Source organism: Ursus arctos, unplaced genomic scaffold (genome assembly GCF_023065955.2).
Source record: "Ursus arctos isolate Adak ecotype North America unplaced genomic scaffold, UrsArc2.0 scaffold_34, whole genome shotgun sequence".
In the NCBI taxonomy this organism is placed as follows: Eukaryota; Metazoa; Chordata; class Mammalia; order Carnivora; family Ursidae; genus Ursus; species Ursus arctos.
The window spans coordinates 8299404-8436998 of record NW_026623030.1 but is presented as its reverse complement, the minus strand read 5'-3'; the positions used below and the strand labels follow the sequence as shown (position 1 = coordinate 8436998).

The 137595-nt window shown below is 49.6% G+C and overlaps 1 protein-coding gene across 1 annotated transcript; it reads right to left on the bottom strand.

The window, feature by feature from the left end:
* Positions 1-31040: 31040 nt before the first annotated feature.
* SEZ6L (seizure related 6 homolog like) lies at positions 31041-97742 on the bottom strand. The gene is made up of 17 exons (XM_026484683.4): positions 97607-97742; positions 96000-96713; positions 94802-94935; positions 92287-92479; positions 90082-90267; positions 85656-85821; positions 83481-83647; positions 82888-83082; positions 81234-81372; positions 58227-58423; positions 52425-52619; positions 49377-49568; positions 42383-42577; positions 37267-37299; positions 35323-35437; positions 32944-33046; positions 31041-31723 (listed from the first exon to the last, which is right to left on the bottom strand). Exons 1-17 carry the CDS (start codon positions 97740-97742, stop codon positions 31694-31696), a joined length of 3090 nt encoding a protein of 1029 aa, XP_026340468.2. The 3' UTR covers positions 31041-31693.
* Positions 97743-137595: the final 39853 nt, after the last annotated feature.

The following is a 137595-nucleotide window of genomic DNA, read 5'->3' as shown; positions in this document are numbered from 1 at the left end:
CATTTCTGATAGTTGGTGGCAGTCAGGTAAGTTTGAAAGCCTTTGTCCTAGGGAACTTCTCAGAGTGGGATGAGAATAGACATTGCAACATGTGAAAAATTGGAGTCAACAAACATTCAAAGAGGAAAATGCACACAAAAATTCAAACAGAGCAATATGAGACAGCAGGTATAGCCTGAGCCAGAGCTAAATGTATCAACATGGATAAATTTCCAAAATATAATCCTGAGCTGGAAAAGCAAACCACAGATTGGTACATGAAGCATAATATTTATATTAAGTGTGAACTCATGCAAACAACACAGTATATTGGCGAGGGAATATCATGTATATATATAATACAGAACTATAGTCTATATATATGTCCATGTATGTATTATATGTATATATAACATAGAACCATATTCTATATTAAATATGTACACATATGTGCATGTATACATTTGGGGAAATACATACATTAATGTGTATTAGTAAATGTATTAATACTAAAATCTTGCATGGCAATCAGTAAGACAAATTCAGGATAGTGATTATTTGGGGGGAGGGAGGGAAGAGGAAAGGGGAACGGAATTAGGGAGGAGCACATTGTGATATCTGATTCCTTTATAAAAACCAAAGGAAAAAAGCAAAATGTTAAGATTTGGTAAAGGTGAGTGGTGGTACATAAATACGTGTCCTCTTATTCTCTAAGAATGTTTGCAATATGACACAATTATACATTATAAAAAGACAATCACAAAAATTTTATTTATTTATTTGAGAGAGAAAGAGAGAGAGAGAGCAGAGGGATGAGCAGAGGGAGAGGGACAAGCAGACTCCATGCCGAGTGCAGAGCCTGATGCAGGGCTTGATCTCACAACCCTGAGATCACGACCTGAGCCAAAATCAAGACTCGGGCGCTTAGCCTTCTGAGCCACCCGGGCACCCAAAAAGGCAATTGGAGAAGGTAAGATGAACTGGTTTTGAAAGTTGGGGTTGGGGGTTTCCAACATGATTGAGCTGTTTGAAGACATTCAAGAACAGCTCTTTCAACTGTGCTCCATCTCTGAGGCTCCCGGAAGCACCTGTAGGGGGACAGGAGAAAGAGGGCCGAAGAGAGTGGGGTAATAAGTCCACTTATTGTTGCTTTCTAAGCAGCTTTGTATATTGACCTTCTGTATTGGGGTGGTAGGGGATCCTAAGACCACGGTAAGTTTGTAAGCCACTGCCCTACGTGACCCCAAACAAAAGTTGGGAGTCTTTGCTCTGGGAAATACCAGGATAAGCCTGAGTCAGAAATTCTAGGGAATAAGTTTATAGATTTAAATAGATTTATCACATTGAATGATGTGCTTTGGTTGGCTAGCATATACAATGAGTGATTCCATCTGTCCAGAAAGCAGAGCCGCACTTGCATGTTGTCAAATGCTGGAAGTATTCCGGGAACAAATCTAAATCACCTTGAGCTGATCCAATAAAGGGCTGCTAACATCTATTTAGCCTTGGAACAGACGGTAAACTTCCTGCTTACCGTGCAAATAGGTAGGACCAGACATGAGCCTGCTGCTTCTGAGGCCTGGGGAGAGCGTGCTTCACAGAGTGGAGTAAGCAAATTCATTAAAACTTCTTCCCCAAACCCTCACCTGTTTCTGCCTCTGCCTTCCCCTGGGTCACCTGGCATTGATCTAGCTCATGAGGTTTCTCTGGAGTTCTCCAGTCGTCTCATGCTCTCTGGAAGCTTTGGAATAGCTTTGGCTGGGCATGGAAGTCAGTGTGAGAACCGAGAATTCTCGGCGATGGGAGAACAGCCATGAGAAGCATGGCCAGGTTCCTAAGATCTATGGGAATCAGCCCTCTACAAATCCTGAAATGGAATTCAACCACTACATGAATGAAATCGTGCCGTGACAACATGCTTCATGCCCCACCTCCAAGAGCCGTCCTTGGTGATAAGAGACTATGATCATATAGGCTGCTATTTTGCCACCAGTTGGGGTTGTTAAAATTATTGAGTAACCAGTACACCATGGGGACAATCATCAGAATGGATGTGGACTGGGGGCATCTGGTTGGCTCAGACAGTTAAGCATCCGGCTTTGGGTTTCAGCTCAGGTCACCATCTCAGGGTCTTGGGATCTGGTCCTGTGTCAGGCTCCACACTCAGTGCGGAGTCTGCTTCTCCCTCTCCCTCTGCTGCTCCCCATCCCCCCCCCAATAAATAAATAAATAAATAAAATCTTAAAAAAAATGAATGGCTGTGGACTACAAAATAGACAGGACCATATCGATGAATACGGATCCACATCAGACCAAGTGGTCTAGAAATTAATCTGCATGAAATTTCAGGGAGGCTGTATCTTAGCCTAGGAGCAGACATATCTTGAAGCTCCCAGGTAGAATGGAGAAACTTCCTCCCATTTCAAAACCCACTGTTTCTACATTCTCAACGGACGGAAGTTGTACCGCTTGCCACTACTTCTAAACTCTGAGAAGTCAGCTGGGAAGACTATTTATTTATTGAACGCGTCATTGTTGAACATATCCTATGTGTTATGCTCACGGAGGATATGGCAGTGAGTGAGTAAAGCCCGTGCGTTAAATCCAGCACGAAGATGTGTTCAGGGTGGCCTTCGCGGGGCTTTTACGATTGTCGACATTTAAAACTTAGGAGACACCATGTAAAATTCTGGTTTCCCAGCTTCTCTTGAAAAGTGGCAATGTCTGATGTCGACTGGCCAGTGGTTTGCTGTCATCTCCACCTACTCCCTATTGTTCCCCAACACCAAGGACGACTGTCACTTACAACCGTGTCTGAAAAGGTAAGGAAATATTTCTCTGCTTCTGTGTCTCTGTCAAAAGTGGGAAAACAAAAGCCAGACCAGGAGGGCTGAATGATTTTTATTAGCCTTGGCCACTTGCCTCGTTTATGTTACCTGACATGTTCTGTAGGCGCTCCCAGAGCACAACGATGCCAAAAAAATAAAAAATAATAAAGAAATGAAAATGAATGTCTGCCTCAGGGAACTCGCAGGAGTGAGATGAAACTTGACAGCTGTGAGAATCCTTCCCTCCCCACCCCTCCCCCGTGCCCTGGACCTGGTAGCAGGTGGAGGGAAGGGAGGAACAGTGAGTGCAAAGTGGGTGAACAATCTTGGCATGCTTAGGAGAGGGTAAGAAGGCCACGTGGCTGGGGCAGAGGAGAGGGAGCATGGGGGCGGGGGATGGGTTTGGAGAGCCCGTTCAGGCCTCTTCAGCCGGCGGAAGGAGCTGGAGTTCTGTTCTAAGTGCTGGATGCTGGCAAAGGCTCGTGATCAAGGCTCGGCTGTCCATGATCCTGCGCTGGCTGGGAGAGGTGGGAATGGTGGCAACATCAGGGGAAGAGACAGGGAGGCAAGGCTGGCTTTTACCTAAATGATTAATGTCACTCAGGTGCCCAGAGGCAGCGAGGGGATCATTTGAGAGGGTTTTAATAAAGGGGTTGGGCCAGGTTTAAGGCGACCTTGAGGAGTTTGCAGTACCCAGGGTTAGTAACAGGAGGGGCTGTTACTTGCCTACGCCTGAAGGGACAAAAGAGAGAGGGGTTACCAGAATCTGGAGGTAGGGGTATGGTTTAGAGAGGTCTGTTCTCTTCCCCTAAGGGACACAGTCAGCCTAGGGGACCCCACGAGAGGAAGCTGGGACCTCACTCTGCTCCTGCCTTTCTATGTCCCACCAGGGCTTCCTTTGGGTCCTACCCCACTAGACACCAAAGGAGAGGGAGCCCATCGATGGGGACCACACAGGTCAGCTTCCTTAGAGGCAGGAACAGGGAGGAGAAAGCCGGAGAAGCAAAAGGAAGATCCCCAGTTCACCCTTCAGGACATGGAAAAAGAAAATCGCGTCCCTGCTTGGACTAGGGGCCCCACGCACGTGTAGTGTCTACTGACAATGGGTCTCGTCCAACTCCTCCACCTTCAGGGCAGCATAACCTCCTGGTTTCAAGGAAGCCCAGAGATCAAAGCAAAGGAAAAACTTCAGGATCTGGTTTTGAAGATACGCCATTCGGATGCCGACTCAGAACTGCCAAGATAGAGCACGAGGCACCTTCGACTGGGAGTCCCTCGAGAGATGTCCCTGATCTGTTATTACTGGAATTTGCAACTCCTGTAAAAAGCTGCCGAGGGCATGACTCACCGAGCTGATGTCCAAACCACTGCCTCCACAGCTCACCATCCTGTCCCCGCGTCTCCTCCCTCTTTCTGCAGCTGCAACCCGAGAGGCATTTGCTCCCTCCAGGGAGGCCCCCCCCCCTCCCGCCGGGGTCCTGGCCGGGCCAGCTGCCTCTGCACACTGCAGGTAGCCAGAATTTCCTGCATTCTGGGGAGAAAGAAGTATGTCTGGAAGAGACCAGACAGTGGAAGCCTCCTCGTGGTAGGGCACTTTCCTAGAGGGAGAAGGTGAGCGCCACCGAGCAGCACCTGGAAATCGCCTGGATCACTGTTACAAGCTCTGACACAGTAAATGCATTCAGGACAGCTCCAGGGCGCGAACGTCTTTTTTGCAATTCTCATTAATTACTTTGGTTCTCATGCATCTGGGAATTTGCAACAGCCTGAACCAGATGCATTAGGGTTTAGTCTAGCTTTTTTTTTTTTTTTTTTTTTTTTGCTTTTTTGCTTTTTGCAAGCTTCCTTTTTACTGTATTTTTGTCTGCATTTTCCCCATGCTTATACCTGTCTAAGAGGTAATTTATCAGCCTTGCCCGATTCTATCTAGCTGATCCAGCAGTGGCGTGAGAGGGCGGTCAGGTCACGATGTGATTGTTATAAACTCAGCTCACTGGTTGACACATACACCCTACCTAGAATTGAAAGGCTGTGTACTCACTCAGAGTTCCTCTGAGTCTTCAGCTGGCAAAGTCTTCATGATTTCTCTTAACCTGAGACGCACCATTCAGAACCCCCCCCCCCCAGCCACTTTACAAACTCTCATTTCACTTGGTGGAAGAAAACAAGGAGCTTTAGATTCAGATCTAGGTTTGAATCCCAGCGCCATCCATCACTGGCTGGGTGGTCCTAGACATGGGTTATTCTCTGAGCCTCAGTTGGCCGTCTGTTAAAATGGGCTTACTACCTACCTCACGATATCATTGTAAGGATTAAATGGGATCACATAGGTAACTCACTAACACGCTGTCTGGTTTAGAGGTGATCGCAAATACTCATTTCGTCCTGTCCCCAGACTCCTTCCGCAACGAAAACATACACATTTTAACCCTCTTCATCTAAGCTGCCAACCTGAGAATCGTTGCTTAACCACGAGAGGGCTTAGCATGATCTTGAAGTTCATTGCTGTTCACAGACTTTGCCATTCCTGTAGCTCCCTTCCTTCGGCCATCATGGGGCTGTGGCGGGTTGTGTCATACAGAGTGGGATGTCGGAAGTGCCATGTTGATTCGGAAGTTGAAAATCCAGAGCAAAAAGCTGGAAGGGCAGGGGTGGGGTGGGTGGAGGTGGGTGGAGGGTCATAGAATATGAGGGCATGGGAGAGTCTTGGGGGGGGCAGGAAGGGGTGTGCAAAATTGTGAAAAACCACTGAGAACGGCTGAGAAGCAACCCTAATGAGGCTGGGCATGGGGTGTTGGAGAAATCTGCCTGGCACAGGGGGGGCCCTGGGTAAGTATTGGGGAAGGAATGAATTTGAAGGATAAGGAAGGCAGTCTGGGGGGTTGGGCAAAGCAGCGGGGTGTCTTGGGGGACTTGGAAGGATTGGGTTTCTGCTCCGGTGTCTCTTATCAGAGAGGTCCCCCTTGATCTTGGATATGCAACCGCATTCCATCAGTCCTCCTGGGAGCCTCCCCCACCTAGCTTCCCCATGGTGCGTGTCACCAGTTTGCACATTTATTATATATTTATCTGTTTATTGTTGGCCTCCTCCACTAGGCTATAAACTCCAGAAAGGCAGGGACTTTGTCTCCTTTGTTGTCCCCTGCATCCCCAGCACCTATAACAGAGCTTGGCACACAGCAAGACTCAGTAAATATATTTGAATAAATAATTGAATACAAGCGAGTGATTCCAGGGATTGGTGGGATGCAAGGGCTCCGGGGAAAGACTTGCAGTGGTTTTCATTTTTAGGATGTGTCAGCATCACCGGGGGTGGGGTCAAAACGCAGAGTCTCTGGCCCTGGTCCTGACCGGCTGAATCAGAGTCTGGGGGTGGAACCTAAGAGTCTGCCTTTACAAGCAGCTCGGGTGGTTCTGGTGCAGAGGTTTTGGGCTCCGCACTGAGACCCACTGGCCTTGCCTTATAGAACCTGATGGATCCCTTCAATCATTCCTGCTTCTGGAACGGACCTCTCCTTTTCACTTATGTCAGCATCACTTTGTAATATCCAAGCCCCCTATTTATCAGCTATTTATCAGCTCTTCCCATCTTTGCGTATCACCTTGGTGAAGCCCACCGAGAGAGTAACTTGATGAAAGATAGGAGAGGACCTTCTCCAAACTGCTCCATCTCAAGAGGGCGCTCCTGGGCTCCCCAAATACTTTTTGCTTGTTTGCACACTATGGAAACACTGAATTTTTACCTTTAGCCTCTTCTGTATTTAATAATCTCTAGTCTCTTAATTCTTTTTTTAAAATGGCAAATCTTAGGTCATATATGTCTTATTCTTTTTTTTAAGATTTTATTTATTTATTTGAGAGAGAGAGAGAGAGTGCGCACAAGCAGGGGAGCGGCAGAGGGAGAGGGAGAAGCAGACCCCCCAGCTGAGCAGGGAGTCCCATGTGGGGCTCAATCCCAAGACCCTGAGATCATGACCTGAGCTGAAGGCAGACACTTAACCGACTGAGCCACCCAGGTGCCCCTAGTCTCTTAATTCTAAGCGATGTGTTCGGAGCGTCCACTTTAGAGAGTAACCGTGGGAGATGGGGATTGCAACTTGGACCTCCCACCTTCCCTAAACGCCAGCTATCCAAGAGGCCCTCCATGAATGCTCTTAACTCACTGACCAATTCACAGCCACAGCTGGGGACTGAAGCCATGTTTGAAATGTGAACATAATGATGATTGTAATAATAGTAACAGCTTGTTTGATATGCAGCCTCCAAGTTTCCTCCTTTCCAGAAGCCCAGGGAGTTGGCGTAAGGAAAGAGGAATTTTCCTATTGTTACGTAACTTCCCCTTTCTCTTCCCCCCTCTTTGGCTTGCTTTCCTGTCCCACAAATATATTCACGGAGTCTTAGGAATTATATGCCCTCAGTATGAACGTTTAGGTGGACTTCTCTGGGAAAGCAAAGGGGTGGGGGGCTGACACGCCTCTGCTGACTCACCTTACATTTACAGCAGCAATTGGCCAGACAGATGGCTCTTGTCCTCTGAATCTGTGGAAACGTTATTTAACTCCTATGCTCATCACTGATGAGAGAACAGTGGTGAAAAATGAAAATTAGAACGGCCACACCTGGCTGTTGGGTATTGCTGGTGGTGACGTGTGCGTGTGCGTGTGTGTGTGTTACAGGAAAGAGTCTTATCTTTATAAAAAGGCTTTTGACACCCTCCTGCTTTTCAGTTTCTGTTGCTGGCTCCCACATTCTCCCAGAGCCCCTGTTCTGATTACTAGAAGTCAACTTCGATTCCTTCCACTCCTGAGTGCTTGCCCCATCTAGTAGACATTACCTCCCCTGTCCGTCCCACAGCATCTCTTTTCTGCTGTCTTTGCTGCCATGGTGATTCCAAGCCACACCATCCCCGTCTGCGTCCCCCTCCCCATTCATGCTACATATCACTCACAGTTTAGAAGCTTCTAAAGCAACTTCCTGGTTTCAAAGTCTCCCAAATTACTCAAGGTGTAGACTCATCAGCTTCATTGTCAAGATCTTCTGAAAGACAGCCCTAACCTACCTGGCCAAGCATATCCCCTTTCCATCAGCATTTTCCTGCTTCTAGTATTCGCTCAGGCTGTCTCTGCATCCAGGAATGCCTTTCCTTTGGTGTCTTATGTCTGTAGAAATCTTGTTCACTATTTTATACCTCTTGAGTAAGCACAATGGGGCCTTTGATTTAGTAAATCCTTATTGAGTGCTCTCGGCATGGTGCTAGGTATTGAGGATGGGGGTGAGTTCCCCGTCTAGTAGAGGAGAGTGATGGGGGATGGGTCAATAAGTAAACCCGATAGCTTCAACAACGCAAATTTCTGTAGAAGGACAGAGAGGGGGATCTGGCTCAGATCTGTTTGTGGGGCAGGGATAGTGGGGAGCTAGGGAAGTTGATACAGAGGAAATGGTATTTGGGGGGGTCAGGTAAAGATTAGAGGATAGGAATAAGCCAAAGAAGGAAGCAAAAGGAATGAATGTCAGGGGACCATGGGGAGGCACAGCTGTTGCTCGATCACATGGAATATCTCTGGAGAGGCTGCAGAGAAACACTGTGCCTCTTGCCAGTTCACTGAAGAGAGGAAGAGAGAGGCTCTCAATGCTCGTTGGCCCAAGTTTACCCCATGGGGTAAGTCCACACACTCACCTGGTCCTTTTGGGAAGCTGCTGGAGAGGCCAGATCCCAGGCCCTGTGACACAGGGCTTTTTCCAAGTCTAGATGTGATGGGAGGAGCAGAGTCTCTAGCAGTCTGGTGTGGTCATGGACCTGAGTGGTGGAGCCGCCATAGATCCTGCCATGGTAAGTTGGATGGAGGTTGTGCCTGACCCCAACCTCACTCCGAAAGATTCAAGGAAGCCAGTGCTGGGGCAGTGGAGGCTTTGGCTGTGGTAGTGGTGCCTGGGCTTTCCAGGAGGTAGAACATTAATTGTGACCAAAGCAGTCCACCCCCTTGAACTTCTCAGCTATACTTATGCCTTCTCATGATGTCTGGCTTCCATACTATGCTATCTGGCCTCCACTTTTGGAAAGCAAGGCTAGTATTTGTAGGGTGGATTTAAAGAGGGCAAGTTCAGGAATAGAGAGGTTAGCTAGTAGCCTACTGCAGTAGTCTTAGCAAGAGACAATAAACATCTCAACTAGGACAGTGGTAGTGGCAAGGAGAGGAGGAAAAAACTCAATAAGTATTTGGAAGATGAAATGAACAAGATTTTGGTGATTGATGAATCCAGGGGTGCTAGTAACCAAATTATGTTCCCCCCAAATGCATGTGGAAGCCTTAAGCCTCAACATGATGGTATTTGGAGATGGGGCCTTTGGGAGGCGATTAGATTTCAATGAGGTCACAAAGGTGGGACTCTCACGATGGGATTAGTGCCCCTCTACAAAGAGACACCAGAGAGCTTTCTCTCTCTCTCTCTCTCTCTCTTTCTCTCTGCCATGGGAGAACAGAACAAGAAAGCATCCAACTGCAGATCAGGAAGAGGGCTCTCACCAACACCCAGCTATGCTGGTGCCCTGATCTCAGACTTCCAGACTCCAGAGCCAATGGAAAATACATTCCTGCTGTTTAAGCCACTCGCCTATGGTATTTGGTTCTGGCAGCCTGAGCTGACTGATCCATCGGGGTTGGGGGAGAAAGAAGAGTCAAAGTTGCTTCTGGATTTCTACCCTGAGTAACTCGAAGGACACATGGTAACTCCAACGTGTGAAGTGGAGAAGTCAGAAGTTTTGGGGTGCCTGGGTGGCTCAGCTGTTAAGTGTCTGCCTTCGACTCAGGGCATGATCCCAGGGTCCTGGGATCGAGCCCCACATCGGGCTCCTTGCGCTGCTGGGAGCCTGCTTCTTCCTCTCCCACTCCCCCTGCTTGTGTCCCCTCTCTCACTGTCTCTGTCACATAAATAAATAAAATCTTAAAAAAAAAAAAAAGAAGAAGAAGTCAGAAGTTTTCCCCTAAAGATTTCGATCAGAAGTCAAACCGAGAGGAAGGGGGGCACCCGGCCGGCTCAGTCCGAAGAGCGTGCGACTCTTGATTTCAGGATTGAGAGATCAATCCCCACGTGGGGTGTAGAGATGACTTAAAAAACAATATCTTTAAAACAAAACAAAACACTGAGAGGATAAGGCCACACTTCTTCTGACGGCCCAGACAAAATTCTAAGTCAGAATGGAAGATGTGGCTGGCAAGGTTTTTATATCATACTAGAGAGATTTTTAAATTCCAGTTTGTCTAACTATTTTTCAAACTTCTTTTTTTTTTTTTTTTTAAAGACATTGAGTATCTTCTCTGGGAGTTTAAAAGAAAATTTCATCTCTGGTATGCCAATCTCACAGCTGTTAAAGGAAGACATTATCTTTCGTTCCGCATTACCGCCTCACAGAATGGATTGAAAAAATAGATATATAATCATCTGAGTTGAGAAGCTCTTTTTTAGCTCTGAGAGTAGGAGGTAGATTGGCATGCAAGAAATTCTGGGTTCATTTAGCAAGTGTATTAAGCGTCCTGTTGCTGTATTGTCCTGTCAAGATTTAAACTCTCTGAACAGCAAGTAGGCCCGTGGCCATGACAAAATCGTGTCTGAAGTCAGGAGCCTTTGGAGCGGTGGATACGCTTCCCCCAATATCTCCCTTGAGCTTCTTTTTAAAAGGACAGATTCTAGACAGGACGTCGGGATCCGCAAATGGTGTCAAGCCGTTTTCACAATCATGGCTCTTCCTTTGTCTTCTTTGCAAAGTTGTGCTATTATTTCTCTTTCAAATCAGGTCTTAGAAAAATACACTGCAGGGATAGTTTTGGACATCTTGACTTGAAATTTCCAGCGGCTCTTTCAGTAAGTGCTTTTTTGTTTCCATGGAAACCAGCAGTGTTTTGAAGAGGCGGTGACAGGCACATACCAGCTACCACGGGGAGGGCATGTCAGTCTATGGGTGGAAGTCAAGAGCAAAATTACCCACCTTCCCAGGCTCTCTCTGACCTGCTCAGCTTGACCTCTTAGAGAAAGAGAAGCAGAATGAGGCAGATGAAGTCATTTCCCATCCCCCCACCCCCAGCATTCTGGGTCTGCCTGGGGTTCCTGTCTACCTCACCAAGTCGTTCCCACTTGTCTTCAGCGCTCCCACTTTCAACCCACCAGCAGAGCAGATGCTGTGGCTGCTGTGTGAACGTGCGATCACGGCGCGAGGACGAGCCGGCTCTGGCAAGGGGAGGTTACGTGCCCATTGGCTGGCGTTTCCTTCCTTGTGGAATTCATTGCTGGGAGCTCTGGCTTGTCTGGCTAGGGAATCTCAGGTTGGGATAGTTCTTTAAGAATTCATGAGGTTCCCATATTGGTGTATGGGGGCGAGAGCCGGGCATACATTTTTCACAAACCCCGAGATTCTGCTAGATTTGGGGAGACATTCCCAGCAGGTACGTGACCCACCCGCCAATGTCTAATTACTGGCGGACCGGGAATGGGGCACTGTCAGAGGAAAGCGGTGTGGACCCTCCTCTCTAGCTTCCTGATGAGCTGGGGGTGGCGCAGGTTTAAAAAGAAAAGTAATCCTCCGTGAGATTCAGCAAAAGACCTTGTTACTCCCACAGATGCAAATGGGGAAACTTGTATTTATTTGGTCTGGATTTTACCAGTCACAGAAGAAAGACCTCTGTCTTGTCATATACTCTCGCCTTACAATCTGCAGGAGATGCCACGTGTCCTCATGGCCCTCACCACTTCTCCGCACCTGTGTCCCTTGCCCTGAGTGATTTTTCCGGACAGCCCCATCTGCCGGCACAGGTGACAGGCCAGCAGTGGCCGGGCATTCACACCGTCTGAGAGCAGCCCCACCCCAATGACTGATGGGAGGTGAGGAGCAATTTTATCTCTGCTGTCTCCCTGCTTGGCAAGCAGAAACTAAGGTGTGTGTCTACACTGGCTCCCAGGGTTCCCAGGTGGAAAAGAATGCCATTAAGCAAGTTATGCCCTTGCTTACCAAACCTTTTTTTTTTTTTTTAAGATTTTATTTATTTATTCGACAGAGATAGAGACAGCCAGCGAGAGAGGGAACACAAGGAGGGGGAGTGGGAGAGGAAGAAGCAGGCTCATAGCAGAGGAGCCTGATGTGGGGCTCGATCCCATCACGCCGGGATCACGCCCTGAGCCGAAGGCAGACGCTTAACGACTGAGCCACCCAGGCGCCCCGCTTACCAAACCTTTTATTGACTGCCTCCCTTTCCCTGCCTCATTTCCCTACTTACCCATGGATATATCCTGCGTGGGCTTTTTATATATTTATTTTTATTTTATTTTCCCACCATTTTTTTATTGGGGCAAAATTCTCATGCTAACATAAAATGAACCATTTTATTTTATTTAAAAAAATTTTTTTAAGTAGGTTCCACACCCAGCACGGAACCCAACATGGGGCTTGAACTCACGACCCTGAGATCAAGACCTGAGCTGAGAACATGAGTCAGATGCTTGACTGACCGAGCCACCCAGGCGCCCCTAGAATGAACCATTTTGAGGTGAGCAATTCAATGGCATTTAATACATTCCCCGTGCTGTGCAACCCCATCTCTATCCGCATCCAAAGCATTCTCATCAACCCTAAAGAAAAGCCCACACCCACTAAACAGTTACTTTTCCTCCCCCTCCCTTAGTCCCTGGAAACCATAGGGCGTCTGCTTCCTGTCTCCATGGATTTGCCTATTCTGGATATTTCCATAAACGGAATAATATAATACGGTACCTTTTGTATCTGGCTTCTCTCGCTGAGGATCATGTGTTCTATTTTGTTTATTCACATTTTGGCACGTGTCAGGACTTCATTCCCTTTCATGGCTGAGTAATATCCCACTGTATGGATATAACACAATTTATTTAACCACGTATCTATTGATAGACATTTCGGTTGTTTCCACCTTATGACTATTGTAAATAGTACTGCTAGGAACATCACATACACGCATCTGTTTAAACTCCTGTTTTCAATTCATTTGGGGGGTAGACCTCGAGATGGAATTGCTACATTCTACGAGGATTCACTTTTTAGCTTTTTGAAGCTTTAGCCCAATTGCTTCCACATCGATTATATGAGGGTTCCGGTTTCCCCACATCCTTGCCAACACTTAGGATTTTCTGGGCTTTTCAAATTATGTCTATCCTCATGGGAGTGAAGTAGTAGCTCATTCAGTATCTTTTTCACTTGCTTATTCCCACCAATTCTTTATTCTCAAAAATGTCAAATACATGGGAAAAATGTAAAAGGGGGAAAAGAACACAGAACACCTGCATGCCATCCATTGAGATTCAATATCTTTGAATTGTCTAAGCAGTTCCTGGTGGGGTTGTTGAACTTGTTCCTCTGTCTTGGGAATTTCCTGTGAACTGGAAGTTCTATCTAGAAGCCTGAATAGAGTATGGTGAAATGTGTCAACTTAGCATCTTTATTTTATTTTTTAAATTTTAATTAAATTTTTATTTCTTTAAAAGATTTTATTTATTTATTTATTTATTTATTTATTTATTTGACAGAGAGAGAGCGAGAGAGGGAACACAAGCAGGGGGAGTGGGAGAGGGGGAAGCACTTCCCGCTGAGCAGGGAGCCCAATGTAGGGCTTGATCCCAGGACCCAGGGATCATGACCTGAGCTGAAGGCAGACACTTAACGACTGAGCCACTCAGGTGCCCCTTTATTTTATTTTTTAAAGATTTTATTTATCAGAGAGAGAGAGCACACAAGAAGGGGGAGCATCAGGCATTGGGAGAGGGAGAAGCAGGCTCCCACAGAGCAAGGAGCCCAATGAAAGACTCCATCCCAGGACCCTGGGATCATGGCCTGAGCCAAAGGCAGACGCTTAACTACTAAGCCATCCAGGCGACCCAACCTAAGCATCTTTAATAATAATATCAGATTAGAGTATGGGCTTTTACTAAGGGCCCATGGCTTCACCCCCCTATTCTCACCAAATCTCAGTATGACCCTATGTGGACGAGGCGGCAGTTGTTTCCGCCCACCCAGCGCCCACAGACCTCTCTTCTGGTGGCAATACTTTGATTTTCCTCCCAGAAACCACCCCTCGCTGTGTTGGCACACCTGCTTAGGTGACGCCCGGCGCAACCGCTCACACCCAAAAGGCACCTGACCAAGGTTCTGCAGTGAGGGGTGTAGTGATTGGCCAGGGCGAGGCACGTGATCCCGGTTGGGCCAATGAGAACCAGCCCCTGAGCTACAGCCGTTCTGGGAATAGGAGGCTGCCTGTTTCATTGTAGGACTCCCTGTTCTTTTATGTAAGCTAAAGAAAGTGCTGCCAAGTAATTGCGAAAGGGCACCATTTGTAAGATACATCCTGATTTCAGACATGTTCAAATGTGAAAAGAAAAAATATCTTAGTTTGCTGGCCATCTTGCCCTACCCTGGAGCGGAGCCTGTCTGAGGAGTTGGCCGGGTTCCTGAGGAGAGTTGCTGACTCTCCATGCCCGGTTGCCTCTTCTCCAGTAGCCCAGAAACACTCACTGGGAGGCGCCTAGCTGGAGTTCTGGATGCTTCTGCCACAGACCCAGCCTCCCCAAAGCCTTGCTCTCTACTCGCAAACAGGGTCTTCTTGTTCCCTGACTTTGCGGGGACCGCATAGACTCCATTCCGCAGAAGACAGCAGGAGAAGCAGCTACGCAGTTCCCAGAGGCCAGTCAGTGTTGAATGAGACATTCCCTTGGGGACTAAGGTGGTGGTCAGGGTACTGCGAGAGAGGTTCTAGGAACCACCATCCCGCAAAGACCTCCAGGCTCAGGAATCCGAAGGGTGACCAGCTCGCTGTGTGACATTGGACCGTTTACCCAGCCTCTCTGGGCTTCAGCCTCCTCATCCATAGCGGTTTGTTATTTTCAGGGTTGCTGGGAGATCATCCCTGCAGAGGTCATCACAACACCAGGCACAGTGTCAGTGTTCCAGGCTTGTGAAAGCTCTCCCGCCCGAGGTTATCCAGCCCTTAGGTATGCGGCCAGCCTTGAACCAGGGGATGTCTGGCTCCCCTGCTGTGTTCTTAACACCTCCCCAGGCTTGTTGCACAACCTTGATCTGCTTCCCCTCTCCCCTACTCTTGTCACTCTCTTAAACTCTGGGCTAAATTGTGACAAAAGAGGGATTTGTGGCAAATGGCTCAGCAGGATTAGGAGGTGACTGCTGGGCACATCTGTTGCCCATGTTGACAGACTCCAGAAAACAAAATTGTCACCAGCTCTGCTCTGCCCAGTGCTTATGGTAGGGGTGGGAGCGGGGAGCAGCGGGAGGACCTCCAAGGCCAGCCCACACCCCCAGGGCAGTGTGTCTTTTAAAAATAAAAAGCTTAGGGGCGCCTGGGTGGCACAGCGGTTGAGCGTCTGCCTTCGGCTCAGGGCGTGATCCCTGCGTTATGGGATCAAGCCCCACATCAGGCTCCTCCGCTATGAGCCTGCTTCTTCCTCTCCCACTCCCCCTGCTTGTGTTCCCTCTCTCGCTGGCTGTCTCTATCTGTGTTAAATAAATAAATAAAATCTTAAAAAAAAAAAAGTTTAGGAATGAGGCTTTCGTTGCAGGTGCTGTCTTTCCCTGCGGTTGTACTTCTGCTCTTTGTGTTGCAAACTCAAAGGTCAAAAGATTTTTTTAACAGAGGTGGACGCAGAAAAATCCAGCCACGAGAATGTGCATGGCAGGTTTCAAGGCAACCCACAACGTGAGCAGCCTGACAACTGGGTGCCTGGGAGAGGGAGCTGGTGCGGGGGAGCTCTGGTGGGGGCGGGATGCAGACGGGGACCGAGAGAGAGACAGAGAGACAGAGACCGAGGAAACAGAGACACGGAAACAGGGAGGAGAGGCAGTAAGAAAGCAGAGAACCACACAGAAAAAGGTGCGGAGAGAAACACGAAGAGACAGACACAGAGAGGCAAAGAGAGACAGAGAGAATCCGAAGGAGAGAGAGAGAGGACAGAGAAAAGGAAGACCAAGAAAGAATAAAAACCAGAACAGAAATGAATGTAAGGAAATGAAAGGTGATAAGAGAGCCACCGAGAGGATTGTGCCTAGCTCCATGCCGAGTGCAGAGTAGGGATTAAAATATTTGTTGGCTTTAAAGAGAAAGAAAAGAGATCTGAGAAGATAGAGGGGAAGAAAGGTGGGGGAGAACTTGAGAAGAGGCAGACAGCAGGGAAAAAAAGGCAAAAGGAAGAGAGAAAGGAGGCAGGGAGGAGGAGGGAGGGGTCTGATTCAGGCAGCGGGGCCGGGCACCCCGGTTTCCTCTCCTGCATTTTCCCCCGGAAGGCTGAAGTCAGCGATAATTCCATGGCTCTGCAAGCCGGGGGCCCTAGTGTAGGGTCCAGGCTGAGTTAGAAGGTTATGGATCTGGTTCTGGGCAGCTTATCTCCCAGAGTTTCTGCCCCAGAGTAGACCCCTCTCCTAGGCCCTCAATGCTTTTTCATAGGACATGACTTTGGGAAGACCATGGGAGATACTACAGCCAGACCTGGGCACATCATTTGCAGGACAAAATGAAAATACAGGGGCCTTTGTTAAAAATTATTAAAAATGTCCGGACAGAGACAGTAGAGTATGAAACCAAGTGTGGGGCTCTTCCAAGCACAAGGCACCTACCACCCTCACTTAGTTGCTGCACAGGGAGCCGGAGAGGTGGGACCCTAGATCCTCTGGGATGGTGAGAGGCAGTGACCCTATAATGAGCTTCTCTGTTGATTTCATTCATTCATTCATTCATTCATTCATTCAACCAGACAGAGTAGTTATTACCAGCCCCATTTTACAGATGAGGAAGCTGAGGCCACTGGCCAAAGTCCCAGGGCTAGTAAGTGGTGGAGCCAGGTTGGCTTGCCTAGAACCCTCGCTCTGGACCATCAGGCCATTCCTATTGCTATCCCTCTTCTAAATGGAACAGGAGACGAAAAGTGAGGCTCAGTGGGTTGGGAAGGAGCATCTGCTTCAGGACTCCTTCTAGTCTTCCAGCAGGAAGATCAGTGGAATCGAAATAGTAAGAAGGCTGTTTCGCATAAACACTGGCAGTTATGCACATTAAGGGGATGGGCAGAATTAGCAGGAAACCAGAAATCATGCCCCCAAAGCAAGCCTGACCGCGCCCCAGGGACACGGGCAAACATTTCGCATCTGATGAGTCATTACAGCATCAGGTGCAAGGAGTTACAGGGTTTCATAAGTTTGGTTTGGTAAGCCGCTAGCATCAGGTTATTCTGCAGTGAACACCCTGGAGGGATGTGTAGAGTCTTCCAGAACAGGGGTTCTCCTGAGTTTGGGTGTAGCTTTCCCTGTTGGGGCTCTCCAGAAGCAGACCTTGAGGCGCGCCTGGGTGGCTCAGTCATTAAGTGTCTGCCTTCAGCTCTGGGGGTGATCCCAGAGTCCTGGGATCGAGCCCCACCTTGGGCTCCTCCGCTGGGAGCCTGCTTCTTCCTCTCCCACTCCCCCTGCTTGTGTTCCCTGTCTCACTGGCTGTCTCTCTCTCTCTGTCAAATAAGTAAATAAAATCTTAAAAAAAAAAAAAAAGAAGCAGACCTTGAGTCAAGATCCACTCAAAGTGAGAGGTCATGCCTGAAGCACCAGGAGAACGGGAAAGCCTGGCTCAGAAGGGAAGGAAGCTGATACAAACGGTGCTGCTGAGCGCCGTGGACACCTGCGGGTCCTCCCCAGTGGGAACTCCGGGGACAGAGTAGAACACGCCTCAGAGTTGTCCTTCCCAAGGGAAGTGAGAGTTGGGGGGAAATTCTCCAGCTTTGATCCCCAACTCCAACCCTCAGTGGCTGAGGGCTGCTTTCAGGCATAGCTTGCTGACCCTTTCAGACACCCTGTAAATCTCTGACATAGAATATTTCATTCTTAACTGCGGGTCCTGAACCCTTAAAGGTGGCAGTTACTGCTAGACAGAGAATTGTCTGTATGTTACATAAAGATTGCAATTTTCAGATGTATGTAGATGTTTTGTGACTGACTAAATTCTTGATAGCTCTGTGTGTGTGTGTGTGTGTGTGTGTGTGTGGTGGGACACACAGTCACACGCACACATGATGTATTTTCTCAATTACCTAAAATACAACTAATGTTAGTAATACCTCTCAGTTTCAAAGAACAGATACCCAACTCACATTGGCTTCATCCCGAAGAGAACGTTTGGTTTATAGGACTGCAAAAGCAAAAGGTAGTAGTAGGTCTGAATTTTGCCCCAGTTATTTCCTTCCCTTCCCTTTTTTCTTTTCTTCCTTCCTTTTTCGAGATTTTATTTTAAAGTAATGTCTACACCCAACATAGGGCTCAAACTTACAACCCCACGATCAAGAGTCACATGATCTATGGACTGAGCCCCCCAGGCACCTCTTGATCTTATTTTCATTTACAGACTTGTCCCACGGGGCAGCAAGGTGAAGGTCCAGGCACACCTCCTAGCAGCCTGGCAACTCCCACACAGCGGGCCGGTTTCCCATTGGCCCAGCTTGGTTCACCTGACCATCTCTAGCTTATCATGGAATCTGATTGGCCAGACTGTTGTCAGGGGCTCATAGCATCCGGAAGTAGGGTCCTCCCTCCAGGCACATAGGCTGAGAGAGAGCCCCTCTTTTGCTAGTTTCCCAAAGGAAAATCGGGGAGCCATTACCAAGAGAAGGGAGACTGGATTTTCATTACAACCAGCATGTGGAGTGCCTGACATGCAAAAGGGTCCCTCCTTTTGGAAAATGTTGGGGTCCAGGCTAAAACATACCCGAGTCTTCCTAAAGAGACTTAAACTTGTTTGGCTAGGATATCAGAATAAAAGTCCAGCTCTTTCATCATAATTTGGTGAAATAATTTTATTTTTATATATTTATTTAAGTAGGCTCCACACCCACTGTGGGGTTTGAACTCCCAACCCTGAGGTCAAGAGTTGCATGCTCTACTGGCTGAGCCAGCTGGGCGCCCCTGGTGAAATCATCTTAATTATATAAACCTCTCAGAGAATTCTCCAGTAGAAAGTAGTTGAAAGTCAGGAAGGAGGGACCGTAGGAGGGAGAGGGCTGGAACTGGGGAGGCAGAGGGAAGCTTTAAATATCCCTTGTAAAAATGTGCAGGTAGAAGAAGTCTCTCTCTGGGTGGGATTCTCGAGTACCCCTGGTTCGCACTTGACTGCTAAGAAAAGAGGGATTCCAGAGCCAGTGGTAAAGCCTTTCGAGATAAATAAACACAATGGTTCCCAACTGATTGTCCTATATTCCTTTTAGCCTCTTGTCACAACAGACTGCTGCGGTAAACAGCCTTGTACAAAAATCCTTACCCCGGTGACTTGGATTTCTGTGGGATAAATGGAATACATTTTGATGGGCTTTTCAGCTTTAGAAAGGGAAAATGAGTCGGAGCTTTGTGTAATGACCTGGCGAGATGTCTGGAATAGATATGTCCTCTCTCCCTCTCCGTCTAGAAAGAGACACAGGTATAAATAGAGTTAGAGCTGTATGGAGATAGATATACATAGATACAGAGATAGAGATACAAATTTAGGGATGGAGGTGGAAATGCAGATAAATATATCAAGTGGTGGGGGGGGCAAGGTGCGTAATGATTTCTTTTGAGGAAAACAGAATCTCTCCTGTGTGTTTTCATGAGCAGAGGGGATGGTGTGGAAGGCTAGTCACCCAACAGCAAACAGTGATGTTTCAAGGGTGTGGACCTCAGAGGGCTTAAGAGAGGTTATTAACTTGCTTACTAGCTTAGGGTGGTGTTTGAATTGTTACCGTCCGCACGGGACATTTTATACATGCCTCTATTTCACATGCAATAAGGCAAAAACAGGGGTGTCTGGGTGGCTCAGTCAGTTAAGCGTCTGCCTTTGGCTCAGGTCATGATCCCAGGGTCCTGGGATCAAGCCCCATGCTGGGTTTCCTGTTCAGCTTCTTCTTTTCCCTCTCCCCCAGCTCGTGCACACTCTCTCTCAAATAAATAAATTCTTTATCTTTTATTTTATTTTATTAAATTTTTAAAAACTATTTTATTTAAGAGAGAGAGAGAACACAGAGGGGAAGAGAGAAGCAGACTCCCCACTGAGCAGAGAGACCAACTCGGGGCTCGATCCCAGGACCCTGAGATCATGACCTGAGTCAAAGGCAGACACTCAATAGACGGAGCCACCCAGACATCCCCTAAATAAAATCTTTAAAAAAAATAAAGCAAAAACGTTACAAGAGAAATACATACATTGCATCTGAGAACAACCTAGAAGGTTCCACTCTACACCCCCCACTACCCCTGTCTTCTAGAAAGGTTGAGGACCAAGGAAGATGCAGCAAGTTGGGGGATCGGAAAATGAAAAGGTATACTTGTTTGTTGGAAATAAAACACCCAGTTAAATTTGAATTTCACATAAAGAAGGAATACATTTTAGTATAAGGCATGGGAGACACTTGGAACAACAATGGGCACAGAGGATTTTTAAAGAAGTTTCCCTGGGGGCTCTGCCTTGTAATATGCTTGCACTCAGTCCCCGTGAGAGAACATTAGTACAACTTAGATTTTTAGCTCATCTTTTGTGGACTTGGCGTGGTACTCGGGTTGAGGGAGGCGCTCTGTGAGCCCTGCAACCAAGGCACCCCCATCTGCCATCAGTAACAGTCTTGGCCTGGGTTTTTGTCATGGCCGAGGATGAGGTATCGATGATGCTGGTCTCTCTCTCTGGCCAAGATGAAGGGCAGCCTGCTCGTTTTCGATATCGAATTCGGTTGTATCAGGTGGCTCAGTCGGTTGAACGTCTGCCTTCTGCTCAGGTCATGATCCCAGGGTCCTGAGATCAAGCCCCACATCGGGCTCCCTGCTCAGCGGGGAGTCTGCTTCTCCCTCTCCCGCTGCCCCTCCACCTGCTTGTGCTCCCTTTGTGTCTCTTTCTCAAATAAATAAATAAAATATTCAAAAAAAAAAAAAAGAGAAAGAAAGAAAGAAACAATTCATCTCATCAGATGATTTTGTCCAAAGAAAATAAACCTTGTGAGCGAGTGAAGGGTGACTTATCTTTAGGAAGCCAGAGGCCTTGGAGTACGCCATGCCGAGGCTGCCATCTGGTGGTGGAAAGCGATCCAGCAGGCCGGGCACACGGGCCACACCTTGGGCTTCTCAGTTGGTGGTCCTTCTTTCAACAATGCTTGGGTGCCTGCCCGCCCCGTGCCAGGCAACAATATTGGAAGTGGGAGAAATGGCATACTTTTGGTACAAATGGCGTGCTTTCTGAATGGTCATCTCTTAGTTTAGTGCAAATACAAACTTATACTACAGGAAGTGTAAGGAAATGGAAAGTTAAAGTCTCTGAAACTTTGAAGCCATGAAATTCATATTGAAACCAGTTTTTCTTTCTTATGCTGTCTTTTAGTGCAAAGGAGTAGTAAGTCTTGGGCAGAATCGTAACATGGAGAGAGAGGAGAGAGAGAGAGGGAGAGGAGAGAGAGGAGAAGGAGGAGGAGGAGAAGGGAGGGTGAGAAACTTGGAATGGGAGGTAGGTGAGGCACAAGACCTGAAAAGTTGGTAGAACTTTTCCAGAAGGTGGCATTCATACCTTATCTTTGTTTTTAGGCTCCACTTAAAAAAAATTATTTATTTATTTATTTGAGAGAGTGAGAGACATCACGAGCAGTGGGGAGGGGTAGAGGGAGAAGCAGGCTCCCCACAGAGCAGGAAGCCTGATTCGGGACTTGATCCCAGGACCCTGGGATCATGACCTGAGCCGAAGGCAGACAGGTGCTTAACCGACTGAGCCACCCAGGTGCCATTTAGGTTCTGCTTTGATGAACTATTTTCTCTGTTTGTATGGTTGCGGAACATCTAGAAACAATTACTTACATTTCACAATGTATGGAGTTGGCTTCATGAATTACGTTTTATGCTTGTGTCGGGTAGGATGATATTGGCAGCATCCATTGGAGGGAGGCCAGGGGTTTCTGCCCCCATCCCCCATTCTTATTGTGTTGCTTTTGTTCTCAAGCTGGACGCTTCCATTGCAAAATGGCCACGGGGGTCATGATACGTCACGACTGGGATCAAGGTGTGAGGAAGGGGGGCTGGTGCCGCAGCAGCTGGGTCTCTCTCTTTTATCAGGAAAGCAGTTCCTTAGAGCATTTCCCGTGCCCCCCCCCCCCCCCCCCCGCCACGCCAAGCTGACTTCTGCCAAGGCTCATCGATCAAAAGGGGCTAGAAGATCAACCCTAGCAGCAAAGGAGGATGGGAAGATGGGTAACAGAATGGTCCTAATTGAAACTGGCCGTGACCCATTGTTTGAGGATGGGCTTATGGTTGCTCTGAGCAAAACTGGGTGTCTGCTGGCAGATGGCAGGGAAACAGATATTGGCTGGGTACCTTTCAGGGTCTGCCCCAACATTCTATCATGTGCAGGACAGTCAGTAATGTCTCCTCCTTCTTTTATGTCGGGATGGAGAGGCCCCATCCTGGGGTGCTCCACAGCGATGTAGCAAGTCTCCCCCAAATCCCAATAAGCTGTTAATCACGGACTGAGCCAAAATTCAAACCCAGAGTGTCAGCTGTTAGCCACCGCTGAACCCAGACAAACACCTCCTGGGATAAAAGCCAAACAAAGCAGAATCCCTTTGCTCAGGGCATCCAGAGGCTAAAAGAGCCGGCTTTGGTTCTGGGTGTCCTGGAAGGAGGCAGCACTGCGGACGCTGGCCTTCCGTCCTTCCTATCCTGGACTTCCAGCTGCAGCCTCACATCCTGCACCCCATTTCCTCGGGTCCCAGCCATGCAGACTTGGGTGAGGGACGGCCTCTCTGAGCCTCAGATGCCACATCTATGAAAGGAGAATAGTAATAGTACCCTTACTTGCAAGAATGAATGAGACATTACAGTGTATCAGGTAACTGGGAAATTCTCAAACTGTTCTAAAATTAGAAGTGTATTCAGAATGTAGAAAACAAAATAAAAAGACCTAGCAAGTGGCCAGAGAATGCCAGCTACTATTATTACTATTAAGGATTTTTTTAAAAAATATTTTATTTATTCATTTGAGAGAGACAGAGACAGAGAGAGCACAAGCAGGGGGAGAGGCAGAGGGAGAGGGAGAAGCAGACTCCCCGCTGAGCAGGGATCCCGATGCAGGACTTGATCCGAGGACCTGGAGATCATGATCTGAGCCAAAGGCAGACACTCAAACATCTGGGCCACCCAGGCATCCTTTAAGTATTCTTTCTCTATTATCCCGGCAGGGAGTCCCTTGGTCAGTTCTTTCTGGTTCTGTCTCCTGGCCCAGGGCTGTCCATCCCGCTGTGGGTCTGCTAGTGAGGGTGGCTTCTGGTCTCAAGGGAGGCTCTGTGTTTCCACTGTTGTCCTTAACCCGTAGGGCAGCCAACCCCGGGAAACCGAATCTTGGTCCTGAAGCCACCCTGGATGCACTCTGACCTTTCCGTCTTCCTTCTTTGCCCTGTCTGTCCTTCCTTATGGATCTCCATCCCAGAACTGACTGAGCGACAGGCCCATGAGTGACTGCCCCACTCTGGTCCTTCCAGCCACCCCACACCTGCTAAAGAAGCTTCTCCTCCTGGGTGGCACCGTTCAGAAGCCCACCCCTCTGTTTTATAATGGAAATGATGGGACGCTTCGGGGGAGGATCCCTCCGAGAACCACCAGGATGCTTCCCCCTGCCCCGCCTTCCCCATTTGCCGTTGAGTTGTCCCTGTGAGAAATGGCCTCAATCCTGGAGAATTACCTAAACCTTGGGTCGGATTCCCCAGGTGGCCACCAGGGGGAGCACTAAACACAGAAGTCCAGTTGAGTCTCCCTCCTGCTTGCCTTGGAGATCTGCCCCAACCTGGCTTTCCAGCCACCCCTGTGCCTTCAACGGCCTCCCTCCAGCCACACTGCCAACCATCAAAGGTGCCAAGCTCCCTCCCTCCACGTGTTCCCTCTGCCCTGAAGCTTTCCCCAATCACTCTTTGACCCCTCTATTCATCCTTTATTTTTTATTTTTTAAATTTAAATTTAAAATTTTTTTAAAGATTTTATTTATTTATTTGACAGAGAGAGAGAGAGACAGCCAGCGAGAGAGGGAACACAAGCAGGGGGAGTGGGAGAGGAAGAAGCAGGCTCCCAGAGGAGCAGGGAGCCCGATGTGGGGCTCGATCCCAGGACCCTGGGATCACGCCCTGAGCTGCAGGCAGACGCTTAATGATTGAGCCACCCAGGCACCCTTATCCTTTATTTTTTAAAAAATATGTTATTTATTTTAGAGAGACAGAGAGCAGAGCAGGGGGAGGAGCAGAGGGGGAAGGAGAGGAAGAGGAAAAGAACCCCAAGCAGATTCTGCAATGAGCATGGAGCTCACTGCAGGCCTCGATCCCATGACCTGGATATCATGACCTGAACCAAAACCAAGAGTCAGTCGATCACTCTATCAACTGAACCACCCAGGCGCCCCTCGATATATCCTTTAGATCCCAATTTAAAATCACCCCCTTGCCTGCTCAGCCCCAATCACAAGTCCACCTGGCATATCCCTGCACTTTTCATTCTTGGCATGGATCACTGCTCGTGTTCATATATTAATCTGTGCGGCTCGTTGATTTCGGGTCTGTCTTCCTGCTAGATTAGAAGGTCCAAACGGTCAGGGACCACGTCCTAGTCTTCCCCGGCCCGGGACTGGCCACAGCAAAAACCGAAGCAGGAGCTCACGTACAATTACAAGCATGCCACTACCAGCAAACCCTCGCAGAGCCCTTGTGACGTGCAGGCACTGTTCTGAGTCCTTCATGTGTATGAACTCATTGGACTTGCAACAGCAGCCCCATTGCCCTCATTTCACGGATGGGGGAGCAGAACAGTAGGGGGTTCAGTCACTTGCTCAAGGTTATCCAGCTAACAAGCCTCAGAGGCGAGTAATGAACCCAGCCCCTCTGGCTCCAGAATTGGTGTGCTTGACCATCAGACCACACTGCCTCCTCTCCTAGGACCAGCACTCTCTCTCCCTCTCTCATCATCTATTATATATATATATATATATATATATATATATAGTAAACATATATATATATAGTAAACATATATATATATAGTAAACATCTAGCGATTTTCTCAACGATCCTCTAATTGTTAATACAGTTCTCCCCGCGAACAGGAAAGGCTCGTCGAGTTTCAAGTGTGTCTTCAGCTCATGCAAAATGGTTGACTGGCCAATCAAATCCAAATATGACACTGGTACTGTAAAGATCTGATAAAATGGGAGCAATTCATTCATCAGATTCTAATGCGTGAGTTTTCTCTACTTGTTAAATACGACCCTAGAAATCATGATTCTCTTGAGCTTAGTTTGAACAGACCCACGGCCAGGGAGGCGTCTGGAGTTAAGCTGAACAGACGACGTGCTGACTTGAGCAGAGGGACGGGAACATCTCTGGCTGGTTTGGAGCTCTAGAAAGAGGTACTTTTGAAGGCCACGTGGGATGGAAGGCGTTTTAACTCATCCTATAGGGACTGCCTTCTTGGGGACGGAGGGACTGCCCCCAGCTCTCTTGACTTGCTCCCTGGCTTTGGCATTGACCCATGAGTTCCGTGAAGGTCTATGGGATCGAGTTGGGGGGTGGGCGCCAAATGGCTTTGTGGCTGGAACATCTTGGGATTCTTATGTGTCACCCACGCCACATGCAGCCATTAGATTTTTAATTTTTTTTTTCAATCAGCTGTTTATCTCCTCATTCCTGCTGTGGTGGCTTTGCTCACCTTTCCCCTGTGCTCTCAGAGATTATAACAGACATGAACCTCTTCCATCCCCAGAAGGACTCACCTCCTTCTGGGATTTCATTAATTTGGGTATTTTTGTATCCCATATTTCTGATGGTTTTTTTTTTTTTTTGAGCAATGCTTATTTTAGCTTAACCAGCTTGTTCTCACTGTTAGGGTGGAAACAACGATCCTTTGCACCTTTACGGTGTTTTTTTGTTTTTAATTTCCCTTCTTATTTTTTCATATTTAGTTATTTAGTTCTTTTGGAAAGGGTGGGGGAGGGAGGGGCCGAGGGAGAGAGAGAGAATCCCAAGGGAGTGGAGCCTGATGCCGGGCTCGATCTCAAAACCCTGAGACCATGACCTGAACTGAAATCAAGAGTCTGATGCTCAACCGATGGAACCCCCCACCCCCCGGGCGCCTCCTGCATCCTTACAGTGTAACTGGAAGGTAAACATTGCGATAGCTGATTTTTGAATGACTACGTAGGATTCTGACCCACTCGTGGGAGTTTGTCATCACCAGGCTCTAGAGAGACCTTGGAACATGTTTCTTCCTGATGTCTCATAACCAACCCACTCACAAAACATCGTTGACTCTTCCATTCCTTCTTTGGTGCTCAGTATTCTGGGGTGTTTCAGGTCAGAGGAAAGAAAGCTGATAGATAGAACCCTCTTCTTTCTCTTAGTCCTCACCCCTTGATCCTCTCTCCATCACTAGAGAGCAGGTTGAACTTGAAGATGCAGGGACAGCCGTGGTGGACTCACATTCTGGTCAGAATGTCTTCTTTTGGCTCTGTTGGTCTATTTCCCACCAGAGTCTTTCTACTTTGGAAAAAAGAAACGTGGAAGCCGCTTTGGAACTGAGGAATGGGTAGAGGCTGGAGGGGTTTTGAGTTGCATGCTAGAGAGAGCCTACATGGCCTGAATAAAATGGGATTTAAAATATGGACGGTCGATATCATTCTGATGAGGTCTCAGGCAGACATGAGCAACACGTTCTTGGATCCTTGTGTCAAAGTGGCACAGAACTTGACCGAACCGTGTTCTAGCATTTTATAGAAGGTAGAACTTGGGAGCAATGAGATAGATCTTTGGCTGCGGAGATTTCAAAGCAGAGCATTGGAGGAGCGGCTTGATTCCTCCTGGCGTCTTACGGTAAAAATGCAAAAGGAGAAAGATGGGTGGAAGAAGGATTGCTAAGCAAACGGGAGCGGGAATTTGAAGACTGGGCGAATTCTCAGCCTTATCCACACTGCACAAAATGAGAAAGCTTGATCTGAAGAGAACAGTAAGGATGCGGCGGCACCACCGGGCTGATGAAGAGATCATGCGTGAGATTCATGAATTACCCAGGCGTCTCCGCGGGAGCCAGGAATATAGACGGGATGATACCAAACGGGACAGAGAGGATGGGACGGAGTGAAGGAGGGGCTGCGGCATTTCTCGGATCCTACGGGATCTGACCACACATCAGCTCAGCTGTGGAAGTACTGTTCTTCAGGGAGAGGGAAGAAGGATCCTGGAGGTGATTCAAAGGTCATCACAGCTGTCACTCCCACCATCTGTCCAGGGACAAGGCTGTTTCCCCCTTGGTTTCAAAGGCTGGGGCTGTGTCTCTGGTTTCTGCCAGAATGACCCCACCCAGTGCCTCAGGGGTGAGGCCGCCCTTGAAGAGAGCCAAGTGGATGGGGCTGCTCTCCCCACTCCCCCAGAGCCTTGGGGGTGACGCTGTCACTGCCCTGGGCCTACAAGGCAGAGCACTGAATGACAGAGGATTATTCTCGAGCCCTAAAATCTAACGGAATTTGCCTTGCTAGGTTTTGGATTTACTTGGAATCCATCACCCCTTTCTTCCTTCTGAATTCTCCTTTTTGGAAGGGGAACATCCGTTCTATGCTTGTCCCATCATTGTGTGGAAGGTGATAATTTGTTTAGTTTCATACCTTCACAGCTAGAGGGGACTTTGCCTTGGGGTGACCCATACCTGATTTCAATATTTATTATTTTTTTTTCAAGATTTATTTATTTATTTAAGAGAGAGAGAGTGCAAGCAGGGGGAGGGACAGAGGGAGAGAATTCCAAGCAGACTCCCCACTGAGAATGGAGCCTGAAGACGAGCTTGTTCCCACGACCCTGAGATCATGACCTCAGCCGAAACCAAGAGTCGGACACTTAACCGACTGAGCCACCCAGGCGCCCCTGAAGGATATTTAGATGAGACTTTGGACTTCTGATTTTACACCTGATGCTGGAATCAGTTAAGACTTTGGGGGTGTTGGGATGGAATGAATCTTCTGCATAGAAGAAGGACATGAATTTTGGGGGGCCAGGGAGTGGAATGCTATGGGCTGAATTGTGTCCCACCCCCAATTCATACGTTGGAGTCCTAATCCCCAATGTGACTGTGTTTGGAGTCTGGGCCTTAAGTGGTAATTAAGGGTAAATGAACTCATAAGAGTGGAGCCGGAACCCCGTAGGAGCGTGGCCTTGTAAGAAGAGCGAGGAGGGAGAAGGCCATCCACCGGCTAGGAGGAGAACTTTCACCGGAAACTGAATGGTCAGCCCCCTGATCTTGGACTTCCAGCCTCCAAAACTTCGAGAAAGTTGTTTAAGCCTCCCGTCTCTGTCACGGTAGCTCGAGCTGGGGGGAGGACAGCAGTTGGTCTGATGATGGCAGCTGTCCTGCCTTGTTCCGAACATTCCCCCGATGTTCCCAGAACCATTCCCAAGCTGGCAGCCTGTCTTGTCAATCGAAGTGTCAGCAGGTGTTACTCCAACCCACTCCCCGGACATCAGAAACCCCCTCCCCCTTGACGCCATCCTGGAGTGTCTTTGCAACAGATGACCCCATAGCTTTGCCTCTTTTTCATTTGTTTTATTAGCGTCAATATATACAAAGTGGAAAATGACTTCACTTCATTATTCTAGCTTAGAAAGTTTGTTTTGCTTTTTATTCTGTTTGGGGAGAAAATGAAAATGAAAACGTCCCAGGAGAAAGCCTACCTTTGAGGGTGCTGGACAACTCCTTAATACCTGACCTCGCATGACCATCTCCTCCCCCCGGTAACTTTCAAGGTCATAGGAAAGTCAAACCCTTTGGACTTACCCCCAAAGAAAGGTCATGTTTGCCTGAGTCTCACGCTCAGCCTAAATCTACCCATATATTTGCCAAGTCGCTTCTGCTTACACAGCCGTCCTAATTACGTCGCCGTTTTGCTTTCTGCTGGGCAGTTTGGCAGTTTGCAAAGCTATCAGCCTGAGGTACCGTAGGCTTTCCAGGGAGCTGGCTTCAAAAGATCGTCTTTAAAGCATGTCTATGGAACTAAGTAAGGATGGCCCTCAAGTTGCGGCCAACATACTTATGTTGGCTAAATAATTCTACTCCTCCCCACCCCCCACCCCCCAAAAAGCAAAAAGACGAGCTCCAGGCTAAAGATGATTGAGTGTGTGCATTTTTAAAGCACAGGGCGTTAGCTGACAGATACAGCTTATATGAATTAGCATGTAATACACACCATCACATGCGTTCTTTGAAGCTCGAAATCTCTGTAAACGTATTTCCCCACTGTTTTAAAAACAAAGAGTGGCTTGTAGGAAGGTTCCGTTGGTTCTTGAGTTGCTCAAGATTGTATCCTGTTCAAAAATATTTAATCCCAAGGGGTTTTGACATTGATCTTATAAAAACAGACACGTATGAGCTGAAATGAGATGCCCGGTACATTTTTGGCACTAATATTATGTTTTTACCTTTACATATTACAAATACACATTCAGATATTCTAAAAAGAAAAACAGACACCAACCTGTCTTTTCAATCACACTGTACATTGCCAAGCTCACACAATCCACCTTTAGGGGAAAATAAACTTTTAAAACATGGTCATAGGTGCTGTACTACTAAGACGAAACTAAGACATCGGTATCCTGAAAAAAAAAAAAAAGATCAACACCTTTTTCTATTCCTCCAACAGCCAGTAAGGATTCTTGGGCTGTGGTCTGGCCACTTTGAGGGAACAGGGTTAGAATAAAGATTTCATATTTTGTCAGTCTCGACAAAAGGCAAATGTTTAGTTTGCACGTAACCATAGTATGGTCTAAAATTAAATATCATTAATAGAGTTCTTCCTTCCAGATGACCCAGGGTTAGGGTTAGAATAAGCATCAAATAGAAACAAAAGCAGAGACGGGATTCTGCCTTAAAAAAAAAAAAAAGGTTACATTATTTGCATTGTTGGACCTTCTCCAAATATGACATTGCTTACTAATGGTCTGGAACGATTCTCTTCTGTTTTTTGTTTTGTTTTGGGGCTTTTATTTTTTTTTCGCATAAAACGGGGTAGGTTTTGGGTGGCTGGAAAGCAGCCTTTAATTATCTCTTGTCGTGCGCCATGAATGCGTGCCTTAAAGAGCATAGAAGCAGGATTCTTTTCTGGCAGAAGGAAAGTATTGGCCTTCGGCTCCCCCAGGTTTGAAGCCCAAGCTTCTGGGCAGGAGAAGGCGATGTGTGTGTCAAAGCCTACTGCCCTCCCCTGCCCCAGAGCTGCCTAGACGAGCTACCAAAATACGGACTCCCAGCCATCCTCCCGACAGCATGGCAGCCAGAAAGGTCTTTTCTTGTTGGAAAGCAGCCGATAGAAAACAATTCTAGCGAGCGTGGGAGGGCACCCAAATGGGCTCCCAAGCACCGAGCCTGCGCCTCTCTGAGCCACTGACCCTCACTAGGGAGGTGAGGGCCCCAGGGAGACAAATCTCCCTCGCACGTGCTATTCTTTCCTTGTACCCTCAACCCCTGCCTTTTCTTTACACCTGCGTTTAGAGAAGAATCTTCCTGATGGCCACACACTCACCAGTCCCACTGGGTTGGAGCAAAAGACCCCTGATAAAATCTGAGGATACACCTGTGATTCATGAGGTGTTATGACTTCTTTCTGGCCTGAAACCCCTCCTTCTGTCCTCCCGGGGTGATGACGAGGATTCCGCTGTGGCTTTAAACCCCCTGATCCTATTCCTCTGGTTCTCCACGGTCATGGCACACAGGCCAGTGTCCACGATCTGGGCAGAAGTTCGGAGAAGAGAAAAGCAGTTTCGTCTCGTAGGACCCTCCCTTCTGAAATACTGGATTGCAAGTATAGTCCGGCCCCTTTTGGAGAAACTGTGCACGCAAGCCTCCCTTATTTTGAGGGCTCAGACGTTTCAGTACTCCAGGAAAACACACCGAGCTCATCCCAGGATTTCAGGACCTGGCACCGCCCCCCACAACAGAAACCCTTGTAACTACGTGGGTGAATCTCCCCATGGGCATCTACAGTCACAGCTTGAGGGTGGCCCTGCTGAGCAAAGGGATCAGGTCTGGCACTTGTAGCATAAATTCCCTCCCCTTTCATTACTGGTGGAGGATCAGAGGAAAGAACGTTTCACTAACTCGATCCCCTCACTCGATGACCCCCCCCACCCACCCCACACTCCATCTGAATTCTCAAATCTCTCATCTGCTCTGCAACATTTTCTAATTCTGCCAGCATCCAGTGAGGCCAGGGTGGCAGACGAGAATGCTCACGGTCACACCTTTGCTGCCTTCGGAAGGATCATGGGAGGGAAGGGATGTGGCAAGACCTTCTAGAAGCTGAGAGCATTTGGAAGAGCGGACCCGGGATTTGTTTTGGAACAGACCTGTTCAAGCTAAAGTCTCACCCGAGTTAATCCATCAAGAGATACCCTTTCCAACATAATCTTGGGGCTTGGATTTGTCCTAAAAGCACCATGGGCATGGGTCCCAAATGCGTGCGATCTGACGCAGCCAGAGCATGGTCACTGCCGCTGGAGAAATCAGCTGCTTTTGTTTTGTTTTGTTTGTTTCCCTTTGCTGCCATGTTGGTCATTTTGCAGGTCGTCCGCCTGCCTTTGGAAAGGAGATTGTCACATGGATTTGGCCGCAGCTGCGACACCTCCAACCACACCTATTTCGATTTTAAATATAATAAATACAGCGAAGAAAACAGTGAGTCTTCAATAAAGAGTCTAAAGAAAAGACAGACAACGTTCTGGGGTTTCAATCAAATGCCATGTGGTCTCTGGATGAATTTCTCGAGGAGGTTGGTAGTTGAGTTCCGATCTGTGAGCTCCCTTCTCAAGCGTAGCTCTCCTTAAATGGAAACTTCATACTCCCTGGTTTCCTGCAGGGGAGAGAAGCACAGATCAGGTCAACTGTTGGGGGGTGGAGCCACGGGCAGAACGTGCCTTGAGAGCCTCCAGTCCCAGCCAAGGAGGTGAAGAATGTGGAGAGCAGAGCTGAGTCGCCCGGCCAACCACCTGCCGTTCCCGGATGTGTGAGTGAGCACGGCTGAGCCAGGAAGACCGCCCAGCTGCAATTAGCTGAAAACACCAGCCCACAGACTGATGAGCAAATTAACATCACTGGCTTTGAGCAACTGAGTTTGGGGATTCTTTGTTACTCAGCTTTGTCATAGTGCTGGGTAGCTGATACACTATACTAATAAGATCTAGTTTCTGAAGTGCTCTTTTTTTTTTTTTTTAAATCAGCTTGACCTTCTTTTCAGATTTGGAAACAAGGTATATAGAACGTCAAATAACATACGACCTCTTCTTAACAGTGCATATCAGAAATGACTACAATATGTGGGCGGCCACCACTTCGATTTCTCCAATATTCGTCAAGTGTGTGCAATATATTCCAGGGAGACGTCATTGTCACATGCTTTCACGGAGGTCTTCTGTTCCTGCTGGGTCAATACAGATAAGCAAGCATGTCTATGGTAGATGGGAGCGTGGTAGGAAAAATCCAAGGGGGGCCCCTGTTCCTCATGTCCTGGTGGTCACATTCTCGCATGATCCCCTTTCCGTAAGTGTGGGCAGGACCTGTGATCTCTTCTAACCCATAGAATACAGAGAAGGCACTAGGATGTCTTAGTCACGCATCATCGTGCCCTGACCAAATTTTTCATGGTCCCTAAAAATGATGATTTGTTATAATCGGATACCCATGGGCCAATTTGATTGTTTGAGGTTCAAGGGAGGCAGGATAATATAATGATTAACGGCATCAGTCGGAATTTGTAGCCTGGCTCCAGGACATGCTTTTGGCTGTGTGCAACCTTGGCCAAATCATTTTTTGGTCTCTCTGACCCTCAGTATCATCATCGATCAATCAGAGTAATGGCAGAGTGTACCACAGAGTTGCAGGGACTCGGGCAGCTTATGCATTTAAGGTGCCCGGCTTGGGGTACATATTCTTCTCCCTGTTATTACTGAGTTTTTTCTCCTTTGCAAGATTATAAGCTCATTCATGGCTGGACCATGTCTGTTTGATTCACGACTGTGTCCCTCATACCCAACACAAAGTCTGCCACCCAAAAGAGAAGAGAGACCAACTCACCCCCGTCTCATAAATGGGGTTGTCGAACTCGGTTTCCACGGTGATCTGGCTGTAGGGGTGGGAGTACATCAGGGGCAGGCGGAGGTTGGAGTAATAGCGACATCTGGAGAAGGGGCAGCACAGGGGAGAAGGGTTACTTACAACACCAAAGGGGAACAGCTGGTTGGGGCCCCTTGCCAGGCACGGGCAGCTCCACAAATGCCAAGACGTGTGGGAATGGCCCCTTGTAGTGAGAACCCAAGAAGGTGAATGCCGAAGTCATAATTGCTCTCAACTTCTTTTTTTTTTTTTTAAAGATTTTATTTATTTATTTGACAGAGAGAGAGACAGCCAGCGAGAGAGGGAACACAAGCAGGGGGAGTGGGAGAGGAAGAAGCAGGCTCCCAGCGGAGGAGCCTGATGTGGGGCTCGATCCCAGAACGCTGGGATCACGCCCTGAGCCGAAGGCAGATGCTTAACGACTGCGGCACCCAGGCGCCCCTGCTCTCAACTTCTAAGTGAGACTTAGACAACTTCTGAGACTGACAACTAAAGCCTCAGTACCTCCCCTTCCTGGGCATGGGGGGAGCTCAGCTGGGTTTCACCTGTAAGGTGATTCGAGCCCCTCTTTCACGCAGAGTGACAATAGCAATAATGAGCATTTACTGAGCACCTACTGTAAACCGTGTTGCTTCAGAGCCACCGTCTCTGACTACCTATTTAAAAAGTGGTTCCTCTGTCACCACACCCTATCTCTTTCCTTCATTGTGCTCATCACAGTGTGTTCTAGTTTGTGTATTTCTCCTCTCCCCCTTCAACACTGCGGGCTCCACAAAAACAGAAAAAAATAATATTCGGCAGACGCCTGCCCCAGGGCCTTGGCACATATGTGTATGTGCTTGGAATCCTCCTCTTCCAGATATTTGCATAGATGACTCGTTATTGCTTTCAAGTCCTTACTCAAATGTCATTTCTTAGTGGGGACTCCTTTTATAAAAGCGCAATCACCACCTCTACCCCAGCTCCCTTTTGCTCCCTTTCCAGCTTTCTTTTCTCCCTGAGTTTATTACCTCCTACTGTATGCAGTAGACCCTTGAACCACACAGGTCTGAACTGCACGGGTCCACTTATATGTGCATTTTTTGGATAAATATAGTACTGTCCTGCAAGTGTATTTTCTCTTCCTTATGATTTTCTTTTTTTTTTTAAGATTTTATTTATTTATTAGAGAGAGAGAGCACAAGTGGGGGTGAGGGGCAGAGGGAGAAGGAGAGGGAGAAGCAGGCTCCCCACTGAACCGAAGGCAGATGCTTAACTGACTGAGCCACCCAGGAACCCCCCCCCTTGTGATTTTCTTAATAACATTTTCTTTTCTGTAGCTGACTTCATTGTAAGAATATGGCATTAGGGGCACCTGGGTGGCTCAGTCAGTTGAGTGTTCGACTCTTGATTTTGGCTCAGGTCATGATCTCAGGGTCAGGAGATCGAGCCCCACATCAGGCTCTGCACTGGGCGTGGGACCTGCTAGGGTTTCTTTTTCTTCCTTTCCCTCTGCCCTGCTCCCAACCCCCATGCTCACACTCTCTTTCTCAAAAAAAAAAAAAAAACAGTATATATTACATGTAACATACAAAACACATGTTAATCGACTGTTTATGGTATCAGTAAAGCTTCGGGTCAACAGAAGGCTATTGGTAGTTAAAGCTTCAGGGAGTCAAAAGTTACATATGCAGATTTTTGACGCACTGGGTGTCCGCGCCCTAACCCTCCCCGCATTCTTCAAGGGTCAACTGTATTTACTTTTCTTATCTACTTTACTTGCTGTCTATCTTCCTCCCATTAGAACCTGGGCCCCACACATCAAAGATCTCCTTCTGTTTTGTCCATAGTGATGTTCCTAGAACTTGCCCCGCCCCCCCCAAAACTGCCCGGCACACAGTAGGTGCTCAATAGTTGCGATTTTGAATGAATTTGTGAATATCCCAGCCGTGGCCGAATATTTTCCTTCCTGATTGCAGGCAAGTGAGTTCTATGATCCCCAACGTGCAGGACAATGTCTGGTATGTAATAGATTGTCGACACGTGTGGGTGGAGTAAGTGAACAACTCGATGAGTGAATGATGGGATCGATGTGAGTGTCCCTGGCAATGCGCAACGTCCCTCGGCTGCTTGAGCTCAGGGGTAGCGCCTGCTTATTTGTTGCTGCATACTCAGCCCTCCTGCCTCGGACGGGGTGGGAGGCGCTCAGTCGGAGTATTTCTCCCAGAGCTGAGTTGAATCAGGTCATCTCCAAACACACGAATGCCACCAGCCCCAAGCTACAGATGGAGACCCTGTCCTCCAGGTCGCTGGTCACGGAGTGGATGGCAGTCCCCCACGCCCTACGCCCAAGTCCCCTACCTGGTGATGTAAATGTAGGCTCCTCCCAGCAGCAAGGAAATGATGAGAACTGGGATGAAGATAGCCAGTGCCATATTTCCCCCTTCCAGCGATGTCTCTGCTGCCGCTTCTGCTACTGGACACACAAGCCGGTGAAGCTCTCGGGTCTCACACCCTCAACCCGCATGGGTACCTGGCTCCCAGATGGGCACCTGCCTTCCCAGTTCTGCACTCATTCAAAGAGCTGGCATCGCAGAGCCTTAACCGTGGGACCACCATCCCCAGAGAGGAGAAGAGGCAGGGACTAGAGATAATGGGACTGGTTCTTTGCAACGGAGCCCAGACCCATCCTTGGGTGGGGTGGTCATGGGGCTACCGAGAATGACACTCTTTTAACCGCTGGTCATATCATGCCCATTTTGGGGGGGTAGGTGGCTGCAGTTGAAATCTGGTTAAAATCCAATTCAAGGAGAGACTTGGCGAAAGTCTCATATGTGCTAACTGGAAAGGCAGATTTTCCTCACATTTCACGGGAAAGGGGGAACTCATTGCACCCAGACGGACAGGTGCTGCCAGAGCTACTCTATCCGCCCTCCAGGAGAGGGCGCTGGGCAGCTGGGTCTGTTCTCAGTACCGCACCCCCGCCCCCATGACACCCCAACCTTGAAGACCCAGTTTTGATTTCCAGAGGCCACGGTTGCGCCCTCTGGGCCTCACCTGGACCCCCACCCCCACCCCGCTACCTGGTACTCAGGTTTTCTCTGTCATTTCTCTACGGCCAGGGCCCACAGAGCTCGGCTGTACGCCAATCTATAATCCATTAACCGCCACTCTACAGAGTCTGAAAATCGATGCTAACACCCATGACAAATGCATGAGCAGAAAACATTTCGCTGGCACTCGTAATCTCTGAGCAACCCAGGCCTTTGAGACGTTCTCATGGTTCACTGGGGGCCGAAAGGCTGCAAAGGGATGGCTCAAATAGACACTAACGCCACAAAATGCCCTCTTTTCCCTGCAGAATGGCTCCTACACGCTCCTCCTCTGCACTTAGACTTGAGCCCCGGGTCTGCCTGTTGGGATTAAAACGTCATCTGTTGCAAGGGAGAGCAACTAACGACTCGTAATTCACATAGCCCCACATTCTGAGTGGATGATTTATTGTCAGAAAGCGAAGTGTCTCCAAAAATAATAATAAAAACTGCTTAATTGGTTATAACTTTTTAAAAATAAAATGGAACTATATATATAATCTATCTATCTATCTATCTATCTATCATCTATCTATCTATCTATCTATCTATCTATCTATCTATATCTTATGACACCACAGCCCCGGCGAGTGGCCTGGTACCAAAGTGAATGGAGGTTATACAGAATGTAGAATGTTTTATGTATGGGAGAGGTTGCAAGGGAAGGGAACCACGAAATAAAAACCAAAACAAAATCCTGGCTAGCGTTTACCGTCCATTCCCTATTAATAGATCTCACTTGGTAATTCCTAATAGGAGGAGAATAGGAAACAAAGAGGATACAGGGACAGGTAATTTGGGGAAGAGAAAGACCGAGGGGAAAATGGACCACAGAGCACCCCCAGGCAGAGAGGGGTGTGCCCAGTATGGAAGGCGAGGCATCACTGCATTTACTTCCCCCAAATAGCACCACGTGGGTGAAAAGTCCTACAGTTGGGTTGTGACTTTCTCAAGCATGTGGAACCTCAGATTTTCTTACCTCAAGAACAGAACTGGTGACAAATCCCTTTCAGGTCCCAGTTAGGACCCTAGGTTGCAAATTCAATGGTTTGTTTCTTTTACAATGTTTTATTTTGAAATCATCTTCAGCGGTGTGAAGACGGAATTTCTGCTTATTTTTGTAAGCACCTGGAGAAGGACGTGCAAGGACCTGCCCTTGTTTTCTGCTATTAGCTTGATTTATTGGGGTTTTTTTTTTCATTACGGAACTCACCTTCTAATGCGTGTTCAAAGCTGTCCTGATTAACTGAAAGGGAAATTGGAAGCGTTGGTTAATGTCGAGTGAATTCAATCTGCGTGAAATGAAGCCAAAAAATTAGGAGCAAAAGCCCGTGCCACGCTTTGCTGAAGTTAGTGCTCGGCTTTGATTTATCTTGGGCTCCTGGAATTAGTGGAAATGCCTGGACACATTCCCTTTCTGGTTTCCTGAGAGATCATGACATAGATATGAAAGAAACAAGGACACCAGTAGTCCCTGTGATTAATTACTGAATATTCACCGTATGTCAGATACTGTGCCAAGAGCTTTCTGTATGTATTTGCTCATTTACTCCCAAGACAATCTAACTAGGGGGATCCTATCATTGGATCATCAACCCCATTTTACACATGAACAAATAGAAGAGGTTCAGAGAAGTGAAGCAACTTCTCTGACCTCACACAGCTTCTGAGGGATGAAGGCAGTCTTTAAACCCAGACTGCTCGACCTTCTCCAGCCTCTGCTCTTAATTACATAGTTCCGCTCGTTTTCATTGTTCTCCATGTAGGACCAAGGCTGAGGAACAGCTCGAGATAAAGCCCCGCATCCAAAATCCAGCCAGAGCTGAAACTGTTTTCCTGCTTTGAAATACGTGTTTATATGAACCTTTCTGGTTTCACTTCTATTCCATGTTTATTTCACTATTATTTGTATTCCCTGTAAAACAATTTCCATTCACTGCCACAAACTAGAACTCTCTGCAATTCATTCATTTCCCCGTATTCCCCGTAAAACTTCTCCGGAAGTTTAAGGTGATGGGGACTGGCATTCCCAGGTTTTGGCACCAAAGACCACCATGGTAGCTGAGCACAAAAGTAGACCCACATGGATGGGTTTCCAAGACGCAAAACCCCAGAGGGAAGGGCTTAGATAAACAGACTGCATTATAAGGGGATGGCAGGGGACGGCCACCAAAGGCCCAGCTGTATTCACGTCCTCATATGAAACTTCCTAATTTGTGCCTCGGTCAAAGTCACTCTTTGACATTGGTCTTCACCGTGTGATGCCAACAGAACCAGTTGACCAGCTAGCTTACTAACTAACTGCAGGTTATCTCTGGAGCTAGGGCTTCAGGAAAATGGAAAGATCAAGACAGGTACTTTCCACCCAGGACATAAGCTGGACTTGGGTTGCGTGTCTGGGAGTGCATGAACGCCTCCTGCATCTCAGAGCTGGAAGGAGACCTTGAACTTTTGTCCCTGGGAATGTGGTCAGCGGCTCCCTGGGGCACACGTTAACAGGCAGCCTCCTGGGCCACGCCTTTTCCTTTTATTTCACACAGAGAAGCCAAGGTCAGGGAGGGAGGGTGGCTCACCCAAGGTCATGGCCGTGGTCCACAGCCCAGCCAGGCTGAAGCCCCAGTCAGGCGGCCTTAGGCTGGGGCTCAGTCACTTTGCTAACTCCAGAACAGAGCCATGCACCCCACTTTTTTTTGGAAGAGGAGGTGATTTGTCCTATCCTTACAGAGTCGTGGGGTCTCAGGAGTGGAAGTGGAGGGGAGAGAAAGATGTAAGCATCCTCCGAGATCCTTTCCTGCCAGAAACTCGGTCGTGCCTGGGGAAGGAAGTGAGGGGCAGGGGGCCCCTCACCTGCTGGGGCTTCAGGGGCTCACCTATCTTTAAACATTGAAGTTTCAGGGATGCAAAACTGAGCACCTTCTATCTTTTCTTGGGTTTTTGAGCATGTATTTTCGGATGGCAGTGCCACCTTCCCATCAGATTGGCAACATCAAAAAAAACTGATAACATCTAGTGCTGGCATGCATGGGGGGAAAAGGACATTATCATATTATTAGAGGGGGAGCATGGATCACTACAGTGGCAGAAAAAAATCTGGCAAAATCCGCAAAATGTCAGCATCCACAGATCTTTGCCCATGCCATCCACCCCCCTGGGAGGAATCCGTCCGATCTGATGAGAAACGTCAGCACCCAAAGATTTATGGGCAAGGCGATTCCTGGGCAAAAGGAGACGAAACAAACAAGAAACCGGAAAAGAACTGATAGACATGCGCACTGAGGAAGGAGCAGCGGCATTAGGACACGTCACGGCGTGCAATGCCCCGCGGCAATTAAAAAGATAAGGCAGAGCTCCGTTTTTTTTTTTTCTTCCCCAACTTGATGCATGTGTGTGATAAATGGGGAAAAGCAAAACACAAAATAGGTACGGTAGGAGGCGTTTTTTACTTGGCAACAAACGAACACTCCCTGCCCCCTTTTTTCAGTGTGTCTACTTGTAGAAGTCCAGGGAACTGGGGAGACTTGGACGCTCAGGGCGATCAGTACTGGCTTCCCTGGCTGGGAATGGAAGGGATGGAGAAAGGAAGGGCAAAACCGCTAGCTTCCTTGGCAACTCTGTTTTCTTCTGCTTCTCGCATGAGATCCTTTTGTAGCGAGTCCAAAAAGAAGCATAAACAATCAGGGGCTCAGAGCACAGGTAGAGTCAAAAATGTCCCTTCCCTGGTATCCTTACTTAGACTTCTCAAAAACAATGAAAATCCTATGACTTTTCCTCCACGCAGAACACTTACCAACAACACCGCGTCAACATCTATGAACGTCCATGGAGCAGTTAGGAGGCTTACAGGCCAATTTTCCCCCCGGGGGGAAAACACCCCAATGTTTGAACTCTACAAAGTGGATTTCCTGTGCTATTGAAAATAAATTCAAAAATAGGGCTGACTTCATAAAAAATTACGGCAGGGAAGAGGAAGGGGGCAGTTGTCTTAAATCCCCGTTGCCGATTTCTTCTTTTTCTCTGCATTTCAACAAAATCTCTTGCCCTCTTATTAAGAACTGCTTCTATAAGGTCTTGGCTTTCACAGGATAGGCTCCTGCTTGATTCCCGGTGAGAATACACAGCACTTCCATGCCAGTGTGTCCCACGCTCTGCCAGATGATAAGACTCACCGCTCGTGCTAGTGACCCCGGGTCCCTGGCTCCTGCCCTAGACCCCGTGAATCAGCATCTCCCCTGCAGGGGCCCGGAAATCTGTTTCTTTTTGCACCCTACATTCGGAAACTACTGCCTTCAGTGGTTCTCAAATTCAAAGTGCATTTGAGCAGCCCAGGGCTTGTCGAAACACTTATTACAGGGTCCTACCCTTCAGTGATTCTAATTTTGTAGATCTGGGGTAGGAGATTCAAGAATGTGTTTCTCATAAGCGGTCTGGGTGATCCGAATGCTAAAGTGACTGGCGGGTTAGAAGCTACCAGCCTAACAGCCTTGACGTCCACCCTGCAGGCAGCCCGCTGGGAAAGAGGCAGGGAATTCACAATCAGGAGACATGGGTTCCAATCCTGGATTTGTCTCATAACCGCTGTGTGTCTTTGGGAAAGTCACCTAACTTCTCTGAGCCTCTCCTTCCGTAACCGTAGAATGGGTAAGATGCCCCATCTATCTTAGAGTGTGGTCCTGAGGTTTAAATGAGGTGATTCAGGAGAAGAACATTTTTAAGAACATGGGTAAATTTCACATAACATGAAATTCATCATTTTAAAGTGTACCGTTTGGTGGTGTTCAGCACATTCTTGATGTTGGGCAGCTGCCCCTCTGTTCTAGATCATTTTCATCACCCCTAATAGGAAACTTTGTACCAACTAAGTAGTTACTCCTCTCTCTCCACCCCAGCCCTGAGAGCCACCAGTCGGCTTCCCATCTCTATGGGTTTACCGATTTTGGATATTTCATATGCATGGAATCATAGGACATGTGATCTTTTGTGTCTGGCTTCTTTCCCTTAGCATCGTGTTTTCAAGGTCCCTTCAGGCTGTGGCAGGTGTCAGCACTCCGTTCCTGTTCATGGCTGAATAATATTCCAGTGCGGCTAGGCCACGTTTTATTTTTCCATTCCGCAGTTGATGGGCACCTGGGTAGTTCCCATCTTTCATGAGCAATGCCGCTATGACTATTCAGGTACAAGGGCTGCTGTGAGGACTTGTTTGCAATTACTTTGTGCATTGACCTAGGAGCGGAAATGCTGGTTGGAAAACGTTTGTAAGGCTTAAGGCTGAAGTTCATGCTAAACCATTTGGGGATCCATTGAAGTCATGGGTTCCTAAGTAGAAATGTAAAAGTCCATGATGCCTCCGTCCCTGCTGGGCAGAGAATTCAGAGCTTGCTGCCTCATTCTCAAAGGAGCATTAATGGCATAAAAGGCTAAGATCTATTAGCCTAAAGCATCAAATGGATTTAGGATCTTGTTATTAATTGTGTACCTCAAAGACCCAGATAAATGGGCCCAAATCTCACCGGGTATGTCGAAACTTAATTTCAGTGATGAGTGTTTCACTGATTTTATTTTATTTTTGAAAAAAATTTTTAATAATTTTTTTTATTATATTATGTTAGTCACTATACAGTACATCCCTAGTTTTTGATGTCAAGTTCCATGATTCATTACTTGCGTACAACACCCAGTGCTCCATGCAATACGTGCCCTCCTTAATACCCATCACCGGCCTATCCCATTCCCCCACGCCCCTCCCCTCTGAAGCCCTCAGTTTGTTCACTGATTTTAAAATAGTTTTCCCTCTAACCATCTCTGGGATGGGGCGTGTCTCACAACCAAGGGCGTGGGCGTGTTAGTCCGGTGCCACCAGGTGGCGCTCACGATGCCTGCGTGCGCGCCATCGTCCAGCGCACCATCCCTCAGCGTTTGGAGAGGGTGTGAGCAGCTGGGGAGACCGCCCCAGAGGCAACAGGGGAAACCTCGTAACCTCTGGGAACTAAGCGGTTGTGAAAACGGGGTACAGGAGGCAGGCAATGTTTAAGCCATGTAACCAACGCAGGCGTCAAAAGCAGAACGTCTCTCCTTTACGACAAAAAAAATCTAAGCTCGCAACAGAGCTTTAAGTAAAAATAAAAATGCTAAGCCAGGAGAAGGCATTGTGCCTTTGTTTAATTGGCAGCGATTTTTTTTTTCTTTTTCAGTGGTGCAGAAAATAATGGCGGTATCTTAGGTGTCATGAAATACAGTAGCTGGACTTTTGAGAGCAAATTGAGAATCATAAAAAGAAGCCAGATCTGACATCACCCGGTCCCGGTCCCTGGGGGGCGAGTAGGTTTCTTTACCTTTACAAACAGGCAGGGGCCCGTTCCAGTGGGATGGCTGTCCCAGGATGCATCGAATGGTCACTTCGCCCATGAGCTCAAAGCCTTCGTAGCACATGAATGTAAGGGACTCTCCCGGCAGGTAGAGACGCTTGTACAGGATTTGGTAGCCGTTTTCGGGTAAGCCAGGGTTGTCGCACGCCAGGGACTCCTCCGCTGAAATGCAAGCCCAAAGCAGCTCTGAGGACATATGCAAATCCTGGGGGACTCCCACTCACAGCCTGTCTGATCTGGCTTCGGCCAGCCTCGCCAGTACCATCTCTCTGCTTTCCCCTCCCCTCCAACCGTTTCCCATTCCCCAAACTCACCTCCCCATCTCCCACCTCCAGCTGCACCTTACACGCGGGCACTGTCCAATGTCCCGGGCTGTGGAATCTGGCTTCGAATCTGGGTTCTACTACATACTCGCTGTGTGACCTCCAGCAAGGGCCACAACCTTTCTGAGCCTCAGTTTTGCTCATCAGTAAAATGGGAACAATAGTGGTGTCTCTCTCATCGGGATTTGAGAGATTAAGTCAGATCATGAATGTCAGGTGTTCAGCAAGTTCTTGGCAGGTCGTAGGTGCTCAGTCAATGATGGATGGCCGTGTTGTCAAATTATGACATATCCTTCTTGCTCCTCACCTTACACCTTACCTGCCCACCCAGCTGGGATTAAGTCTGGTCTTTCAGTACCCAGTCCTCATTCCTCCACTTCCAAGGAGCCTTCCCTGATGCCCCCCAACCCTAGTAGAGTCACTAATCTTCCTAGTTCTTCCTCCACCCCAGCACTGAACATACTGCATTGTATTTAATTATTTAATATCTGTTTTCCTTGCTGGAGATGAACCTGTTAGGGTGTGCTTGACGCTCAGGGCCTGCTCTCGAAGGACTATCGTAACTGATCCTCAAGTATACAGTAGGAGCATCATAAATGACACCTGGCAGCTTAAGACGGACTCCAGAGTTGAAGTATTCCCGGTTTAACCTATTCCAGGCTCTGGACTCCATCTTTCCTGCCTATTTACATGAATGGACTGGACCAAGACCCCATCCTTAGCTGAAATGTGGTCGGGCGACGACATTCCCACTCCAAGGATGTACCACATTCGAAATAAGATCATTTAAGGCAGGTTTTCTAAACCTAGATGCTACGGACATTTAGGCCGGGTAATTCTTTGTGGTGGGGTCGTCCCCACCTGTAAGATGTGCAGCGGCATCCCTGACCTCACGGATCCGTGTTGGGACAACTAAACATGTCTCTCGGAATTGTCCGTGACAAATGTCTCCTGGGAGCAGAGTCACCCCTGGTGGAGAATCGCCGATCTTGGCTCTTAAACAATTCCGTGTGAACAATCCCATTGCAATCCGTGAGAACTCATCCTGTTCTTTCTCAGGAATACAACTGAGTTGGACTGGTGGTCCTAGAAGCGATCCCAAATCTACTTCCGTTTCTATTTTCCTCCCGTTTCTCCATCTCCTTAACTATAGGGAAAAAATGTACACTTTGGGGAGTGCATTTGAACAAAATGTCAAAGTCGGGTTCCCTGGGTATTACTGTGAATGGTGGGTAAAATACCCCACAAAGAGCAAAGCGCTGAAACTCTGTGGTCATTAACAAGCAATGGTACCCGAGCACTCGCTGTATGCCACACACATGGTTGTGAACATCTTTCTATTATGCTTGGCACCATCATCCTTTTCGATGAGGACGCCGGTTTGTTCAAAGTCACCCAGGTGGCAAGTGGCAGACCCGTTGGGTTTGAAATCCGGTGCATTTAATGGCTCTGGGGTAGCGGTGAGGGGGGGGGAGCTTCCTGTACCAAATCCCCCGGGCTGTCATGAATTCCTCTGAGCTATTGCTTTCTCAGAGACAGGAATTTCTAAATGAAGATGGGGCACCCAGCTAGAAGCCGGCATGGGAGCCAAGGTGAGGTCGCTGGGGACGACACATCAGTGGGAACTTTTTCTACAGCTACGGTCTGGCCATGGGGGCTCTGCCCCGGTCAGGAGATCCCCGCGTCTCATATTTGCGGTGTTCTAAGGGCAGGGTGGTGAAGAGCCAGGGTCTCCTGGGAATCGCTGAGTGTCTTTCTGCGGAGCCACCCATAAAACCCTCGCTGAATTTGTAGGGTCTTCATTACGTATCTTCTGGATGGGAGCCTCAGGAGTCAGGTACCATCAAAGAAGGGAAGGTGCAACCAAGACCGCATTTAGTACTGCCAAACAACATCGAGGGCAGTAATAGTAGCAAGTACTGTCATTTCTTGAGCCTGCTGGGCCCGAGGGCTGCAAAAACCCATTGGATACAATCCTGGCAAGTGAATTATGTATTCGGATCTAAAAAGAGGTAAAGAGATCATTTCAATAAGCTGCCACAAGTGCTGTGATCGATGCAACTGTAGGAACCATGGGAGCTTATAGGAAGAGACACATGATGTAGCCTAGGCAGTCAGGGAGGCCTTCCTGGAGGAAGTGATGCTGGGGATTCATTGTTATTTTCTTCACAGACCTGGCTCTTCTCCTCCCATCTCCAACAGACCCCAGGCTCCCTGAGAATGTGGACCATGTGTCTTTAGACACTGCTGTATTTTTGGGCTTTTGTACCACAGTTCCCAAACTGTGCACTGAGGCACCCTGGGGTGCCACCATGAACAGCACCCCTGTGAGATTTTTCAAAATTTTGAGGAGACAGAGGGACATCCCCCAGACCTGCGTGAATGGTGCCAACATTAGACAGAGCTACGTCCCTTTTGATGATGCCGCATCTTGGAAAAGCTGGGTTTCCTGCAGTGGCTACGCAAAAAAGCAAGAGATCTAATAAAATCTGTGGAATGGAATGTAGGTGGCAGAGTCCAGTCTGACGCCAAAATCTGAGAAATTTGGCAGAGCCCAAGAGGCACCCACACCCCTGTAGCTGTGATTCTCGTTCTTTAAGAATGCAATAAAAATCATGGGGTGCCTAGTCCGTTAAGTGTCTGACTCTCGATTTCAGCTCAGGTCATGATCTCAGGGTCATGGGATTAAGCTCCACGTCAGGCTCCCTGCTCAGTGCAGACTCTGCTTGAGATTCTCTCCCCCTGCCCCTCCCCCTCCCCCTGCTCTCTCTCTAAAATAAATAAATAAAAGCTTTAAGAAATGCAGTCAAAATCAAATCTTATAATATGTGCATTACTTTTTCAAATGGCTACTAAGTTGTCAGGATATAGCTGCTTATGACATTGTTTGGACCTAACTACTTCGGTATTTTGGCCTAGGGTGTTTACCAAAGAAAATTCCTGAGACGCCCAGGGCACCGTGAATTGAGAAAGTCTGGACACGCCTGCATTTGGAGACACTTTTTTATTAACCGCATGAGTTGCTTCCAACTGCCCTGCCTGGCGGGGAGTATCATTCCCTTTCCACAGCTGAGGGCTGTGAGGCCCAGAGAGGGCAAGCTACTCTCCCAAGGTCACCCAGCAGAGCTGGGTGCGGGGGGCTAGGGGTGGGAGGGGTGTTTGGCTATGAATTCCAGACACTTCCTTCTACCCATGCTTGACCTGTCAGTTCTTGAAGGAGTCAAAAGACAGAGTCTGGAGTCCCAGCTGGACCAAACAATGACCTTGAGCAGGCCACCGAGAACAGAAGCTGTAGACAGAGTGTTTACAATGGTCTCTGTCCACTTCATGAGCTTGTTGGGGGAAGATCTTTGTCAAGAGTAAAGCACCCGAGCTTTGCTCAGAAGCGGGGGCTGCAGGGTGATCAGGTGGGAAAACGCCGCTTCAGCTGGAATCCTTCTCCCCTTCCCTGCTGTGTGACCTCAGGAAAGCTGCTCACCCTCTCTGGGCCTCCTTTGTCGGCTTTTAAGTGAACACAGGTCCCACCCAGACAGTTTCAAAAGTGTTCGACACACTAATGCTGGGGAAGGGCTTGGCAAGCTGAAGGGGCTCATCCAGTCGGTTGTTCCCCTGCTCAGCAGAGGAAGCCTTTTAAAGCTGTAGATGCCCGACCAACTCCTTCTTAGAAACACCCTCAGGGGGCGGGGGTGGCTCAGCCGTTAAGCGTCTGCCTTCAGCTCAGGTCATGATCCCAGGGTCCTGGAATCGAGCCCCGCAAAGGGCTCCCTGCTCAGCGGGAAGCCTACTTCTCCCTCTCCCACTCCCCCTGCTTGTGTTCCCTTTCTCGCTGTCTCTCTCTGTCCAATAAATAAAATAAAATCTTAAAAAAAAAAAACACCCTCAGAACCTGGATACAGCCTGGTCTCCCTCTGCACGCTTCCCCCCTCCCCACCACCCGAATTGACCATCCTCTTGCCTCCCATCTCCTGCCAGGCTCGCTTGCCTGGAATGAGGCTGGAAGCACAAGCCGGGCTCCTCTTTGGGCTTCTGGGAGGATCGCATGTCTCCTGACACCCAGCCTGGCTCGTGACTCATTAGCGCGGGTGTCAGGGAAGCCGTCACAACTGAGATTCCAGGGTAAGGCAGCCCTGGAGGGAGGGAGGGAGGCTTGTGTCTCCAAAACCCAGCCCCCAGGGCAGCCCAGACGGTCTTTGGAGGCTGTGCCTTATTACTGAAGTGCTCTTTCTTTCTTTCTTTCTTTCTTTCCTTCTTCTTCTTCTTTTTTTAAATGATACTTCCACCTTTCAGTACTTTTAAATAAGCTTTTATTTTTAGCTTCTCATCTCTGGGTGTCTGCAGCTTGACTGGCTCAAGCAGCGTCTGCTCACCCTTACTGACAGTCACCAGGAGGGAATGGGAACCGCATGGGTGTCCCGGGCTGCCTTAGCGAAGCGCACCTGCCTGGCGGAGGGGGGGGGGAGCGGGGAGGGGTGCTTCGAACAACAGAAATGCACTGTCTCACAGCTCTGGAGGCCAGAAGTCCCAGGTCAAGGTGGCCTTCAAGGACCACGCTCCCTCTGAAATCTGGGGGGAGGGACCCATCTTTGCTTCCTCCTAGCTTCCAGTGGTAGCTGGCAATTCTTGGAGTTCCTAGACTTGCAAGCACAGAATGGCGTTCTCCCTGGGTCTCTGTGTTCAAATGTCCCTCTTCTTATGAGGACACCGGTCACTGGATTGGGGCCCATCCTAATCCTATAGGGCCTTACCTTCACTTGATTACATCTGCAAAGACCCTCGTTCTGAAAAAGGTCCCAGTTACAGTCCTGGGGTTAGGCTTCAACATCTCCTTTCGGGAGACACAATTCTCCCCATAAGGCACTGTGCACTTGGCCCAAAGGTCGGGGGACGGGGAGGGGATGTACTTGTGGGTGAGGGGTTAGGGCTGTAGGCTGCAATTTCTCTTGGACGTCCCTGCATGGGTTTGTCCCCTGTCACCCACAGTGAAATATGTCAGGGCGAGGCTGGTGGAAGGGGCCGTGGGCTCCTAGCTCTGCTCATGAAAAAATGTCGGGACCTTAATCACATGTCCCTGTGCGTCTCAGCTGCCTTTATACACACGCAGACATGCACACACGCACACTTACATACGTGTATCTGTATGTAGTGTGTACATACGTGCCTATACATTCACACGCATATATAATCTGTTCAGCAATGTGTTGTATTTATTTATTGGGGGGGAAGATTGATTTATTTATCTGAGTGAGGGAGAGTATGAGTTGGGGGGGGCAGAGGGAGAGGGAGAAGCAGGCTTCCCGCCGAGCAGGGAGCCCGATGTGGGGCTCGAACCCAGGACCCCGGGATCATGACCTGAGCCGAGGGCAGACGCTTCACTGACGGAGCCATGCTCCGAGGCGCCCCAGCAATGTGTGTTACACATTCAATAAACGGTGACTATTGTTATCTCTTTTCCCCTCTGAACTTTGGTTTTCTTAGTATATTTGCACACACACACACACATACATATAAACACACTACACACATACACACACATACAGTCACAAGTGCATACAATGTGCTTAGCGCGATGTCTTACACAATCATTAGATAATGACCATTACTATCTGTAAAAGGGAGCAGCTGTGTCTCATGTCTGAACCGACCCATCGGCTGTACCGTATTTCACCTCCGAGATGTCCTTAGCTCTGAAACTCTAGGACCCGGACTAAAGAGGCGGATGGGGACCCACAGTGGGAGGGCCAAGATTCCTTGTTGCACGTGAACCCAGAATAAGAAAGTCCCCCTTTTCTACGCAGAAGCTTTTAATTTTGACGTCGCCCTGCCGGTAGCTTCTGGAGCTCGAGCTGGCCGAACTCTTAATAGAGCTGCTCGCAGCACGCTCGTATAAAATATTCCCCAGTCCACACACTGTGTGAGGCTTTGTTCCTTCTGCTTTGCCTCCTGTTTCCTCTGAGCAATGGTTCTGATCCCCGGCTGCACATGGGAACCTGGGGGGCGCGCGGCGGGCTTTGAAAAACCTCACTGCTTGCTGCGCCCCAGACCAGGAGCTCCGGGGAGTTTTAAAACGTCCCGAGTGATTCCATGCACAGTCAGGCTCAGCCCCCTTGGACCACTGCTCTCTACCCTCTCTCTTTGGCAAGAAGAGTAATTCCTCCCTTGTCAGAGACTTTTTTTTGGATTCTTAATGATGAAGAAACCTCCAAAGTCTTTTCTTAACCAAATATCTGGATTAGTGGCTTCACATAGAAAAGACCAAAGAAGAGTTTAAATCCACCAATTTTGTGTCCTGTGGATGGCTTGATTTTCGGCAGAGTCAGGCAGGTCTGGGTTTGACCTTGGCCTCTACTATTAAGGGGCTGTGTGACCTGGGGCGATGATTTCACTACTCTGAACCTTAGTATCCTCTTCTTGCCGAGGCAGAAGGGAGGGACATTCGGTAAAGGACTTAGCTCAGTGCCCGGTAAATGTACCGTAAATGTTAGAGTACGCGTGCCTTCAATCTGCCAGCTACGGTCAGGGGACAGCAAAACAGTAAGCCCTCTCGAAGGGTGGGATGCCTCCTCCTGGCAGCCCAGCCCTCCACCAGGAATAAGAAGAAGCGAACCCCCGTCTGCATCAGGTCAACAGATCGGACTCACAAACGCAGTGGGGCAGGCGCGACGTCCAGATGGGCGTGCCAGTCTCGCGGCTGTAACATGTCAGAAGAGAGCTCCCTTCCAGCACAAAGCCGGGGTTGCACGTGTATTGAATGGTGGTCCCCACCAGCAGCACGGGATCCGAAATTAAGCGGGTCGAGTGGTCCACTTCCCCGGGGTCGGTGCAGTACATAACTACGGATGAAATCAGACCCAGAGCGCATTAGCAGGCTGGATGATCCCAGGTTTGCTGAGAACTACGCAATGATCTGGGAAGTTTCCTAACTTGGTTCTTTTCCTGTTTGGAAGATAATGCATCTGAGCTCATCAAAGGTGGCTGGAGAAGAGGCCAGGATGATAGAGACCTGAACGTAATTCCACTTACAGGAAGTAGCCCACAGAAATGTTTGCATCTGGACCCAAAGACCTATGTACGAGGTTGTACACTGCACGATTATTTGTAACGGTAAAAAGAGAGAGAGAGAGAGAGAGAGAGAAACAATGCAGATCCTTTAACAGGGCAAAAGTTAAATACGGAATAGCCGTTCTATGACATCTTGAGAAACCACCGAAGAAGAGAGCAAAGTGAGGGGACCTTCGCTGCTTTCTTTGTGGTGCCTGAATCTAGTAAAACAAGCATTCATTACTTTTCCATGAAAAAATCAATATACACAAAGGGAAAACAGCAAGCCAATTAAAAAAAAGAATGAAGTGCACAATATGTGTGATATGAAAAGGTTTCTGGGTTTCCGAGTTGAGAAAACAGCAGTGGTAAAATATCCTTATCTATAGCTGTTTCTGTACAAATATCTGTGTCTATATACAGACGATACGCACGTGCCTACGTCTATGTGTGTGTGTAACACACGATGCAACTGGAACAACACAGAATAAACTTGTAAGAGTGGCGTCAATTCACGAGGGATTTCTCTCTGTACTTCCGAATGTTACCGCTGCTGAGTTCTGTAAGTAAGCACCTGCTACTTGCGTAACGGGAAGGTACGTTCATGTACAATTTTTGATGTCGAGTGTGTAGTTGAACTGATGAATGAATGAATGAAAGGCATTGACAACCCCCGGGGACTTCCGGAGGGGAGACCCCACTGTTCTCAGGATGCACTGCTGTTCTTGTTTCACTAGAAGAGAAGCCACCGAGGCAGGTTGGTGGGTCTCTGTCTTAGATGCAGAGGGACAGGCAACCAGCGTGGGCACCTGAACGCTGATACCCAGAAGGGGACCAATGCAAATTCATCTGCTCGAATTTGGGTCTTTTGCTGGCAAAAATTGAGGCCATCGAAGAGTTTCCCAGAGAGAGCTAGTTTATGTCCCCTCTAAACCTTTAGAACCCATTAACACAACATACATCATCATTATGATTTAAAACATTTAAAAATCATTATCATTATTATTTTATTAATTAATTTTTTTAAGTAGGCTCCACGCCCAGCACGGAGCCCAATGCGGGGCTTGAACTCAAGACCCTGAGATCAAGACCTGAGCTGAGATCAACAGTTGGACGCTTAACTGACTGAGGCACGCAGCCGCCCCTAACAAATCATTATTATTAAAAATATTTAAAAAAATCATTATTATTCAAAAGATTTAAAAATCATTCTTCAAAAAATTTAAAAATCGTGATTATTCAAAAAATGTCAAAACTCGTAATTCAAAATTCTTACTAAATCGTTCTTATTCAAAAATTTTAAAACCATTATTATCCAAGAATTGAAAAAAGTTCTTACTCGAGAATTTTAAAAATCATTATCATTCAAACATTTAAAAATCATTATTAAGACATGTATATTTAAAACATTTTATAAAGTAATGATGGGGTGCCTGGGTGGCTCAGTTGGTTGCGTGTCCGACTTTTGGTTTCGACTCAGGTCATGATCTCAGGGTCGTGAGATCGAGCCCTGCATAGGGCTCTGTGCTAAGTGTGCTGACTCCATGCTCAGTCTGCTCGTCCCTCTACCTCTGCTCCTCCTCTTGCTCACACACACTCTCTCTCTCGCTCTAAAATAAAGAAATACAATATTTGGGGGAAAAAGTAATGACGTCATAGATTATGTTAATGTGTCTGCAATGGGTCTCACCACCCAGGGAGCTTCTCACCATTGGTTTTTTATTTTCCATCAGAATACACTCACACTCACACCCCCCCCCCCCACATGCAACCAGATGGAACAAACAGATGTTTATGTAGCCAATTTTGAGGATTTTTAGCAAGCTTTTTCATGTTTCCCCCAATTATAATTAATTTTCTTTGCCGTTGGAATATTTGTGACCAGGATTGCGTATATCCCCCACCCCCCTTTCCCAATACCCTCTTTCTGTGCTGACACCTCATATTTCTTATCATGCAACTGGTCACTCAAGGCAGGCCGAGCAGATCTACCAAAGTATCCCCAAGGATTGCCAGCAAGATGGCTGCCAAATGGAGGCTTGTGTAGGAGGAAGCAGGAAGCAAATGGTTAGCAGGAAGAGGCCAGCTTCAAATTTAGCTCCTCCCCCAACGCTATTAGGATTCGGCGTAGAAGCCAGAAACACCTCCTTTTTCTCCTGCTTTTCAAGACACCAGACGCAACTATCACCAGCCATGCCTGCCCACACTACTGAGGGAAGCAGGCAGAAGGCCCCAGGAGTCTGGGCTGGGTGCTGTCTGGATGAAGCCAGCTTCCTGTGATAGGGGTCTACCCGGGGCTCCAAGTTCCAACTTAGACTGGTCTTGCGTAACTACCACAGGTATTTTAATGATGAATCTGAATGATGTTTTTTATGCAGGTTTTACCGCAGTCTACACCACTCCCTATCGTCTCTCCCTCAGCCTATTTCCCTCATTTACATTATCTGCCAGGCTTCTGGAGGCCCCCGAGCCTGACATCTCTGCCCTAGAACTCCAAGAGGACATTTGTGAGGAGGGCTGGAGAGCTGGTGGAGTAGGAGGGAGGCCAGACCCTACATGAAGTGAGTCCACCACATTCCATGAAAAATACCCCATGGGAGGGATTTACCACCCACTGCCCTAGAGGAAGAAAACAAGATGACTCTTACTTTTCTCACAAAATGGGGGGTCGCTGCTCCAGCTGAGGTCCCACTGGCAGGTGAGGGTGTCACTCCCCACTATGTCATAGCCGGGGTCACACTGGTAGGTGACTCTGGCTCCTCGCACAAGCTCCGTATGAGAAGTGGTTTTCCAGCCGTTCTGGATCTCGGGCAAGTCAGAGCAGGAATCGTTTCTTGACACCTCTTTAAAACAAAAACATCGTCCTTAGGTGAGGAGGTGGGCCTTTCTGTGTGGGGTTCCCTTTACGAATGTCAGAGGAAAGAGCAAACAGAAGAAAAAGTCTCCAGAAATAAGCAACACACTTTGAAATCCCTTAAACCACAGGAACTCTGCGATAGTGAGATTTTATGATAAGCTCTTCCTGTGGGCCGCAGAACTTACCAAGCATTCTTTTGGTTTGACAAAGTCAGTTTAGGATGTAGAGCGAGACAGAATCCTAGCCCTACCACTTACTAGCAGTGTGATTCGGGGGACACCCCTTCTCTCTGTGCCCACCCCACCTTGTTATTCTCACCTCCTGGAATTCACATTCTCCCGTACTCCCCGCAATGCCCAACAGGGCTGATGTTCACAACCAATGGGCTGTTGCCGGAGTGACGATGTGTGGCTCCCGAGGCCAGGTCATAAGAGACGTTGAGAGGCTCTCCCCTTGCTCTCTAGTGAGGGTGCTCAGGGCAGCCCTCTGGAGCGATCCATGTGGAGACAATCTAAGGCCTCTTGCCAATGACTGGCGTTGACTTGCTAGCCACACTAGCAAGCCATTTTGGAAATGGAGCCTCCAGCCCCAGTCAAGCCCTCGAATGAACACCACCCTGGCCGACATCCTGACTACAGACTCATCATGAGAAATCCCAAGTCAGAACCATCCAGCATGAACTCCTGTGTTCCGGACCCACAGAAAGTGTGTGATCATAAATGTGCATTACAGGGCACCTGAGTGGCTTACTTGATTAAGTGTCTGCCTTCAGCTCAGGTCACGATCTCCAGGTCCTGGGATCGAGCCCCATGTCAGGCTCCCTGCTCAGTGGGGAGCCTGCTTCTCCCTCTCCCTCTGCCCCTCCGCCCCCTGCTCATGCTCTCTCTCTCGCTCACAAATAAATAAATAAGTAAATAAAATCTTTAAAAAATTGTGCATTGCTAAAGGGGGAGGGGCATATTTTGTTACACAGCAATGGTAGCTAACACACTCAGCCTCATCCAAAGAATGTCTGTAAATTCATGGTTTGGATGAATTTGTAATATGTGTTTTTGTAATACGAATTAAGATAAATTCCCAACTGTTGAAATAAAAATAATTATTGGTGCATTCTTTAAATCATGTTGCGTATCATCAGCAAACATTAACCACACTCCAAAATAAGGTACACACAGCTCATTATCCCAGAGTCTTCCCCCGGAAGAATCCTGCCTTCCTTCTGCAAATCCTCGTTCCTGAGACAGCAATGCAAAGCCCACTATTACTGTCCTTGCTTTCAAGTGCCCACTGCACAGATTTTGAGAAGAGAGCTAATTATGCCGTATAATTAATCTGCAGTTCTTATGTGCTTCTGGGGAAAGCAAAGCACCTTCCCTGTCTGCAGGAAAGTCATTCTGAGAAACAAGCGACGGCTTTTCCTGGGATTTCATCATGATTTTATTTGGGGAACGGCGATCTCAAGGGTGTCTGCAAGAAGAAGGGGAGAGGGAAATGGCTTCTGGAATGGCTTCGTGGGGAACAGGAGTCTCTATTTTTAGGCCTTTGAAAAATCAGCCAAGGCCCGGATTTAGGACACAGCTGCAAATGCTCAAACTGTGGTTGAAAGGGGAGAAACAGGGGTAGATCCTGGGTATGTGGTCTGTCTTGTGCCAAATGCTTCGAGACTGAGAAAGGTTTGCTTGTCTGACTTTTCAATCTGAGCCAGCATGGTGACAAACTCCCGTGGGACCTCCCATCTCCTTTGTGGCATTCATCACATTCGTGATTACCGAGTTGGGGACACCGTGACTTGGATCTTGGCCCCACTGTTCACTAATTCAGTGGCCTTGCCGAAGTCAGTTAGCCTTCCTGTTCGTCAGCTGCTAGACCCCACCCCCAGAGACTCTGATTCAGAAATCTGTATGTTTAGCTAGCACCCTATATGGAGGTTCTGGCATCATCGTCCTTGTGGGCCCTTAACTTTGTGAAGAATGAGATAACTGGCCTAGGAGTTGGAGGGCTTCCCTTTTGGTCTTTGTTTTAGAAGCTGTGTGACTCCAGTCATGTTGATAAACATCTCTGAGCCTCATTGTCCTCAATCGTAGAGTTGAGACCAGAATCATGACCCTGTCTATCACTGAGGGCGATGTGAAAACTAATTAATGTGCAGGATATGACACTAAGATGAGTTTTATATGGATTCAGTCATTTGTTTGACTACATTTTGTGAGCATTTCCTATATGCCAGGCACTAGGAATATGGGGATCTGAAGTCATGGTCCCAGTCTCATGGACAAGGTCAGCATCATGGCCCAACTTTTGGGTAAAAGAGATACTTAAATGCACTGAGTACATGCCACCATTTACCGGTCTTATGCTCATGGCAGACATCACTAATCAATCACAGCAATCTCTTTCTTTGAATCAAACGGAAACCTCCCAATCCTTCTCATCACAGATTCCCAAGAACAACTGTCGTTTGATTGGAGTTGACCTACAACATGGAGCAGACTTATTATCCTAGGATTAGAGGAAAAAGCACGTAAGTGACCAAAACCTCTTTGAAAAACACTGCTCACTCATCTCTGCTTTTTTATTCCCTTGCCTCCATGCCCTTGGCCACAGACACTGGCAAAGTGTAAAAAACAATGAGGAGAATGGTCTTTGCTTCTGTCTGGGCAAAACAGAATTATGGGAGGTCAGAACCAGGTCAGCCCAGAGTGTTCTTATGGAAGGTTCTTACCGGCAGTCCTAGCAGTCTAACCTTGGCCACATTGCAGAGCTGGGTGTCAGCCCTGAGATCATTTTAGGAGCTTCAGAGATCTCTAGATGACCGCAAACCCCCCGACCCTTCCATGTGAACTCTGCTCATGAGAATTGCATCTATGTCTGGTTAAATCTAGATCCAGGAAAGCAACTGTCTCTTCCCATGCCACAGCAGACATTACTAATCAATCGTGTCACTCTCCCCCCACTGACCTCAGGCACGGACTCCTCAGAATTCTTTTCAACATGGTCTTCAACATGGATAGTCACAAGCAATTGACAGGCATCAGAATTAAATGCAGAAGCCCACCTGCCTTCCCTGTGAAACTGAGCACGTGTTTCTTTGACAGAAATAAGAACAGGATTGTTCTCTTTGTATGTCGCCCACATTAGCCCACATTAGCTAGGCTGTGTATCCCTGAAACCCTGAAACTGCCTCCCCAACTTTCACCAGCCAGAGAAATAAAGGCAGGGAGAGCAGTCTAGTCATCCCTGGGTCCTGGTGCCTGGTGCAGGACCTAGCACACGTGAAGAGACTCTTGTGGACCAAACTCTCTGGAAAATGGAGATAATGCATTTGAAGATGAAACACAATAATATCTGGAAGAGTGCCTGCCAATTTCAAATTGTCACACAAATCTAAAGTTTCAGCTTCGATAAAGAGGAGTACCTTCTCTTCAAGATGGTGCCACACTGAACGTTGGCCAGACTTCCGGGTTAACCTTGAGCAGCCTTGGATAAGGTCATATTTCTGCCACCAAGCCGAATGTGGTTTTGGAAGACTGACTCAGACACCAGAGGAGATAAATGAGCAAAATTATGACCTCATCTTACAACCGGAAGGTGGAGGGCGGCGGCATGAGGAGAAGAGACGTCTAAGGAGAGAGACCGAAGCTAAGTCACTAGAAACTCTCCCTCCAAAGGCAGCTGACTCTGGAAGGCACCTCACCTGGGCAGCCAGCACGAGCCGTCCCCCTGTGCCCAGGGCCCTCCCCATAAAGAGTGGGGAACCCACAGAAGTAGCAGCAGTAACTCTGAATACACTTAACAGCACAATCAAGGAGAAAAAGGCCCCCGAGAAACATAAAAAAGATCAACACTTGTGTCTGCCTGTCTGAGAAGCGTACACAGGGGCAGGGATGAGAAACGTCTCCCAGGTGGAATCAAGCAAAGGAGTAAGGGACTTATTTTCACAAGCACATGGCTCTTTGAGACAGCCAAAGGTCAGGGAAGGGGCTTGTGTTTTAGAGGCAAGAGGTGGGACACAGAGAATACCTTATATTGGGGACGGATGGGCAAATCTCCAAGCCAGGGGGAAGAAGGAATCGCAGACACGGAATCTGCCTCAAGCCAGAGAGTCTTTGATGGTGGGCACGGTAGTGGGGAGACTTGGCAGAATGAAGCCCCCTTTCTTCCCCCTTTTTTCCATCCTGGAAATCAAGATGTCTGCCTCGTTCCTGGATGACCCAAGCAAGTTCTCTGATTGCTGGCCGAGTCCTGCTCATTGAAATCCTTAGCGTACAACCACCCACCATCTTGGGTGCCAAAAGAGTTAGGTCTTAGGTACCCCCTGTGTCTCCCAAGTTCTCTGCCATTGCCAAGAATATCAGAGGTGGAGAAATGCTAAGAGCCGGGGGAGCCAGGAAGCCCAGGGGTGAGCCCCAGTTTCTGCCCTTAGCAAGCAAGTCCTTTACCCTTGGTGGCCCAGGGCTGCTTCTGCTGTGACATGACAGGGTTGGAGCAGATCTGTCAGTTCAAATCCTGTCTGGGGCTAAGATTAGTGGGATTTCACAGCGGTCCCTGGTCTGTTGCTGGTGGCAGAAGCAGGGTGGGGTGGGGGTGGGATGAGGGACAGAAGGAGTTCTGTGTGGGTCATGTTAAATCTGAGATGCTTGTTAGATATGCAAGACGGTAGTTAGCGGGGAGTTGGGTAGAGAGTTCCTGGGAGAGGTCAAGGCTGGAGGCACAAATTAGGGGCCAATAGAACACAGAGCGGCATTGTAGAGAACGTCGGGACTGGATGACAGTGTATGGGGGGGTGAGTCTAAACAGACAGAGGACAGGGCTCAGGGTGGAGCTCGGGACCCTGCAGTGTTCTGAGGAGGGTGAGGGAGGCAGCAATGGAGAAGGGGGAGTCACAGTTGGGAACGAGGAAGGAAGGCTGTGGATGGAAGAAACGGTAAGAAGGGGATGTTGGATGGCCAAGCGCGAACTTCGTAGCAGTTTTTTTGGGTTTTGTTTCTGTTTTAATGTGAGGGCGAGAGAAATGGGTTGGAAGCCACAGCGAAGAGCAAGCAAGACACCTCTTGTCTCGCTGGGTCCAACAGCACGGGAGGTGGGAGAGAACCCGTGGTCTCCGTTGGAAGGGGCTGCAGGGGAAGAAGAGCCCTGAGGGAGGGAGAGCTCCGCTTCAGTGCAGGCAAGACGGCGAAGATGCTGTTCTGAGAAGCTGCGGACACAGGACAGTGAGCTGAGGACAGAGTCCCAGCTGACCGCAAGGGAAACACCACGAATCTGAAAGTCACGAGGCATCATCTACGAAGCCCTGATATCGGCCCTCTGCAGCAGCTGTCAGTTTTTCCATTTTACAGATCACAAAAAGGAGGCTCGGAGAGGATCTCACAGCTATTGAGAGCAGTATTAAAACCCAAACCCTGGTCCTTTCGACCAGAGAGCCCAGATGCGTAAAAACTACACACATTGACTGTGCCAATATGTTAAAAGACCCATGTAGCACAGAATCCCCCAAAAGATATATCTAGAAGAAAACATCTACACACACACACACACACACACACACACACACACACACACACACACACACAAATGGACTGGAGGAGACACTTACCTATGTAGTTCATGATAAATCCCTGGCCCTTCCCGAAGATGAGGCCAGCAGGGTCTGAGTGGAACTGGATGGTTAGGTCCGGCGTGGACGAGTACAGCTTCTGGGGACCACTGTTCCCAAGGTACTGCCCCAAGATGTGAGGCATGACCTCATCGCCGTCATAGATAGTCAGGATGTCGCTGTTGCTCAGGTTCAGGCTGGGGGGCGGGGCAGAGAGAAGAGGAGGGGTCTTGTGAAACACAGTTACGGGCATTCAACGAGCCTTGGATTTATTTTGTCGGGGAGGCATACTCGGAGGCAGGTGCCAGGCTAGGAACCGGGGGTGAGGTACGCGGTAGGCAGAGACCGCAGATGTGAGCAGGACACACTGATCCTGCGTGCCCGGGTTTGGGGAGGGACTGGGCTTCTGAAGGCTCACGCAGGAGATGGTCTTCCCTGCAAGGAGCTCATTGCACGGTCAAATGCTGAATTGTCAGTAGAGTTGCCTTCAACGCCGGTGAGGCTGAGTGCTGGGCACTGGGCTACCTGCTGGGGGTGTGGCGTGGGTCTTCCATTCTTCTGGGTTGCAGAGCAAGCTGACTGCCTCTTAATTAGAACCTGCATCTTCACGTCAGGTGAAATGAGCCTTCCCAAATCATTATGTGGCCAAGTCCTCAAAACTAAAACCCGGGTATCTATGATGTTCAGGGGATGGGGTGGAGGGCGGGGTGGAGGCACCTTGTTCCTGAAATATGCTCAAACCTGCTATCAATATTCATGACATGAAAGGATGACCCATTTCCAGAGACTCGAATGCAGGAAAGCACCTTGACACTAAATATCAGGACTGCACCGGACAGTTAATAATCCAGAAGGCGCTTCAGTGTGCCACAGACACGTGTTATGTGAAGTGTGCTGGATAAAAACTGATCTCTGATTGAAAGGATGCCGGGTAATTCAGCGTTGGCTGCAGACAATATTAACTCATACCTTTTTTCCTTCCATTCTCCTCCTTCCCTTCTCTCTTAACGTCTTTCACCTCTTCTTGTGTCCCTCTCCCTAATATTTTTGAACACCTCCTATCTGCCAGGTCTGTGTCAGGGGACACAAGAATCACAGAGCAGTGGTGGATTTAGACTAGGAAACCAGGGATTGTGGGAGCAGTTACGATCCAGGTGCATGCAGAGAGAGGAGACTGGGGGGCATCCCGGGGGCCTCCCTGGTGGAGGTGATGTTTGCATGGGATCCTCAAGAAAGATTAAAGGGCTATAAGGTTGATAAGCAGGGGGTGGTGAGAAAGCAAAGCAGAGGCAGAAGGAAAGAGGGACCAAGATCGTGGCTCCTGAAGGAATCTGCCCACTGGTCAGTGTTTCCCAGCTGTGGGTATAGACACTGAAGCCTGGAGGGGTGTAGGAGCCAGACCCTGAAGGGCTTAGAGAGCCAAGTTCATGTATTTGGATGTCATATTGCTTGGGATGGGAGCAGACAGACACTGCCCGAGGAGAGGTATTCCAGGAAATGGCCCTAAGCAAAGTTCATAGAACCCATGCAGAGTGCCCCCAGCCCTCCCTCCTGACAGGTCATCCAGGGTGGTGTTCTCCTTCCTGGGTCTGGGAGGGGGAGGACGGGTGGAAACCACCCAAGCAGGTGCTTCTGCTAGTAAGAACAAAGTAACAGAAACACAAGGAACATTGTGGAAGGGTGGCTCCCAGAGGGCAGGGGACATACTGTATTCACAATGATGTCCTCCCCAGCACCTTTCACACTCCTCCCAGGGCCGGCTTAGGGAGATTCCAACTGCCCGCATGACCACCATCAGTTTCCCTTGTACCACCCCCCAAACACCCTCTCCTAACAACAGCTGTCTGCTGGCTTTACACGTGTGGCTTCAAGACGGGGCCCCTAGAGTCATACCCTCTGCCAGTTTCCAGCGAAGGTTACAGCCTCTAAACCCTATGGTATCGAAATTCTGGAGTTGCCACCTTCCCTCGCACACCATAGGTGCTCGATAAATGCACAGGTATGAAAGAGCCTGCCAGAGAGTCTATTCGACAGCAGAAACGGTGCGGTTGATGTCAGCCTCTTGACCTGTGCGAGGGAAGAGCCTCTTAACCCTAAGAACCACGAAAACATCAATCGTTCACAAAAGCGCTGGATGAGGCTGCTGTGAAACATGGTAGATCCCCAATATTTATTCCTTAAGCTGACTTCACAGCTGATCTGCTGGTGACCGTGAGCTCCAGAGAATCTGCAGCTTGGCTTTACTCTATCACCCATTGATCTAAATGCAGCAGAAGCATCTTCAAGGGGGCAAATAGCTTTCGTTTGAAAACCGTAGCATGACTCTTTGTCCTTCGTAAGGTAGGAGGCAGCAGAATGCACTGCCTTGGGAATCCGCAAGCTTTGGTGGATTCTTGGCTCTGATACTTGCACGGGGTGGGGGAGGGGGCACCAGTGTTTCTGACATTCCTTGTCTGTGAATTTCCAGTCCATGTCATGGGCTTTCAGAGTGAGGTAAGGCATCCTGAAAGTCTGGGATCAAAAGCCAGATGCACTGACAGCATCTGAGCAAGTCTGGTCAAGTCACTCGAACGTGAAGTCATGTCACCGTGTCATTATGGATGTCACCATCACCACCACCATCACCACCGCCACCACCACCATCATCATCACAGCATCACCAGCATCATGGTTGCCACGATCAGGCTCTCTTTAGATGGCTGTCTACACCAAATGACATCAGATGACTTCCAACTAAGGGTGGTTTTGTTCCCTGGGGGACAGTTTGCAATGTCTAGAGACATGGTGGTCCCAACTTGGCGGGGGGGGGGGGTAGGTGGGCACTGGGGAGTCGATGGTAAGGACTCTGTTACACATCCCACACTGCACAGGATAGCCTCCCACGACAAAGAATTCTCTCACTGAAAATGTCAATTGCGCTAAGGTTGAGAAACACTAATTTATGTGAATGCCTTTTGTCAACAGAGTGCAACAGACTATTCATTGCAACTTCTATTGTCCTGGGATTTCAGCAGAGGTCCCCTAAGCTAAGAATAAGCAAATAGCATATGGAAAAGCATTCCTACTTTTTTAAAGGGCTATTGACTGAAATTGGGTCCTCGCCTGAGCAAAGATGAGTGTCTCTTGGAGTCTGGCTGATCTGGGAGGCCACCCCAGGCAGCACGGTGAGTAAGCGAGATAGGAGGAAACAAAAGAGCCAATGTATAGTCGCTGATGGGAGAGTTCCACTGTGGGCACTGGGCTCAGTCCTGCAGGAACAGTGAACGATGGTGCAGAACATACCTCGGGGGAGAGGGAACTGGGAATTTATCCTCCACCCCCATCCCTCATTGGCTGAGGGCTGCTCTCAGGGGTACCAAGCCCCCAGCACTTCTGGGATGCCCACGAGAGGCTTGCAGTAGGAAGCCATGGTGGGTACACAGTGGCAGATGCTGCAGAGCTTGGATAGGGCCCCAGGGACACCTGCTACCACCATCAATACATCATTTCTGGTCTGAGCTCCTCCTCCCCTATCTCTATCTTGTAGAAGGCAAAGAATTTACTGGGCCCCTGAAGAGGCTTGCAGGAAGGAGTGACTCAGAGAGAGTGTCACTTAGGAGGAAGAACAGGGGGAGGGGAGAAAGCCTATCACCCTCCGCTTAAGCCAGGTGGGGAGGGCTTCAAGGGCACTCTTGGTGGCTTGGCAGGTGTCTTTGGGGTTTGGGGAACAGTGACTGCATTTGATGCTCCCCAAGAGAAGAGTAATGACAAAAGTCAGACAGGAGCTGCCTGCCCGCCTTGGGGCAGAGCCAAGAGAGAAAGAGGCGCTGGGAGTGATGACAGTGGGCGGGAGATTCACGTTTCCGGGGGCCAGATATGGACCTTGAAGATAGGAGCCACTGTGGGTCTCCTTAAAAGTGTTCCCCATCCTGAAAGGATGATGGGGTCCAGCAGAAGGGAAAGCCAAGAGCAGCCAGACTCAGGAGGCTTTGTCCTCAACACGTTCCCCGTAAGAGAGGACAGCCCCGGCTTTCTGTATCTTCCATAGCAGGACAGTGCTGTCCGTCCTGCTTTCCGTGAGAAGGAAGCAGCCCTCCCAGCCTCTTCCTGCTGCAGAATTCCCAGCCCCAGGAGCCCTGTGGAGGGTGCGGGAAGTTTGAAAATGAATGAGGTTCAGGGCTCTATGATTAGTAGACTGAGTCACACTTGTTATGACCAGAAGACCTCTAAAAATGAAGCTTCCAGCCCAAGAAGTGCCAAAAAAAAAAAAAAAAAAAAAAAAAAAAAAAAAAAAAAAGAAAGAAAGAAAGAAAGAAAAGAAAAGAAAAAAAGTAGACCATGAATGAAGGAGCAGTGAAAGAATGTTATTCTCTGCTGAATCCTTCTGGATCCACCTTTTTGATAGGTTCCACCGATACATGCAAACGCCGGTCAAAATTGATCCCCTGCCCATCTCGAAAGATAAGCCTGCGTTTAGCCCGCCCGTCCAGCGTATTTGATACACCAGGGACATCCAGGGTCCCTGCTGCTGGATCGTCCACAGCTACCGAGATGAAAATGCAGACTTAGCAGCCCAGAGACTGGTCAGGGGCAGAGCAGGGGTTTTTCCACTGAGGACCCGAGTAAGATGTGGGCCAGAGACCATCCAGGGAGGCGCAGAGAAACCAGGATGTTGCCGTGACTCCAGAACCACCGGGAGGTGGAGAGGTGCCAGCAGGCCAGTGGCTTCGATGGGACTGGAATTGGGTGTAGCAGGTCCCCCCTTAGAAAGGACGCCGCAGGGCCAGTCCCTGCCTGCTCCAGCCCCTCTCTGCTGCCAGAGGGCAAGGCTCTCCAGGAGACCCCAGCTTCTGGGTCTCCTTCTCTCCCTGTCTCCTCGGCCACTGCCTTTAGTTCTTCTCCATCCCTTTTCAGATAGACTGCAGGACAGCACCTCCTTGCCTAGCCCCAGTCCCTCTCCTCGGCAGCCAGGTGAGTCCTTCCGAAACATAAATCTGGCCCCTTCGCAGAACAGATGAATGAAAAGCAAAATATGGTGCATCCAGCCATGAATAGGAATGAGGCCCTATGGGCGCTATACCATGGGTGAACCTTTGACTTTCTGCCGAGTGCAAGAATCCCGTCACAAACGGCCATTCGGTGCACGATTCCACTACGAGGAAATATTCAGAATAGATAGTCATAGAGACAGAAAGCAATTTAGTAGTTGCCAAGGGCTGGGAGGAAGGGTCTGGGAGGAACGGAGACCTCCGGCTCATCAGGTGTGGGGTTTGTTTCGGGGAGGATGAGAGTGCTTTAAAACTAGATGGGGGTGTGGGTTGCACAACATTGTGAGTGTACGAAATGCCACTGAACCTTAGAAGTTAAAATGGTTGAGGGGCAACTGGGTGGCACAGTGGTTGAGCGTGTGCCTTCGGCTCAGGGCGTGATCCTGGCGTTATGGGATCGAGCCCCACATCAGGCTCCTCCGCTATGAGCCTGCTTCTTCCTCTCCCACTCCCCCTGCTTGTGTTCCCTCTCTCGCTGGTTGTCTCTATCTCTGTCAAATAAATAAATAAAATCTTAAAAAAAAAAAAGACGTTAAAATGGTTGAGGGCACGTTAAGCAAGTTTCACTTCAATTACAAAGACATTGCTGCTCATGTCAGGGTAAAGTGCAAATTTTTGACTTCAGGGTTTCCCTGTACCTATTTTCTGTACCCCCTTACCTCCCCACAGCTTCCTCCCTCACTATCTCCTTCAACCCCAATATTTTACACTCCGGCCAGAATCCATTACCCGTCAATCTCTCCAAGGATTGTGGAAGCACCTGCAAGGCTTTCTGCAGGCCATTGTCCCCTCTAGCCTGAATCTTAATTTAACCTTGCGGCTGTAGACCTGGATAATTCCCGCCCCCTCATCCCCGTCACAGTCTTCTGTGATTCACTCATGCATGGAGCCCCCCGCTGCCCCATCTGCGTCTGGGCTGGAAGCCCCTTCTGCATTCACCCCTCCTACGGAGCTCAGCACTCGACGCTCCAGTGGTCTGGGGCATGTGCACTAGACCAGAAGCTCCCTGAGGCCAGGGGGCAGGTCTGTCCTGCTCACTGCTGTCTGTATCCCCAGCTCAGGACCGTGCTGAGCGTGTGTCGGATGAATCAGCACCAGTCCAGGGGCAGATAGATGTCTGGATCTGAGCCTCAGGTCCCACCAGGGTAGGCTGTAGCTCTCACCGCTTCTCTGCCTGGGGCTTTGACCCCCAAATGGGCTTCCTTGCATCAACCTTTGGAGGGGAACTCCTCTCGTCCTGGCTGCTTTCAGCACTGGCCCCCACGAGTTAACTGGGAAGCTCTAAATGGCTGGAGCTGCCCCAAATGATTTCTGCCCCACCTGCCTCCTTGGCCCTGATTGCCTACACCCCCATTCTTCTTCGATATGCCGGTTGTCAGAATCAAGCTTGGTACCATGACACCCCTACGTTGTCTGATGAGCCCCTCCAATGCCAGCCCATTGGCTGGGTTGTAGCTCCCTCTCCCTCCCCACCTTGGTCCTGCACCAGGCATATCCTGCAACCCCTTCCAGGGTCTGAGCAGCCATCTGTGAGCCCACTATCCAATGCTCCCACTTCTGGTGTCCCCTGCCACCTCCTCCTTGTCTCAGGGCCAGATATCTGAGAAAAGATCTCCCAAGACCCTCAGTTAGCTTTTGAATAACAACCATGCTGCCTACTGAGTCTTAAGGACTCAAACAACAGCAACAACATCGCACGCTAAGACTTAGAATCATGCCCATTTGATAGATCAGGAAACTGAGGCTCAACTGGGAGAAACACTTGCCCAAGGTCACAAAGGAATCAGACCCAAGACTCTAAACCAGGTCTGTTAGACGTCAAAGCCTGAGATGTGAACCACTATTTTACACGATGTTCCGTGAAAGCCACGTGCACATATCTCCACAAAGTGTGACTAGGGACACCTGGGTGGCTCAGTCAGTTGAGCGTGAGACTCTCGATTTCACTCAGGTCATGATCGCAGGGTTGTGGGATCGAGTCCGGTGCCTGGCTCTGTGCTCAGCGGGGAGTCTGCTTGAGATGTGCTTGCTCCCTCTGCCCTTCCCCCGCTAAGTAAAGAAATAAAATCTTAAAGAAAAAAGTGTGACTAGCTTCAGTCTGGTATCAGAAAGTGTGAAAAACATTACACACAAAATCTGCAGTATGAGGAAGCCCCATCTCACTGCCCCTGGCATCCCGCTGTGCCTTACGTTCTTACAACAACATCACCAAAGTCCATGCGATTAGACCCATCATTTCAACTTTTGTTTCCCTACAAAGGTAATATTTCTTCTTTTCCTACAAAGGTAATATTTCTTCTCTCTACAGACTCGCTGTGTTGAAAGATTGTCTCCTAAACATTTTACATTTCCTGATAACAATTAAATCTGCCTCGTTTTGTTGTCATTATCGATGGTGTATAATCGAGTATGTAATAAAACCAGCCTTAAACGGGTGACTTAGTCTGGAGGGAGGGAGCTTTATTTTGGTAGATAGAAAGTTTCTGTTCCGTTTTTTGACATATTTAAAAAGAGTCTGGGCACCCGGCTGGCTCAGTCAGTGGAACATGTGACTCTTGATCCCGGGTTTGTGAGTCAAGCCCCACGTTGGGTATAGAGATTACCTAAAAGCAAAATCTTAAAAAAATAAAAACAAAAAAGAAGAGCCTGGGAAGGATGCATAAGAAATTCTAGTTACCGTGGTTGCCTCTAGGGAGGGGCCCAGGAGAGGTTGTTTGCTGTGGAAAAGAGGGAAACTTAATTTTCACTGTAGACTCATTCATACTTTTGGATTTTTGAATCGTGTGAATATATGACCTCTTCAAAAAGGATAAAAACAGCTCGACGGGGTCCCCATTATTGTTTTCAGTAGGGTCTAGAGAGCCAGAGAGGTTAGGGTAGAATATAAATCGGGGATTCTGACACAGATAGCGAACCCTGGTTTTGCGCTGGTGAAGTAATTCTTCTCTTGGCCAGCAGAGAGCAGTGTACGCCTAAGCATGGACTGCCATTCGGGGCAGCAGGTGCCCCCATCCACACCTCAGCCAATCAGGAGCCCGGATGTGGGGGCAGGTGGTAGGTGAGCTTTGGTAACTATTGAACTGCAGTTAATATTCCACAGAGGACGTAGAAAGAAATGATGAGCAAGCCACCTTGCTCTTTCTTTCTTACTTTTTAAACAAATGGCTGACCCTTGCTTAGAAATCTTGCCTTTAGAAGGCTTTCCCCAGTGGCGTTCACGAGATGATTTGAGCTAGACAAACGTATTTGAAAATGTCGAATGGTTATGTATTTATTTAAATATGAATTAGGAAAAATATATAAATATTTGGTCTGCACATCAAACTTCTAATTTCATGGACATTATTTTGCTTAGAGTAAGCCAAGTGAAAAAGCAAGCCAATTTATATGCAGTTTAAGGGGGGGAAAATCAGAAGTAGCTGGTAATAGAATGGGGCGGTGGAAAAAGCGAAATTAAGAATAAAGTCCAGTGTCTCAGGCTTTCTGGACTTCTTGGGGGTCCGCTGTTGGGACCCCAGCCCGCTTCTGGTGTCTCAAACGTCTTTGTACACCAGACACTTTGCAGCCCCTAGACCTGCCTGGGCCTGCGCTGTTCCCTTCATCTGGGATTAAGGGACTTCACCTCTCTGCTTGACAACATTTTACTGAATCCCTCAAGGTCCCTCCGTGCTCCCTACCTGACCCTGCATTTACAGCCATATGATAACTAGCCAAGTTTTCTTTTCTTTTCTTTTCTTTTTTTTAAAGATTTTATTTATTTTGTTGACAGAGATAGAGACAGCCAGCGAGAGAGGGAACACAAGCAGGGGGAGCGGGAGAGGAAGAAGCAGGCTCATAGCAGAGGAGCCTGATGTGGGGCTCGATCCCATAACGCCGGGATCACTCCCTGAGCCGAAGGCAGACGCTTAACGACTGCGCCACCCAGGCGCCCCCCTAGCCAAGTTTTCCGTAAGGCTTCCCACATGCCAGGAGCTGTTGCAAGCACTTCACACACCAATTCTATCCTCAGACAAAGCCTGTAAGTACCACTGTCCTCACCCATGTCACAGAGAAGCCAACTGAGGCACCCAGTGGTGAAGAAGCAGGCTGCAGCTTGAATAGCTGGTCACTGAGGACAGCGAGAATCCAAACCTACATGCTTGGTGGGGGGAAGCTCTGTCAGCTCCCACACCGGATTGCCCAAACTCCCTGAAACCATGTGCTCTTCTCCCCCGTATCCCCAAGCCCACCATAGGGCTTGGCGCCCCCGCCGACAGCCCTCAGCGCTGCGGAAATGCTGGGGATCCCTGTGGCCCAGTGCTTGTTTGGTTTCAATGAAATTCGATAAAATGGCAGACCGAACAAGAAACCATACCAGCTCCAGGGAGGACATAAAATACCAATCTTTCTGGCTCCCTGAAAGGACACCTGAATGCATAAGAAAATGCACAGTTTTCTTATGGCCTTTTTTGTGCTTCCTCTGTCCCGAGACACTCACCAGGCGCCCATGGAGGTCAGGCTCAGGACCCGACTCTGGCCAGTGGGTCTCAGTCCTAGCTGCACGGAAGATTCTCTGGGAAGATTTAAGCCCTCCCCATAGTGCTTAGGCTGCACCCCAGACCAATCAGACCCTCAGCATCTCGGGGGTGGGGCCCTGGGATCAGTGTCCCTCAAAATTCTCCAAGAGGCTGCACTGGAAGCCAGGACCCCAAGGCACTGCTGTGCTGTGGTTTCAGTGAGAAGGAAGCGTCCACCGCCTTCCCTCCCTTCTCTGGTTTCTCCATCCCTCCCCCCTCCACCAATCCCCCCTCTCCTCCCCAAAGAGAATGAGAAGAACGAGACTCCTGTGCTGGACCTGCCTTTCCTCTGGGACCACCCCCGGGCCGGGCTGCTTCTCATTTCCATAGCGCTGGACAGGGCCATCTCCGAATGCGGGGGGCAAAGCTTTGTCAAGGTCAACGACAAGACATTTCACACCCAGCATCAGGGACTGGGAGAAAACCCACCAGCTCGTCACTGGTTTGCCTATGAAGAAGTCAGTCCTTAATCCTCCCCCCCCTTGGCGATTTTGCTCCATCTTGAGAGGTAGGGCTAGGAGAATGGGCTCTGGTTCAAATCCTCTAGGGGCCGATTTCTAGCTGGGTGACCCTGAGAAAGTGGCTTAACCTCGATGTCCTCACCTGTAACATGGGGATAGTATTGTGGGGAGCTGTAAAGGAGATAATTAGGGCCAGGAATTTGATTAAAAGAGCATCTTTGGCCTTTAAAAGAATATTTATAATGAATGATACTACCCTGCCAAGGGATGAGGGGGAGGGGTTGGGTGGGGTGGCAACAAAACCCAGCATCAGGAGATCGCACCGGGAGCCACCCCCTCTGCCACTTCCCTGCTCTGTGACGATGGATGAGTCTGTAGCCCAGCCTGGGCCTCAGTTTCCCCAGATGACAACCTCAGAATCCATGAACTGTAAAAAAATGAATTAACAATGGCTATGATCTCCTCGTGCTTCATGCTTTCCTTCTATTTGGACGCTTGGACGCAACATCCCCCCCCCCTTCCCCATTCAGCAGCAACGAAGGCGTCAGGGTGGGAATACCAGGATTCAGACGTAGGTTGCTGAGGCCTGGGCCTCTGGGACCTAAGTGTGACCACGGACACAGATCTGTGGCCCTGCCATGACTTTCCTGAGTGGAGATGCCCACACCTCTTCCTCTTTCTGGATGTGTTTCTCCAAATACATAAAATTAGTGGGTGGGCTCTGAGGCCTTCTTCATTAGGACTCTGAGTCAGGGTGCAAGAGCTGGGCCTGCGAGACCATCATTAAAGCCGAATTAAATAAGAGCGGAATTAGGGTGGATTGGGATTTGTGGGGTGTGTGTGTGAATGCGTGTTTGTGGTGTGTGTGTGAGAGGCTGTGTGGTGTGTGTATGTGTGTGTATGGTGTGTGGTGTGTATGCAGTGTATGTGCAGTGTGTGTGTTATGATGTATGTGTGCATGCAGGGGTGGCGGAGGCCGGTGCGTGAGCGCACACACACACACACACACACACACACACACACGCAGGCAGTGGTGGCCCTGGCTCTGCGTGGCTGGAGGAAGATGTTACAGAGCTGTCCCCAGCGGGAGCTGACAGCTGCTGGATGTGTCCCTGTCATTCCGAATCCCCATCACGACACACACTGAAGGCATCACTGCAGAGCCCGGGGTGGCTCCACGGACGCCGGGCGCGGGCTGGGGTGTGTGGCCCTGGCACAGGAGGCGTCCTCCAGGACAAAACCTCCAGGGCTCACACGAGCTCCCCCAGGAGGCGCCGGGCGGGGGTCCAGGGGTTTCTCCCGGCCACGGACATCAGGGGACCGTGGTCAGGGCCTCTGGTCAGCACGCGCTTTCTGCACCGCAGCACTGACCATGGCCCTGTCTGCTCAGAACTCTCAAGGGAGGTGGGCTGCCGTCAGGACCGTGTCGCTTCCACTCCGAGAGGCAGGGCCAAGAGCTGGTGTGGGCTAAGGGCCCCAACCCTGGCACCTGCACATCCAGCTGGCCAGCCGCCGAGAGCCCCTCTGAACATCTGTCTCTTTCTCCGTGTCGCGGGGGACGTTATCGTGCGGATTCCTTGGTTGCTCTGAGAATTAAGTAAACTGACCCAGGTACTGTGCACGTGGGGAGACTGGCTGGCAAGAAGGGCTCGATCCGTGGGAGCTGTTATCTCCAGGCCTCGGGTAATCTAGCGCGATGGCAGCCACACGGAGGGCCCTCAATAAACCCCGCTGAATAGTAAGTGTGCGAGGCCACTGCGTGTCAGGCCTTCATAAAACAAGCAGCCACGTCTCCCCAGGGTGTCAGATCTAATTGCAGGCGAATGCCCTGAGCTCTTAGCGTGCACCGGCAAGGCAACAGCCCAGCTCAAGACAGGGGCGGGTCCCCTCCCACAGCTGCTCTTGCCATCACCAGGGCTGGAAGAGTGCGGAGGCGCTGAGGGGCAGGAAATGGGCAGGTGTTGGGGGATGATCTATCCCAGAGCTGGTGCTACCCTGTCACCACGGACCATACCAGTCCCTTGCACATAGTGGGACGGGGAGCACTTTTCCATGAACCCTCTTGATTCCTCACTGTCACACCAAATGCTGAGCTCAGGGGTAATCAACTCTTGTGAGTGCATGAGTGTGTGTGTGTGTGTGTGTGTGTGTGTGTGTGTGTGTGGTTGCATAACGGAGCTCAGTGTGTGCACGTGCCAGGAGAAAGAAGTCATCATCATCATCACCACCATCATCGGAGCCATTTAAATTATTCAGTGTGTATAACGCACCAGGTCCTTGAGTTTCATTCCCTCGGACTCTAAGAAGTGGGTCTCATTATGATCCTCATTTTAAAGATAGGAAACTGAGATTCAGAGAAGTGGAGTGACTTATCCAAGGTCACACAGCCAGTAAGTGGAAGAGCTGGGACGTGAACCCAAGACTTCCTACTGTGAGCAAAGGCCTTCTTTCCCTCCTGTATGTTGGGGGTATCGTGTAGAGAATGAAACATTTCCCGAGCCTTCTAAATTCCAGGTACTCGTGGGCGCCTGGGTGGCTCAGTTGGTTAAGCAACTGCCTTCGGCTCAGGCCGTGATCCCGGGGTCCTGGGATCAATCCCCGTGTCGGGCTCCCTGCTTGCGGGGAGCCTGCTTCTCCCTCTCCTCCACACTCATGCTCTCTCTTGCTATCTCTCTTTCTCTCTCTCAAATAAAGAAATAAAATCTTAAAAAAAAAAATAAATTCCAGGTGCTAAGTGCAAATCTCATCTCTGTCACTTCCAAGACGTGGGATCGTAGGCCAGTTCCTCACCTCTCTGAGCCTTGGATTCCTTCGGTAAAATGGGGATGGTGAGGGTCACCTCATAGGGCCGTCATACACGGTGATGTCATTAGGAGCCTTGGACGGGAACCAGGAGCCCTGAGTTCTAACCCCCACTCTTCCCTGGCCGATGCAGCTTGAGTGCAGACATGATTTCAGAGGTCTGTCCCTCTCTGTGTCCACGCTCCTTGCAGCGAGCCTTCAAAGCACCTGCCATCAAGAGGCCTTGAACACTGCTCCTCAATGTCTTGGAACCCTGGCTCGTCACCATGGGAAGAAGCCTGAGCTAGCTCTGGCAGGATGGAGCTTATGGCCAACCCACCCAAACACATGAGAAAGACCAGCCACAATCTGCACTTGATCTTGGCCAAAAGGCCGAGAAGCAATCAGCCACAATCTGCAAATCCACTTGCCCAACCCATCCCTACCCAGAGACGCACGCGTGAGCCCGCTGAGACCAGAGCTGCCTTGCTGACCTGTAGACTCATCAGCAATGAAACAAGCTTGCTGTTTTATGCTGCTGAGTTATGCTGTAACAAGGGGTCACTTGTTACACAGTAAGAGCTGACTGATAGAGTAACCTTGGGACAGATTTTTCCCATTTCCAGGCCTCAGTTTCCTTATCTGCAACAGGATGGGATTTGGGCTCCAGGAACTTTGCTGTTCTTGGATTCTTTACAACTTTTGGCCCCGGGAAAAATCCCATCTCCCTCCGCTAATGGATGGAAGGTTTTTACTTCTACTGGAGCCATTGCTCCCATGATTTCTGCTGGACATCTGTGCTTCTTTTTTTTTTAATAAAGATTTTATTTATTAATTTGACAGAGAGAGACAGCCAGCGAGAGAGGGAACACAGGCAGGGGGAGTGGGAGAGGAAGAAGCAGGCTCCCAGCGGAGGAGCTTGATGTGGGACTCGATCCCAAAACGCCGGGATCACACCCTGAGCCAAAGGCAGACGCTTAACAACTGCGCCACCCAGGAGCCCCAAGACATCTGTGCTTCTGGGGTCAACACTGCCCTCGATTGCTGACCCCTTCTTTTTTTTGCCTGGATCTCAAGCTGAATTCTTGCAGCCCAAGGCAGCGACATCCCTGTTTTAAGAACTGTAGTGCCTCTGGACAAGGCACTTAATTTTTAGGGCTTGGAATTAACTTAGCACGGAATAGGCTGGCAGTAGCTGAAGAGAAATATTCCACGGCTATCAATCATATGGTTACTGGGCTTTGTTATTAGGTCCTTTTATTTCCTGGTTAGAGAACCGTGTTGGGGCCCATAAACAGGGAAAGATTTGGGGCTGGGCTCTGTTGCAGAGCCAGGGAAGGCAAGCGGGACGGAGCCCAGCTGAAACTTTTTTCTTCCACAGATGCATGGCTGAGATAGGTCCCAGGAAATGGGGGCTGTGGGGTGGGGCAGGCACCTCTCTGAGCCTTCATTTCTTCTATAAGATGGGGTTAGCGGTTTCTCCCTTGTGGAACACCTCACTACTATGTATTTTGTGGTTGTAACACTGGTTTTGGACCAAGAGATCTGAGTTCGAGTCCTGGCTCGGCCCCTCCCCAGTTGTGTCCTCCAGCAACTTTGTCTCTCTCAGCCTCAGTGCCCTTATCAGTAAAAGGGGATAGCCATGGGTGCCGGGGTGGCTCAGTCAGTTAAGTGTCTGACTTCAGCTCAGGTTATGATCTCAGGGTCTGGGGATCGAGCCCTAGGTCGGGCTCCTTGATCAGCAGGGAAGTTTGCTCGTCTATCTGCCCCTCCCCCAGCTTGTGCGCTCTCTCTCTCTCTCTCTCAAATAAATAAAATCTTTAGAAAAAGTAAAAGGGGTGGCACCTGGGTAGGCTCAGTTGCTTAAGCGTCTGCCTTCGGCTCAGGTCATGATCCCAGGGTCCTGGGATCGAGCCCCACATTGGGCTCCCTGCTCGGTGGGGAGTCTGCTTCTCCTTCTCCTCCCTGCTCATGCTCTCTCTCACTCTCTCTCTCAAATAAATAAATAAAATCTTAAGAAAAAGAGGGGATAACCAGTGGGACATCACATAAGTGTCCTGGTAGGAGTGAAATGAGTTAATATGGGTAAAAGCCCTCACCAACTGGCAAACGCCAAGTGCTTGATGGGTGTAAGAGATTTTTTTCGATGGCGTCATCATCGATGAAATAACGCATGCTGAGTATTTAGCATGAAATGCGGCACAGAGGAAGGGGCAAAAGGAATGTTGACTGTGGTTATTTGCTGATTTAAGGCCAGAAACTCTACTAAGAACGTCACATTATTTAATTAACTCACACACTCACCACCTCGCTCTCTCTCTCTCTCTCTCATTCAACAGATACTTATGGAGCACCTGCTGTGTGCCAGGCGCTGGGGGATCCAGGGAGCAAACACCTCGTCCTGGGGCGGGGAACGGCCACCTGCTGTCTCCTGCCCAGGCCACAGAGCTAGTGGGCGTGGCAGAGCCAGGATTTAAATGTAGCTCTTTTGGACTCAAGAAACTGCAGCATCTCCCCTGTCACGTGGCATTTTCAAGACTGTGACTGACCGCTGTGCTCTGTGTCTACCGCCACGCTTAGGTTGTTTTTCTGGTCCTAGCTCAGACTTGCTGTGTGATGCTGGGCAAGTTACTTGCCCTCTCTGGGCCCCTCCCAGCTCTTCCAGTCTACGATGCCTTCACCACTAAATACTTATTTCTTTTATTTTCCTTTCTGTGGTTTATCTTGAGAGAGAGAGAAAGAGAATGAGAGGGAGGAAGAGAGAGAAATTTCAGAAACCCTTAAGGTTTTAAAAGGCTCATGCTTAGCTGTGTTTTAGGTAAGCTGATGGAGCTGACAGGTACAGGATGGGTTAGGGAACAGGCATTTGGTATGAAGGAGGTTTAGCCTGGGGGGTCCTGACTCATTTTAAGATTATGCACCCCCCTTCCCACCTCTAACACCAATAACGCAAAGCAGACGGTTCTAATTAAAGCCATCATTCAGGGCATCTCTTTGGTGTCTAACGGTCCCTGTTTTCACAGCTCGAGAGCCCTGCTCCCAGGGGCCCCTCCTGGAATGCCCTTCTGCCATTCCAGCTCGGCCAACTGACACCCTTCAAGATTCTGCTTGGATGTCACCTTCTCTGTGACAGTCCCACAGCCTGCAGAGCTAATGCAGGGTCCTGCTACCTCCCCTCCCTCGACTCCTCCAGCCACACCACTCAGCCTGCATCTCGCCGGGTTGTCTACTCATGCATGACACCACTTCCCTTCCCGAACTTTGAGTTTCTGGAGGTCTGGGAGCCTCCCTGGTGCATCACGGAGGCCTACGGCTGGTCCCCCCAAAGCCCTTTCAAGTCCCTACAAGCGAAGGCTATGATGTGTGCGCGAACCCTGGCTCAGGCTTCTGTTAGCTGTGTGACCTGAGAAAGCCACTTAACAAGCTCTCTGTCATTTGCAAACCCAGGACGTGGTGACCATAATATCTTATAAGGACTCCTGGTAATCACCGTCTCCGTGGATGAAGTGCCAGCGACGTGGAGGACCTCACGCGCCCCGCTTTGCCTACATTCTCTCTAATGTAGGTAACTTCCCTTCTGCAATGATCTCTACCCCCAGAGCTCTAATTTACGCAGTTATGATCTCTGCATAATAATGCGTTGTAACGTGCGTCATGCTCTCTATTGCTCGTGGGCATAAAGCAGGCAGTTTGGGGGCTGGCACACAGTAGGCCCTTCACAGAGCCTGACTCCTTGGAACCAAGAGGTGAGCGCCCAAGGCATCAACAGACCCGCTCAGTAGATGAGGGGAAGAAAAGAAGTCCCCTCTGGCTTGCCATGCGTGGTTTACGTGGTTTACGTCATGACGCAGCAGACAGTGCGCAACACCTACTACGGGCCATCTCTGCCGCGCAGTCAACAGCGCGAACTCCTTCCCCCTCGCCAAGGCGATAAGGAACGGTTGCAAGCACTTAGGCGGTGTGAGGGGCCCTGAGGACAGAATTATTTTTACTATCAAACTCAAATTGGTTTACTAAAACTGTCAGCGGAAACCAAGCAAGATAAATTAAACCCAGCAGTTCTCGGGCCTCACGTAACCCTGGCTGGTGAGATGCTATTTTCGGTCCCTCTGTGGGAGGAAGGGGGTGCCAGGTCCAGATGCCACGCTGCCAGGCGCGTGCCAGGGTTTGCCGGGGAGAGCCCGAGGATGCTGACCGGAGGGCTCGGCTCCCCTCTGCAAAGCTTTAATCCCCGTTAACGGCTTGAAGCCCTTCCCCTGCTGCCCAGCTTGGGCGAGTGCAGACTTCCGGACGCGGCCTTCAAGGCCCCGCCTGATTTCCTCTGCCGCCTGTCGGTCCCTCCTCCTCGATGCCACCTCTCCAGATACACAGGGCTTCCTGCGGCTCATTTTAAGGGCTGGTGGGGATCCCAGACCCTGGAGGCATGGCAAGACGAGTCTGCATCTCACTGTGCCAGTTCCCGGCCGTGGGACCTGTCAGCCCCTCAGCTTGCTCACCTGTTTAACGGAGATGATAGCAGAACGCGGTGCGTGTGCTTGCTTTGAGGGTGCCCGCCGAGGGAATGCCTGGAGACACCAGGTGTTCAACTTATCTTCCAGATTACGGACCCGCAAAAAGAGAGGTGTGCTCTCCTGCTTCTGGACCTTTGCACATGCTGTTCTTTTTGGCTCGAACACTGTTCCCCGCTCCCTGTCTTTTCCCACCTTCTGTCTGTCCTCCAGGTTTTGGGCGCGACCAGGGTTTTGCTGCTTCGGGACTATTGGCATTTTGGGTCAGCTACTTCTTTGTGGTGGGGGCTGTTCTGTGCACTGCGGGAAGTTGAGAAGCATCCCTGGGGAGGTGCTCCCCACTTAGATGCCAGAGGCATCCCATTTTCCCCCATGCCAAGTGTACAACCGGGACCGCCTCCAGACACGGCTGTTTGCTGAGAAAGATGCTACTTTCCCTGGAAAGCTTTACTGCACATCACCCACCAGGCTCCCCCTCCTCACTTTGAGCCTCGAGGGCCCCTGGATTTGCTCCTGAGTGCACCATGTCCCCCAGCACAGGGCCATGCCATTCCTGCTCCCTGCCAGGGCTCAGTGGGAGCCTCGTTCACAGAGGGCACTCAATAAATGCACATGGAATCACCCGGAACTTGCCCAATGCGAAAAATGACAGCATGCCCATGATGACTGAAACTGGACTGAACTGATTTTGATGTCACTTTGAAGCCTAAGGTCCTGGGATGATGCTGGCTGTGTGTCCCCATGGAAGGAGCCTCCCTCACAGCCCCAGATCCGAGACTGTCTGTGGTCCCACCATCACCTTCCCCTCGGTTTAGCATCTGATTACCCAGAGGGACAGTACAGCGTCCCCACCCCCCACCCCACTTGGTCCCCAAACTCTACTAGCGGATTTGGCCATCACTGGGTTGGGGGTCCTCAGAAGACCCACCCTAGATTCTGCTTCTAAGTCTATGAGGGCAAATCCTTCGATGCTATAATTCTATAAAACCTTCTCGTGGGGGGTCTTCCCATACAATCATTTTACTTGAGAGCTTTTAACCAAAATCTTATTTCTTAACATTGCTGGTCATGTAATCAATATAGACTTATTGATAAAAAGTAGGCCACACCTCAGTGGTCTTTCCCATATTTTTGTGACCTTTTCCCCCCTCCTTGTGCACCGGAGGCAGCTGGACAGTGATGTGAGTTCACATTCTGGCTTTGCACCCTCATAGCTCTATGGCCATGAGCAGGTGTCTTGAATTCATGGACTCTTATTTTATTGAGCACCTACTATGGGCCGGGCATTGATCTACCTACTTTGGTTATTGCAGGGACTCAAAGAGCAAAAACAAATCCCTCTCTTCTCTTGGACGTGACATTGTTGGTGGAGGGGGTAACATGTTTCAACAAATGTGACAAGTGTGGTACGTTGGGTGGTGCTAAGTGCTATTGGGAAATGTGAAACAAGGGAAGAATATCGAGAATGACAGAGATGCTGGCTAAGTCAGTGGAACGTGTAACTCCTGCTCTTGGGGCTGTGAGTTTGAGCCCCACGTTGGGTGTCGAGATTGCTTAAAAATAAAACCTTAAAAAAAAAAGAATGACAGATGCCGATTTAGATCAGGGCGTCGGGGGACTTCTCAGAGGAGGGGATTTGTGAGCAGAGGCCTGCAAGAAGCTAGGGAGTGAGCTATGCAGGTTATTCAGGGAAGAGCATCCCAGGGTTGGGGGAGGGGAGAAGAGACAGCCAGTGCAAAGGCCCTGGGGTATGTCTGTGGCACAACAAGGAAGGTGGTGTGGACAAATGGAGAGAACAAGGAGTGGAAAGAAATGAAACAGGAGACGTAACCAGGGGTAGATCACATGGGGTCTTTTGTAAGAACGTTGGCTTTTACCCTAGGTAAAATGTAGAGCTAGTGTGGGCTTTGAAGCAGAGCGTGATGTGACCTGCTTTAGGTTTTAACAGGATCACTCAAAGTGGTGGGTTACAAATGGTCTCAAAGGGGACAAAACCAAGAGTGGGGATACCAGCCAGGATGCCTCTGGAATAATCCTGGGACGAGACATGGCCCATGGTGGCAGTGGTGGGGGTGAAACACGCGCTTAGACTCTGGGCATCTTCCGATCGTTGAATTCTAGAATCAACAGGAGGTACGAAGGACCTGAGGACAGGGTGTGCGGGAAAGAGAAGAACCCAATTCAAAGTGAGTGTGCTGGAACTGCCAGCTCACTCTGGCTTATGAGTCAATTGTTAAACGCCCAGGCATCTAGCGATCCCGTTAGCATGGTGTTAGTAGCTCGAGATGGGCCATGGTGGGAGTATTTACAGCACGGAAATTGGCAAATGCCATAAATCAGGGTGTTTCTCCCCACCCCACTGCCAAGAACCCCAGTCGTTGGACGCACACCCGTTCTCCTGGTCTAGAACAATCCCAAGTCCTTTTGTCCCGAGCAGCTGGTAGGGTGGACGATTCCTTACCAAGATGGGCAGGTGGGTGAAATGGGTTTGCAGAAGGGGAATCGGGAGTTTAACTTTGGGTACCCTTTTTTCGAGAGGCCTTTTAGACATGCAACTGAGGAGGTCAGAAGGCAGGGAAGATGGGTTGAATAGAGGAGCTGTATCGCCCCCACAGATTACTCTGGGGACGAAATAACTCTGTGTCTGTAAACCACTTTGCAAATAGGAAGCACTCAATGATGAAAATCGCTTTCTTCCTCACGGCAATGAGAAAGAACCTTCATCCCTAGCTAGACCAGGGCTTTCAAAGGAGTGGCCCCTCAAGTCTGGACCCAGCCAGCAGACACTACTTTTTTTGGGGGGCGGGGAGGGGCATTATTCTAAAAAAAACAAATTTAAATGATTTCCGGTGGGGATGCACTAACTCCTCGGTCCAGATCCCTCCCCTCCATATCAGCCCACACTGACCCCAGTTTCCATTCTCCGTTACTCGCCTGGCCCTCCGTGAGCTTGAGTCTGCCTTCTCTTGGCTCGAGGCAGCCCATCGCTTTGCAGAGAGGGAACGTGAAGCCCAGAGAGGCTTGGCGCCGGGTCCGGGGCTGCTCAGGGATCCCTGGCAGGGTGTGGAGAAGGGAAGCCGGGGCTCCTGTCCCCCCGCCAACACTCATATCTGGGGTTGCCAGGATGATAAGAAGAGAGAAGGTCTTCCCCCCGCAAGGGGTCCTTTCCTGAGGCGGATGCCAGTGGTGGCCCGGCTTGGAGAAACCTAACTGCTCAGTTTCCTGGATCGGCTGTCCCATTGCATGCTTTGCTGTGGAAATAAAACCCCATCTAGCGTCAAGCAGAAGGTTAATTGAGTATTTGATGCCTAGAGAGAGTGAAAGCAAGGGCTCCCGTTTTCCTGTTTCCTCATCCAAGCCTGTGACACCAAGAGAAGACATGGGCCTGTCTTGGTTCAGCAGAACCATGCATCTCGGGGGCACGCTGCAAGGAGAAGGCCGCTGAGCCAGCAGAACGGGAAAGCATGGATAATTTCGGGCGACATGGGGCTGGGAGGACCTTCTGCAAGAGAAGCCGGGGTACCTAGAATTGGTTTCTCCTTCTCCTGGTTGAAGATTGAGGTGGCTTGCTAGGAACTTCTCATGGACAGGTGCTCATAAACCAGGACCACACATCCATATTTACCAGGAGGACAGTAGGGAGCCACAGAAGGCTTCCCAGAGGAAACAGCTTTAGAAAGGAGTGCTCTATTTGAAGCTTCGGCTAAGAAGACGCCAGGGCTCCCTTGGACCCTTTCCCTCCATAACCCCTACCTAATCTCCACGCTCTAGCCACATTAAACTTCTTTCAAGTCACTAAGCAGGCCACTTTCTCTCTCATTTCCAGGCTTTGCACATTCTGTTCTCACTGGCTGGGACACTCTTCCTTTCCCTTCATTATTGCCTACCTTCTCTTTCATCCCAGCTCAGAAGTCCCTTCCTCCTGGAAGCCCTCCTTTGATTTCACTCAGGCCTCCTCAGTGGCCTGTCCTCCCGATCACTGCTCTCACCACACCGCATCTAGTTTCATGTCCGCCTCGCCCACTGGACAGTGAGGGCAGAGACTGTTCTGTTGTCTCACAACGGGACCCCCGGTGCCTAGCTTGCTGCTAGCACACAGTAGGTGCATACGTATCTTATCCCCTCCCAGAGCCAGTAGAGACCATCCCACCTGCTCTGCTCCAATAGAAATTTTATTGCCCAATGGGCAGCTGCCAGAGCCTTTCCAGGGCCTACAACCTGGCGTGGCTCATAATAGACATCTCAGAAGCTATGTCTGGAGGGAATGAGCACTTTCCACCAGACTCTAGAAGTCAGAGAGGTAAGAACAGGAGGAAGGGGTGAACTCCCACCGAGGAGTGAACAAGGGTGGGAATGGGCAAGGGACGCTTACAAGCTGCCTCCGGTAGCCACGAAACACTGATGTTTCAAGACCCTCATAACCGATGAGAAAGACCAAAGCCAGAAAGAAGTCCAAAGGAAACAGCTGGGGAGGGGGGGGATGGGATTCCGACCCAGGTTGGTCCGGCCGCAAGTCCGCAAGGGGCAACTGTGCAAGATCTGTAAATCTTCAATTCAACTGGAGCAAAAGATCCTAGGGCAGCTCCCAAGGACACCTCCCCAACCCTTAAGGGACCGCTTTGAAATTTTATCATAATTTTGCAGATAACTCCCCTCTTGCAAGGCTTCTCTGCAGAGCAAGGCAGCCTGGGGGGTCTTGCTTCCCAGCAGACTGGGCTTCTACTTCAGGCTTGAAGGGAACGCTACCCTCCCCCCCTCCCCAGGCCCTGGCCACCTCCAGAGAGGCTCTCAGAACTTGCCCCCACCCGCCACCGCCGTCCACCGTCCCAGCCACGGTGTCTGGGTCTGCCTGGAAGCCCTTTCTTCTGCTTTTCTAGACATAACCATCTGTCTCTGTCTGCTTCTCCCCATCCCTGGGGAGTTCAGGAGGGGGAAAGTTCTGGATGGAGCATCTCATAGGCACCCCCACTGAGTCCAGCAAACAGCCACACAGCTGGGTAACTCCACCCATTGCAGTAGCTCTTCACGCAGCACCTGTCTCCTGAGTGACTACTCTGCGGTGAGCTCTGTGTTAGATCCCGGGACAGAGATAAATCAGAGCAAGCCCTGACTACAAGGACCTTCGGGGCTAGTTGAGAGAGACGGATAAGAAAACGACCTGCTACAGTACAGATGGTACGTGTTATACATCCCCCGTCCTCCTGACCACACTGGCTATTCAGTCCTTCCAAATACCATGCTTGTTCTTGCCACAGGGCCTTTGCATAGTCTGTCCCTTTCAGCTATAATTATTGCAACTCATTCCCAGTTCTGAGCTTTAGTATCCATCCTCAGGGAAAGCTTTTCTGACCTTCTTCTTTACATCAAACCCCCATTATAGGATCTCATAGCACCATTCAAGCATCCTTACATGGCTCACCCGAGTTACGGTACGCCATTGTGGGTGCATTTCCAGCTTTAATGCCAGCTTCCTCCAAAGACGGAAGGTCTGGAGGCTAGGGACCCTGTCTGTGTGTGCGTGATGTTGTCGTTTCTCCCACCACTGGGACTCCAGCTCTTGGCCCAGTCCCTAACACCTAGCAGTTGCTTCCTTAACCCTGGCTGAAAGAACAACGCAGGAGCCATCTCTTCCCCAACTGGGCTGGATTGAGGTCCATGCATCATAAACACTCACAACTGGATATCTAAGAAGATCCGTTTCTCCTCCCCTACGTGAATCTTCCAGATACAATCTTCACCTTCCACGTACGGCTCCGGCCAGTTTGGGGACAGCACCACCCCAGCCACGGCAGAGAGTTCCCCACCACACATGGCTGTAGAAGACAGACAGACAGACAGACAGACAGAGATGCATGTTATTCGTAACGAAGCCAGTACGGTGTAGCGGTTAAGAGCGAGGGCTATGCAGTCAGACAGTCACGGCTCGCCAGGTACCAAGAACAGGTGGTTGCCCCGTAGGCGGTCCTTGCATGAGTGTGGAATGATTAAGTTAGGGCTGGCTCCCTGCCTCCTTTTAGCTGCGGGTTGGTGAAGGTGGGGCGAAGGGCGCTGTGGTTCTTTCAGGATCAAGGACAGAGCTCAACGTTCTGGATGATTCTGCAACAGCTCTATTCTTGGGCAGGGTGAGTAGTGGCCAACAGATGCTACGCATACCATTCAGCTGGACCTGGGTTAGAGTCTTGCCTCTGCACCCCCAGACTCAATGACGAGGCACTCAACCTTTTGGAGTCTCAGCTCCCTCCCTCCGTAAAGCTGCAGTAACACCACTGTTCACTGGCTCCGCTGGGTTATTCTGGAGCTTAATCGAGCTCGTGGGGGTCAAAGGCAGCACAGCACCTGACCCGAGGTAAGGGCTCCATACTTCTTAGTTAACATTACTGCCAAAGAGCCCGGCTCTGCGCTGGAAGTAGAGATGTGGCTGTGCCCGGCGCCTGGCTCTTTAAATTCCACTCTGTTTACCGCTTTGGAAAGTTCTCAATGTGGCAGAGGCCAAAGCACCAATAAATTCCGCTCTGTTAAACCAGCACATTTAATACCGGGATCAATCCCTCACCACGACGAAGCTGTGATTTCACGCCAACTGCCATCCAGGCAGCAGCTGCCGGGAGCCAGGGCTCTCTTCATTACAGCACGTGCTCCAATTGCATCCAGGCTCAAGGGGGCTCTGTGGCCTTGAATATGGGAAGAGAGGCAAGGCAGGGCAGGCATCCGGGAGCCCATGGAGATGAGGGTTCTACCCAGCCAACGCTGTCCAGAGGGGCTCAGAGCACAGATCTCTGAGAACAGAGAGACCTGAGTTTCATTTCCACCTCTGCCAGTTACCCTCAGTCTGTTCTTAGAAATATCACTTCACAGCTACAGGTTCCTCACCTGTACATGGGGTCAATACTATGTACCTCACAGGGTCGTAGTGAGGATTAAATCAGATAATGCACATGTAGCCCTTAGCAACTGTTACTAATATCATCATCATTATTAATTCACCTCAGGGCTGCCATGTGTGGTTGGGTGGGCTGTGCACTGCACAAAAGTACATAGCAAGGGGGTATAGAGGAGCTGAAATCCATGCAGAGATCTTTTCACTAAGCTATGCACTATGGGGTCTGTGCTTGGAGGAAGGGGCACCTTTAAAAATGTATCAATTTTATAATTTTCTCAAGGACAAGCAACAAATCTGACCCAAAGGATAGTGAGCCCTGGAAACGGTTCTAATGCTAAAACTGGTATGTAAATTTGTGACATACTTCTAGACTGTGCCCTCGGCCTTTTCATCTGAGGGGGTGGAGGTCCCTGAGGCAACCCGGGAGGAGGGCAGTGGGGCCACTCACCTCTGCACAGGGGCTCTGTGTCATTCCAGTATGGGTCCCGCACATTGATGCACTCGATAATGGCCGGACCCTGCTCCAGAGAGTGGCCAGGGTCGCAGGTGAACTCCACTACGGTTCCGATGTTATAGGTTGGGTCGGATGTGGTGAAATTCCCATTCTGAATGTAGGGCTCATAACAGTGGCCTTTCTCAAAGGCTGGGGTGGGGAAACAAAAAAGAGGGAGCAGCTCAGATGAGGCAGGGGCTCCTCACAGTGCTCGATCTCAGAAGATGGGTCCCTCCTTGCTGAAACTCCAAGGAAAATGGGCACCATATCCCACGTTTCAGTTCCAGCTGACGTGCTGAGGGCCCTTGCACCATTCACTTTGCTTTTCGGGACCTCATTATTTTCATCTGTAAAATGGGAGTACAAACCCCTGCCCTCCCAACCCTGCAGAGTCTGCCTTTGGAAGTCAAAGGGTCAGTCTGGCCGCCGGACCTCCCTTGCCCTTAGCAGGTCAGATTTCTAGCTCCCAGGACCCAGCCCAGCTCTGCCATGCTTCCTCCTCGCCCACGCCATCACCCAGGATGGCGGAGGCCCCTGGGGACCCTCACCCTCAAACCGGATGTTGAAGGCTGAGGCTGCTCGCGCCTGGTCAGACAGGAACTCAATGCGGATGCTGTTGCCCTCGCTCAGCAGACCCTCAAACGGGACGTTCTCGGTTTGGAGGGAGTCATAGAGAAGAGCGGACTTGTTGATCAGGCCACTGTAGACCATCATCCTGGCGGGGGAGGGGGGGTGACGGACAGGAGGATTATGACACACAGTAGCCAGAGGCGTGGGCCATGAATGCCGCCTCTGGGGCCTCATTCCCAGACGCAGAGCCCGACTGCGCCCCTGACTTGTCCGGACAAGCTGCTCCCCCTTATGCAACCTGCTTCCTCTCCTGTAACAATGCTTGTCCTAGGCTCAGGGATGGATTCTGAAGTCGTAGGAAAAATGATGTGTGTGATGTAATGAGCCAGACTAATTATTATTATTATTATTATTATTGTTGTTACTAATCGAGAAGCAGAGATTAATGGCTGAAAGAATGGTAGTCAGACAAGCAGAATCCCAACGCTGTAACCTTCTGAGCTGTGTGACTTTGGACAAGGACACTTCCCATCACTGAGCCTCTGTTTCTTCATCTGTCAAATGGGTGCAATCACACCTACCTACATCCGAACGTAGGGATTAGAGGCCACATAACATGCCCAGGACGGAGTAGGTATATGTGTTAAATTTATTAAGCATTTGACTCCTAACAGGCTCTGTCTTTTATTCTGATATCCTAAGAGCACTGTGCGTGGAGTCAGGAGTTCTGATTTTCACTTCCCGATTCTCCACCGATTGGGTTTACGTAAGTCTCAGCACATCGTGGACCTCAGTTTCCACAGCCATGAAAGGAAGGATCATAACGTCTCTCCTACGTATCTCACAGGTGGGCCTTGAGAATACGACAGGATTAAGGGCCCTGAAAAATAAAATGTGCTTCACAAAATGTTGGTATTCATTTTTACTGTTATTAAAACCATTTGATACTTGACTCCTTGCTACTCTTGGTATTTTTAAAGACGTTATGCAAAACTAGGGAAAGAAATAGTATACAAATTAGATAAATTTCTTTTATGGGGTCATAAACAGGAATTTTTAATCCTCTGAGGTTGGTTTTTTTTTTTTTTACTGTGACTCATAAAAAAAGTGTTTATCTTATGCTGCCCAGATGAATTTCTAATATTACCAAAATGCATAAATGTTGAAGCCACGGTTTGTTCATTTTGCCATGTGTTCACCATGGCTGGGATGAGGAGCGGCCTGGCTTCCCAGTCAGTTAAACCAGCTCAAAGGGCAGTGGGCAGTGCTGGGGAGTTAGCGGGTCCAGGAGCATTTCTCACCCAGTGATGGATGGGGGATGGTGGTGGATAAATACCCCAGCTCCCTTACCCCCCGCCCCTCCGAAAGGACTACGTTGAGGCATGCTCAATACAGTTTCCCAGAGGCCCCCAGTGGATAGAGCCCCAGCTGCCCCCACGGTCACCTGCTCATTAACACCTTTCCCTTCCCTGCCCACTGTCCCATGCCTCTCCCAGTGCTTCCTAGGATTAGCTCCCAAATGAACGACTTTCCCTAACATCCTTGTTCCCTGTGTGTTTCAAGGAAACACAACCTAAGGCAGCAAGTATAAGCAACTAAGGTCCTAGTTTTCTAGAACATTCGAGAATATTCTAGCATAAAGTCATAGAATATGACAGTTTCAAGATTCTGGATTCTATGTATATTACTTAGAGTTTACAGACATGCTCTTGCTTAAGTATCGCTTTGTAACTTCTCCCTAGCTCCTTCCTGTGTACAAGTCTAGTGTTTCCACATCAATTTCCTATCAAACTGGAAACCACATCTTGCTACTTCTCTCCGGTCCTCCATGGAGCTTAGTGCATGACTGGGCACAGAGCAGGTGCTCAGTGAGAACTCCCTCCTGGATAACTGCAAAAAGGGGATGTGTAGGAGAAACAGACCTCTTCCCCTATCCTGCTGTGTAACTTGGGGTGAGACCCTTTCCCTCTGTATGTCCGAGTTTCCATATCTGTAAAAGGAGGAGATGGAAGTTGGTGTCTCATATCCTTGCCAACCTCCCCAGCCCTTTCTTTCTCGACCTCCACGGGCCATTTCAAGACTCCAGATCCCTAGCCACATTACGACACTCGGGGAAGGAAGGAGGCTGCTGGGGTAAGCCCTCAGAGGCTTACCTGTCCTTCTCATGCAATGACAGCCTCTCGAAATGCAGATGTAACTTCTGGCCCTCGGGAGCTTCGATGGTCCACACGCAGAACTGGCTCCCGTTGGTGCTTCCTGGGTAACTTGGGGAGAGGACCCGGCCGATGGTGGCGTTGTGCACAGCCCCTCCGCAAGGGGCTGGGGGTGGAAAATAGGGGGGGTGATCATGAGAGGAGAGCAGAGAGAGAGAGAGATCCTCACCCTTACCCCTTAGTGGAAGGCAACAGGATGGGAAAAGGAAGACACGGTAAAAGGCTTCTCATCTCGGACGAGGTTCATCCTGTTTGATAGGGGACCTCATCCCACGACTGGATCCATCCCCTCGTGTGTTCCGGGGTAGGGAACAACGGGGATTTAAGGGTTCTTTCATGGCACTGGCTGTGCCCTGATTCTTCACTATGAGATGGTAATCAAGGACATAAATAGGCAGTCCACAGAAGAAGAAATACACTTTTAGTATTTAGTAAGCACTAAAAATGCACTTAGTAAGCACTAAAAATGCAGCCTCGCTCATAATGAAAGAAAGGCAAATCTAGATTGTATTCTATTTTCATCCACCCAATCGGTCAAGCTAAAAAGCAGTCATAACTTGCCAGTGGGAAAGGTGGTGGGAAATGAGCACTCTCGCTCATAACTGGTTCGAATGCAAATTGCTATGACCTTTCAGGAGAGCAATTTGGAGAAAAATCTAGAAAGTATGTTCCCAAACTCTGACCTAGTCATTAAAGTTCTGGGAATTTATGCTAAGAAGAAGATTTGGAGATTTTCACCAAGATTTATGAATGAGGGTGTTCACTGCTGACGTGCTTCTAAGAGTGAAAAACAAAAAGCAACACACATGTCCACTCACAGCTATTTGGTGAAATAAATGCACTCCATTCACTATTAAAAATCACATTCTTAAAGAATACTTGAGAACATAGAAAAATGCTCCCTATATTTTAAGTGGGGGGGGGGGGACAAGTTACAAAATGATCTGTCCACCATACCTATTTCAATGAGCTATTTGCAAAAATCTACTGAGATCATAAATAGAAAAGTGATTTGCTTTATCTTTACGCTTTTGAATTTTTAGAAATTTTTTTTACCAGAACATATATCACTTTTATCATAAAAATCTAATAAAGAAATATTTAAAAAAATAATTTGTGAACTGGAGGGAGATAGACAAATGTGAGGAAGTCGTCTGTTTCTTATTTTTATTTTTTATTTTTTTTAAAGATTTTATTTATTTATTCGACAGAGATAGACAGCCAGCAACAGAGGGAACACAAGCAGGGGGAGTGGGAGAGGAAGAAGCAGACTCATAGGGGAAGAGCCTGATGTGGGGCTCGATCCCATAATGCCAGGATCACGCCCTGAGCCGAAGGCAGACGCTTAACCGCTGTGCCACCCAGGCGCCCCTGTTTCTTATTTTTAGGAGATACTTGGGTCTCTTTAAGTGTTTGTTGAATGACTGCATGACTAATAAGGACCTGCAGTGGGTGAAAAAGGTAGATAGTTCTCTGCTCTGTGCTGGATTCTGCCAATTTATAGCAAAGACATTGACAAGAAGCCCCTTCCCCCCCTCACCACCCCCATACTTCTTTCAGCACCACGGACAGAGGTGTGTGTCTGTGTGTGTCTCTCTCTCTCCTCACTGCCTTCCTGTCCTAAAGTGGAGGTTGAGACCCCGTCTGTGCCACTCACCTGCTGTGGCTCTCGAACAAGTCACGGAAACTCTGTGAACCTCAAGTTCACTATAAAAGGGTGTTAATGATTCCACCCCGCTTCTAGGGCTGTGGTGAGAAATCAATGAAATGATGCACGTAGGGAACTTGGCACCATCCCTGGCACAGAGTAGGTGCTCAAAGCATAGCCAGCATTGTTGTCCTATGGCTCAGGAGCTGAGGAGACGGAGGACACTGTCCCCGGTGGGGATTACCGGCCATCTGTCCTCCCCAAGCTGCCGCTCATCTGGTGTCTCTCTGCTCCCCTTCCTTGCCTTATTAAGCCAACTGATGGCTCTGTTTGGCTTCAATTTGCCAGCCGTGGCTCCCCATCCATCTTTCTTAGCACAAATTGAGGCTTAATTCCTCTCTGATTTCACACATAGATAAAAATTAATGTGAGAGAGGCACAGAGCCCAACTGCCCCATGGTTTGGATATTTTCCTTTTGTAAGAAAGCAAAGAAGAACAATTCTGAAGGGTCTTGGGGGAATAATACTGCAACAATCAAATCTCAGAACGTGCCATCAGGCCTCATTTGTTTTCGGATTTCCCTGACTCTGAATGCCTGGAAGGAAGGAATAATTTATTATCATCCCCAGTATTCTCCTTGTTCGTGGCTTAAGCCCTGGCACATAGTAGGTGCTCAGTTATTACAGGCGACCTATGCTGTCCCGACCACCATTGGAACTTTTGAGAATCTAATAGGGTTTTGCGCTCTTGGTGGCTGAGGATGGCCGAGGCTACGCCTAGCGGTACAAGGACAGCGTGGCACAACCCAGAGCTCCTCAATCTATAATGCGTGTGCATATCCCACAAGGGCACGCAAAAATGTAGATTTTAATTCAACTGGTCCTGTAGTGAGTCCAATATTACGCATCTGTAATAACCTTGCTGGTCTGGAGACCACACTTTGAGAAAAACAGCTCAGGAGAGAAGGGCTTTGGACTCGTTTCAATTTCTGTCTGGTAACTTTGGACAAGTGACATCACCTCCATGAGCCTCTGTTTCCTCATCTGTAAAATGGAGGTAATGGTTCTTATCACGTTGCATGGCTGTGAACATTTACAGCAGCCCCGTCGGTGTCTCAGTGTCTATTGACTGGGTTCAAAGTGTGGCAGCAGGCACCCCAAAAGCACAGCCACAGAAGAAGAAAATAGATGAATTCCACTTGGTCAACATGAAAAGCTTTTCCGCCTCAGAGAACACTATCAAGAAGTGAGAAAACGTGGGGCGCCTAGGGGGCACAGCTGGTTAAGTACCTGACTCTTAGGTCTCAGGGTCCTGGGATCAAGCCCTGAGTCGAATTAGGCTCCGCGCTCAGTGGGGAGTCTGCTTGAGATTCTCTCTCTCCCTTTCCTTCTGCCCCCTCCCCTGTTCATGCCCTCTCTCTCTCAAATAAACAAATGAATTTTAAAAAAGGAAAAGCAACCCACAGGGCTGGACAAGATATTTGCAAATCACATCCCTGATAAGGATCTGACATCCAAAATATATAAAGAACAACAATAAAAAGACGCATAACAAAATAAAAAAAAAAACAAGGCAAAGGACTTGAATAGATCCTTCTCTTAGAAGGTCTACAAATGGGGGCGCCTGGGTGGCACAGCGGTTAAGCGCCTGCCTTTGGCTCAGGGCGTGATCCCGGTGTTATGGGATCGAGCCCCACGTCAGGCTTTTCTGCTATGAGCCTGCTTCTTCCTCTCCCACTCCCCCTGCTTGTGTTCCCTCTCTCGCTGGCTGTCTCTATCTCTGTCGAATAAATAAATAAAATCTTAAAAAAAAAAAAAAAAGAAGGTCTACAAATGGCCAAGAAGCACAGGAAAGCGGCTCAGCATCATTAGCCATCAGGGAAAAGCAAATCAAAGCCACCGTGAGAAAGCTTCACACCCACCAGGGCGGCTAGAATCACAAAAAGAAAACGTGTAACATGGGAAGTGGGGGCGAGGATGTGGAGACATCGGAACTCTCACACGCAGCCAGGTGGGAAAGCCAAACGGTGCAGTCTCTGCAGAACAAGCTTGTCGATTCCTCATGAAGTTAAACAGAGAATTGCCATGTGACCCAGCGATCCCACCCCCGGGCGCGGACCCAGGAGAAACGGAAACATACACCCACACAAACACCGGTACACGGATGTTCGCAGAGGTGGGAAAAACTCCAGCGTCCACCAATGAATACACCGATAAAATGGGGCAGCACCACACAAGGGCGTATGGCTCGAGGAACGAGGCGCTGACCCATGCTACGACACAGGTGAACCTTGAACACACGATCCTGAGTGAAAGAGGCCAGTTGCAAAAGATCATGCGTTGTATGATTCCCTTCCCACGAAATGTCCAAAATAGGCATATCCATCAACACGGAAAGCATGTTGGTGGTTGCCAAGGGTTGTGGGGGAGGGGAGAATGGGGAGCGAGTGCCGATGGGTGCAAGGTTTCCTTTTGGGGGTGATGGGGATGTTCTAGAACCACAGAGTGGTGATGGTTGTGCGACATTCTAATGATCAGTTTAAGGTGTTGTGTCCTTTTTCACAAACTAAAGATTTCAGGGGCCGCGGTCGCCTGTGAGGGGGGCAGTCTCTTCCCCTGGGCTGTGCGCCTATCCCTAAGGTCGGTCTAATGCCCTGGGGTTGGTGCCTCGCCTCTGAGGGGACTCTCCATGTCTGGTCTGGCGAGGTGCGTGCATACCTGAGCAGACGGGCTCCTGGCTGCTCCAGTGGGGCTTCGAGGCGTTCATGCAAGTCAGAGTCTTGGCGCCCTGGAGCTCATAGCCCAGGTGGCAGTGGAAGTGGGCCACCCCGCCCGGGTGCAGGTCCATGACCGTGACATCCCCGTAGTCAGGCCGGCGGGGAAAATTGCAGCTCAGCATGAAAGCTGGAAGAAATGCAAAGGCAGACAGACGGTCATCCCGTGGGAGCGGGGAGAGGACGCATGTGACCCACATCCCCGGAGCCAATCTGTGCTGAGGAGGAAAGACGAGCCCCTGGGGAGTCCAGAGCACTGGGGTGGTTGGGTGGGGCGGTGTGTGGGTATTTTGGGGACTCTCGTTGATCCTATGATGGGGAGACTGCCAGATTGGTACTTTTGCTGGGCTCCAAGGTCCTCACCCTGTCTAAGCAGAGATCACAGGTTTGGGGTGAAAAATGCGTTCCCACACCTCATGTGAGCCTCTCTCCGCATGGACGCAGAACGGCCTTCTCCTTGGCCATAGGAGGGGGCTGTATGACTCAGGCAGGTTTAGTCCTACCAGCACGGACGTCTTCGGTGTTTGTTAAAAATGCACACACTCTTGGACTAGAATAAGCAGCTCTTCCGGAAATGCCAAAGGACAGGACAGCTTGCAAATAACCGTCCTGGCACACACAGGCATGGCCTTTGGAGGAGACCAATGTGAGTTACGCTCTTCCTCCATCCCTTAGAAACTGCGCGACCTTGAGAAAGGGATGCAGCGCCCCGAACTTGGCTCTCCTCATCTTCCCAGTGGAGTCGACAATCGTCCCTACCTCAGCGGTGGCAGTAAGGATTAAACAGGAAACACCGAGGAAGAGCCTCCCTAGTCCAACATCTAGCTGGAGGCGGTAGAAAGCTCTTGGTGGCCGTGCTGAGCTCCTCAATTGTCCTAAGAGGATGTGAAATCCATCCTACCTGCACCTTTCAGCTGTGCGGTCTGACCACTCCCGCGGCATGAGATACCGAAAGTCCCAGAACTCACTGCGAGGATTACATCCAACCCAAGGGCTCTACAGACTATTTCTTGACCCCCATTCTGTAACGAACAGAGACAACAGGGGGTAGTCTCAGTCTTGGAAAGTGGCGATGAGCGGGCACTCTCATAGAATCTCATCCCCCTGCTTCGGAAACATCCAAGGGCAAAGTTTCAAGAGAACTGTTTTTCCAGATGTTCAGGCAGTTGAGCCAATGTGGATGACGCCCAAATATCCAGATGCGTGAGGGCCGACTCTGCTCTCTGGGCAGGTATCTGGCAAGGACACAGAGGAGTTTCTGGCTCAAGGAAGTAACCTGAGGTCATGGGAAGGGCGCCAGAGGTGGGGAAATGGGATGCAAGAGAGAGAGAGAGAGCGCGCGCCAGCTGGAAGGAAGGGAGAATGGAGGGAGGGAAAGAAGAGAGGGAAAGAAGGAAAGGAAGAAGTAAAAGAGGCAAGAAAAGAGGGAGGGGACCGAGAAGGAAGAAGGAAGGAAGGGAGAGAGAAGAGCAAGATGAACAGAAAGCAAGAGAGGAGTCTCAGAAACAGACAAAAAGGAAAGAAAGAAACATTGCAGAAGAAAAGACCGAGCCGGACCCCCTGGGGGTTGAGGCTCTTTACCGGAAGTCCGTGGGCTCCCCTGGGGATTCGTCTATGACATGCAGGAGCCGTGGATCTGAATGGGCAAAAGTGGCTTGCCGGTTTCCATGTACCTTTCACTGAACTGTGCTATACCCTTCAATCACGTATGTGGGCAACAGACTGTGTCCTATTTGCAGAACATGTGACTTCGTCACCAAGAGAAATCACAGATATTTTCATATCATAGTAGATATCTTGACATATTTCTTATATTCCTCAGTACTTTGAAATTACAGTAATTATCAGAGCTGCCGGGGGAGATTATTATTTAATGTGTTAATAAAGAGGCACGTGGATTATGACATCGCAGATTAAAACAGTATTTTGACAACTGTAATTCAATCTGACTGGTTTCCTTTTTAATTGTTTAGCTTTTATTTTATGCTATCAAAAACATGATTCTGAGCAGGGGTCCAGAGGTTTTACCAGACAGCCGGAGGGATCGCTGGCACAAAAAGTCTGAGAATCCTTGACTCCAGAGAGAAACTGAGGCAACCAGCTACCTCCCCCCCACCCCCCACCCTCATTAGCCTTGGTACCAGCTTACCCTGATAGTGCAGCTGGAAGGTCCCAAGGACGTCGTCCTGAAAGGTCCGGAAGTAGACAGAGATGGTGTTGGTGGGACTTCGGATAACCTGTCCCTCTACCAGGAGAGTCTGGTTGGCCAGGACGGTCAGGGTGGGACCGTCTACCCCACGGATGGAGAGCAGCTCGCCGTCAGACAGGTTCACGCTCTTCACCTGAGGACCGGCAGGGGCAGACGGAGAGAAACTCTGAGTTGTGCTTGAGACAGGGCCCTTCCAGGCCATGGGCTGCCAGAGCAGTACCCCCGATGGACCCCGGACGATGCCAACGCGGCAGCCCTCAGCCAGCCCCTAGTCAACGGGACAGACCATCCCCCTTAGAAACATCTGGAGCCCTGAAACACCCAGGCTCCCCTCAGCTCCCAAGGACTGAGGGACCAGAGTGGACCCAAGCTGTGGAGCAAAGTGCTGCAAAAGTCTGTCTGTGTCTGTGGACGAGTCCTGTGAGAGAGCCTCCTGCGCGCTAGCAGCCCAGGTAAGTTCTCCTGGAGGCGGTGGGGGAGGGCAAGGCCTTGATCAGCTTGTGCCTGAAGCCCACACTCCAGGAAGATAGAATAAGACATTCCACCAGAAGGCAAGCTCCATGAAGGTAGGCATTTTTTCCCCACGTGTTCTGTGTCCCCAGCGCCCAGAAGAGTGCTTGGCATATAGCAGATGCTCAATAAATATTTATGTAGGTTGAATGCATTCTTCCCCTTTCTGTGTGAACTGGTAAGAGGGAGCGGGGGACTCATTTCTAGGGCATTCTCAGGACCACTCTCTTATGCTATAGAACAGTGGTCTTAACTCTGCAAAGAACTGCCTACTTGATTTCCAAGTCCACTTTCCAGGTTTGGAGGAGAAAGAGGGGGGATATTTTAGTTGTGCACAAAGACATTATACAAATGGAGTAGGGTTGGGAGGGAGCTTTAGTCTGTTCCCAGTGCCCAGTTTAGATTTTTATGCCTCTTCTAGTGGGGCCTGGGATCCCGGTCCCTCTGCCCCTCACCTAAGCAGGGCTGGCCTCACCCACGAGCCCTTCCTCTTTCAGATCATACACCTTACTCTTTTTTCCTTTTTGATGAACTCCTATTCATTCGCCAAAGCCCCACTAACATTGCCCTTCCCCGTGAGACCTTCCCTGGCTACCAAGGAGCTTGCCCGTCCCTCCACTGTGATGTTACAACATCCCCTATATACACCCACTAGAGACCTTTTCAAATGGCATTCTAATGTCTTCTAAGTACGTCTGTCTCAATCATCAAATAGTGAACTCCTTTAGGGAAGGTTCTGCATCTGTTTGCATACCACCCTATCCCCCAGTGTAAGCAGCCATGACTGGTACATAGTAGGTGCTCAGTGAAGGAACTCTGTGCCTGGTAAAGAGCTCCATGCCGTGTTAGACACCAAGTGGAAGGAAAGGGACCACTGAGTGCCAGATTCAGATGGACTGTAGCTGTCCTCCGACTCATTTTAATTCCAGGAACATTTATGAAGTACCTACTACGTGCCACACACCGTGCTAAGCTCTGGGGGCTGCAAAGACCACAGGTTCTGCTGCGGAGGGGCTAACCTTGTATCCTTCCCATGCAAGGCAGAAAAACCTCCTAAAATCAAGTTCTGGTTAGGTCACAACCAACCCAGCTCAAAAACTTTTCATGGCTCTTTACTGTCCATTAGAAAAAGGTACATATCCAGACCTCCAACCTTGGCCTGGAAGGGTCTGCCACCACCATGTGCGACCAGCTTTCTTTTCCAATGACACCCTGCCCTCTCTCCTGTGGGGCAGTGAACTGGACAGTTCCGCACTTCAAGGCACCCTTCCTTGTTCCATTTTTAAAAAAAGGACTTTGAAAGATGGCAGTGGGGGCAGGCCAGGAACGACGGTGAAGATAATTGGTAACATCCACTGAGCTAGGCTCTCTGGCTTAATGCTCTGTGCATTTTTATATTTGTTTGGCCTGGAAAATCTGTAAAGTAGTTCCATTATCATCTCTATATTACTGATGGGGAGATTGAGGCTCAGAGACGTTAAGTCCCTTGCCCAGGGTCACACAGCTTTCACTGGTAGAGCTGGGACTTAAACCCAGATGTTTGAGCACTGTGCCCCTCTGCTTTTCCATTCTTAGCTTAGAGACAAAATTTATGAATCAAATGGAAGTGGTGGGGCTTCCTCTGTGTGTGTGTGTGTGTGTGTGTGTGTGTGTGTGTGTGTGTGTCTGTGTTTGCTACAGGGCATAAGAGGACCTTCCTTCTGAGTATAATGCCCCACAATTTATCAACAGGTTTCCCCCCTCCTCTACGTATGCCAAGCCATTTCAGCTGTGCATTGAGTTGGGAACTCCTATTCATTCGACAAAGCCCAGCTCAAAATGCCCTGCTTAGGGCAAAGAAGGAACCAAACCGGTCAGGGTGATAACAGTAAGCCTGAGTCAGACAACCCTCCAGACACTTCCTGCTGGAAGAGGCAGGCACGGTCGGGCGCCTTTCTGCAGTTACCTGGAGCTCCACACCGTAGCCAGTGTAGACCGTCACGTTGTACGTACACTCCAGGAAGCCACTGAGGGGCAGGGGTGGGTAGTCGCTGGAGCCGATGTACCCTTCAGGATCGGAGAAGCTCACACTGCAGGGAGCTGGAGGAAGGACTCTCATTAGGACACAGAGGACAGCTCAGATGTCATATCTCAGAGGGGTACAGGGTGGCACTGGGCTTTTGGGACACCTGCATTCTCCTGTCCCCCTCCCTCCCACTGCTGAGAAGTCTCCTTCAGCCCCAGAATCAACATGATAATCAAAAGAGCAATAGTTGACCCAGCACAACTGCTTACTCCACTGACACCAGGCACCATCCTAACCAGGGTACGGGCAGACCCCGCCCATCCTCGTAGGGCCTGACATTTCAGCCCCATTTTAGAGATACGGAAACCGAAGCTCAGAGAGGGGCGGTGTCTGGGCCAAGCTCACACAGGGAGCAGGATTCAAACCCAGAGCTTCCACTTTTTAAGGAAAGGCCACAGTACATCTGTCCAAAATCCACCTACAATGAACACTTGGTGTCTGTCTTCCCTGTTTGAAGACAGGAAAGAAGACAGAAGGAAGGCTGGGGCACAGAAGCGCATTTTCTCAAATCTGGAGAAGCACCTGCAACGGTCAAAGTAAAAGCACTTTGAGGGGCGCCGGCTGGCGCAGTGCTTGAGCGCCTGACTCTAGCTTTCGGCCTGGGTGGTGGTCTCGGGGTCTTGAGATCGAGACCCGCATCAGGCTCCACGCTCAGTGGGGAGTCTGCCTGAGATTCTCTCTCTCCTTCTCCGTCTGCTCATCCCCCCAAGCGCATGCGCGATCTCTCTCTCAATAAATAAATCTATCTTAAAAAAAAAAAAAAAGGATTTTGAAAAGGCTCGGGCCTTCGGGCAGGTTAAAGGATTCTATTCCAAACTGAAAAGGGTTTGAATCCCACTCTTCAGCTGCGTGGCCTTGGGCAAATTGCTTGATGTCTCTGAGTCTCAGTCGTCTCATCTTTAAAATGGGGATGGTAATTCTGAGCTACAGGGTCAGGCTCACAGTCAGTGCTCGATAGGTGGCAAGTGATGGTGGGGCTTGGATCTCCCTGGCCCACCTCCCGCCATGCCCTGCACAGAGTGGGGGCCTCGTGGCCGTGGCCGCAGCAGGAGGGCTGGAGGGTCCGGGGGCTGCGTACCCGGGGCCTGCTCAGTCGTGATGACCGTGGTGGTGATGATGGTGGATGTTGTGGTCTCCTGGCTCTCTTCTGAGGCTGACCCGGTCAGTTCGTTCTCGCCTTTGTCCATCAAGGTCATGGGACTGGCATCTTCCGGGGGAGCCTCGGGGGCGTCATCAGGCGCCACAGGCTCCCCGGGGTCCGGCCTCTGGGGGAGCGTGTGGGCCACGTAGGGCTGCGAGGTGAAGGGGGAGATCTGCAGCGGGGCGGGCGTCGTGGGGACCGCACCTGCCTTCCGGTCCAGCCAGAGGGGCTCCTCGGAGGCGGAGGGCTCGGGGTCTCCCGGGGGGCGGAGCTTCTCCGTGGCTGAGGAGAGGAGGCCCAGGCCGGAGGACGCAGGTGGGTTCGCCGCCCTCTGGACAGCTGCCGTGGAGGCGGCTTTGGGCCGCAGCTGTTTCCTGGCCGAGTTCACCTGCTTGAGCGAAGGCAGCTTCTTCCCGGAGGGGAGGGCGCGCTTGGTGGTGGCCTCCTCGGGCAGCCGAGTGGACAGGGCAGCCGAGGGGGCTGTCCCTTCTAGCCCAGGCTCTGGAAGATCTTCCCCCGATTGCACTGGATTCAGAGGGGCCGTAGTCACTCTCTCTTCAAGGCTCTCTTTGCTCAGACTGCTGCTCCCCAGCGCTCCCGAGGGCAAAAGGGAAGCACCCGAAGGGCCAGCGTCTCCTTCCCGGAGCGTAGCTGGGGAAGAGGAGAAAAGACATCTGTTAACTTGGGGCCGGAGGTGGGGGTTTGGTCGTTGACCTCCTGACTTGGAGGCCTAGGGTGGTGCCCAAAGCTTGCCAAGAGGCCAGGCTGCCTCCTTCCTGCTCTCCTGACCCTCCCTCTCCTTTCTCTCTCTCTCCCGCTCCCTTCCTTTCTTCCTTTTGCTGACCGTGGAGACATACTGTTGATCCTGCCAGGCCCCAGCTAAACATTAGGGTTACAGAAACCAAGGGCACAAGAGTCTCATGTGCCAGTTGTATATGTACTGAAAGGGGTAATAGGAAAGGTGAAATAATCATATTTGGTGTGATCGATGCTTAGGAAAAGAGAAGCTCTGCATGCTAACAGAGCAGAGAGAACAGGCCTCTAACTCAATCCGCAGGGCAGAACCACCATGTACAGTTGGGCAGGTTGTTCACTGCACAAGTACTCCCAAGAAGGATGAATGGGGGTTGTAACAAGCCCACACTCTTTTCTCCAAGCTGTGTGCCCTGGCTCAGGGCTATATTATCCTGGGATTGGGAGGCAGCCCCCCCTTTTTTGACTGAATAATTACAAATTGACCTTGGGAGACACAGAAAGATTTGAAGATTCAGAATCATGAGACAGGTTCAGAACACAGGGATGCAGGAAGAGCGTGGAGGCACAAAAGAGGAATATGGGGGGGAGCAGATGGAGGGTGTTTGGAAAGAAAGCTGGTGAGGTAGGGTGGTTGCAGGGACAGGCCTTGGTGGGCACTGTATACCCTGCTACCTGTGATTTATTTTGCTTTGAATGTAAAACCACTGAGTAGTTTTAAACGAGGGCTGGCCCTGGCAGCTGTTTGGTGGACTCATGCCTGGAATCGACTGCATGTACTCGAGACCCGCTTCGGTCGATTGCAAGCTGGCAAGTGGCTTTGACGTCCCTGAGCCTCAGTTTCCCCAGCTGTAAAACGGGGCTATTGCACGGTTTCCCAGGGTCGTCATTGTTCAATAGGTAGGCGTAGGTAAAGCGTACTTGCATACATGCGCCTATGGGTGCCTCCCCCACAGGGAGTGTCTAGCGCACGCCAGCTGCTGTCACTGTCTTTACTATGGTCATTGTATTCGCGCCCTTCAGTGGGAAGCCTGAGCGGTCAGAGCATCCCGGATGATGATCTCGAGATAGAGAGGAATTACATCCTGGGATAGAAGCCCGGGGACTGATAGCTGTCCTTGTCAATTTTCTGCAGACAGACACTCACTCAGCCATAGTCTCTGGGCCCTTCAGCACTGTCATTTAAATTTATTTCCGCTGCCGTCGGAAAGGCTCATTTACTTTCATGGAGTCGGCGGCAGTGGCTTAATCTATATAGACTGCAACAGTTTGCAACTGGCATCGACAAATGTTCCTGTTGTGTCACATTGATCACCAGCCAGCGTGCGTTCCAGGCTCCAGGTTGCGCCAGGGCAGGAACCGGCCTGGGAGAAGACAGGGCGTGTGCATGACCGGAGGGCAGATCAAGGTCATTCAGGGGCCAAGCAGGTTTCCTGGTCCAAGGTGGGAAGCATCGAAGCTTCAGAGTTAGACCCGGATTCGAATCCTGCCTTCAACAGTCCCCTAGCTGCGTGAGCCTGGGCAAATCCATTAAGCCTTTTCTGCATCACAGAGCTACCCCATCAGCTTCATGGGATTAGATCAGACGTGGGTCTGCTCGAGAGCTGTGCTTTTTGTGTGCCCTGTGGCTTTTATTAAATGATTGATGCTGACCATCTCTGTAGACTGCACAGTGAGAAAAAAGTGAAGGGGCAAAAAGAGAGGAAGGAGGGTGAGGGGTCAGGACACCTGGCTCCTGAGCGCCAGCTGTGGTTCGATGCCCAGAGCTTCGATGCTCCCGGGGTTGGGGGACCCAGATGGTGCTCCAACCTTGACCGCTCCTCCCTAGCATAACTGTGTGGGTTTCATCTTCTATCTTCTCTGTCTGTGTCAAGTGGGCAGCCAGACTAGGTCACACGAGCCAGGTCTTCCAGCTCGGACTCTGTTGATCTGGGGAACGATCAGGTAATTGACAATTATTCTTCGAGCCTTTTGTTAATCTTGCTAGAGAGGGCAGAGTGAGTGCTTCGATCCTGACACTGGCTTGTGAGTTTTGTTGGGTCCCATGGCTATATTAGTTTCTGCCAGTCCTTTCACAAAAATGTCCCCTTGATTACAAGGGAGGGAGGTAAGGGAGGGAAAGGAGTGATGGCAAATGACATAAAGTGCATCAGCCTGCCCTTGGCCATAATAACGATACTCATAACATTAATTTTTGATTGCTTTGCTGAGCGCTGCGTATGTACCAGGCACGTGCTAAATGCTTTTTTTTACCCATTGCCTCATTTTATTCTTTCTTGACCTTATTAGGGAAAAATTATTCCTATTTGACGGATGAGCAAAGTGAGGCTGTGGGATACTAAGTTTTTTTTTTTTTTAAGATTTTATTTATTTATTTATTTGACAGAGAGAGACAGCCAGTGAGAGAGGGAACACAGGCAGGGGGAGTGAGAGAGGAAGAAGCAGGCTTCCCAGCGGAGGAGCCCGATGCGGAACTCGATCCCAGGACTCTGGGATCACGCCCTGAGCCGAAGGCAGACGCTTAACGACTGAGCCACCCAGGCGCCCCTGTGGGATACCAAGTTAACCTTCCAAGGTCGCAGAGCAAAGCTGGGTTTCCAGCCTTGGTTTTCCTGATGTCAAAGACCACGTTAGAGGCTCTGTTAAATATCATGGGTACTGTTACCACTGACAGCCTCTCCTCCTTCAGCTCTAAGCAGCGGCCCCCTCCAAAGTCCACCCCCCAACCCTTAATTTTTTTGCTTCCCTTCTGGATGGGCTGTAGTGTTTTTCAAATCTCCCAAATGATGCCCTTCACCCTTTCCAGCGTTCCTTGTTAAAATACGCATTTGTTAATCTCCCCTGCCAGACCCTTGCCCTCTGGATCTGCGGGGGTGGAGCTTGAAAGTGGAGGACTGTTAAAGCCACTCCGGTGACTCTTATCATCGGAGTGATCAGAACCTGTGATCTTGCCTGACTTCCTACTCCTTGTTCGTTTTGCCTTCGAGGTGTTGTAAGTTGCAGGTGGCAGGAACCCGGGTGTAGGTCTGGGCTGCAGGTGATGCCTCTTTCCAAGGCCTGTGACCTCCTCTGGCCACTGCAGCCTGTCTAGATCCAACACAGCCCACAAGAGAAGGAGGGAATGCGAGAGAAAGGAGTCCATGATCAGCTTCTTCCCCACAGCCCCTGAGCCCAGCTCTGGGGTCCCCACAGTGAAACGGGTGCTAACCATAGCAGAAATTAGGCCTTTTAGGAAGTAAATCTGGCTGGGCTGAGTCAGCTCTTCCCACTGATGACCTAACTGCCAAGGGGAGTTGCGGATACACCAGGTAAATTTTCCTCCCCTTCCCCACGTTGCCTACTTGTCAGGGTTCACACGTGGGATCTTGCTGGCTGGCTCCAAACTCAAGGCCATGTTCAAGACAGATGAGTGTCTGTCTGTGGTCGGCAGTGTTCGCAGCCAGAAGGCCTCGTTCTCAGCTGGGATGGTGGCCGGGGGAGTGCCACGCAAAACCAGGTCCCAGGGGGAATTAGTCAAAATTGGATTCCAGGGCCTTCGAGATCCAGAGACTTAATCACTTGCTCTACCAGGCCGGCTTTTCCCTGGGGCCCCAATGACCACTGGATTAAACGAACTCTTCTCTCTCCGAGCACTTAAAATTTTCAATCATCCTCGTCACATCTGGCTGATTCTTCCTTTATCATGTGCATTCAACGCCCCACTCCCGTGCTGCCCATGAATTAATGAGTGACAGCCTTGGGTGGCGACTTTCTTTGCTGGTTGATCCTCAAGACGAGAGACTCAATGCTCTAGGGCACAGTCGGTCCCTGCACCCCCAGAAGACTGTCACACACGGATAACCAAATATGGATAGCCAACAGAAGAGATGGGGCTTTAATTAAATACAGAGAGAGGCTGTTCTCCCGTCTGCAGACAGCACACTGAAAACGACTCAGCATTTGTTCTCCATCGAAGATGGGGAGGGAGCACCTCTCCCTTTCTCTCTCTCTCACTTTGATGGGAGAGATGGGGAGATTAGACTGGGAAGCATTCCATTAGAGTCGAAAATGCACCGCGTGCTGTAAAGCTGAGGGTTCGTACTGAGCCGATCAGAGGCAGCAGAATGACTGGCGATCGCCTATCCCCGCGCAGGGCGCACAGTGAGGGAGCGGGAAGCCCAGGGAACCACAGCTGGGGAGTGCTTCCGCTATAATGTGCAGTGAAAAGAGCAAGACGTAAAATTCTATGGTGTGTGTGAAAACGACTAGAACAACCAACAAATTGCAATGCAGAGCTGGTGTTTCGTGTTGCTTCGTTTTACTTGAAACTGTACCTGACTTCATTCTTTTTTAATTTTTAAATTTAATTTTTAAAGTTTTTTAAACAAACATACACCGTTCTATTTGTTTCAGGCGTACCACATATTGACCCAACAATTCTATGCCTTCCTCAGTGCTCACCACGATAAATGGAGTCACTGTCTGTAATATTGTCACTATATGTATATGTGTGTGTGTGTGTGTGTGTGTGTGTGTGTGTGTATAATTTAGAGAGAGAGTGCAGGGAGCAGAAGGAGAAGGAGAATCTTTTTTCTTTTTTTTTTTCGTATTGATTTTGTATAGATTTTATTTACTTATTTGAGAGAGCGAAAGAGAGCATGAGGGGTGGGGCAGGCAAGAGGAGAGGGAGGCGCAGACTCCCTGCTGAGCAGGTCCTGGATCCCAGGACCCTAAGATCATGACCTGAGCGGAAGGCAGATGCTTAACCGACTGAGGCACCCGGATGCCCTTAGAGAGAGAATCTTCAGCAGGCTCCATGCCCAGCTGGTGGCCCAATGCTGGGCTCGATCTTACGACCCTGAGATCATGACCTGAGCCGAATAGTCAACCCAGTGCACCACCTAGATGCCCCCACAATATTACTATAGGAATGGTACCAACAAGGTGGCCTTGGGTGCCGCTGGGTGGCATGGGTTTTCTTCCCTCTACTTTTTGATATGTTCCAAAATGTGTATAATAAATATTTAATACCATCTTAAGTGAAAAAAAAAATACGCAAAGAGCTGGGTTTAACCTCTGCCTTTCACACCTGGAGGTGAAGAGGCGGGGGGAAAGCAGACACACATTTGCTATCCCAGAGGCACTTCATTCACTAACTGAGCCATGGAGGCCCCTTGGGCACTCCCGGGAGGGATGATGATAATTCTTCCCTCATCGGACTGTTCACAGTGAGGGCTTTCAGGAGGCAGGACTGGCTGGTGCATCAGTTGGTGTATTTTTGGTAAAGGGGACTACAAAGCTGTTGGTTACTAGTCTAATCCTCGTTAATACTGCCCTATTCAGTTGGTGGTTTCTCGTACCTTCACATTCCTCAAGAAGACATTGCCCAACAGGGACAAAATCAATAATTACATATCAATAATTAAATCAATAATTAAATAGCACATCTTAAAGATTCATGGTTCCAAACTGTCCAGAGAGGGGACTTGAGGTGCAGAGAGGGGAAATGGGCTGCCCAGGGTCACACAGCCTGTTAGTAGCTGTAAGAAGACCAGGCTATTTGAGGCTTGAAAAAAACCCACACCAGAGCACATCAGACACAATCAGAAACAAAACCAGGGCCATGGGGACCGCCCTGAGGGATGTTGGTTGTCCCATGCCTTCCGCGTCTTCCGTTGTTGGGGGGCAAGGGGCTGCCCCATGCACTTAGGGTATGGAACAGCAGCCCTGGCTGCCACCCGCTCGGTCCAGTAGCAGCCCCACCCCCACCCCCACGTGTGATAATCCAGAGTGATTTCAGACATGGCCAAACGTCCCACCAGTGGGGGCAAAACTGCCTCTGATCGATGACCACTGGCACTGCCCTCAGCACTGAGAAGACCTTCCCTCCCATTCCTGGGGCCGATCGGTTTTATTTCACTTCTATCATTCGCATGGACTTCTAGGGTAGAGAAGATCTTAGCTTAATTCACATTTCATAGATTAAGGAAATTGAATTGCCTGAGGGCTGGGTTTCCTTCTCCCATTCACATTTGGTCATTCATTCATTCACTCATTCATACATTCACTCATTCATACATTCACTCATTCATACATTCATTCATTCATACATTCAGTGAGCACCTAGTATGTGCAACAGGCACTGGCGAGGTCCACCTTGGATAACAAACAGCTGGAATCGCTGAACACAACCCATTCCTTACAGCCAGGGAGGACGCCGCTCACTCAATCCTGCAGGAACGAGGACCCGCAGGTAGACTCACAGGGCTGCTCCCACCTGGACTTGGAGCAGACTTTCTGGGGCAGGAAGGGCAGAGGTGGGGGTGGGGAGGGCTTGGGGGCAGCGGAGCCCTGCACCTGTGTGTCTCGTGGACAATACTGATATTCAAATGGTTAGTGACACCCTGCAGAGCGTATGGCCTGCTGTCATCTCATTCCCCCTGTGAGCCATTCTGTCAGATCGGCATTTTCTTTTTCCTATTTTATAGATTAAAAAAAAAAATCAAGGCTCGGAGAGAGGACGTGACTTGTCTCAGATCATGGAGCAAACTGGGGTAAGGTTGGATGCTTTCTGACATTGTTTCCTGTACTCGTTCCCCTTTCCCACACCCTCAAATATTTTTTCCCTATAAAATAAATTTTAAAATGTAAGAATAACCAAAAGGTATGAAATCAAAAGTGTTAAGTATTGCCCTTCCCCTGTCCTGTCCTCCGATCCTGCCTTCTTTTTTTTTTTTTTTTAAAGATTTTATTTATTTATTTGACAGAGAGGGACAGCCAGCGAGAGAGGGAACACAAGCAGGGGAAGTGGGAGAGGAAGAAGCAGGCTCCCAGCAGAGGAGCCTGATGCGGGGCTTGATCCCAGAACGCCGGGATCACGTCCTGAGCCGAAGGCAGACACTCAACGACCGAGCCACCCAGGCGCCCCCCGATCCTGCCTTCTAAAGGGAATCAGTGTCAGTAGGATTTTGTGTAATCTCCTAAAAAATGTACTGATGTAAAAATTACAAAGTATTTTTTTACCTTGAAAGGCGTGTTAGCACATAGGGGTGTAGGGATTTGCTTGTGTTCCAGGCTCAGCCTCCTGCTCACTGCCATGAGATCCTGGACAGTCACTTCCCTGCTCTGGACCTCACTGTGCTTGTCTGTAAGGTGGGACGATACCAGTCTGATCTCTGAGTGGCATTAGCGAGTAAAATGAAATCACGGGGAGAAAGTGCAGCGCTCGCGAAACAGCTTGACAGCCCTCGTGGGCACTGCTGTCACTTTCTATCTGAGCATTCTCTGAGTTATTACGTTGTATACATTGCTCTGTCACTTACCAAGAAATGCATTTGTAAATATTCCAGTCGCTCAAAAAGAGTTAAAGACTAAGGCAACAAACAGCCATGCGTATACACCTTTAGCTTAAGAACCAGAATTCAACCAGTATGTCGAAGCCTCCGCTTGCCTTCCTACCATATGCTCCTTCTTCTTCTCCACCCCTAGCCACTATCCCGAATGTGGCCTTCCGCACGATCATTTATTAGGTGCATTATTACTATCTCACTATTATTTATTGTTGGCATCTATTTATTACATGTCAATTTCTCTGAATATTATGTGGCATGTTTTAAAAGTTTATATGAATGCAGTTATCCCATGTGAATCCTTCAGCACCCTGCTCTCCACCCCCTTTTTTTTCTTGCTCAACACTTTGCGAGGGGCATCTGTGTTGATAAGTGTAGTTTTGATCGATTCATTTTCACTGCTGTATAGTATTCCTCTGCATTCGTATCTCCCCCCACCAACCTCTCACTTAAAATCCATCATGACGATCTTTTCATGTCAGCACCTACGTGGTCATTTCATTTTCTAAATGGCTACATTAAAATAGAAACACATATTATTACTATTTTTATAAGTAGGCTCTATGCCCAACATGGGGCTTAAACTCACAACCGACCCCGAGATCAAGAGTTGTGTGTTCCACTGACTGAGCCAGCCGGGCACCCCTAAACGTGTATGTTACTGAACCAGGCTCTTATCCATTAATATGTAGGTTGTTGCCATTCTCTTCCCAAATAACACTGCCATAAATACACATCTTTGGTCACCATGTCCAGCTAATTCTTCAGGAGAGTGTCTTAGAAGTTGCACTGATCACCCAAACAGTGGATGTATTTAAAATTTTGATTGACATGGAGAAAGTACTTTCTAGAATAACCTGAACCTATGTACCCTGCTTCCAACTCCACCCGAGACAGTTGTTGCTCTCTAGCTTTATCCATACTTTGTTTTGGGAGACTTTCAACTAGACCGTCTAAGTAGGAACGTGGGGCAGCTGGACCCAGGCACCGTGTGCTTCTGAAGTGGTTCGAGGTGCTGTCTGGCTTTCCCTAGTTGCTACTGTAGCATGCCCGAAGTCTGCCCTGAGCTTTCTTCCCCCTGCCTCGCCACATCTTGACTCAAGAGCATCCAGGAAGCCCACTTGATTTTTAGTTTTTATTTTCAAAGATTTTTAAAAATATTTTATTTATTTATTTGACAGAGACAGCCAGCGAGAGAGGGAACACAGCAGGGAGAGTGGGAGAGGAAGAAGCAGGCTCCCAGCGGAGGAGCCTGATGTGGGACTCGATCCCGGAACGCCGGGATCACGCCCTGAGCCGAAGGCAGCCGCTTAACCACTGCGCTACCCAGGCACCCCTATTTTCAAAGATTTTATTTATTTATTTGCGAGAGAGAGAGAGAGAGAGAGAGAGAGAGAGAGCACACAAACGGGGAGGCGCAGAGGGAGAAGCAGGCTCCCAGCTGAGCAGAGAGCCTGATGTGAGGCTCGATCCCAGGACCCTGAGACCATGACCTGAGCCGAAGGCAGACGCTTCACTGACCGAGCCACCCAGGCGCCCCCAGGAAGCCCACTTTAGGGTGCTTCACTGGTCCACCTCACGACAGCTGGAGTTTGGGTAACAGATCAGGCCAGCGATCGGTGGCCAGGGGGGGTTAGGAAGAGCATGCAGTTGCCAAGAGTTCAGAGCAAAAGGGGCGCCATCTAAACTGCTACAGATTTCTAGGTCAATGGGCTGTGTGGTCATGTCCCAAAGCAGAGGGAGAGCTATGGTCGTGACACCTACTGGGATGGCACAAAGCGTTCATAATACCAAGTACTGTTGGAGGAAGCAACGGTCTAGAGATGAGGTACCCGTCCGTCTCTGGGCGGTGTGTTGCATGATCGTAGAAGCCCACAGTGGAACACACACAGGGTTCAAAGGAATGAGATGAAGTCACTGGTGAGTAACGCGGAGATCGCCTGGCAAGAATGTTCCAGATTACAAGTACATCTCTCCTTTGACTCAACAAGCTCACTTCGCGGAATTCATCCCGCAGAGAGATGTTTGCCTATGTGCAAAATGACGTCAACGCAAGGTTGAGCAATGCTGTGCTGTTTGTAGGAGCAAAAGACTCGACAGCAAATCGTATATATCCCCCAGTAAGGTGAAACCAATTACGGAACGTCCAGAGTGCCCAGCAGCAGCAGAGAAGAACGGGGAAGCTCTCTGTGGCCCGAAGAGGAGAGGGGTCGGTTTCTGTCGTATTAAACAGCAACGTATGCAGAGTTTGCTGCCTCTTGTGTAAAAACGGGAGAGAAATAAGGCTTTATGTGGTCGCCTTTGCTACTATGCAATAAAGACACTTGGAGAGGAGGCCCAAGAAATAAATTATGCGGGTGATAGGGGAGGTGGGACATTGGAAATAAGATGGGCTGTAAGAACAGGAAGGAGAATTTTCACTCCATACCTTTTCACAGACACGTATCTATGTGTGTATATATGTGTGTGTGTGTGTGTGTGTGTGTGTGTGTGTGTGTGTGTATTTATGCATGTATGGGTGTATGCATGTGTGCCTACGTAAATAAAATATTACCTGTTCAAAAACCATGTAACTGAAACATGAGAGTGGCAGAGCTGTGTGCCCACATAATTCAGTATCAAGTGAAAAAGAAACCGAGGGAGAAGAGTGGATAGAGTAGGTCTCGTGTGAGTGGGAGAGATGCAGCTGAACGAGGGGATGGGACTGCCTCGGCAGAGCTGGTCGGGGCCTCGGGGCTGCAGAGGGAATCATATTTTCTTGGGCACCGTTTGGTACAGTTTGATGAGTTTGCAAAGTGCATGCTATTTTTATAGCAGTAATAATTAGTAATAATAGTTAATGATAATGACGAACTCCCTGAGCTTTGTCACTCCAGGTTCAGAGGAGGCAGGGAACAAGCCCCAGCCTTTCTCGGGGTTTCTAAGGGCTCTTGAACTTCCGCAGGGGTGGGGAAAGCAGCCTCGCTTGCGCAGGGAGCCCTCAAGGAATAGCACGCAGGCTCTGCCTCTCCATCCCGCCCTTGCTTCCCAGGGAAATGAGGGGCCATCTGATTGGAGGTATTAGGGAGGGAGGGATTAGGGATGTCACTGACATCCACTGTGTCCTATTCCCAGGGCAGAGCCGCTGGACTGAAAAGCTGGCAGTGGGGTCCTCTCTCTCTCTCTCCAGACTTTTCCACTTGTCTACTTGTACCGGGGAACCCCAGTCGAAGTCACTTGGGGAGGACAGAGTGTAGGTGCCCAGCCCCGGTCTGTAGCCCAGCTTCATCTGGCTCTTTGTGTCTATTTGCCACTTGGTTAAACTCAGAGGAGAGACTCGAGGAGGTGAGTGACCCTCCCCCCTCCTCCCTGCCTCCTGCTGACTAATTAGAGTCCAGAGTCTCAGGAGAACCTTCTACTGGGTCTTGCTGTCTTGTTTATTTTACTCAGGTTAAGCACAGGTAACCTGGACCTCACCTAGCCCATCGTGCCCCTCTAAGGAGTACCGCTTTACATCCGATGGTCCCTGGTGGTCCTCTACCTTCGGCAAAACGGCTGGAAATTTTTCTGCATAGTTAGGCCATCAGCCACAGCTGATCTCCTGCCACACCTCCAAAACTTAATCCCCAATCAGGATCTGTACCAGACAAGCCCTTGGAAATGATCAGATTTTGTGTTTTAAGTTGGCAGCAAATCATTTGGGGTGAATGGGTAGTACTTTTAAGACAGAAAAAAAAAAATGTATACAATGGAATATTACTCAGCTATCAAAAAGAACGATTTCTCAACATTTGCTGCAACATGGACAGCACTGGAGGAGATAATGCTAAGTGAAATAAGTCAAGCAGAGAAAGACAATTATCATATGGTTTCTCTCATCTATGGAACATAAGAACTAGGAAGATTGGTAGGAAAAGAAAGGGATAAAGAAAGGGGGGGTAATCAGAAGGGGGAATGAAACATGAGAGACTATGGACTATGAGAAACAAACTGAGGGCTTCAGAGAGGAGGGGGTGGGGGAATGGGATAGACTGGTGATGGGTAGTAAGGAGGGCACGTATTCCATGCAGCACAGGGTGTTATATGCAACTAATGAATCATCAAACTTTACATCAAAAACCAGGGATGTACTGTATGGTGACTAACATAATATAATAAAAAATATTATTATAATAAAAAAAAGACAGAAAAATCAGTTCATGAAACCACTGCCTAAAACACACCAATAGCTTTCCACCATGATGAGAATAACATCAACTCTCCCTTCAATGAGCTACAAGGCCTTTTGGATTCTAGCCTTGGACCTCCTTCTCCAAAACCACCTGTTACCATCTCCCTCCCCCAAACTACAGTATGACTGAACACACATTTTTTTTTTTTCCTGCTCCTTAAACCTTCCAAATTCTTCCTGTGTCTCAGGGCCTTTGCACATGCTGTTCCCGCTGCCTCAAACTCTCTTGCGTGTTATCTTTGTTTGCCTGGCTGCCTCTGGTCATTCAGATCTCAGCTCGTCTTCTCTAAGACACCTTCCCCCAAGCACTTTCTATCTCATTTTCCCCAGAGTGCTTACTGCTAACAGAATACTCCTGATGATGTGTTTCCTTGGTTGTTGTCTGTCTCCACGAGATCGTCCACACGCAGGCAGCTGGAACAAAGTTGGAACAGGCAATGCATCCCTAATCTTTGGATTCCTGCAGTTCCCATTTGGCAGCCAATGAATATTGAGGGGATGGGACAAGAGAAAAGATGCCTTGGGACACTTAGCAAGTGCTTAGGAGCTGATGAAGTTTCCTTCAAATCCAGAAATTCTAGAACTCTGGACGTGGCTGTTCCGGGTTGGTGGGGAGCAGGGTGTAGACATGACTAACAGAAGATCAGGTGCCCAGGGGTCATCCTGGTGAAGGCTACTATGGTCCTGTCCCCAGCCTTCTTATGGACCAGCTGTCTCAAGCTCCTTCCTTTTCACCCAATATTCTCCTCAAGACAAATATGGACAGATTTCTATTCCTGTCCTCCTTCCACCTGGACATGAGTTAACTGGCAGGGAAGTGGGTGGCAGGAAAGAGGGAGGAGGCTGGGATCATTGACTGACTACCTGTGATTCAACCCCTCCATCATGAGAGCACAGGAAAAGCCCAAGACTCCCAGCAGACTGGTGGCAGGAAGGGAAACTGAGTCCCCAAAGCTTGACTGCCTCCTCCCCTAGGCAGTTCGCCCTCCGCGGGCGGGGTGGCAGGAGAATCCCCCCAATATGGGATCAAACTAACCAGGATCTCGAACCGTCACTATCAGCCTCAGACATTCATCACTCTGAAAAGAAGTCATCAAAGGTGATTATTTACAGGGCGTTGCATCTTTGCAGACAGAGCTCGGGAAACGTCCAAGGCTGGCCAGACCCCATAGGCAATCAGACACCAGGGTTGAATGGAGAGTTGGATAAGTTCAGTTTTTCATTTTTACAATGCACCAAAGAACCTCAGGCCCACCACGAGAGAAGGAAAGACGGCAAGTTGTATCTTAAAAAGATATTTTTAGACATCCCTTTATTCCCAAAGCCATGGTTTTGAAAACCCTGCTTCTCTCCCAGACTTCTCTTTGTAACTGCAGTCCATTCTCTCCGCAGTGGCCAGAGGGATCTTTCCAAACCACCCCCTTCCAGGGGCCTGTGGTCCTCCCCGAATTTATTCTTCTTCCCTTGACTAGTAACAGTACCAAAGAGAGAAGTCACGGCGTTAATCACTCATACTTGTCCGGCTTCTTTTTTATCTTCCCCACTGGAAGTAAGTTTCCCGAGGAGAGTGAGTAGTTCCGCCTTGCTCATTCCTGCCTCCCTAGGACCTATCCCATGGCCATGGACCTGACACACAGTAGGCCCTTTTCAAATACCTCTATGGGTTGAGAGCAGACTCGGTGTGTTAGAGAAGGCCAGCTCTTTAAGAGGGACCCTAGACGGGTAGACTCTATTACTGGCTGTCATAGACGTGAATCCATGGTAAACTTAATCCTCGACAAACATGCTTTGGTTTACGATATCGTGTCTGCAGAGATGTTCTAGGTAAACGTACACACCCAGCTGTTCCAATTGCAAAACATGATTCCATCACGGTGCACGCAGAGAGCCCGAGGGCAGCCTGTCTCCATAAATCCCATGGTTGGCTCCAGCCACGGGGGGTGGGGGGCAAATAGAAGCCCAACTGGTGAGTTTGCTTGTTCCCTGTCTTCATTCTCGTGCTGCCCACCATGCCACGGTCACATGGATGCAGGAGATTTCAGAGCAATGTGTGCATGACCCAGGAGAGCACACCACACTGCACAGAGAGCGGACCCCCCGAGTCCGCTGCAGAAACCCGGGGACCCCAGGGGACTTGATGTTGAAAGGCCAGCTTGTACAGGCAAGAGAAGACTCTGAATTTCAGCATCTTGTCTACTAGAGTAATTATCCAGTAATTGACCTCTGTGGGCTGGCTTCTCCCCCCACGAATGCGCCTCCTTTGTAACTCGTGTTGGGTTCAGAAAGCCTTGAAAACTCTTTTATGTCTAGTTACCTCTCATCAGAGCAGTGGCTGGACGGTGCATCCCTCTCCCCTGTGAATGAGCCCAGGGAGCTGTTGGCAAAGGGGTGCCACCCTGCCTTTGTGGCTTTGACAATCCGATTAACTGTGGCTGACACTTGTGCCAACTGATTAGCATTCAAATGCTTCTCCGCCTTCCCACCGCCATTCCCCACCCACCAGACTCCATTCATGTCTCATGGTGCCGACTTTGTGATTTCTTGCCGGTGGTAGTCGGGAGAAGGAGAGAGATGGGGTGTGATCTCCTTGCGATTTCTTTGCATACTGGAAAATCAGTGAGTCACTGGGAGCAGGGCTGGGCAACAGAGGCACGATCCAGCTCAGAGAGGAACCCCACCGTGGGAAATCTATCCAGAGTCAATTACTGATTGACTCGCGGAATAGATAATATAAATATAATACTTGGGAAGGAATCCAGATGGTCCGCAAATGAGTTTAAAAGACATCATGAGTAAGTTTGCAATGTCTGTTCACCTGTTTGCTCAGATTCCCAGACAAGAATAAAGAGCACTTTGGCATCCCAGCACGCTTACGGGGACGTGCTCAGAGGCGGAAAAGATGGCAAGATGGGCACACGCGGGCTTGGGCACTGGTTTTTTCCGCCCAATTGCTATATGGCCTTGAGCAAATTCCATCTCCCAAAGCCTTGCTTGCTGGCTTTGTGAAATGAGGGCAGTGATCTTTGCCTGGTCAACCTTAAAGAGAGAAAAATTGAGGTGATGGGCGATAGGGGAGGCGTATGTACGAGCGCGTTCAGAGATGCTTAATGCACTTTTACAACTTTAAGGCTCACTTTGTTTCTTTTAAGGGACGAGGCCGCTCTTCTCTTAAGACAGAACCTGGACAATAGTCGCTTTATTTGCTGGGGCCAAGTAAAACATGCCCATGGCTTCACCTGCCTCATTGAAATTTTTCTTTTCCTGAGAAGTGTTTATTTTTATCTTCATTTTAATGACGAGGAAATGCTGGTGAGTGGCAAAGCCAGGATTTGAACCATGGCTGTCTGACCCCCAAACCCACGCCCCATTGAGGCGGGGAATGGGCTATATGTTTATCCCAGCTGGCCCCTGAATCCTGGCCTGGCTGCTTCCAGAGTGAATGCCGAGTGCTGCCTGCGAACAGATGAACAAAGGATCTGCTCCCGCTATGAGCTCCCCAGAGACAAAGGAGGACACCAACCATGTCCCAGGGGTAGCAGCGTGCCAGGTGCTTCCCCTGAGGACTGGAGAGTAGAGAAAAGTGAGAGAATAATCTTTTCAAAGGCAGAACCCAAAGATAAGGGAGCTCGCTTAGCATACCCATTTTAGAGATGGGCAAACCAAGACCTGAGGTGCAAAGGGGGGAAAAGCTCTGGATCAGGAAGGTCAGGAGCCCTCACTGACTTGCTCTATGCACTTTGGTCAAAGTGTGTTCCCATCTCTGGGCCTCAGTTTTATCCTCTGTTGTAACAGAATAATTTCTTCAAATAAAAGCTTAAATGGAATGACAATCTCTAAAAAGCATTGACTCAGCAGGTTGAGATGGTCCCCACCCTGCACATTCTAAAGAAAGGTTTGGTCCTTGCCCCCCTCCTAGGGGGAACTTCAAAACCTTTGGAATTATCCTGCCTGATAGGAAGGTCTTCATTTATGTGGCGATGTTCGCTAACGGCGTGATTTATGGGTGGTGACCTTGGGTTTGGCATCAGTCTGCCCTCTAGGGGAACTGGAGACTAACATCAGCCACGTGCGTGGTCAGTCATGCCTGTATGATCAAGCCCCAGTGGAAACCCTGGGCACCAAAGGTCAGGCGAGTTTCCTGGTTGACCATACTCCGTGGATGATACATAGCTCCTCATGCTGAAAGTCGGGGCTGTCCGTAGGACTCCGCCGGGAGAGGACAACTGGGATGTATGCCTGGCCTCTCCCGGACTCTGTTCTCTGTGCCTCTTCCCTTTTGCTGACTTTAGTCTGGGTCCTTTCACTGTAATAGACCAGACCCCTGGGTTTGATGGCTTTTCTGAGTTCTGTGAGTCTTTCCAGCAAATTATTGAACCTGGCAGTGGTCTGAGGGAGCACCGAACCCCCAAATCAATGACAAATGGGACCATATGGATTGAATCAGGATGGCAGCAGGAGTCTGAGAGCTGCCCTCTGAGGCTTCCCTCTTCTTGAACCACCTTTGATGAGGATGATGATGGTGGTGGTGATGATGGGGGACAATGGTGGTTAAGTGTCTGTTGCATGCCAGCTCCCGTAGTAAACACTTTTAGATGGATTGTTTCATTTACTCCTCTCAGCACCCTTGGGAGGTGGGTCATGTTATTACCCCCATTTTACAGATGAGGACACTCAGACCCAAAGAATTTTGGTCACTTGTCCAAAGCAACACAACTAGTAGCTGGTAGGGTTGGCAGGGGGACACAATTTGTAAAGCATCGAGCAAGATGGTCTCGCATATCCCTTCCACATCTGATGTCTCATAGACATGTGAGTCTAGGGGACAATGTAATTTGGGGGCCATGGCTGAGAATTCTGGGGTTTAAGGAAGAATGGTTTCTGTTTGTCCCCACTTCTCTGCTCTCTCAGGTGATTTCTTCCATGCCACATGTACACCTGCTACCTCTGGGCCAGCTTCCAGGGGACTTGGGTGCCCAACAGGAGAAATCATTCCATTCTATTCCACCCATCCCCATCCCAGCCATTCCCTCCTATCCTATCCTATCCTATCCTATCCTATCCTATCCTATCCTATCCATCCTATCCTATCCCATCCCATTCCATCCATCCCATTCCTACCCCATCCATCCCATTCCACCCATCCCATCCCACTCTACCCTATCCTATTCCATCCCATCCCTCCTATCCCACACTATCCCCACCCATCCCCATTCCACCCAACCTATCCTATCCTATCCTATCCCATCCCATCCCATCCTGTCCATCCCATTCCTATCCCATCCCATCCCATCCCATTGCATTCTGTTCCATCTAACCCATTCCACCCATCCCATCCCATCCCATCCCATCCCACCTTACCCTAACCTATCCCATCCCATCCTCTCCCATCGCACCCTGCCCTATCCTATCCCATCCCATCCTATCCTATCCCATCCCATCCATCCCATTCCACCCATCCCACCCCATCCCATCCCACCCCACCCTATCCTATCCCATCCCACCCATTCCACCCATCCCGTCCCATCCCATCCCATCCCATCCCATCCCATCCCATCCCATCCCATCCCATCCCACCCTACCCTATCTTATCCCATCCCATCCCATCCTATCCTATCCCATTCCACCCATCCCACCCGACCCTATCCCATCCATCCTATCCCATCTCATCCCAACTCATCCCATCCCATCCCATCCCATCCCATCCCATCCCATCTCATCCCATCTCATCCCATGCCATCCCATCCCATCCCACCCATTCCACCCATCCCGTCCCATCCCATCCCATCCCATCCCATCCCATCCCACCCTACCCTATCTTATCCCATCCCATCCCATCCTATCCTATCCCATTCCACCCATCCCACCCGACCCTATCCCATCCATCCTATCCCATCTCATCCCAACTCATCCCATCCCATCCCATCCCATCCCATCCCATCCCATCCCATCCCATCCCATCCCATCTCATCCCATGCCATGCCATGCCATGCCATGCCATCCCATCCCATCCCATCCCATCCCATCCCATCCCATCCTATCCCATCCATCCCATCCCATCTCATCCCAACTCATCCCATCCCATCCCATCCCATCCCATCCCATCCCATCCCATCCCATCATGTATTGAGCATGTGCTGTGTTGGGAGGATACAAGGATGCACAATACATCATCTTTACCCTCAGCCTCCAGGGGTCAAGGTTCTCACCAGGCAGATGAGCCCAATGCATCCTGGGGAGCAGGCTGGCACCACCAAATGCCAAGCCTCAGGCTCCTCCATTCTTTAACTCCTGGTCCTTGATGTCTGTGTCTTGGAGTCCAGCCAGCCTCTGCCCAGAGCCTAACGAGCTCTTGCAGCCAACAAGAACAATGTCTCGGGTCTGTGTGGGCCTGAGGCCGAGGCAGCACACAGAGCCTCCCTTCACTCCCAGGCCTGCCTGGTGGGCAGGTGGTGCGTGTGGGGCTTGCGGGAAGCGCTGGAGGGGGCGGATTTGACCGTCCTCAGAGTGTCCTTTATCAGCCCCCCTGACCCAGCCGAGACTACACAGAGCGCTTCAGTGTCCCAGCGCCCACCTGGCCCCCTTTGTGGGCAGCGTGCCTGCACACCCTGGCACTGGGCCACCTCCCTGGGGTAGGGGGAGGACGTCCTTTGATTCACTCAGCAGCCAAGGCTGTCAAGGCTGGCTCAGCACACTTGGGGCTTGAGATGCAGAGAAAGAGACAGAAGCAGAGACATGAAGAAGGAAAGACAGTCCTCTTCCTTACGAGCCAGAACCTCAGCTTTACTCACAACGCCACCGGGAGGTTTTACATAATGACAACAGCTACCATGTTGAACCCTATAATGTGCGAAGTTGTTCACACGTGCCGTCTCATTTAAGCCTCAGAAATACTCCATGTTACAGGGACTGTTTTCCCATTTCACAGATAGGAAAACTGAGACTCAGGGAGGGAAATCCACTCACCCAAAAACAGACTGGAAGAGGATGGTGGAACTGGCATTCAAACCCCAGCCTGTCTGACATAGGAGCCCCTTAACGTCTCACTCTACTGCCTAGCAGGTGTTGTTCAGTATTCTAAATACACAATCTTTTTTTTTTTTTTTACAGAATTTATTTATTTATTTATTTTCTGGGGGGGAAGGGACAGAGGGAGAAGGAGAGAGAGAATCTTCAAGCAGACTCCCTGCTGAGTGAGGAGACCGACCTGAGATCGTGACCTAAGCCGAAACCAAGAGTCGGACACTCAGTGGATTGCACTACCCAGGTGCCCCAATACACGATCTTATTCAATCTTCTCAACAGCGATTCACTAATTCATCCATGCCGAGCAGTCATTCAACAAACACTCACCGAGAACCCGCGGTGGGGCCAGGCACTGTGCTAAGTAAACTACGTGGAAGGAGCTATAAACCATGTTGGCAACAGTCCCTGTTCTCACAGCGGGTGGCCACGAAAGGGAAGAGAGCGAACTCCAGAGCCCCTGCATTTATCTCCCAGGCACCCACACCTGTCCGAGGCTGTGGCATCAGGGGCAAAGAGTGCCCTAAAGTTTGTCCCTTACCTCCGCCTGGAGAATCTGAGGTCTCTACTTAGCATCAGACAACCAGAGGCAGTCTGCCCAAGTGATAAGACCACAGGACAAGAACTCAGGTCTCTTGTATGCAACCCCAAAGTGGGGAATGTCATGGAGACCATACTCAGAGTCTCTTGGTCCCAAAACATACCCTTTTCATACCTCCTAAGCTTTTACTGGAATGCAATACACGGATAGAAAAGTCCACTCCATTACAATCGTGCAGCTCGAAGAATGTTCTCAAACTGGACACAACTGTATCACCAGCAACCAGGACCAGTTAGCAAAACATTGCCCACGCATCCTCTCTATCTTCCAGTCACACGTCCCTCAAGGAGATCTTTATTTTGCTTTCTACTGTTCAAGGCTTCGTTTTGGCTGCTTGTGAATTCACTGGATAATGACGCAGCATGCTTTCTCTTGGGTCTGGCTTCTTTCACTCATTCTACTTGTGAGATTTGTCTGTGCTGTTCCATGTAGGGTCGGTTCATTCCCTTCTTTATCGCTGCGAAGTATTCCATGTAATGTCGATACCGCAATTTCCCCATTCTCTTGCTTATGGGCACCTGACCTGCTTCTTGTTTGGGGCAATTACGAATAGTACAACTGCGAACGCTATATTCTGTGGGTTTTTGGTGCACACGTATACCTACTTCTGTTGGGTGTATTCCCAGCAGTGCGCTGGCCGCTAAGTGTGGCATGTTGGTCTTTAGGAGAAACTGCCAGAGATTTAGTACAAATCTTCCAATTTTGATGATAAATCTCTCCAGCTGCTTTCCTACAATGCAGTCACTAGCAGAATGACAGAAACCTAATGTTGTTTATATAAATACTAATAATAATTACTATTTTTACTGCTGTTCTGTTGTTCCTATCCTCCTAGGCCTTGGGAATGAAGGCACGTGCTGAGCACCGACTGAAGGGTTTGGATAAAAACCTGAACCAGGCGAGCATCCCAAGAGGCCCATCAGACGATATTCCAATATCGATTTCCATTTTCCAAGGGTCGGCCGGCCACGTTTCCTCCTCGTTTTGGTATCTGGATCGTGAGTGGACACTTCATTACATCCTGGAATGGGGATTGCCTCTTTCACTGAGCATGAAATGACTCCAGAGGGCTGGGCTGGCCTGGCCTGTAATGAGGTTTCAAGGGGGCCTGCCCACGGAGAGGGGCAGGAAGGTGGGTGGGGCCAGGGAGCCCAGATATGGGGAGGAGCTGCAAACATCCAGGAGCCCCCAACGAGGCCTTTTCCTCTGAGAGCCAGCCTCGGGCAACCAGGCGTTAAGCTGGAGACAATGCATGCCCTGTGCACAATCTTGACTCCCGCTCGGGGGGGGAAGATGAGCTGAAGGAGCGATCTCAAGATGACTGTTCATCTTGGTCCAGCATTGGGTCCATCATTGGACCCATCATTGGGTCCAGCATTAAATCTCCAAGAGGGGGGCGCCTGGGTGGCACAGCGGTTAAGCGTCTGCCTTCGGCTCAGGGCGTGATCCCGGCGTTATGGGATCGAGCCCCACATCAGGCTCCTCCGCTATGAGCCTGCTTCTTCCTCTTCCACTCCCCCTGCTTGTGTTCTCTCTCTCACTGGCTGTCTCTCTCTCTGTCAAATAAATAAATAAATTCCTTATAAATCAATCAATCAATCAATCAATCAATCTCCAAGAGGTCTGACTCCGCACCTTTGCCCTGCAGGGCACTGGAGACACTTGAGGCTTCTATTCTGTGAACTGGCCCTCTTACTTTTTTTGCTACCATGTCTCTGCTGTGCCTTCCAGCAGGATTTCCAGGCCTTCCATCCCTGACGCATAGACGCACACACACATGACACCGAGAACTGGGCTTAGCCCTTCACTGTGCATCGTCTGATTTCATCCCTCAGGGTCAAGTGCCATGTTTGTGTCCATTTGATGGATAAGTAAACTGAGGTTCAAAAAAAAAAAAAGAATTGTCCCAAAGCTTCTGAAAGCAGGTGTAACATATGCTGAAGTCGGCCTGACTCTGGGGCAAGTGTTTTTACCCACTTCTTGCGTCCTTGGCCCTCTTGGTCCTTGAGTTCTGGCACCTTCCCCAGTGTTCTTCCTGAGAACATTCTTTTCCTTTTTGGATGGCTTCTCTTCCTTCTTCTCCCAGGCCTCTCCGTTCGTGCTCCAAGCTTCTAACATGGCAATGACAGCTCATTGGCCACAGCTGGAACGACACTGGTGGGCGAGATAATACAATATCGATCTTCCCACGGCACTCTATTCCTTGTAGCGAAAGGAAGGGAGATTAATGCGGGGCCCTGGTGGGTAGCAAACAGCATCTGTAAGAAGGCTTCTGTGACAGGCAGGATAACATGCTTTATTAGCCTTATGACAAGACAATGTTTTACCATAATTTTTGATCAGAGACTGGGCAATGTTAGCATCAAAATACATTTGGGAGGAAGTCATGCCGGGTAAGTAGCAGATGAAAAATACGGTCAGTGGCGGGGGCTGGTGGATTGGAGGTTGGGGTTAACCCCTGCTTTCCAAAGGGACACAGAAAATGCAACGAATGCTCAGACCTTCAAGCTGCCCCTGGGACGACGTTGGCAACACCTCCCCACGCTCCAGGTTTTTGCACGATCCAGAAAGCCTTGGGTATCGCCCTCCCCCAGACCCGTGTGTCTCAACAGACCACTCACAGCAGAACCTTCTGGACTGACCTTTTAAGTGCACTCCCGGGCTTCATCTCAGACCCGGTAAATTAGAATTTGGGGGGTGGGACCAAGGAGTCTGCACTTTTCCCAAGTACCCCAATGAGTCCTGAGCCCACTAATGTTTGAGAACCACTGCGTTTGGGAGCACTGAGCATGGAGAAAATGACATCGCATAATGTCGCCATCACCGTGTCATTAAGCTCATAAAGCCTCACCGAACTGCATTAGAATCATGTAACTTTTTATAGCACATTAATATGTACACTGCACAATCACATCCATTGCCCTAGTTGATCCTAGAACAAACTTGTGGAAGAGAAATGAAAATTACCCTTCCCATTTACAGAGGAGAATACTGAGGCTGGGTGACGTCGGCGATCGCGCCAAAGACCTCGTCGCCAGCAAGCAGGGCAGTCGGCATTGATTTCCGCGGCTTCCTTCAAACACAGCCTGCTCTCTCGGATCCTCCCTAGGCTAGGGGTTCTCCACCGGGGGGGGGGTGGTTCTGCCCCCCAGGGGACATTTAGCAACGTCTGGAGACCTTTTTGGCCGTCACGACTGGGGTGGGGAGCGGGGGCTCGGGCATGTAGTGGGTGGGAGCCAGGGGTGTCGCTCAACACCCAAAATGCATAGGACCGCCTCCACGACAAAGACCCACCCAGCCTAAATGTCAGCAGTGCTGAGGGGAAGAAACCCTGACCTATGCACCTGGCTCTATCTCACGCCCATATTTTATTCTAAATTCACTGGAATGCTTCTGGAAAGTTCTTGGCACAAGGAGTTATATGACCAGATGAAGGCGTGGATCCCCCTAGATGGGAACTGTCAAGAAGACAAAGTAAACGCTGGGAGACCCGTTTAGGAAGCTGATTGAGTCGTGGCATGACCTGGGCCAGGGCCCCCCTCCCTGCTGAGCCTCAGTTTCCTCTTAGGTAGGACGGGGGTGGAGGGATGCCACTAAATGGGACCCCTCCTATCACTTTAAAACTGTTCTACGATCTAATTCTGTCTAATTTTCCATTAACGCTGGGTGACCTCCTTTGGAAGGCGAGACAAGATCGGAGAGGCTGGCCCTCTGAAAGTCATTGTGCATTTTGGCCGATCCATCTTCCCGCCTCATCAGCCAGATTTGCTCCACGTTAAAAAGGAACTCCCAAGGCAGAGAATGCTTTGGAAGGAAATTGGATTGGAATTTAATTGATGATCTGGGCGATATGCCACAGCTTTTAAATTACCCTGAAAAGCCAACCCATTGTTCTATACAGAAGCAACATGGCTTTGTTTGGATAATGCCATGTGTGTGAACTCAGTTTCTTCCCCACTGGACCCACTGCGGGTGGAAGCGTCTCTTTGATGCCAGTGGGCCAGATGCAAGCCAGCCTCCATGATGGCCTTCGTGCACATCCTGGCTGGAAGGGTCTCGAATTCACCAGCGCCCCCAAATCTAACTGCGCCTCTTACTCTTTCTGACCACTCTCCTTGCAGTCCTGGTGATGCCCCCTTTAATCTGACCATTCCACCCCCTGCCTTAAAACCTCTCCGTGGATCTCCATCATCTATGCTGGCAATCACCAAATTCACTACTCTGGGGGCTACTGAGAGACATACCGCAAAAAAATAAGCTTGGACAATTACAATCCCCACCTTCACGGGAAAGACTCTGACAAGTCCTACCGCAAAGAGAAAATGTGCCCAGCTGGGTTGAAACTACATTTCCCAAATCATCCGCACATGAATTTCCTTTCTACTAGCCTGTTCGTCCACATCTCACTTATTTATGTTTTGTGAAACAGGCTTCCACAGAATTCCGGTCTGGGAAACAGTGACCTGTACATGAAAGTACAAAATCTTTGGCCTGGCATTCAAGGCTCTCCATGGCTCTTGATGCTATGGCCAGCCGCATGTCCTAGCTTCCATCATTTGCCCTATGGCTGTTTCAAACTCCTTGACATTTTTCAAATTTCATGTCTTGGAAAGGCAGGCAGTAAGGCACAGTGGTTACAACCAAGCCTGGAGCTACTGAGTTACTGAACCATAGTTATCCCATTTCCTAGCAGTGTGAGCTTCAAGAGTTCACCACCATGGCCTCAGTCTATTTACCTGTGAAATGGGTATAAGAGCACCACCTCATAGGGTAGTTATAAGAATTCAACGAGCAGACATATGTGAAGAGCCTAGAACATAGTTGACACTCAGTACATGTTAGCTCTTGATTTAATTATATGGTTATAACTTTGTACACACAATTCCCTCTGTTGGAGCTGCTCGCCCTCTTCTTGGCCATCTGGTCAACCTCTAGTTATCCCCAATGTCTTGGCCCTGACCTCAGCCCTCTGTAGAGCCTTCTACACACCCTTTGCAAGAGAAAGGTACTCCTTCCTCTGTTCTCCTGCAGCACCTTGCCTTTCTGGCTTTATTCATTCCATTTAACTGAGCCCCTACTCTGTGCCTGCCACTCAAGGCATTGAGAACACAGTGGACACGGGATTGACTTGGTCTCTGACCTCTTGGAGCTGAAATTCTAGAAAGAAAGACAGACAAGAAACAAAGAATGATGCAGGAAATTAGCTGCATGCAGCCAGGAGGAGAGCCACGGGAGCACTTGTTGGGGCCCTGGTTTCCTGCTCTTAGTATCTTGCATTTTAGTGACTTGAATTTTTTTTAAATATTTATTTATTTGTTTGAGGGGGTGGTAGGCAGAGGGAGAGGGAGAGACAGAATCTCCAGCCAACTCCCTTCTGAGGGAGGAACTCAACGTGGGGCTCGATCCCATGACCCTGAGATCGTGACCTGAGCCAAAATCAAGAATTGGAGACTTAACCCACTGAGCCACCCAGGCACCCCGATGATTTGTTTTCAGGCACATCTCTCCCACTGGAGAGGGAGCTCCTTGAGGAAGCCAGCGTGAGTCCCCGGAGCCCAGAAGTTGCATCTGAAATGTTTACTGAATGGGGGGGAGAGGGCCTGGGAGCAGCCAAGCTTGGCAATGACCCTCATCCCTCTGTCCCCCTTGACCAAACACACCTGCCAGCTACTGGGACATCAACCACTTGGAACCAACCATAAACCAAATCCCTTAAGTAAGGGAAGAGAGAATGACCTGGTTTATTCTATTTGAAGAACTCAGAGTTCCCAGTGCCCTGGGTGCCTCTCAGAGCTCCATTTTTATTTCTTAAAGAAAAATAATAAAGCAGGTTAGTGCTAAAGAAGATGAATAGGAATGGAGGCAGGCTAACTGGAGGTATGCAGCTCTCAGAGGTGCTTTCCTTGTCAGTGCCAGTGAGAGGGAGAGAGAAAAGACACGATTCTTCAAATAGCTCTTCTCTTTTTGGGGAATATGTAATCGTCTCAATTAAAACACAGACCAGAATATTTAATGGCATGGAAATTGATTTTGATGCTATTTAAATAATTTCCCCCTAGAGAAAACGGGTATTACTTGGCCTAATTTTGATGGAAGCATTCATTTCCTTCCCAGCTCAGAACCTGCATGAGCGAGGTTCTGTTCACACAACGTAGATCGGAATTTGTGTCAGGCTCAGAGGACTTTTCCAGGGGACTGGAAGGGGAAGGAGTCTATGCCAAGGCCACTTGGGTCAACTGGAGAGGGGCACAGGGTGCAGGTTTAAAACTTGCCTCAAGGACGTCATCCTCAGCTCCTCCCAGAGTGTTGCCATAGGAGTGCTGTCCGTGAGGTCATTAAGAGTGGGGGCTGAGTGGAGGAGGGTTCAGGGATGTGTGGCCCTGGCTGATTCTCCCATCCCTAAAACACATCTGTGCAATATGAATGCTCCACACCCTGCAGGAAATACGCAGGTTGGTTCTCTCTACATGGCCCTTCTTAGGAGAGGACAGCAGGAAAGAAACGAACTTGCGTTTGCTACTCACCAGATGCCTGCTAAGCTACTCCCTAACAATCCCACGTCAAAATCCCCCGACAAAGGAAAATCCATGGGTTGAAAGCAAAGGTTGGCAAACTACAGCCCATGAGCCAAATCCGGCCCGCCATCTGTTATTGTAAATAAAGTTTTATTGGTACACAGTCATATTTTCTTCTTTACATGTAGTCTCTGGCTGCTTTTATTGCTGCAATGGCAGAGTTGAATACTTGTCTCAGAGACTGAATGGCCAGCAAAGTCTAAAATATTTACCATCTGGCCCTTTACAGAAAAAGTTTGCCAATCTCTGAAGAATGAATATATGGAATTATAATTTTAGTCGTGAAAAGGAAAAAAAAAGGTAAAACATTCGCAATTTTGCATGGTTTAGTCTAATACCCCATTTTGGTGTTAAACTCCAGAGTTTGTACAGCTCATCTCGTTCATCTCCTTCATTTGTATTCATTTAGTAAATGGAACTAAAGCTCAGAGAGGTTAAGTGACTTGCCCAAGGTCACGCAGCTGGAAAGTGACAAGATCAGGACACATATTCAGGAGCCCTACTCCGAGATGTCTGCTCTGCCTGCTCCCTGTGGCTCCTCCCAGGGACCCCTGACCAAGTCTGTGCCCTGTTGTCTAGCTCTGTGCCCTCAAAGTCACCAAAGATTAACACCTCCCTTGCAGTGCTTGCTCTAGCAAATGCAGCCTCAGAGTCTGCCAAGAATCCAGAATTGGAATGACCTTGAGCTTATGTTGCTAACAGTAAATTTTGTGATTGGAATCTTTGATTTGAGAAATGGCCAAAGGTCATCAGAGCCTCGTGTTGAAGGGGTTAGCGTTATCTCAAGAGCAGTGGGGGGTTTTAAACAAAGGGAGGAGGTGACATAACTAGATTGGCCAAGATCACTTTCCAAGATCCCCTCTCCTATGCTTGGAGAGGGGCCAGGGGTGGAAGCAAAAAGACCAATGCAGGTGAGAGACGGTGAGGCTTGGCTAGCACTGGAGACGGAAAGGTTAAGACTTTGGATAGATCTGCTTGGAGCCCAGAGGTCTTGGGACTGGATTGGATATGGCGAGGGGAGAAGTTGGAAGTGAGCAACGTGTAAGGATGATGCCCCAGCATCTGCTTGAACAACCAGGTGGATAGCGGAGGCTTTCCTGAGACGGGAAATGCTGAGCAAGGACTAGTTTTGGGAGGAAGATCAGATTTATCACAAAGGTCACTGCAGAAAGGGGAAACTCTTTATCTTAGTTGGCTGTTGGGAAGAAGAAGTGAAATAACATTTGTTCAGAGCTGAGCGTCTATCTATGTTCCTTAAATGCGTGGTTAAAGAAGACGGGAGGTTATCAACAAAGGCATGCGGCGGGATGGGGAGAACGTGCCTTCTGGAGTCAGAGAGACCAGAGTTCAAATCCAGAATCTGCCACTTCGTCACTGCCTGACTTTGGATGCCTAACGTCACTTACCCAAGTCTTGATTCCTTATAGGATGGCATGGAGACGTGGAGGGGCCGGCACTGTGCTAAGTAATTGACATGCACGTCTCCATTGACCTTCATACGTGTCTTGGCCGGCAGGGGCAGCTCCTACAAGCCTTGTGTTCCAGATAAGGACAATGGGGCAAAGAGGAGACTGCACCTGCCCGGTTACACAGTAAGCAGATGGAGCTGAACTTAGAATCCAAGCTGGTGAGCTCTGCAGCAATTCTGATATCCTGATAATGACGTTTCCTGGGTGGCTATGAGAATGAGACCAAGGGGAGGGCTACTGTGGCATCTGGCACCAGCAGACCACGGGGCATCTGAGTGGTATCAAGGTTCCTTTCCATAGGCGTTTAAAGGGAACCAGGGCTGGGTACTCCAGGAGGCTTCCTGAAGGAGGTGGCATTAGATTTGAAACCGAAAGGCAGTCAGTCGAGCAGGGGAAGACTACGGGAAGAACGGTAGGTGGGTGTGGGAGCTCTGAAATACAGGATTCATCATTTTGTGGACTTCAGAGGAACCAACGTTCTCAGTCTTGTGTTCAAACCATTCCCTCTTCCTTTTGATTGCTTTGGGGTGCTGGTGCCCCCTACTGGTCTCTCTATAGGGACTGAGCTTTCTCACGATAAATAATGTAGGTTTCACACCTTGGGCTTTCAGCTGCCCCCTATCAAACCGTGCACATGGTGGTCTTCCTTGTCTCCACTGGCTACCCTTTCTCACTCAGATTTTGGGCTCTTGGCTTAAAAACATCACCTCTTTAGCATTCTGGACTAGGTCAGTCTCCACGACCTGCTCCCTGAGCTCCTTATGCTCTAATTACTTCCTCAACATCTGTCTTGTCCCCTAGGAAAGAAGCCCGAGAATGTTAACGAGGTCTGGTCTTACAGATCTAGTACCAACGACTCTGAGACGGGCACATACTGATCGCGAAATGAGTCCTCGAACAAACCAATGAATGAATTCGGCTACTGCATCCTGGCTCTCCCGTCTCACCTGGGTTAACGCCTTTCCCTTCCTTCCCCAGGTGTTTCTGTAGCTTGCTGGGAGCAGGTGCGTGTCACCTCTACCACGCGTGCTCCTCCTCTCCCCCAGAAGAGCTGTGGCTCCCTTTTTAAAAATTTTTTAAATGTCCCCCATTGTACCCCTGACCACCAGGTTATCCTGCCTGGACATCCTCTTTCCTCCTCCTCCAACCCAGCTCCCCTCCCCCTGGAGACAAGAGAAAATCCAAAGGATTTCGCTAGGTTTTCAAGACCCTCCAGGGCTGAGCCAAACAGAGTTCTCCAATCTTAACCCCTTCAGACTCTGGGATCATTCAGGCTTGCTCTTAAGAGCCCACTCCCGTCCAAGCTGACTTCTCTGGAACACCCGGACCCTTTTGGTCCGAACCACTTTTTTTTTTGGGGGGGTCACTTTTTCCTTGCATTATGTGTGTGGACCCCACCGTCTCTGCTATAATTCTTTGAAAGGAGAGGCCCTATTTGGGCCCACTTTGTATATCTGTAGCACCTAGCGCCCTATCTTGGTAGGCACACGCTACCCGCCTCCTCTGTGTCTATAACCACTTGATCCATGGCTGTCTTCCCCATTCGATTGTAAATTTCACAAGGGGGCGGGACCTGATGCGTCTCCACGGTTCCCCATCCCTTGCTTTGCCAGCCAAGAAGAAAAGCGAGTTAGAACACAGTCGCCTTGCAGCGGCAACCCCGTGGGCTCCTCACCTTGTCCTGCTCCTCAGATCGCCTTTCAAGGCAAAACTCTATTTTGAACATCATTACTGCAGAATAGGATATTTGGCCCCAATTCTGTCCAAGATTGTCAAGGACAGAGGGAGAAGCCAACAGTCACTATCTCGCCTCTCTTGGGGCTGGCTCATTGCGTCCTCATATTCTAAACCCAACCTTAACCCAAAGCTCTTTCCTTCCTTGCGTTTGCGACAGAAATATCATTTTCTTCTCACTTCAGCCACCGTGGTCCTAGCTCAAGCCAGAAATCTGGAAGTGTTCTGTTTCTGCCCCCTCCCTATGCAGTCAATCTCAAGTTCACTTTCTTGACTTCACTGCTTCCTCCCCCCCCCCGCCCCAACCAGCTCATGCCCAACTGGCCCAAGCTGCCCACGTCTCTTGCCCGGATGCTTCTGGCAGCCTCCGCCCTGGCTGTCCTCATTCCAATCTCTCCCTCCTGAAAGATCCTCCTTCCACGGCCGTTCTTCTAAAATTCAAATATGGCCATATCACTCTTCTGGCGAAAATGCTTCAGAATCTGGTTTGACTCCTTCGAGTGTGGTGGATGAGGTCCTTTAGTTTAGTCCAGGCTTGCATGTAAGGCCTCAACTCCCTCACTCCCTTCCCTACCCCAGAACCTTCAGAATCCAATCATCCAATTATACAGAATCACATAGACTTTTCCAGATAGGTGCAGTATAAGCATAACAGTTAGGAATATGGTCCAACAGTCGGGTTGCCTGGGTTTGGATCCAGTCCTGCAATTTGCTAGCTGTATGTACTGTCCTTATGCCTGAGTTTCCTCATTTAAAAATGGGGAAAAAATATATATAGTAGTGTCTACTTCAGAAGGCTCTTATAGCACAAACAAGATGATTCGCACACAGGTCTTAACACAGCGCCTCTTCCCCGGCCGTGAAATGTGCTGCTCTCTGTTTCAGTTCACGCTGGTGCTTTGCGCACTTCTTCACCTGGTTCATTGCTAATGCCTTCTCTTCAGCTCCCAGGTCAGGTGATGCCTCTTCCAGGAAGGCTTTTTGGGTTCTTGGGGGCTGGGGCAATGACTCCCTGATCCCTGCTCACTTTCACCCCGTCCTGTGACCATCTGTGCCTCTGACACACGCCATGTGCCTCAGGAGATGAAGCCTCCCTCTCTCCATTCTTGGCACCTGGCACAGTGCCTGGCATAGGGGGACACACTCGGGCAGCGTCTGTCCAAGGAATGGATGTATACGCATCTTCTCTCCTATGAACTTGCGTGTATTTCAAGGTAAAGGTGATGCCTTCTTTCCCGGTCCCCCCAGCCCCACCCCCCTTACAGCTCTCCACCCAGACCTGGGCAGAGTGGATGCTCCCAAAAGACTTCTTAGCTCAACTGAATTGGAAATGACAGACTCATTCTGGAAGCCCTCGCGTGGCCATCTTGATGGGGGGGAGAGGGCGGCTGGCTGGCAGGAGCACGCTGATAAAGGCAGCCAGAGTTGGTATAAGCCATTTATTCTGCTGAAAGAACTCAAGCTAATCTTTCACGAGCAGTCTGGTCGGATTCTCGTTTCTAATACAGATGCTATCAGGGTCTTAGATGTGATAAACTCCCCGGGGTTTCTAGAAGACTCTGAACGCTGCCTTTGCGTTTAATGCCCGTTCTCTTCCCAGTTCCAGCTCTCCAGATCTGTGAGCTGCAGACACCTGACTGCAGGGAAGAGCCGGTCTCCTTGCGGGCCGGAGTCAGCCAGCCGGGGGATCCTGGGCACCGAAGGCTCCCTCAGAAGGACCTTCCGCAGCCCCCTTGGGCTAAGAAAGTCTTTATCTTTTTCCTGATGTCCCTGTTGACGGGGAGCTCCCTGAGGGCGGGATCCGTCCGCGTCCGGTTTACCTTTCTATCTTTTGTGCCAACATAGTACCTTACAGAGGCGCGTCTCAGTAAATATTTATGGGATGCGTTTCTGGAGGGCGAGTACGAGTGCGGTGAGACCCTGGGAAATCACTTCTGTTTCCTGGCTTGCTTCCTCTTCTGGAAAGTGAGGGAGTTGAATGGGATTTTTCGGGTTCCCTCTGGGTCCATTGTCCATGAATGTACAGGAACGAGACCAGGAAGGAATTTTATTGTGGGTGCTGCTGTCCTAAGACTCGCTTGGTGCATTCACCCAGGTCGGGGCTTCTCAACCTGGGAACTGTTGCCATTTGGGCTGGATGATTCTCCCTGGGGGAAGCTGTCTCCTGTGTTGTAGGGTGCCAGGCAGCATTCTGGGTCTCTATCCACTAGATTCTGGTAGGAGGCCGACGACCCAGGTGGTGACAACCAAAATCGTCTCTGGACATCGTGTATATCCCTTGGGGAGAAGAGTTGTTCCCCATCCCCACTGGGAACCCCTGGCCTAGACCAAGGGGGCCTGGAGAATCATGCTAAGGGAGGACTTGGTCCTTCTTTGCATTTAACCAGAACCTTCCCTGTAGCATGGGCACGTGTTTCCCCTTGAAGGCCTCGAATCCAGTGACAAACTTCTTCCATCGCAGGGAGTCTCAGACTTGATCCAGCGTCAGAATCATCTGGGAGGATTTCTTAAGACACAGATTGTTGTCCCCAGCCTTCCCCCAGAGTTTCTGATTCAGCAGTCTGGGGAGGAGCCAAGATTCTGTGTTTCTAGCAAGGTCCCAGGTGATGGTCCAGGAGCCTGACTATGGGAACCAGTGGCCTATGGCCGTGGCTCCCAGTCCTGGCAGTGCCCGAGAGCCTCCATGCCCAGGCCATACTTCATGACATCGGCATCTCTGGGGTGGCACCCAGCATTTGCATTTCTAAAGTCCCTAGGGGGTTCCACTGTGCAGAGAAGCCGGAGCCCCGCTGCCCTGTGGCCCAGAGTCAGCCCTGAGCACCTCTTCCATATTTTCTACATCCTGTTCATTCAAAATGAGTCCTTTGGGCCATTTTGGCCCCAGGAAAATGCTGGCCTGGAGGAAATCTGCTCTTCCCCATACTGCCTTGGTTAGTTCATTCTTTCACGTGTGCCCTCCAGTCCTCGATGCCCCACCTCCTCGTCTATTTCCCACTCTTCACCTAGTGTCTCAAACGGTTCCCTTTTTCTACACCTATGTGCTCGTCCTCCTCCCATTTTTATCTTTGCTCATTTATCTTCCTGTCTTGCTTTGCGAGCAGGGAGGGCAGGAGAAGGATGACGAAGACAATAGGCGTTTGCACGTGGAATTCTCTCACATGCTCTTACAATACTACAGTTCTCACAGATGTAATTTTACAAGGATTTTCCATTACATGGTTCCTGTTTGTCTGTCCTCCTGGACTGCGGGCTTCATGAGGGCGGGGTTCCGGTCTATTTCGCTCTCGTTGGATCCCAGGGTCCACACGGTCCTGCCCCGGTGGTGAGTGAATACAGCAAGGGTGCTCCAACACCTGCCACGGGTTCCTCCCCCCCCCCCCCGAGGTTGCATCTGGCCAAGGTCCTTTGTGCAGGTGACTGGTGGCCATGGAAGCCACAGTCAATCCCAGGACTCGGGTCTCAGCAATTGTGGGCCCAGGTGGGTTGTGTTTACCCTGAAAAGACAGGAACAGCCCTAATCCCCTCTATCTTGGCAAAAGGTATTCGCAAGGATCCATAGTGATTTCTCAGGCTGGCCTCAAATGCTGCATCTCAACCCAGGCTTACGAAACCCACAGAAAGTACTTCTCTTCCTTCTGCTGGGGGACGGGAGGCTGGTGTTGGTCATCTTCATTTGGGGCACCTCTTAGTCTTCGAGATCCCATATTGTCTGACATTTACTCATCAGAGGGGATTCTCATCTCTCTCCAGGCCACGAAGACCCCTGCAGGTGGGAAAGCTGCAGGGGCTGAACACAGCCTTCCTTAAGCATTCATCAGGTGCAGAGGGGAGCAAAGGGCAAGGGTATAAATGCAGATGCCGGAGTCTTAGGTGAAGAACGCCTTACATGCCTTCACACCCCTCGGCCAGGGGAAAACAGGCGGTGGGAGAGAATTCTCAAGTGTTTTTTAGAAATGGTCTGCACAGTGCATCCCAGGAGGGCTCCGTTAGGAAGCTTTTCAACCAAGGCAAGTTCATGGCGGGAAACAGACGCGCTCGCTTTCTCACTGGCAATGAGCCGGGAGGACCAGGTAATAGAATTCTCAGGACAGGAGACAGCCCACAAACACCCACCCACAGACAAAGAGCCCTGTAGGGGGTCCCCCTGAGCTGGTAGCTGTCCACTAGCTTAGTTCTCTGGGCTCGTATTCCGGACCTCCGGCAGTATGACCCCGACCGCTAGCCCTCCTTCACAAAGCCCCCCCAAGACGGTTCAGATGCTCAATTCTTCCTACCTACCGCCAGTGGGGAGGGGAGATTAATGGAGATGCCACTGTCTTTGGAGAGTTCACTGTGTGCTCAGCACTACTGGGTTTTTCATCACATGTGTTGGCTTTATTGGACGGAACCCCCTCCCCCTCTCCTTCCTTTTTTCTTTTTTTTTTTTATTCCTAGCTATAGCCAGTGAGCATCCTTATGCATACAACTTTTGCTATGATCGAATCCATTCCCAAGCACAGATTCCCCGGAATGAAATTCTCTGGTCAAAGGTCATGAAGATTTTTACAGCTCTCGCTGAGCAGAATTGCCATGTCACTTTCCTAAGGGGTCTTACCGATTACAAGACATCCGAGCTTACCAATGCGACAGTCACCTTGCCAGCATCCAGGGTTATTGGTTTAAGTGTTTTAAGCTAATTTAGTCAGTGTAATGTGGTCCCTCCAGGATACTTTCAGGTGCATTTACTTGACCTCTATGAAGGATGAACATTCCCTTAAACTTTTCACCTAGTGATTCACGTTGCTGGATTTTTAAATTACCTACTCTGTCCATGTGTATTTTGTGGTCCAGATCTTTCTGTTGTAACTTGGGATAAACGTTTTAAAGTTTTCATTATTGCTTATCCTAGCAGCGTTTTAATATAATTTTCCTATGAAAATTTCATCCTGCAGACAGGTTCTCTCTCTATGTTCTGTACATAGATCTGCACTTCACAAATACATAGGAATCCAAGAACCAATTTTTGTCCCCTTGGGGAAAATCCTGCGCTCATTGATAATGCATACAAAGAACCGAATCCAGCTGCATGGTTCCCCTAAGACATAATGAACTAATGATCATGAACTAAAACCTAATTCAGCTAAATAAACAAATGAAATTCAACAATGATTTTCTGGGCACCTATCGTGTCTGAGCAACAAGCTCAGACTGTGGATTCAGAAACGGGGAAGTCAAGGAGTCTACTGCCTTATTTGTTTGTTTATTTATTTATTTATTTGACAGGGAGTGGGGGGAGGAGCGAGGAAGAGGGAGAGAGACAATCTTAAACAGGCTCCATGCCCAGCGTGGAACCCCACAAGGGGCTGGATCTCACAACCCCGAGATCATGACCTGAGCCAAAATCAAGAGTCAGATGCTTAACTGACTGAGCCACCCAGGCACCCCCTTCTACTGTTATTTTTAATGCAATTCGATGAGGAGGTCGGTTGGTCTGGGGATCGTAAAAACAAACAAAAAGTGAAACAGACAACACCAGTAGCATCAGCCACAACAGCAAAGCAGATGACAGGTCTTTGGGCAAATGTGTTTCACCCAGGAGCAGGAGCTGGACCCAGTGTTACACTGGAGACGTCCTCCTGGTAGAGAAGGCTGGGCAGCCTGGTGGTCAAATGGGAACCGAGGTGCAGAAGGACCGGCTTCTAACCCCAGCTAGTAATTTACTTGCCAGAAATCACAGCCAGCCATGTGATCTCAGGTTCCAAATCTGGAAAATGGGGCAGATAATAAGATCCATCCCTCCAGGTAGGGATAAGGATTAAGCGAGAGAGTGCTCCCTAAACTCTCAGCAGGGTGCCTGGCCCAGAGTTTAAGCTCCAAGACCATTAATATCACTCTGTTAATTTTGAGAACGTTGTCTGCAGGCCATCAGCTATTTGGGGTGCAGAATGGCTCTGCCACAAGAATTTTCAAGGCTTTAAGGGAGAGTGGGACCCTCCGGTGCGAAACCAAAAATAAGTACATACCTCCCTAAAATGCTCAGTTATCCCTTTTCCAAGGTCCTCTTCTCATTTTTATTCTCTACCTAGTCCTCCTTAAATTTCAGTGTGTCCATGAGTCACTCGGGGATTTTGCTAAAATGCTGATTCTGATTCAGCAGGTCTGGGATGGGGTCCAATAGTCTGCATTTCTAACTCGTTCCCAAGGGCTGCCTCTGGTCTGCAGACCATCTCCGGAGTAATGCCACTCCAGTGGGTTTTGCTGGGGGGGGCTGGTGATCTCAGGACACTCAAGGCATCCTGGAAGAGGAAGAGGGAGATGGACAGATCCCAAATTGCCACCAGGGGCACAAGTGGCTGCACGCAGGCATCCCCCTTGGGAAGAACAGGCAAGATCTGAATGTGTATTTCACACGCTGGCTGGGGACTGCAAATGTCCCTGGCGCTGGGGTGAGGCTTTCCACTCCACAAACACCCCCGAGCAGTCCCTATAATGACAGCCCCTCTTCGGAGGGCACTGACTTCCTGTAGGCACTTCACTGCCTTAGCAAGGATCGACCCAATAGCCCTGAGATAAACCAGCAGGTGTCAGACGCCCATTTTGCAGTGGAAGGAATGGAGTCTTGGGAAGACGAAGGGTGTGGACCTGAAATCTAACTGGTAGAAAATGTAGAGATAGGATTTGATTACAGAGCTGGCTCCAAGCCTCTCCACACCCCCACCCAAACTTGTAAACCAGTGATGCCTGACTCCCAGTGACTGGGCCTGACTGCTAAGGACTGACCTAGGATCTTCACAAGCCCCGGGATAGTCTCTGGGGATACAGTGCTAAGAAGACGTGCATAGCAAGCTTCTGCCACAGGGCTCTTGGCAAACGTGCAGCAGGACCCACCCTGTGGGACTCTTGGCCTCAAAACCAGATTCTTTTGCACGTGTTCACCAACGCCAAAGGAGCAAAACAGGGGTGTCATTTCATGCAACATGACCTGAACCTTAGGCTTCCAGCTCTGAAAACCCCACCCCAGCTCCCACCATCCCATCTCCTTGGTAGAACCAGGAGGCAAATTGTTTCTCCAGAAGGGGCCTGAGATGCATGACCTGTCCCACATCCAGGTCCCAGATGGCTGTGCAACCTTGGGTGAGTTACTTTACCTCTCTGTGCTTCACTTTTTCAACCACAAAAAAGAGGGAATGACAGCAATCTGAATACCAAGGGCCGTTCCACTTATTAAGTCTGTGGGTACCAGGCATTGTGCTTCCTCAGTTAACCCTCACCTCAATTCTAGGAGGCGGGAACGTCCCCGTCTCCATTTTACAGATGAGGACATGGTGGCTTAGGGAGGTAGCAGAGTGACGTCACCATGGCCTCTGTCCAGCCACTGCAGCTTGGCCTTGCCCGTTCACCGCGATCCTGCGAACGCACGGGGAGCCGTCCGTCTGGGCTGGAGCTCTGGGACGGAGGCACACACGGAGCTCCGGTCTTCTTGATCAGAGTCACGTGCCTGCGTGTGCTGGTCCGGAGACCATTTGTGTGCCTGGCCCCGTGCTACGAGCTCTGCGAGGATCATCTCCCTGAGCCCTCCAAGCCATCTGTGAGATCGGTGCTATATTTTCCCCATTTTATAGGAAGCCGAAGCTTAGGGATGGTGCATGGGTTTCCTTTGGCTGCTGTAACAATCTACCACTAATTGAGTGGTTTAGAAGAACCGAAATTTATTCTCCTGCGGTTCTGACGGCCAGAAGTCCAAACTCCAGGTGCCAGCAGGGTCATGCTGCTTCTGAAGCATGGACTCTGGGGGAGAGCCTTCCTTGACTCCATGGCTTCTCATAGTGCCCGGCAAACCTTGGCATTCCCTGGCTCGCAGCTGCATGGCTCTGGTCCGGGCTCCGTTGCCGCAGGGCGTTCTTCCCTGGGAGCGTCTCCTGGATCTTCGCATCCTCCCCATGTGTCTCCTGGATCTTCGCATCCTCCCCATGAGGACACCCTAATCCCCTAGGACCTTGTCTTCACCAATCACCTCTCCAAAGACCTGATTTCCAAACGAGGTCACATTCTGAAGTTCCAGGTAGACATGAATTTGTGAAACGGGCGGATGATGGAGCCAGGAGAGGGAAGTGGTGACTTGTTCAAGGGAGTTGCAGAGCTCAGACCTGAACACAAGTTCTTCCTACAGCTATGACAGAGATATCCCCACCTCTCCACCCTGACGATATAACCCAGCACACTCTCGATGCTTGCAAAGCCCTCTGGAGTCTGGAATGCGCGTTTGCACACGGCATCATGCCTTCTGCCTTCCAACAATCACACGTGGTTCCCACGACCACCCCCATTTGTCTGACGGGAAAATTGAGACCCAGATGGCGACATGAGGAAATGCATGGGAAAATGGGTTGGAAGTTCTAAAGTGCTGTGCTATTGGAAGGGGTTATTAATAATCCTAAGTAAGAGTAGCAACAATAAGGCTAACAGTTGCTAGCCATTACAGATTCAATTCTGTGCAAACAACATTTGCAGGCGCGGTGCTAAGTACTCAACAAATATTATCTCATTTAATTCAATTAACGGCAACAGCCCAGGAGAAATGTTGTGGGATTAATTGGCTCTGTTGTGAGGAGGAGCGCTGGCAGGTTTGAAACTTTGTCGGATGCTCCCGCGCCCTAGAAATATTTTTGTCTCCCCTTGGTGAGTAAAAGGGAAGAGAAAGACTGGAGCTGGAGGGGGGCAACTGGCCTTTCGGCTACAGACATATAAGAGGGTCTGTTTCTACCTGGTATTTGCCCAGATTAATGACTGGCAGGTGTTGGGCTCAGAAGGCAACGTGACCCTCTCCCCTCTCTCTTTCTTCCTTCTTGCAAATGGGAGTGTTTGCTAGGGGCCAAACACCCAGGTTGGGCTGTTGGGTTGGGGTTAGGAATACAGCGGGGAGCTAAACCTGGCTCTCGTGAGTGTGCTTTTCTAAAGCAGGAGGACACCAAGCTTATTACGATGTGATTTGCAATCGAATATTCAGGTCCTTTGGGCAGAAACGGGTGCAGAATGCAGACCTGGTGTAAGAACTGAGATAGGAGACTTTGGGGTCAATTATTAAGACTAAGGGAAATGAGCGCTTAAGGGATTACCATGCCATAAGAGGTCTCGACACCCTCGAGCAATCCTATCTTGATGTATGTGTAATATAGTATGTAATTTCCATTAACAGTTTTCATCTAACTAAGTCTCGAGCAGGGAAGATAGAAGGGTAGTGCATTGTCTGCTTCGGTAAAAGGGTTTCGCGTTCTCAACTAAGTGGAATATTTGCAGGGCTCATTATCTTTGCCCTTTGCAGCAGGGATCAATGGTCTAGGGGTTAGAATAAGAATACTAATAACAGCAATACTAGCGATAATGGCAACAAAATAACAATAATCAGGGTGAAGAGCTAGCAGGCATGGGAAACTTGCAGCGTCCCCATGTGGCACATGAGAGACTGAGAAGGGAAGTGACTCTCTCAAGGTCACATGCCAGACAGTGGCTGGTCTGCGAGGAGGACTGGGTGTCCTGGCAATCAGGCCAGCATTCCTTACTAACGCCAAAGCGAAACAGCAACCGCTGGCATTCCCCTGCCTCCCCGGGGGCCGGCCCTTGTAAAGGGAGCTCAGCCAACAGTATTGTGAGCCATGGCGTGGACCCTGAAAGGAGGCACCAGCAGCCCCTTTTCCAGGTGGCCTGAGACCCCCTTGGTGTAGGATGCCACTCAGAGGGGAAGGGGGAGCTCAGGAGCGTCCAGACCCCAGAGGAGGCGGGAGGATCCTGCAGGAAGCCAGGGCTGGGGCGTTTCAAGGGCTGCCTGCGAGCCTGCACCCCAGTTCCAGCAACACAGCTTTGCCTCTAGCCTCTTACTCTCCCCTTTCCGACCCCTACAGCATCTCAGCTTTTTTAACGTCAGGCTTCAAGGTCCACGGGAATGGCGCCTGGGGAATTTGCAGAGCTACCTTGTCTTCGGGCAAGCAAAGGTTGCCATGGAAACTCTTCATCCCTTCTCAGACCTGCAGCCTGTTCTCCCTCCCCCAGCGCTCCATCCCCCATCTCCCTCCGCATCAGGGCAGGGCTGACCAGGTGGGGTGCAATAGCACAGACGGCCTCCTTTGGATACAAACCTGCCTTTACAAATCCATCCCATGCATGCTGCCCACGTGACTATCTCTTGTCTGGTTCAACATGCTATTCCATTGCTTAAAACCTGCCATGGCTCCCCAGTGCTGGAAGGAGCGAGCCCCAACTCTGGTGGTATTTAAGTTTTTTCTCTTCTCCGTGATATGGCTGCATGCGAGCATTAAAATCCCACCCGTTCGTGGGCTCCAAAGGGCGCCAGGACGATCTTGTCCATCATTGCCTTTCCCTGTGCCTGGCACAGCTCCTGACTCACACTAGGCACTCTGGACGGAAAAAAAAAAACACCAAAAGAGGGAAGAGTGGAAACTGCCACTCAGGGTACCCTCTGCTTCCGCCATCGATGAGGCAAGTTGAGGTTCAACATCCTTCCTCAAGTTTCCTCCTCTCAGACCAGGCAGGTCCCCACTGCAACTCTTCCTGCCCAAACCCCACCATCCTCGGAAGGCTCAGCTCAGCCACCACCTCCTCCGATCCGTCCCAGGTGTCCCGTCTAGAATGCACGCTTTTCTGTTCTAGAGCGCGCCGTGGCAAGCTGCACGTGGATACAGCAACTTTCCCCTCTCCTCTGTAAGTGCTTTGAGTTTTGGGACCCTGCTTTCTTCATCCCTCAGCCCCCTCTGGCCAGAACTTAACACCACAAAGTGCTCAGAAGTCAAGTTCATTTGCATCAAAGGCCACGGTGATTTCTCCTCACTGCTCCTCACAAGGTGGAGAGGCTCGGAGGTTCGGCACACATGCACTTGGGTAAGGGGCAGTTCCCATGATTTGTCTTCTCTGGGGGGGTCGATGGATTGAGCAGACCAAGTCCTTTGATGAAGTTCAGTGCTCTTCCCTCTTCTTGTAGTCGCTCTGTTCCCATATAATCTGTTCTCCGTGCACCAGCTAGGGATCCTTATAAAACCTAAAGCACGACGGCGTCAAGCCATTGGGCAAAACCCTCCAGTGGCTTCCTTCTCATCACCCCCTCCGTCTCTAAGACGATAGGCTGCCCTATCTGGCTGATTTGGGCAAGTGACTCCCCCTCTCTGAGCCCTGGTGACATCTGTGAAGGCATCGGCATCCCTCGCTTCTCCCCCACCCCCACCCCCACAAAGAAGTCAGTTTTCCACGAGCCTCTTAGGTAGGTATGATGGTTGGTTGTCAGTGTGCACCGAACCCATGATTGAACACACAATTAATCACGGCGTCTCACTTTTAGTAACCTCAGGGATGCCAGGCTCATCCCCTGTGCCGAGACACGTGGCATCCGAGCCTGTGACGTCGACAGAGAGTCATGCCAGCCCGTGGCAGGAGGCAGAGGGGTTCCTCTTCAAATAAGATGGGAGCCCGAAAGCCCAAAAAGCTATTTTAAGAGAGTTCTAGAAGTGTTTGTTTTTAAAATATCATGAAATGGTTATTACCAACCTTTTTTTTTTTTCCTCCTGCCGTCTTTCCAAACAGGTGCAGTGAGATTAGTGGTAATTTAAAAAGCAGGATTGCCTCTGTGTCAATTTCTTGCTAATGAGCAAAACACGCCATGTAATTGCTATGTATTGAAGGAGGCAACAATGCGTTTTCAGTGGCTGTTTAATATGCCGGGGCTCAGTTGAGCAGATGTTCTGAGACGCGCTTTCCAAGACAGAGGAGTCAAGCCCAGAACAAGAAGGTGACGCTTCCCTTTCCCTCTTCTCCATCCATGCCGGGCCCCTTGGAGGGCATAAGGTGAAACCGGGTGC

What these genes read in the sequence shown, in the direction of transcription:
- SEZ6L (XM_026484683.4), bottom strand. Translation starts at nt 97,742, where the DNA reads ATGCAAGTACGCTTTACCTACGCCTACCTATTGAACAATGACGACCCT. An exon ending in CCCCCCATTTTGTGAGAAAA is followed by an intron (nt 49,569 to 52,424) that starts GTAAGAGTCATC and finishes TTTCATCCGTAG; the next exon opens with TTATGTACTGCACCGACCCC. An exon ending in GCCTACATTTACATCACCAG is followed by an intron (nt 33,047 to 35,322) that starts GTAGGGGACTTG and finishes CCCCTTCTCCAG; the next exon opens with ATGTCGCTATTACTCCAACC.